The following is a 144,179-nucleotide window of genomic DNA, read 5'->3' as shown; positions in this document are numbered from 1 at the left end:
CTTTTCCTCCTCCTACTCCAGCCGAAACCTCTCTCCCTCTTAGTTTTATTTTTCTGTTTTAGGGTTCTAGTTTCAGGCTTTTATTTCTCTTGTAAGGTGAGCCAAATTCAGAGAGAGACTTAGAGAGAGGGTGGCGTGACAAGTGAGAGGGAAGGACCACCTGCTGCCGCAAGCCCAAGCTCACCTTGCCGTGAGCCAATTGCTTGTGTTAGGTGCCTCCTTCTTCCTCTCTCCTTGCCGCAGCCCCCATGTGCTTGCACCTCTGATTTTTGCTTTCTTTTTCCTTCTAGTTTCAGATTTAATGTTGGATATTGGTTTCTGAATTTATTTAATTTAAGTTTCTGAATTTAATTAGTTTATAGCTTTGGTTCTGATTTTAGTTAGTTGTTATTTAATCTTTGCAATCTGATTTTATTTAGTTATCTCTTTATTGCTTTCAATTCATGTTGCTGAGTTCCATTTGTTTATGCTTTTAATTTCTTTAATTTTGCGTTTCTGATTTCCTTTTGCAAGCATGAATTGGGACTTTGTTTATTTGTTAGTTTCTGTCTTTTATTTGTTTTATTTAATTATGTAGGTTAGTTATTCTATCTTGCATGTTAGTCGTAGGTTGATTAATGGATTCGTATGCTTTAACAAATCGTTTATCCGTCTCTTGGTCTGTTAGTTTGATGTTTGCACATATTAAATTTCCACTATCTATTAAAACCCCCGTCACTAGTTGTTTGCATCCTTTGACTGGCCACCTTAGGGTAATTGCATCTAGTTTATCTGTTAGGTTTAGCTGTGAAATAGTCAAAGACACTAAACCACAAGTAACAAGGGAATAAGGGATTATTCTTGGTAGTGGGGTTGGGCGACCTCTATAAGGAAATAGTCAAAGCTTATATGTTGTGCATGTTTGACGTTCTCATAAAACTTAATGACTCCTGCATGGGTAACAGCTGCCCTAGCTTGAACTAGGGAACATGTAGGTTAACTAGCTAAGGAAGGCCCAAGAAGCTCTTAGTTTATGCATTAGGAGAACAATGGCGAGAAAGTAACTAGCCAAACCTTTTTAGCTGTCAAACTTTAATATGTTGTGTTCAAATTAACTGTCATTAGCCTTGGATGGTTATTGCATGCTTATCTGATTTGAAACTGAAAATTAACATTGCAAGATAGAATAAAGTGTGTGTGCGTGTGGTGATGTGTGCGTGTGTTTCCATCTTTCAAAACCCCCCCATTTAGTTATTCTAGTGATTATTTGCACTGATTTGTTGTATATTAACCATTCCATGTGGGATCGACCTCGTGCTTGTACGCTTTGCTACTGATGCGATTCGTGCACTTGCGAGTAAACTTAAAATAAGGTAATTATTTATTTTGTTCTAAGAAAACACATCAACAAGTTTTTGGCGCCGTTGCCGGGGAATGGTGTCTAATATCAATGAATTGGTGTAATTAGTCATTAGAATTAGGTTATATTAGCTAGATTTCAGTTTTTGTTAATTTTTAGTTTTTAATAAATGCCATGCCTTTATATGCATTCCTTCTACTGATTATGTGTTTTCTCTTGATTAGGTGTGTTTTATGAACCCTGAACTTGTTGCTAGGTTGGAGAGGCTCAAGAACGAAGCTTTAGGTGCATCACAAGTCAGCCCGCAACCTAGTGCATCAGATTCGAGTAGTGAAGAGACTGAGAGTGTCGACATGGCTGAAGCAAATGAGATGGTGCCGCAGCCCCTGAGCCATTTTTCAGCACCTTCGCTGCCCACTCAACCATCGTGCATTCGGTATGCCACCATAGCCACTGATTTCGAAATCAAGAGTGGTCAGATTCACTTGTTGCCGAGCTACCATGGGCTGAATGGGGAGGATCCGATCCACTTTTTGAAGGAGTTTTCTGGGGTTTGTGAAGCCGCACAATTGAGGGGCCTGAATGCCGATCAGTACCGTTTGAGGATGTTCCCTTTTGCGCTTAAGGACAAGGCAAAGAGGTGGTTGTATTCGCTGCCCAGTGGATCCATTTCGACATGGGATGATCTTTCGAGCAAGTTCTTGAACAAGTTCTATTCCATTTCCAAGACTAATTCTATTCGGAAGGAGATCCTTGGATTTGTGCAGAAAGCGGACGAGCCATTCCATGAGACTTGGGACCGATTCAATGAGTTACTTACTAGCTGCCCACACCATAACCTATCTCCTTGGTATGTGATTTGCTGTTTTTATCAGGGATTGTTAGAGAGAGACCAAGCCAAGGTGGATTCGGCATGTGGTGGTGCATTCATGTCCAAAACGGAGGATGAGGCTACAGAATTGTTTGAGTCGCTTTCTTTGAGTTCTCAACAATGGGATTCCAATCGTGCAAGAGGAGGACCAAAGAGAGGGTTGTATGAGGTAGCTGATGTGCCAAACACCATGGAGGGACAGATTATGGAAATCAAGACTATGGTGCAGAAGTTATCTTTGGCTCAAGAGAAGATGATGAGTGCGCAAGGACAAGGGGGTGACGTGGAACAAGTAAACCAGGTTGGGAATTATCCTAGGGTGCCATATGATCCATTTTCTAACACTTATAACCCTGGATGGAAGAACAACCCTAATTTCAGGTGGAGCAACAATAATGGACAGCAAGCTAGTGGGAGCACCAACAAGCCGTATGTGCACCCTAATGCCGAGAGGTCTAGTTTGGAGGACAAGATTGCTCAGATTGCTCAAAGCACCACTTCCCTTGCCCAAAGCACCAATGCCTTCATGAACCGTACCGAGCAGCAGATGCAAGCCAATTCGAAGGCCATTGCACACTTGGAGAGTCAAATGGGTCAGATTGCCACTACTTTGGGTCAGAGAGAGAAGGGGAAGTTGCCAAGTCAGCCCATCGTCAACCCGAAGAATGAGGAGCATGTAAATGCTATTTTGAGGACTACCGCAAGAAAGAGAGTTAGAGTGGTCAAAACTAAGGAAGTGATTGAGATCAGTGATAGTGAGGAAGAGGAGGATCCAGAAATGATAGAGGAGAAAGCTGATACACGTGTGATTCCCCTCATTCCGGACATTGACATCACCAAATTTCCCGCAACCATGAGGGAATTGAAGTCTATTGAGAAGAAGGTTGAGGAGCAAGGGCATAGTCACAACGTTCCTAGGGAGATTTGTGGTTATCTCTTTGCGTCTTTTCCAAGCAAGAAGAAGGATCCAGGCTCGTTAGTCATACCATGCAGCATAGGGGAGCATAAGATCGCCAATGCCTTAGTTGACAATGGCTCAGCTATCAAAGTCATGCCGCTGGTTGTGTTCGAGAGGCTTGGATTTAAGGAGGCTGATTTGCAACCATTTGATGTGGACATTCGCTTTGCCAACTCTTCAGCCCAAAAAGCTTGTGGTATGCTTGTGGATGTTTTGGTTAAATGTCGTAAATTACTAATCCCCTCTGATTTCATAGTGCTAGATGTGCCGACAATTCCGGGCGACGTCTCTATTATTCTTGGGAGACCATTTTTGTGCACCTCTAACATGGAGTACAAAGCATTGGAGAGCGCCATGACGATTCGGTACTACACCAAGCAAGAGCTGTATGTGCTCACTTCCGAGGTGCCAGAAAACGAGGAGATCACTTTTTATGGAGAAGAGAAGTCAGAGATGGAGAGCTTCTTCAGTTCGTTCCTAGGGAATGCCGAGAGTAGCAATGGCAAAAAGAGGAAGAGGAAAGGACGCAAGTAAAGGAGATGGCAATGTCAGGCTGAAGACAGAAAAACAAGCGCTTATTGGGAGGCAACCCAAGTTTTTTGTTTCGAATAATGGAGGAAGAGTCATTGAGGACCAAGGAGGCCGCGCCCACCCTTGGAGTGTCCACGCTTGCGTACGCAAGTAAACAGTTTCTTTATTTCGCTTCATAAGACAATTTTTCATTTTGGTGTGTTTATTTGGTTTTGGATGTTTGCAATTTCCCGTTTCGCTTATTTTGATCATTCTTGCATTTATTTCATATACATTGAGGGCAATGTATCATTTAAGTGTGGGGGGAAAGGCAATTGTCATTTGTTAGTGTTTTTAGGTTAGAACAAGTGTTTAGGGTGTTTTAAGTGTTTTTGAGTGTTTTTAGAAAAAAAGAAAAATTTTTTTCGTTTTTAGTGTTCTTAGGTGTTTTTAGGTTAGGAAAAAACTTTTTCTTTTGTTTTTAAACTTAGGGTGTCAAAACCCACATCAAAATGCACGTTTTCATTAGATCTCATTCACCTTAGTGATGGATGTGATTCTTTTGAAGTGTGCGACATTGTTTTAAAAACAAAAAGTTTTTGAGTCATTTTGGTTGTTTCAGGTCGTTTTGAGTCCCCAACTAATTGATTTGAGTGTGCACGATTGTTATGAGCATGTTTTAGTATTGTGTGTATATTTGGTGTTCTTTTCATTCTAATAGTGTTCCATAACATATCTTGCAATTCTATGTCATTTGGCCTTGTTGATATGAATTTAGGTTGTGATTAGCATTACTAATGATTATATGCATAATAGAGTAGACTTGCATGACCTAAGTGAGCTTTTGAGCCCTGTTCTTCAATTCTTGAGTGTTGCGCGCCACTCTGATTCTATCATTGTCATATAAGTCGTTGTTTTGATCTCATTGTCTTTCATTTGGTCATTTGCTTGGAATATGCATAATCTTGAATCAATGAGCTAGAACTCTTTTCTTGTGTACACAAAGCATGCCGTATTTGCATAACTCTTGAGAAATGAATTTAGGCCCTGTTTGTGTACCCCATAGCCTGAAAGCCTACCCATTACATGTTTTATCCTTAGTTACCCATTTTGAGCCTTTTAAGCCGTTTTCTTTGTTACCCCATATCAAACCCTAAGTTTGGGGGTGTACCACCCCTTTCATCCGTTTTACCCTTTTCATGATATTGCAAGTTGTTTATATGTTGATTGAGGTGGAAAAGAAGTGAAAATGCATAGCTTGTACAAAAATGTGTTAGAAAAGTATGTATGCCGTACCCAAAGAGAAGAAAAAGAAAAGAAATCAAAGAAAAGATCTATTTAAGAAGGGAGCCTATGGCTATTGATTCTATTTCAAGCATTTGTATTCTTTTCATGAGATCAGTATTTCTTTCTAAAATGTGCCTTTATTTCATGTACATATGTGAGCTAATTGTTTTTGTTACATATTTCCTCTCACATATACTTTTGAGTGCACATATCAACCCAATTCTTGAGTGTTTATCATTGAGAGTATGTCATAGTGAGGATTGGAGTTGAATCTATTATGTATGTATTGATTTAGTTTTGTTTGTCTAATACTTGGATTTGTGTCAAGGATGGCCTATATGACAATAGAGGAGCGAGGTATGTTATTTGAAATGTTATTAGAATTTGGAGAATACAATTTATATGCCTTGCTTTCCTATGTGATTAATGGTTGTGCGCATGAATTCAGTTGTTGGGATGTTAGAGTCAGTCTTGAGTCTTTTCTTTCTTTTATTTGCTCGAGGACTAGCAAAATCTAAGTTTGGGGGTGTGATGAGTGTGCATTTTGCATCACTTTATGATACTAATTCCTTAACCTAGAGTGTTAGAACTCGCTATTTTGTGTTTCTTGTCTTGTTTTTGTGTTTTAAGGTCAAATGAAGCATAAATGAGAAAAAGAAGCAAATGGAGCCATTTTGGGACATTTCCTGGTCAAACCAGGAAAAAGAGTGAAATCCTGGTCAAACCAGGAAAAGTGCAGAAATCCTAGTCAAATGAGGATTCCTAGTCACACTAGGAAACATCAAGTCCAGAACCATCATTGCGGAGCCAGAAATGTGAAATCCTGATCCGAACAGGAAATCCTGGTTGAACTAGGAAACCTAACCCAACTAGGGAAAGGAGTCCTAGTGACACTAGGAGACCCCAGGGGCAATATGGTCATTACGAGAAGTCGAAATAGATTAGGAATCTCTCATTTTCAAGAAATCCTAGTTGCACCAGGAAATGTTTTTCAAGGTTCCAGAAGCTTCCAGAAGGTGGTGGACATCCATGGAAATGAATGGAGGGAAGAAATGAATTTGAATTCAAATGGAAATGAGGGGCAAAATGGGAAGTCAAAAGTGGAGGGCCCATGGGCCCTAGGGATGCCGAACCAAGTGGGCCATGCAAGCACATGCATGGGCCCAAACCCTAGCAGCCCAAAAGCCACACGCAAGGGGGTAGATGGCAGCCATGCATGCGCATGCATGCCATGCAAACCCTAGCAAGACAAGGGGCCATGTGCAAGCCCAAGGTGACAAGCCCAAGATGGAAGCCCATGGAGTGAAACCCTAGCCCATCTTGTGCAAGCAACTGAAGCCCAACATGGAAGCCCAACATGCAAGCCCAAAGCCCAAGACTACCAGCCCATGCGCCAAGGAGGGACCCTAGCTAGGCTAGGCGTGAGCCACTTAAGCCCAAAGGGAGCAGCCCATGCCGCAAGCCCAAGGTGCAGCCAGCCCTAGCTGATGCCGCAAGGAACTAGGAGAGCAAACCCTAGCCAGCCGCAACTTCCTCTTCCTTGCCTCTCAAGGAAGGCTTCTCCTATTTAAACCCCCTCATTCAGACTTTTAGAGAACACTTTTCCTCCTCCTACTCCAGCCGAAACCTCTCTCCCTCTTAGTTTTATTTTTCTGTTTTAGGGTTCTAGTTTCAGGCTTTTATTTCTCTTGTAAGGTGAGCCAAATTCAGAGAGAGACTTAGAGAGAGGGTGGCGTGACAAGTGAGAGGGAAGGACCACCTGCTGCCGCAAGCCCAAGCTCACCTTGCCGTGAGCCAATTGCTTGTGTTAGGTGCCTCCTTCTTCCTCTCTCCTTGCCGCAGCCCCCATGTGCTTGCACCTCTGATTTTTGCTTTCTTTTTCCTTCTAGTTTCAGATTTAATGTTGGATATTGGTTTCTGAATTTATTTAATTTAAGTTTCTGAATTTAATTAGTTTATAGCTTTGGTTCTGATTTTAGTTAGTTGTTATTTAATCTTTGCAATCTGATTTTATTTAGTTATCTCTTTATTGCTTTCAATTCATGTTGCTGAGTTCCATTTGTTTATGCTTTTAATTTCTTTAATTTTGCGTTTCTGATTTCCTTTTGCAAGCATGAATTGGGACTTTGTTTATTTGTTAGTTTCTGTCTTTTATTTGTTTTATTTAATTATGTAGGTTAGTTATTCTATCTTGCATGTTAGTCGTAGGTTGATTAATGGATTCGTATGCTTTAACAAATCGTTTATCCGTCTCTTGGTCTGTTAGTTTGATGTTTGCACATATTAAATTTCCACTATCTATTAAAACCCCCGTCACTAGTTGTTTGCATCCTTTGACTGGCCACCTTAGGGTAATTGCATCTAGTTTATCTGTTAGGTTTAGCTGTGAAATAGTCAAAGACACTAAACCACAAGTAACAAGGGAATAAGGGATTATTCTTGGTAGTGGGGTTGGGCGACCTCTATAAGGAAATAGTCAAAGCTTATATGTTGTGCATGTTTGACGTTCTCATAAAACTTAATGACTCCTGCATGGGTAACAGCTGCCCTAGCTTGAACTAGGGAACATGTAGGTTAACTAGCTAAGGAAGGCCCAAGAAGCTCTTAGTTTATGCATTAGGAGAACAATGGCGAGAAAGTAACTAGCCAAACCTTTTTAGCTGTCAAACTTTAATATGTTGTGTTCAAATTAACTGTCATTAGCCTTGGATGGTTATTGCATGCTTATCTGATTTGAAACTGAAAATTAACATTGCAAGATAGAATAAAGTGTGTGTGCGTGTGGTGATGTGTGCGTGTGTTTCCATCTTTCAAAACCCCCCATTTAGTTATTCTAGTGATTATTTGCACTGATTTGTTGTATATTAACCATTCCCTGTGGGATCGACCTCGTGCTTGTACGCTTTGCTACTGATTCGATTCGTGCACTTGCGAGTAAACTTAGAATAAGGTAATTATTTATTTTGTTCTAAGAAAACACATCAACACTGCCCCGGCTTGATCTCTCTCCCTTTTATTTTTATGTCCATTATTTTAATTATGCATTGTTTATTTGTGGATTTAATTATGCATAGTTAAATATTGGGCTAGGGCTAGGATGAAGCCCTAGCATTGCTGTTCATTTTCACTATGAATTATCAATAATTTAATTGTTTATATGTTGACAAATCTTGGATCTCTGTTTAAATTGACTCTATTTGTTTTGCATCTTTGACTGATCACCTTAGGTTGCATGCATCTAGATTTATATTGTGAAACTAAACAAGCTCGAAAGGATGATAGTTCCAATAGGCAACGAGTGGGTATCCTAAGATAATATTCATGAGAAAAGAGATCATAGAGGACATAGGGTACATTAATTTGGAGCTATGCGCTATGTGTTTGTCACTCTCACAGATCGTAACGACTCTTGCATGGGTAACAGCTGCCTTAGCTTAGAACTAGGGAACATGCAAGTTAACTGGCTAAGGAAGGCCCAAGAAGCTCTTAGTTTATGCACAGTAAGGGGACTAATTGCTAAAAGAGACTAGCCAAACCTTTTAGTAGATGAATTTTGTCAACATGTTTATATATTGATTGTTAATATCCATAGTAAAGTGAATGGTATGCTAGCGGTGGATTCTGACCCCTAGTTCTTTGTTATTGTTTCACCCGAAATCATTCAGTTGTCATTTTAAAGTTTGTTATTTTTCTGTTAGTTTAGTTTAGCCCTAAAAACCAATCAAAACCCCCCATTTGCGTGTGTGAGTCAGAGTTGAGCTAATTGAATTTAATTAAGTTAGTAATCGTACGCTAATACAATTCCCTATGGGATCGACCTCGTATTTGTAAGCTTTGCTACTTAGCGATTCGTGCACTTGCGAGTAAACCTAGAGCTCAGAAAAGGTTATTTAAATTGCTCTAGGAAAACATACAACAAGTTTTTGGCGCCGTTGCCGGGGAATTGTTATTTGTGTTGATTGCTAGTTTAATTAACTTTAGTTAAGTCATTTTGGTTAGGTTTTATTTTCTGTTTTTATTTTAAATTTATGCTGATTTCTCTTGTTCTTAAGGTACAATGGAAGAATCAAATTCGAAGATCACTCCTCTTTCACGTGTAGAAGGCCAAAAGGTGTTGAGTGCGTACAAGGGAAGGTCGAGACTCAATTGGACACCATTAAGGATGAGGTCGACTCTTGTGTCGCCAAAAGGAAGTGAATCTGAAGAAGCATACGAAGAAGAGAAATCAGAAGAGGAAGTCGAGGAGACCTTGCAGCCGAATGCCTCTCAAATGAGAGTACCTTTGAGTGACTATTCATCTCCAACGCTTCTAGCTCAACCTACATGCATTGTTTACTCTCAAGTGGAAGCTGATTTTGAACTTTCAAGTGGGACAATCAAACTTCTTCCAACTTTTCATGGTCTTGAAGGAGAGGATCCCTACGTGCATATCAAGGAATCTAATGCAATATGCGAGATTGGCAAGCAGAGGGGTTGAGCGATGATCAAAGGAAGTTAAGGTTATTTCCATTCTCTCTTAAAGATAAAGCTAAACATTGGTTGTTTTCCTAGCAGGTCGCTTCTATTAAAACATGAGAGGAACTGGCATCTAAGTTTCTTCTGAGGTTCTATCCAGTTAGCAAGACTACCATCATGAGGAAGCAGATCTTAGAGTTTACACAATCAGAGGACGAAGTGTTTCATGAGAGTTGGGAAAGGTATCAAGAGCTTCTGACTTCGTGTCTGCACCATAATTTTGCCCCATGGATGCAGATTGAGTACTTTTATGAGGGTCTGTTGGATCAAGATCATAATATGGTTGACATGACATGTGGAGGAGCGCTGAAAAAGGAGACTTTTGAGGAAGCATGGACACTCTTTGACACATTGGCGTTGAGTTCACAGCAGTGGAATAGACGGAAAAGAGTGGAAAAGAAATCAGCTATGGAATCTGAGATGTCTGAGTTTAAGCAGATGATGCAGGTTCTGATGGAAAATCAGGAAGCTAGGCCATCACATGGAGAGTCATGTTTCGAGGTTGAAAGAGTTCAAGCTAGACCGAGTGTACAGTCCCTTGTTGAGCAACGAAGTACTTATTTGGAGGACATGATTGCTGCATTAGCTCAGAGTACAACTTCGATGTCTAATGATATTAAGACATTTATGAATAAGATTGAGGAGCAGTTGAGTGTCACAGCTAAAGCTATCTCGAATTTGGAAGCCCAATTGGAACAAGTGACTTTGACTTTGGACAAAGTGGTAAAAGGTTCACCAATTCAGGATAAGGCCGAAGCAATCACTACTTTGAGAAGTGGGAAAGTGATTGACAACAAAGTGGGCACTACTCAAGATGATAATGCAGGCAACGAGGATGAAGTTGAGATGCTAGATCCTGAACAAGTGGAACAGTACAAGAGGGATAAAGTTAAGGTTAAGGATGAGGAAGAGGAGGAAAGAAAGAAACAAGAAAAACACATTGCTACGCGTGCTAGCAAGAAGGCCGAGATTACTTCCTCTATTCCAAGAGCTCCGTTGCCTTTCGCTCAACCTCAAAAGAAGCAGAGTAAGGATGAGCAAGCCAAGGAAATTTTGGAGATGTTTAAGAAAGTGGAAATCAACATTCTTTTGCTTGATGCTATTCAGCAGATTCCTAAGTATGCCAAGTTTTTGAAGGAATTGCACACACAAGAGGAAATTCAAAGAGCATGAGCAGGTGTGTCTGAGTGAAGAAGTAAGTGCGGTTTTGCAGAGGAAGCTGCCACCAAAGTTGAAAGACCCTGGCAGTTTTACGATTCCATGTTTGGTTGGGGATCATAAGTTTGAGAAGGCATTGCTGGATTTGGGAGTAAGTATTAATTTGATGCCGTATTCAGTTTTCGCACAGTTGGGCATAGGAGACCTTAAACCTACTAGTGTTACTCTTCAATTGGCAAATCGTTCAATAAAGGTTTCGAAAGGTGTGGTTGAAGATGTGCTGGTTCGGGTTGCAGATTTGATCATGCCCGCTGATTTTATCATTCTTGAAATGGAGGATACCCCAATTAGAGGGAATGAGCTACCGATCATATTGGGAAGACCGTTCATGGCCACAGCAAACACCAAGATTGATGTGAGTAATGGGAAGTTGACAATGTCTGTACTTGGTGAAACAGTTGAGTTTGATGTTTTCGGTGCAATGAAGTATCCAAAGGAGGAGGATGATTGCTTGAGGATTGATAGTTTGGACCCATTGATTGAGGAAGTGTGCGAAACTAGTCTTGCAGAAGATACATTGGAGGTTGCTTTGGCATCACCAGAGTCCAGTGAGTTGGATGAAAACATGGAAACAACTCCTACACGTTTGGAAGGCAACCGACCTTTCAGAAATAAGTGGTTCAACCAGTTTGAAATGTTAGTACCCACTAATCATAAGACACTTCCTTCTATTGAGCAAGCACCTCAGTTGGAGCTGAAACCGTTACCAGAGCATTTGAAATATGCATTTTTGGGAGAAAATGAGACTTTGCCTGTGATTATTGCAGCCAATAGCATAATGAGTTGGTTCCCCAAAGAACGCAAACCGGTTGGCGTGTCTGTATTGACTATAGGAAGCTTAACACCGCGACGAGAAAGGATCATTTCCCTTTGCCATTTATCGACCAGATGTTGGAAAGGTTGGCTGGCCATAGTCACTATTACTTTTTGGATGGGTATAGTGGGTACAATCAGATTGCTATTGCACCTGAGGATCAAGAGAAGACCACGTTCACATGTCCATTTGGTACGTTTACTTATAGGAGGATGCCATTCGGATTGTGCAAAGCGCCTGCAACATTTCAGAGATGCATGATGTCTATTTTCTCTGACATGGTGGAACGAATCATTGAGGTATTTATGGATGATTTTTCTGTTTTTGGTTCGTCTTTTGATACATGTCTGGATAACTTATCTTTAGTTCTGAAAAGATGTCAAGAAGCCAATCTAGTGCTTAATTGGGAGAAATGTCACTTCATGGTTCAACAAGGGATAGTATTGGGTCATACAAGTTGATAAGGCCAAGATTGATGTGATACAGAGATTGCCGCCTCCATCGAGTGTTAAGGAAGTAAGAAGTTTCCTAGGCCATGCTGGGTTTTATAGGAGGTTCATTAAGGACTTTTCTAAGATTTCTAGGCCTTTGTGCACCTTATTGCAAAAAGAGGTGAACTTCGAGTTTGATGAGGATTGCTTGGCTGCATTTAACAAGTTGAAGAAGCTACTCACTTCTGCTCCGATCATTATGTCACCTGATTGGAACTTGCCGTTTGAGCTCATGTGTGATGCAAGTGACTATGCTGTTGGAGCAGTTTTGGGTCAGAGAGTTGATAAGCTGCCACATGTGATTTATTATGTAAGCAGACTCTGAATGATGCACAGTTGAACTATTCTACTACAGAGAAGGAGTTGCTTGCTGTGATCTTTGCCTTGGAGAAATTTAGAAGTTATTTGATTGGGTCTAAGATCACCATCTACACGGATCATGCCACTCTCAAGTATCTGCTGAATAAGAAAGATGTCAAGCCAAGGTTGATTAGATGGACTCTGTTGCTATAGGAATTTGATATTGAGATCAAGGATAAGAAAGGTTGTGAGAATGTGGTAGCAGACCATTTGAGTAGACTCGTCAATGAGGAACAGTCTGAAGAGGACACACTACTGTTACGAGAGTCATTCCCGGACGAGCAGCTTTTCGCCATTTTGACTACTCCATGGTATGCTGACATAGCTAATTATTTAGCAAGTGGAGTGTTGCCCAATGATCTGACACACTACCAAAGGAAGAAGTTTTTGCATGATGTCAGACAATATGTGTGGGATGATTCTTATTTGTTCAAATATGGGTCAGATCAGTTGATAAGACGATGTGTACTAGAAATAGAGCAGAGGAATGTCATTGAGATGTGCCATTCTAAAGAATGTGGAAACCATGGTGGAGGAACTAAGACCAATATTTTTGCACGATTTGGTACCCCGAGAGCAATCATTAGTGATGGGGGGTCGCATTTTTGCAATAAGATGTTTGAGGCCGTGATGAAGAAGTATGGAATAAGGCATAAAGTGGCCACTCCCTATCATCCACAGACGAGTGGGCAAGTGAAAATTTCAAATTGTGAGATCAAGTTCATTTTGAAAAGAACGGTGCTTGCAAATAGAAAGGATTGGTCTACCAAGCTTAATGATGCATTATGGGCTTATCGCACTGCTTACAAGACGCCCATTGGAATGTCTCCATTTCGACTGATCTATGGGAAAGCGTGTCATTTACCAGTTGAGCTGGAGCATAAGGCATATTGGGCGATTAAGAAGTTCAATTTTGATATTCATGCCGCTGGTGAGAAAAGGAAGTTGCAACTTAGTGAACTGGAAGAAATACGACATTTCGCATATGAGAATGCTAAGTTGTACAAGGAAAGGACCAAGAGGTACCATGATAAGAAGCTACGTCCAAGAGAATTCTTTGTTGGCGGGAAGGTGTTATTATATGATACAAGATTGCGTCTCTTCCCAGGCAAGTTGCGTTCGAGATGGACCGGACCTTATGAGGTGGTTCAAGTGTTTCCCTATGGTACAGTTGAACTCAAGAATCCGAAGAATGGGAACACATTTAAGGTTAACGGTCATCGTGTGAAGCCTTTCCTTGAACCTGATTTTGAGATGAACCAAGAGAAAATTGATTTCTAGTATGAGACTAGGTTTGGCTGAAGACGTGAAACTTAGCGCTTCTTGGGAGGCAACCCAAGGGATGGATGACGACGAGGAGGTGATTTGGTACTTGTGTATGGGCGAACCATTTTCACACCAGCCAAGGTACGTTTTCACCCTCTTTTCGCTCATTTAAGTAGATTTGTTTTATTTATTGTTTTTCCCTTCCTCTGTTCATTATAATGTGCATTACATTTGTCTTTCATTTAAACATTAAGGACAATGTTTCTTTTAAGTTTGGGGGTGGGGAATGCATTGCATTTTTGAAATCCTTAAAAAAAAATTTTGTGTCTTTTTGTTTGTTTTGTTGTCTTGAGTCCCCAACTGATTGATTTTATTATGCATGGCTATTATGAGCATGTCTAGCTTGACTATATAGTATGAATTCTTCTATCTCTAGTATTGGTTCATAACATGCTTGACAACTCTATGAAGTGGGCCTTGTTTTCGTGAGCTTAAGTGATAACTTACATGACTAAAGATGCATATACTTAATAGAGTAGACTTGTAAGACCTTGATGAGTGTTCATTTTACGCTATTTTATGATACTAACTCCCTAACCTAGAGTGTTAGAACTCGATCTTTTTGTGTCTGTTGTCTTGTTTTTATGTTTTTAGGTCGAATGAAGCATAAATAGGAAATAGGAGCAGATGAAGCCGTTTTGGGACATTTCCTGGTCAAACTAGAAAAATGGGTCAATTCCTGGTCAAACCATGAAAAGAGCTGAAATCCTAATCAAATGAGGATTCCTAGTTACACTAGGAAACATCAAGTCCAGAACCATCATTGTCGAGCCAGAAATGAGAAATCCTGATTGGAACAGGAATTCCTGGTTGAACTAGGAAACCTAACCCTACTAGGGGAAGGAGTCCTAATGACACTAGGAGACTCCAGGGGCAATATGGTCATTACGAGAAGTCAAAATGGATAAGGAATCTTTCATTTACAAGAAATCCTAGTTGGACTAGGAAAGGTTGGTCAAAGTCAACTCAATCAATTCAAGGTTCCAGAAGCTTCTAGAAGGTGGTGGACATCCATGGAATCAGATGGAGGAATGAATTCGAATCCAAGAGGGAGAGAGGGGTAAAATTGGAAGTCAAATTCAATGGTCAAGGGTCAACCATATCATGTCATGAAGTCAATTGGGCTTTGGGCCTAGGTGAAGTCGAAATCCACAAGAATGGTGAGGTGGCAGCCCAGGCATGCATGCGCATGCCATGCAAGCCATGCGCCAACTCTAGAGCCCAAGCCATGCAAGCCATGCATCCCTAAAGCCCATCACGCCACTTGCTTGTTGCAGCCAGCCCATGTTCTTTTAAAGGAAACCCTAGCCCATCACGCCTACAAAGAGAAAGCCCAAGGAATCCTAGCTGAAAAAGAAGTCAAAACCCTGGAAAATAGAGCACCAATTTCGACAGCAATTCTGTAATTCTCCAGAATGAATCAGGTAGCATGCCATATATGGTTGGAAATATACGGATGTTAGCTTCGCAGGGAATTTTACGGATTTTGATTATGAGTTTTCTAGCTCAAGATATGGTCATTTTAGTGGAGATAGCGCAGCAGTTCCGCGAGCTGAAAACGGAGTTACGCCCAAAAAGAGCCTAAATCAGCTCAAGGCCCATGTTTGGCCGAAAATTATAAGTCTTGGTGTGCAAGGAATGCACTTATCCCACATTGAAGAGAAAGAGAAATCTCAGCCCCACTCTCCTCTATAAATACATCTTTATAACTCAAGGAGGGAGAGCTCCTCTCTGAAATTTCAGAAACCCTAGCTGTTCTCTCTCTCTCTTTTGTAGCCGCCAATACCCTAGCCTCCTTTCTTTCTCTTTCTTTTCTCACGCACCCTAGGAACCCTAGCAGCCCCCATTATTTCTCTTCCCTTGTCGCAGCCACCATCATCTCTCTTTCTTTATTTTTCTGCTGAACCGAAGGAGGAGGAAGAAGTCGAGCTGCTGCCACCTTGTGCCGCTGCTGCCACCTTGTGCCGCCGCTGCTGCCACTCTCTAGGGATGTTCTTTTATTTTTGTTTTGGAATTCTTATTTTTTTTGTTTGATTCTAGTTTTTAATTGTTTTGTTTAATTAGTTTGCTTTCCAACATGGATTGAGAATTTATTTATATTATTCTGATTTTATTTTCTATTTTAATTATGTAAGTTTATTTATTCTATCTTGCATGTTAGTTGTAGGTTGATTATTGGATTTGCATGCTTTAACAAATCGTTTATCCGTCTCTTGGTCTGTTAGTTTGATGTTTGCATGTATTAAATTTCCACTATCTATTAGAACCCGTCACTAGTTGTTTGCATCCTTTGACTGGCCACCTTAGGGTAATTGCATCTAGTTTATTTGTTAGGTTTAGCTGTGAAATAGTCAAAGACACTAAACCACAAGTAACAAGGGAATAAGGGATTATTCTTGGTAGTGGGGTTGGGCGACCTCTATAAGGAAATAGTCAAAGCTTATATGTTGTGCATGTTTGACGTTCTCACAAAACTTAATAACTCCTGCATGGGTAACAGCTGCCTTAGCTTGAACTAGGGAACATGTAGGTTAACTGGCTAAGGAAGGCCCAAGAAGCTCTTAGTTTATGCATTAGGAGAACAATTGCGAGAAAGTAACTAGCCAAACCTTTTTAGCAGTCAAACTTTAATATGTTGTGTTCAAATTAACTGTCATTAGCCTTGGATGGTTATTGCATGCTTATCTGATTTGAAACTGAAAACTTAACATTGCAAGATAGAATAAAGGGTGTGTGCGTGTGGTGATGTGTGCGTGTGTTTTCATCTCTTAAAACCCCCCATTTAGTTATTCTATTGATTAATTGAATTGATTTGTTGTGTATTAACCATTCCCTGTGGGATCGACCTCGTGCTTGTACGCTTTGCTACTAATGCGATTCGTGCACTTGCGAGTATACTTGGAATGAAATAGATGTTTATTTTGTTCTAAGAAAACATTCAACAGACCTAAGTGAGCTTTTGAGCCCTGTACTTCAATTCTTGAGTGTTGACATTACTCTAAAATTTTCGTGTCATATAAAGTCGTTGTGATCTCATTATTCTTTCTTTTGATTAAGTACTTGGAATATAATTGTGAATCAATAAGCTAGAACTTCTCTCTTATTCTATACAAAGCATGGATATAACTACATGAATCTTAGGAAATGACATTAGGCCTTGTTTGTTTTAACCCATAGCCTAAGGCCTACCCTGTGTTATAACCCTAGTCAAACATTTTGAGCCTAATGACCTTTTCTTTGATTACCCTTGTACCAAACCCTAAGTTTGGGGGAGTTTTACTCCTCTACCTGTTTACCTTACTGATGGATTTGCATTGAGCTAATGAAGCTGTGAGGTTGGAAAGAAATGTGTGTGCATAGCTTGGAAGAGAAGGAATTGTGCTTAAGATTGTTTGTCGTTTCCTTTAAAAAAAAAAAAAAAGGTTGTTTAAGGGAACGGACGATTTCAAAGATTGAAAAAGAAAAGTGTTCGAATTCAAGGCTATGATTACAAATTATGCAAGGAATGCCTCTACTTTTGTTTTGAGCAAATCCATAGTTTGTTGCCCTTTGTTATCCGTTTTATTTCAATACCTTATCCTAACCTGAGCCTCCGTTACAACCCCTAATAAAAGCCCTACTTGATCTTAGGAGAATTGTAGTTCATTATGTGGAATCTAGATAAAAGGGAAGCTTATGGTTTTTGATTCTGTTTCAAGTATTTTAAATCCTTTTCTTGAGATCAGTGTTTTGTTCATGGGTGCCTGTCTTTCATGATTAATATGTGAGCTTTTTGCATTTGTTTATCTTATCATCTCTCACATATACTTGAGTGCACATGTCAACCCAATCTCTGAGCGTTTTATTGTTGAGAGCATGCCCTGGTCAGAATTGGAGTTGATGCTATTTTTGATATGCTGATTTAGTCTTGTTTGTCTAAACACTTGAGTTTGTGTTAAGGATGGTCTATATTTTTCATGGAGGAGTAAGGTATGTTAATTGAAGCATTATTAGAGGTCGAAGAATGAATTTTATATGTATCTTGCTTGATTATGCTATTTATGGCTATGCTTATGAAATCATGTGTTGGGATGTTTTGAGTCTGTCTTGAGTCTTTTCTTTGTTCTTTTTGCTCGAGGACTAGCAAAATCTAAGTTTGAGGGTGTGTTGAGTGCTCATTTTACACTACTTTATGATACTAACTCCCTGATTCAGAGTGCAAGAACTCGATATTTTGTGTGATTTAGTCTTGTTTGTCTAAACACATGAGTTTGTGTTAAGGATGGTCTATATTTTTCATGGAGGAGTAAGGTATGTTAGTTGAAGCATTATTAGAGGTCGAAGAATGAATTTTATATGTATCTTGCTTGATTATGCTATTTATGGCTGTGCTTATGAAATCATGTGTTGGGATGTTTTGAGTCTGTCTTGAGTCTTTTCTTTATTCTTTTTGCTCGAGGACTAGCAAAATCTAAGTTTGGGGGTGTGTTGAGTGCTCATTTTACACTACTTTATGATACTAACTCCCTGATTCAGAGTGCAAGAACTCGATATTTTGTGTGTTGTTAGTTTGTTTTTGTTTTTATAGGATAAAATGAGCAAAGAAGAGAAAATGAGTCGAAAGAGCCATTTTTAGACGTTTCCTAGTCAAACTAGGAAAAGTGGAGAAATCCTGGTCACACCAGGAAATGTTGAATCTCAGTCAAACTAGGATTCCTAGTCTCACAAGGAAAGATCAAGCTTGAATAAGAAGGAATCATAAAGATCAGAAGCCAGAAATGAGAAATCCTAGTTGGAGCAGGAAATCCTATTTCAACTAGGAAACCTAATCCAAGTAGAAAATGGAGTCCTAATGAAGATAGGAATCATGAGGGGCAAAATGGTAATTGTGAAATTCTAAGTGAGATAGAAATCCTAAGTCAACAAGGATTCCTAGGTGGACAAGGAGAAGTGGTCAAAAGTCAAAGTCAACAAGTCAAAGGTTCTAGAAGCTTTTGGAAGACATTGGGCCAAAGCACAAATGGATGAGATGAATTTCAGCCAAGGGATTGGGCTTGGGCCAGGTGTAAAACCCTAAGGAGGGTCCGGCATGGGCTTAAGTGAAACCCTAAGGGCTGGCGCATGGACTTAGGTGATGGGCTGAAGGATAAAGACTTAAGTGACTTGCGCAAGGGGCTGCTGTTATGTGTATTGGGCTTAAGTGAGTATGGCCTTGGTCCATTAGGTCAAGTTACATCAATCCCACATTGGAGAGGAATAGAAAATGCAGTCCCACTCACCTCTATAAATATATCTTTAAAAATCAGAAAAGGGGTTCTGAAGTGGTTCTCTCTCTTCTTCTAATTTTCGGAAACCCTAGCAGCCCACTCACCTTTCTCTTGCCGCAAACCCTAGCAGCCCCATCTTATTCTCTTCTTGTGCCGCAGCCACCATCTCCCTTCTCTTTATTTTTTCTTCTTTTCTTTTGTGGCCGAACCCCAGCAGCCCCCTTCTATTGTGCTGAACTGAAGAAAGAAGATCAAGTGAAGCCGCCTAGCCGTGGACACTTCCAGCAGCCACGCCATCACCATCTTGCTGCCACCTTGCCAAGCACCTCAGCCTCCTTGCCGTGGAGCCCAAGGCCGAGCAACCCCATTGCACACCACCATTGCAGCTACACCTCCACCTTGCTGCCCCGGCTTGATCTCTCTCCCTTTTATTTTTATGTCCATTATTTTAATTATGCATTGATTATTTGTGGTTTTAATTATGCATAGTTAAATATTGGGCTAGGGCTAGGATGAAGCCCTAGCATTGCTGTTCATTTTCACTATGGATTATCAATAATTTAATTGTTTATATGTTGACAAATCTTGGATCTCTTTTTAAATTGACTCTATTTGTTTTGCATCTTTGACTGATCACCTTAGGTTGCATGCATCTAGATTTATGTTGTGAAACTAAACAAGCTCGAAAGGATGATAGTTTCAATAGGCAACGAGTGGGTATCCTAAGATAATATTCATGAGAAAAGAGATCAAAGAGGACATAGGGTACATTAATTTGGAGCTATGCGCTATGTGTTTGTCACTCTCACAGATCGTAACGACTCTTGCATGGGTAACAGCTGCCTTAGCTTAGAACTAGGGAACATGCAAGTTAACTGGCTAAGGAAGGCCCAAGAAGCTCTTAGTTTATGCACAGTAAGGGGAGTAATTGCTAAAAGTGACTAGCCAAACCTTTTAGTAGATGAACTTTGTCAACATGTTTATATATTGATTGTTAATATCCATAGTAAAGTGAATAGTATGCTAGCGATGGATTCTGACCTCTAGTGTTCTTTATTATTGTTTCACCCGAAATCTTTCAGTTGTCATTTTAAAGTTTGTTATTTTTCTGTTACTTTAGTTTAGCCCTAAAAACCAATCAAAACCCCCCATTTGCGTGTGTGAGTCAGAGTTGACCTAATTGAATTTAATTAAGTTAGTAATCGTACGCTAATACAATTCCCTGTGGGATCGACCTCGTATTTGTAAGCTTTGCTACTTAGCAATTTGTGCACTTGCGAGTTAACCTAGAGCTCAGAAAAGGTTATTTAAATTGCTCTAGGAAAACATACAACACTATTTCTGAGTCTTCTTCTTTGGACAAGATACTGACCACTGGTCCTTTCTTAATGTCTAATTTGGTTAACCTTTCCACTATTTCATCTATCATTTCTTTATGCTGGGTGCTAGGTCCTTTCATCTTAAAATTTTCTAACTTTGGTGGCGGTTTGAACATGATTCCCTGGTCTTTAGGGGTGGATCTTGAACTTTCTGCCTTGAAAGTTACTTCCTTGGTTCTTATTTTTTTTAAAGAGTCTTTAATTCTAGAGGTCTGGGCACCTAAAGACTGAAGATACAGATTTGTATAATTTCCTTGTGATAGAACACTCCCTAAGTGTTTTGTAGTGACTTTATCTACTTTAGACAGATGATCAGCCTTAAATGGAGAAGCTGTTCCCTCATTTATCTCTAAGGCTTCTGTTGGAGGATGTATTGCCCTTATCAATTTTCCCCTTTTTGTCAAATAATTTTTAAAAGGACTTTCTAAGGTAATAATTATATTTTCATATTCCTCCAATTAGATTCTTCTAGCAAACCCTTCGAACCATACAAAGAAAGCTATATGTGTTGTATGTTTTCCTAGAGCAATTATAATAAACCTTTTTAACAACTCTAGGTTAACTCGCAAGTGTACGAATCGCGGAGTAGCAAAGCTTACAAATACGAGGTCGATCCCACAGGGAATTGTACCAGTGTTGTGATCACTAACTTAATTAAATTCGATTAAATCAACTCTAACTCACACACGCAAATGGGGGGTTTTGATTGGTTTTTTAGACTAGACAAACTAACAGATAAATGACAAAACTTTAAAATAACAACTGAATGAATTTGGATAAAACAATAATAAAGAAACACTAGGGGTCAGAATCCACCACTAGCATACCATTCACTCTACTATGGATATTAACAATCAATATATAAACATGTCAACAGAGTTCGTCTACTAAAAGGTTTGGCTAGTTACTTTTAGCAATTACTCCCCTTACTGTGCATAAACTAAGAGCTTCTTGGGCCTTCCTTAGCCAGTTAACTTGCATGTTCCCTGGTGCTAAGCTAAGGCAGCTGTTACCCATGCAAGAGTCATTACGATCTGTGAGAGTGACAAACACATAGCGCATAGCTCCAAATTAATGTACCCTATGTCCTCTATGATCCCTTTTCTCATGAATATTATCTTAGGATATCCACTTGTTGCCTATTGAAACTATCATCCTTTCGAGCTTATTTAGTTTCACAACAAATATCTAGATGCATGCAACCTAAGGTGATCAGTCAAAGATGCGAAACAAATAGATTCAATTTAAACAGAGATCCAAGATTTGTCAACATGTAAATAATTAAAATATCAATAATCCATAGTGAGAGTAAACAGCATCGCTAGGGCTTCATCCTAGCCCTAGCCCAATATTCAGCTACACATAATTAAATCCATAAATAAACAATGCATAATTAAAACAATTAAAATAAAACAAAGGGAAGAAGAAATCAAGCCACGGATGACGAGGTGGAGGCGGCTCCACCCTTGAACGGTGTGGCTGCAAGGTGGTGGCGAGATGGGCTGCTGCTCGGCCTTGGGCTCCACGGCAAGATGGCTGAGGTGCTTCGGCAAGATGGTGGCAGCAAGAAGGTGGCGCGGCTGAATGTTGGTGGCTGCGGCTTGACTTCCCTCTCCTTCTTCACTTCAGCCCAAAAATAAAAGAACACAAAGATAGGTGGCTGTAGCAGAAAAATAAAGAGAAGAGAAGGAGGTGATGGGGGCTGCGGCAAGAGAAAAAGAAAGAGATGGTGGATGCTAGGGTTTGCTTCAGAAAAATAAAAGGAAGAGGGGTGAGCGGCAAGGAAGAGGGAGGCTAGCTAGGGTTTCTGAAAATTAAAGAGGAGAGAGCCCCCTCCTTGAGTTATAAAGATATATTTATAGAGGAGAGTGGGGCTGAGATTTCTCTTTCTCTTCAATGTGGGATAAGTGCATTCCTTACACACCAAGACTTATAATTTTCGGCCAAGCATGGGCCTTGGGCTGATTTGGGCTCTTTTTGGGCGTAACTCCCTTTTCAGCTTGCGGAACTGCTGCGCTACCTCCACTAAAATGGCCATATCTTGAGCTAGAAAACTCGGAATTGGAATCCGTAAAATTCCCTGCGAAGCTAACATCCGTATCTTTCCAACCATATATGGCATGCTACCTGGTTCTCTCTGGAGAATTACAAAATTGCTATCGAAATTGGTGCTCTATTTTCCAGGGTTTTGACTTCTTTTTCAGCTAGGATTCCTTGGGCTTTCTCTTTGCATGGCGTGATGGACTTGGGCTGCATGGCTTGCGCATGGCTGCTAGTCTTGGGCTGGCGCATTGGGCTTCCTCTTAGGCTGGCGCATGCATGCATGCATGGCCCCTTCAGATTTCGGCATTGCATAGGCCCATGACCCATTTGACTTGTTGACTTTGTCATAGTTGACCCTTGACCATTAACTTTGACTTCCCATTTTGCCCCTCATTTCCATTTGAATTCGAATTCATTTCTTCCCTCCATTTATTCCCATGGATGTCCACCACCTTCTAGAAGCTTCTGGAACTTTGACTTTGTAGAGTTGACTTTGACCAACATTTCCTAGTGTGACTAGGATTTCTTGTAAATGAAGGATTCCTTATCCATTTCGACTTCTCGTAATGACCATAATGCCCCTGGGGTCTCCTAGTGTCATTAGGATTCCTTTCCCTAGTTGGGTTTGGTTTCCTAGTTCAACCAGGATTTCCTGTTTCAATCAGGATTTCTCATTTCTGGCTCCGCAATGATGGTTCTGGACTTGATGTTTCCTAGTGTGACTAGGAATCCTCATTTAACTAGGATTTCTGCACTTTTCCTGGTTTGACCAGGATTTTACTCGTTTTCCTAGTTTGACTAGGAAACGTCTAAAAATGGTTCTTTTGGCTCCTTTTCTCTTCTTTGCTCATTTTATCCTATAAGAACAAAAACAAACTAACAACACACAAAATATCGAGTTCTTGCACTCTGGGTTAGGGAGTTAGTATCATAAAGTAGTGTAAAATGAGCACTCAACACACCCCCAAACTTAGATTTTGCTAGTCCTCGAGCAAAAAGAACAAAGAAAAGACTCAAGACAGACTCAAAACATCCCAACACATGACTTCATAAGTACAGCCATAAATAGCATAGTTAAGCAAGATACATATAGAATTTATTCCTCAATCTCTAATAATGCTTCAATTAACATACCTTACCCTCCATGAAGTGTATAGACCATCCTTGACACAAACTCAAGTGTTAGACAAACAAGACCAAATCAGCATACACAAAATAGATTCAACTCCAATTCTCACTAAGGCATACTCTCAACAATAAAACGCTCAGAGATTGGGTTAACACGTGTACTCAAGTATATGTGAGAGATGATATGATAAACAAATACAAAAAGCTCACATATTAATCATGAAGGAAAGGCACAATGAAACAAAAACACTGATCTCAAGAAATTAAAATACTTGGAACAGAATCAATAACCATAAGCTTCCCTTTTATCTAGACTCCACATAATGAACCACATTTCTCCCAAGATCAAATAGGACTTTTATGTGGGTTGTAATGGAGGCTTAGGTTAGGATAAGGTATTGAAATGAAAGGGAGAACAAAGGGCTACATACTATGGATTTGCACAAGGAAATCAATAGAGGCATTCTTTGCATAATTTGTACTCATAGCTCAAATTCGAACACCTTTCCACTTCCATCTTTTGAAATCGTCCCTTCCTTTTGATTTTTGATTCTTGATTTTTTTTTTTTTTTTTTTTTTTTTTTTGTGAAAGGGAACGACAAACACTCTTAAGCACAATTCATTTTCCTTTTACATCAAGCTACGCATAGACATTTCTTTTCAACCTCACATTATCACCAACTCCATGCAAATTCATAGGTAAGGTAAACGGGTAGAGGAGTGAAACTCCCCCAAACTTAGGGTTTGGTATAAGGGTAAACAAAGAAAAGGTCATTAGGCTCAAAATGTTTGACTAGGGTTATAACATAGGGTAGACTTTAGGCTATGGGTTAAAAACAAACAAGGCCTAATATCATCTCCTAAGATTTATGTAGTTATATTCATGCTTTGTATAGAATAAGAGAGAAGTTCTAGCTCTTTGATTCACAATTATATTCCAAGTACTTAATCAAAAGAAAGAATAATGAGATCACAACGACTTTATATGACAAGAAAATATTAGAGTAATGTTAACACTCAAGAATTGAAGTACATGGCTCAAAAGCTCACTTAGGTCATACAAGTCTACTCTATTAAGTATATGCATCTCTAGACATGCAAGTCATCACTTAAGCTCATGAAAACAAGGCCACAAGTCCATAGAGTTGTAAAGCATGTTACGAAACAATACTAGATAAAGAAGAATACATACTATATATACAAGCTAGACATGCTCAAAATAACCATACATAATGAAATCAATTAGTTGGGGACTCAAGACTTAAAACAAACAAAAAGACTCAAAAACACTGTTGCATGCTTCTAAAGATTCGAATCCATCACTACGGTGAATGAAATCTTAAGAACAGATGCATTTTAATGTGGGTTTGATACGCTTAATTTATAACAAAAGTAAAATTTTTTTTTTTTTTAACACACTAAAAACGAAAAATGCGTTGCATTCCCCACCCCCAAACTTAAAAGAAACATTGTCCTCAATGTTTAAATGAATGACAAATGTAATGCACAATGTAATGAAAAGAGGAAGGGAAAAACAACAAATAAAACAAAACTACTGAACTGAGCAAAGAGAGGGTGAAAACGTACCTTGGCTGATGTGAAAATGGCTTGCCCACGCATATGTACAAAATCACCTCCTCGTCGTCATCCATCCCTTGGGTTGCCTCCCAAGAAGCGCTAAGTTTCACGTCTTCAGCCAGACCTAGTCTTGTACTAGAAATCAATTTTTTCTTGGTTCAGCTCAAAATTAGGTTCAAGGAAAGGTTTCACACGATGACCATTGACCTTAAATATGTTCCCATTCTTCGGATTCTTGATTTCAACTGTACCATAAGGAAACACTCTAATCACCTCATAAGGTCCGGTCCATCTTGAACGCAACTTGCCTGGGAAGAGACGTAATCTTGTATCATATAATAACACCTTCCCTCCAACAAAGAATTCTCTTGGGCGTAGCTTCTTATCATGGTACCTCTTGGTCCTTTCCTTGTACAACTTAGCATTCTCATATGCGAAATGTCGTATTTCCTCCAGCTCACTAAGTTGCAACTTCCTTTTCTCACCAGCGGCATGAATATCAAAATTGAACTTCTTAATCGCCCAATATGCCTTATGCTCAAGCTCAACTGGTAAATGACAAGCTTTCCCATATATCAGTCGAAACGGAGACATTCCAATGGGTGTCTTGTAAGCGGTGCGATAAGCCCATAATGCATCATTAAGCTTGGTAGACCAATCCTTCCTATTGGCGAGTACCGTTCTTTCCAAAATGAACTTGATCTCACGATTCGAAATTTCCACTTGTCCACTCGTCTGCGGATGATAGGGAGTGGCCACTTTATGCCTTATTCCATATTTCTTCATCACGGCCTCAAACAGCTTGTTGCAAAAATGCGACCCCCCATCACTAATGATTGCTCTCGGGGTACCAAATCGGGCAAAGATATTGGTCTTAAGGAAATTCAAGACCACTCGAGCATCATTAGTCCTACAAGCGACAGCTTCCACCCACTTAGACACATAATCAACTCCAACCAGAATGTACTCGTATCCAAAAGAAGATGGAAATGGCCCCATGAAATCTATACCCCAAACATCAAAGATCTCAACTTCCAACATAAAGTTCAGCGGCATCTGATCACGAGCAGAAATATTTCCCATCTTCTGACATCTATCGCATGTGAGGTAAAACTGATGACAGTCATGAAAAATAGTGGGCCAAAAGAAACCTGCCTGAAGAATCTTGTAAGCGGTCTTAGTTCCTCCACCATGGCCTCCACATTCTTTAGAATGGCACATCTCAATGACATTCCTCTGCTCCATTTCCGGTACACATCGTCTTATCAACTGATCTGACCCATATTTGAACAAATAAGGATCATCCCACACATACTGTCTGACATCATGTAAAAACTTCTTCCTTTGGTAGTGTGTCAGATCATTGGGCAACACTCCACTCGCTAAATAATTCGCTATGTCAGCATACCATGGAGTAGTCAAAATGGCGAAAAGCTGCTCGTCCGGGAATGACTCTCGTAACGGTAGTGTGTCCTCTTCAGACTGATCCTCATTGACAAGTCTACTCAAATGGTCTGCTACCACATTCTCACACCCTTTTCTTGTCCTTGATCTCAATATCAAATTCCTGTAGCAATAGAGTCCATCTAATCAACCTCGGCTTGGCGTCTTTCTTATTCAGCAGATACTTGAGAGCGGCATGATCCGTGTAGATGATGATCTTAGACCCAATCAAATAACTTCTAAATTTCTCCAAGGCAAAGATCACAGCAAGCAACTCCTTCTCTGTAGTAGAATAGTTCAACTGTGCATCATTCAGGGTCCTGCTTGCATAATAGATCACATGTGGCAGCTTATCAACTCTCTGACCCAAAACAGCTCCAACAGCATAGTCACTTGCATCACACATAAGCTCAAACGGCAAGTTCCAATCGGGTGGCATAATGATTGGGGCAGAAGTGAGTAGCTTCTTCAACTTGTTAAATGCAACCAAGCAATCCTCATTAAACTCGAAATTCACCTCTTTTTGCAATAAGGTGCACAAAGGCCTGGAGATCTTGGAAAAGTCCTTAATGAACCTCCTATAAAACCCAGCATGGCCTAGAAAACTTCTTACTTCTTTAACACTCGATGGAGGCGGCAATCTCTGAATCACATCAATCTTGGCCTTATCAACTTGTATGCCCTCCTTTGAAATCACATGACCCAATACTATCCCTTGTTGAACCATGAAGTGACATTTCTCCCAATTAAGCACTAGATTGGCTTCTTGACATCTTTTCAGAACTAAAGACAAGTTATCCAGGCATGCATCAAAAGACGAACCAAAAACAGAAAAATCATCCATAAATACCTCAATGATTCTTTCCACCATGTCAGAGAAAATAGACATCATGCATCTCTGAAACGTTGCAGGCGCATTGTACAATCCGAATGGCATCCTCCTATAAGCAAATGTACCAAATGGACATGTGAAAGTGGTCTTCTCTTGATCCTCGGGTGCAATAGCAATCTGATTGTACCCACTGTACCCATCCAAAAAGCAATAGTGACTATGGCCGGCCAACCTTTCCAACATCTGGTCAATGAATGGCAAAGGAAAATGATCCTTCCTTGTTGCGGTGTTAAGCTTCCGATAGTCAATACACACACGCCAACCGGTTTGCGTCCTTTGGGGAACCAACTCATTATGCTCATTCTTCACCACGGTAATACCACTTTTCTTCGGCACCACTTGAACAGGACTAACCCACTTCGAATCACTGATAGGATAAATAATACCAACATCCAACAATTTGATTACCTCATTACGCACAACTTCCTTCAGAGTTGGATTCAGTCTTCTTTGGGCATCACGAGTAGGCCTAGATTCCTCCTCAAGTAAAATTCTATGCATACATACTGTGGGTCAGATTCCCTTGATATCGGCTATGGTCCACCCCAATGCTAACCGATTTTCCTTCAGAATTCTCAAGAGTCTTTCTTCCTCGCTTGCACTCAAATTAGCTGCAATAATCACAGGCAAGGTCTCATTCTTTCCCAAAAATGCATATTTCAAGTGCTCCGGTAACGGTTTCAGCTCCAATTTAGGTGCTTGCTCAATAGAAGGGAGCGTCTTTTGATTCGTAGGCACTAACATTTCAAACTGGTTGAACCACTTATTTCTGAGAGGTCGGGTGCCTTCCAAACGTGTAGGAGTTGTTTCCACGATTTCATCTAATTCACTGGACTCTGGTGTTCCCAAAGCAACCTCCAATGTATCTTCTGCAAGGCTAGTTTCGCACACTTCCTCAACCAATGGGTCCAAACTATCAATCCTCAAGCAATCATCCTCCTCCTTTGGATACCTCATTGCACCAAAAACATCAAACTCAACTGTTTCACCAAGTACAGACATTGTCAACTTCCCATTACTCACATCAATCTTGGTGTTCGCCGTGGCCATGAACGGTCTTCCCAATATGATCGGTAGCTCATTATCTCTAATGGGGGGTATCTTCCATTTCAAGAATGATAAAATCAGCGGGCATGATCAAATCTGCAACCCGAACCAGCACATCTTCAACCACACCTTTCAGAACCTTTACTGAACGATCTGCCAATTGAAGAGTAACACTAGTAGGTTTAAGGTCTCCTATGCCCAACTGTGCGAAAACTGAATACGGCATCAAATTAATACTTGCTCCCAAATCCAGCAATGCCTTCTCAAACTTGTGATCCCCAACCAAACATGGGATCGTAAAACTGCCAGGGTCTTTCAACTTTGGTGGCAGCTTCCTTTGCAAAACCGCACTAACTTCTTCACTCAAACACACCTGCTCATGCTCTTTGAATTTCCTCTTGTGTGTGCACAATTCCTTCAAAAACTTAGCATACTTAGGAATCTACTGAATAGCATCAAGCAAAGGAATGTTGATTTCCACTTTCTTAAACATCTCTAAAATTTCCTTGGCTTGCTCATCCTTATTCTGCTTCCATTGACGTTGAGGGAAAGGTAATGGAGCTCTTGGAATAGAGGAAGTAATCTCGGCCTTCTTGCTAGCATGCGTAGCAATGTGCTTTTCTTGTTTCTTTCTTTCCTCCTCTTCCTCATCCTTAACCTTAACTTTATCCCTCTTGTACTTTTCCACTTGTTCAGGATCTAGCATCTCAACTTCATCCTCATTACTTGGATTATCCTCTTGAGTAGTGCCCACTTTGTTGTCAATCACTTTCCCACTTCTCAAAGTAGTGATTGCTTGTTGAGTGCTCATTTTACACTATTTTATGATACTAACTCCCTAACTCAGAGTGCAAGAACTCGATATTTTGTGTGTTGTTAGTTTGTTTTTTTTTTATATAGGATAAAATGAGCAAAGAAGTGAAAAGGAGCCAAAAGAGCCATTTTTAGATGTTTCCTAGTCAAACTAGGAAAAGTGGAGAAATCCTGGTCAAACCAGGAAAGGGGCCGAAATCCTAGTCGAATGAGGATTCCTAGTCACACTAGGAAACATCAAGTCCAGAACCATCATTGCGGAGCCAGAAATGAGAAATCCTGATTGAAACAGGAAATCCTGGTTGAACTAGGAAACCTAACCCAACTAGGGAAAGGAGTCCTAATGACACTAGGAGACCCCAGGGGCAATATGGTCATTACGAGAAGTCGAAATGGATAAAGAATCCCTCATTTACAAGAAATCCTAGTTGCACTAGGAAATGTTGGTCAAAGTCAACTCCACAAAGTCAAGGTTCCTGAAGCTTCTAGAAGGTGGTGAACATCCATGGGAATAAATGGAGGGAAGAAATGAATTCGAATTCAAATGGTCAAGGGTCAACTATGAAAAGTCAACAAGTCAAATGGGCCATGGGCCTATGCAAATGCCGAAATCTGAGGGGCCATGCATGCATGCATGCACCAGCCCAAGATGAAGCCCAATGCGCAAGCTTGAAGGTGGCAGCCATGAAGTGAAACCCTAGGGGGGCTGGCGTGTGGCCCTTAAGCCCAAAGCCAAAGCCCTTGCCGCAAGCCCAATGCTCTCCTAACCCTAGCTGCTGCTGCACTTTCTTGTTCTTGCCTCCCAAGGAATCCTAGCTGAAAAAAGAAGTCAAAACCCTGGAAAACAGAGCACCAATTTCGACAGCAATTCTGTACGTCTCCAGAATGAATCAGGTAGCATGACATATATGGTTGGAAAGATACGGATGTTAGCTTCGCAGGGAATTTTACGGATTTCGATTCCGAGTTTTCTAGCTCAAGATATGGCCATTTTAGTGGAGGTAGCGCAGCAGTTCCGCGAGCTGAAAAAGGAGTTACGCCCAAAAAGAGCCCAAATCAGCCCAAGGCCCATGCTTGGCCGAAAATTATAAGCCTTGGTGTGCAAGGAATGCACTTATCCCACATTGAAGAGAAAGAGAAATCTCAGCCCCACTTCCCTCTATAAATATATCTCTAAAAATCAGAAAAGGGGTTCGGTTCTGAAGTTCTCTTCTCTCCTCTTTAATTTTCAGAAACCCTAGCTAGCCTCCTTCTCTTTCTTTTATTTTTCTGAAGCAAACCCTAGCAGCCACCATCTCTTTCTTTATTTTTCTTGTGCCGCAGCCACCTTCTCTCCCTTCCTTTTTATTCTTCTTCTTTTCTTTTGTGGCCGAACCTAGCAGCCACCTTTTCTTGTGTGCTTTCTTTTATTTTGTGCTGAACTGAAGAAGGAGGATCAAGTGAAGCCGCAGCCACCACCACCAAGTTGCGCCACCAAGCCGCAGCCACCTCCAGCAGCCACGCCATCACCACCTTGCTGCCACCTTGCCGAGCACCTCAGCCTCCTCGCCGTGGAGCCCAAGGCCGAGCAGCCCCATTACGCACCACCATTGCAGCCGCACCTCCACCTTGCTGCCCCGGCTTGATCTCTCTCCCTTTCTTTTATTTTCATTATTTTAATCATGCATTATTTATTTGTGAATTTAATTATGTGTAGCTGAATATTGGGCTAGGGCTAGGATGAAGCCCTAGCATTGCTGTTCACTTTTACTATGGATTATTAATATTTTGATTGTTTATATGTTCACAAATCTTGGATCTCTGTTTAAATTGAATCTATTTGTTTCGCATCTTTGACTGATCACCTTAGGTTGCATGCATCTAGATATATGTTGTGAAACTAAATAAGCTCGAAAGGATGATAGTTTCAATAGGCAACAAATGGGTATCCTAAGATAATATTCATGAGAAAAGAGATCATAGATGACAAACAGTACATTAATTTGGAGCCATGCGCTATGTGTTTGTCACTCTCACAGATCGTAACGACTCTTGCATGGGTAACAGCTGCCTTAGCTTAGAACTAGGGAACATGCAAGTTAACTGGCTAAGGAAGGCCCAAGAAGCTCTTAGTTTATGCACAGTAAGGGGAGTAATTGCTAAAAGTGACTAGCCAAACCTTTTAGTAGACGAACTTTGTCAACATGTTTATCTATTGATTGTTAATATCCATAGTAGAGTGAATGATATGCTAGTGGTGGATTCTGACCCCTAGTGTTTCTTTATTATTGTTTTATCCAAATTCATTCAGTTGTTATTTTAAAGTTTTGTCATTTATCTGTTAGTTTTTATAGTCTCAAAAACCAATCAAAACCCCCCATTTGCGTGTGTGAGTTAGAGTTGATTTAATTGAATTTAATTAAGTTAGTGATCATAACACTAGTACAATTCCCTGTGGGATCGACCTCGTATTTGTAAGCTTTGCTACTCCGCGATTCGTGCACTTGCAAGTTAACCTAGAGCTCAGAAAAGGTTATTTAATTTGCTCTAGGACAACATACAACAAGTTTTTGGCGCCGTTGCCGGGGAATTGTTATTTGTGTTGGTTGCTAGCTTAATTAACTTTAGTTAAGTCATTTTAGTTAGGTTTTATTTTCTGTTTTTATTTTTGGTTCTCACTGATTTCTCTTGTTTCTAAGGTACAATGAAGGAATCAAATTCGAAGATCACTCCTCTTTCACGTGTAGAAGGCCAAAAGGTGTTGAGTGCGTACAAGGGAAGATCGAGACTCAATTGGACACCATTAAGGATGAGGTCGACTCTTGTGTCGCCGAAAGGGAGTGAATCTGAAGAAGCATATGAAGAAGAGAAATCAGAAGAGGAGGCCGAGGAGACCTTGCAGCCGAATGCATCTCAAATGAGAATACCTTTGAGTGATTATTCGTCTCCAACGCTTCTAGCTCAACCTACGTGCATTGTTTACTCTCAAGTGGAAGCTGATTTTGAACTTTCAAGTGGGACAATCAAACTTCTTCCATCATTTCATGGGTTAGAAGGAGAAGATCCCTACGTACATCTTAAGGAATTTCATGCGATATGCGAGATTGGCAAGCTGAGGGGATTGAGCGATGATCAAAAGAAGTTAAGGTTATTTCCATTCTCTCTTAAAGATAAAGCTAAACATTGGTTGTTTTCCTTGCAGGTCGCTTCTATTAAAACATGGGAAGAACTGGCATCTAAGTTTCTGTTGAGGTTCTATCCAGTTAGCAAGACTATCATCATGAGGAAGCAGATCTTAGGGTTTACACAATCAGAGGACGAAGTGTTTCATGAGAGTTGGGAAAGGTACCAAGAGCTTCTGACTTCGTGTCCACACCATAATTTTGCCCCATGGATGCAGATTGAGTACTTTTATGAGGGTCTGTTGGATCAAGATCGTAATATGGTGGATATGACATGTGGAGGAGCACTGAAAAAGAAGACTTTTGAGGAAGCATGGACACTCTTTGACACATTGGCATTGAGTTCACAGCAGTGGAATAGACGGAAAAGAGTGGAAAAGAAATCAGCTATGGAAGCTGAGATGTCTGAGCTTAAGCAGATGATGCAGGTTCTGATGGCAAATCAGGAAGCTAGGCCATCACATGGAGAGTCATGTTTTGAGGTTGAAAAAGTTCAAGTTAGACCGAGTGTACAGTCCCCTGTTAAGCAACGAAGTACTTATTTGGAGGACATGATGGCTACATTAGCCCAGAGTACAGCTTCGATGTCTAATGATACTAAGACGTTTATGAATAAGACTGAGGAGCAGTTGAGTGTCACAGCTAAAACTATCTCGAATTTGGAAGCCCAATTGGAACAAGTGACTTTGACCTTGGACAAAGTGGTAAAGGGTGCACCAATTCAGGATAAGGCCGAAGCAATCACTACTTTGAGAAGTGGGAAAGTGATTGACAACAAAGTGGGCACTACTCAAGGTGATAATCCAGGCAATAAGGATGAAGTTGAGGTGCTAGATCCTGAACAAGTGGAAAAGTATAAGAGGGATAAAGTTAAGGTTAAGGATGAGGAAGAGGAGGAAAGAAAGAAGCAAGAAAAGCACATTGCTACGCGTGCTAGCAAGAAGGCCGAGATTACTTCCTCTATTCCAAGAGCTCCATTACCTTTCCCTCAACGTCAATGGAAGCAGAATAAGGATGAGCAAGCCAAGGAAATTTTAGAGATGTTTAAGAAGGTGGAAATCAACATTCCTTTGCTTGATGCTATTCAGCAGATTCCTAAGTATGCCAAGTTTTTGAAGGAATTGTGCACACACAAGAGGAAATTCAAAGAGCATGAGCAGGTGTGTTTGAGTGAAGAAGTCAGTGCGGTTTTGCAAAGGAAGCTGCCACCAAAGTTGAAAGACCCTGGCAGTTTTACGATCCCATGTTTGGTTGGGGATCACAAGTTTGAGAAGGCATTGCTGGATTTGGGAGCAAGTATTAATTTGATGCCGTATTCAGTTTTCGCACAGTTGGGCATAGGAGATCTTAAACCTACTAGTGTTACTCTTCAATTGGCAGATCGTTCAGTTAAGGTTCCAAAAGGTGTGGTTGAAGATGTGCTGGTCCGGGTTGCAGATTTGATCATGCCCGCTGATTTTATCATTCTTGAAATGGAGGACACCCCAATTAGAGGGAATGAGCTACCGATCATATTGGGAAGACCGTTCATGGCCACAGCGAACACCAAGATTGATGTGAGTAATGGGAAGTTGACAATGTCTGTTCTTGGTGAAACAGTTGAGTTTGATGTTTTTGGTTCAATGAAATATCCAAAGGAGGAGGATGATTGCTTGAGGATTGATAGTTTGGACCCATTGGTTGAGGAAGTGTGCGAAACTAGCCTTGCAGAAGATACATTGGAGGTTGCTTTGGGAACACCAGAGTCCAGTGAATTAGATGAAAACGTGGAAACAACTCCTACACGTTTGGAAGGCACCCGACCTCTCAGAAATAAGTGGTTCAACCAGTTTGAAATGTTAGTGTCTACTAATCAAAAGACGCTTCCTTCTATTGAGCAAGCACCTAAGTTGGAGCTGAAACCGTTACCAGAGCATTTGAAATATGCATTTTTGGGAGAAAATGAGACCTTGCCTGTGATTATTGCAGCTAATTTGAGTGCAAGCGAGGAAGAAAGACTCTTGAGAATTCTGAAGGAAAATCGGTTAGCATTGGGATGGACCATAGCCGATATCAAGGGGATCTCACCCACAGTGTGTATGCATAGAATTTTACTTGAGGAGGAATCTAGGCCTACTCGTGATGCTCAAAGAAGACTGAATCCAACTCTGAAGGAAGTTGTGCGTAATGAGGTAATCAAATTGTTGGATGTTGGTATTATTTATCCTATCAGTGATTCGAAGTGGGTTAGTCCTGTTCAAGTAGTGCCAAAGAAAAGTGGTATTACTGTGGTGAAGAATGAGCATAATGAGTTGGTTCCCCAGAGGACGCAAACCGGTTGGCGTGTTTGTATTGACTATCGGAAGCTGAACACCGCGACAAGAAAGGATCATTTTCCTTTGCCATTTATTGACCAGATGTTAGAAAGGTTGGCTGGCCATAGTTACTATTGCTTTTTGGATGGGTACAGTGGGTACAATCAGATTGCTATTGCACCCGAGGATCAAGAGAAGACCACTTTCACATGTCCATTTGGTACGTTTGCTTATAGGAGGATGCCATTCGGATTGTGCAATGCGGCCGCAACATTTCAGAGATGCATGATGTCTATTTTCTCGGATATGGTGGAACGAATCATTGAGGTATTTATGGATGATTTTTCTGTTTTTGGTTCGTCTTTTGATGCATGTCTGGATAACTTGTCTTTAGTTCTGAAAAGATGTCAAGAAGCCAATCTAGTGCTTAATTGGGAGAAATGTCACTTCATGGTTCAACAAGGGATAGTATTGGGTCATGTGATTTCGAAGGAGGGCATACAAGTTGACAAAGCTAAGATTGATGTGATACAAAGATTGCCACCTCCATCGAGTGTTAAGGAAGTAAGAAGTTTCCTAGGCCATGCTGGGTTCTATAGGAGGTTCATTAAGGACTTTTCTAAGATTTCTAGGCCTTTGTGCACCTTATTGCAAAAAGAGGTGAATTTCGAGTTTGATGAGGATTGCTTGGTTGCATTTAACAAGTTGAAGAAGCTACTCACCTCCGCTCCGATCATTATGCCACCCGATTGGAACCTGCCGTTTGAGCTCATGTGTGATGCAAGTGACTATGCTGTTGGAGCAGTTTTGGGTCAGAGAGTTGATAAGCTGCCACATGTGATCTATTATGCAAGCAGGACTCTGAATGATGCGCAGTTGAACTATTCTACTACAGAGAAGGAGTTGCTTGCTGTGATCTTTGCCTTGGAGAAATTTAGAAGTTATTTGATTGGGTCTAAGATCATTATCTACACGGATCATGCAGCTCTCAAGTATCTGCTGAATAAGAAAGACGCCAAGCCGAGGTTGATTAGATGGACTCTGTTGCTACAGGAATTTGATATTGAGATCAAGGACAAGAAAGGGTGTGAGAATGTGGTAGCAGACCATTTGAGTAGACTCGTCAATGAGGATCAGTCTGAAGAGGACACACTACCGTTACGAGAGTCATTCCCGGACGAGCAGCTTTTCGCCATTTTGACTACTCCATGGTATGCTGACATAGCGAATTATTTAGCGAGTGGAGTGTTGCCCAATGATCTGACACACTACCAAAGGAAGAAGTTTTTGCATGATGTCAGACAGTATGTGTGGGATGATCCTTATTTGTTCAAATATGGGTCAGATCAGTTGATAAGACGATGTGTACCGGAAATGGAGCAGAGGAATGTCATTGAGATGTGCCATTCTAAAGAGTGTGGAGGCCATGGAGGAGGAACTAAGACTGCTTACAAGATTCTTCAAGCAGGTTTCTTTTGGCCTACTATTTTTCATGACTGTCATCAGTTTTACCTCACATGCGATAGATGTCAGAAGATGGGAAATATTTCTGCTCGTGATCAAATGCCGCTGAACTTTATGTTGGAAGTTGAGATCTTTGATGTTTGGGGTATAGATTTCATGGGGCCATTTCCATCTTCTTTTGGATACGAGTACATTCTGGTAGGAGTTGATTATGTGTCTAAGTGGGTGGAAGCTGTCGCTTGTAGGACTAATGATGCTCGAGTGGTCTTGAATTTCCTTAAGACCAATATCTTTGCCCGATTTGGTACCCCGAGAGCAATCATTAGTGATGGGGGGTCGCATTTTTGCAACAAGCTGTTTGAGGCCGTGATGAAGAAGTATGGAATAAGGCATAAAGTGGCTACTCCCTATCATCCTCAGACGAGTGGGCAAGTGGAAATATCGAATCGTGAGATCAAGTTCATTTTGGAAAGAACAGTGCTCGCCAATAGGAAGGATTGGTCTACCAAGCTTAATGATGCATTATGGGCTTATCGCACCGCTTACAAGACACCCATTGGAATGTCTTCGTTTCGATTAATCTATGGGAAAGCTTGCCATTTACCAGTTGAGCTTGAGCATAAGGCATATTGGGCGATTAAGAAGTTCAATTTTGATATTCATGCCGCTGGTGAGAAAAGGAAGTTGCAACTTAGTGAGCTGGAAGAAATACGACATTTCGCATATGAGAATGCTAAGTTGTACAAGGAAAGGACCAAGAGGTACCATGATAAGAAGCTACGTCCAAGAGAATTCTTCGTCGGAGGGAAGGTGTTGTTATATGATACAAGATTACGTCTCTTCCCAGGCAAGTTGCGTTCGAGATGGACCGGACCTTATGAGGTGATTAGAGTGTTTCCCTATGGTACAGTTGAAATCAAGAATCCGAAGAATGGGAACATATTTAAGGTCAATGGTCATCGTGTGAAACCTTTCCTTGAACCTGATTTTGAGCTGAACCAAGAGAAAATTGATTTCTAGTACAAGACTAGGTCTGGCTGAAGACGTGAAACTTAGCGCTTCTTGGGAGGCAACCCAAGGGATGGATGACGACGAGGAGGTGATTTTGTACATGTGCATGGGCGAGCATTTTCACATCAGCCAAGGTACGTTTTCACCCTCTCTTTGCTCAGTTCAGTAGTTTTGTTTTATTTATTGTTTTTCCCTTCCTCCGTTCATTATAATGTGCATTACATCTGTCTTTCATTTAAACATTGAGGACAATGTTTCTTTTAAGTTTGGGGGTGGGGAATGCATTGCATTTTTGAAAAAAAAAAAAAAATTTTGAGTCTTTTTGTTTATTTTGTTGTTTTTAGTCCCCAACTAATTGATTTCAGTATGTATGGTTATTTTGAGCATGTCTAGCTTGTATATATAGTATGTATTCTTCTTTATCTAGTATTGTTTCGTAACATGCTTTACAACTCTATGGACTTGTGGCCTTGTTTTCATGAGCTTAAGTGATGACTTGCATGCTTAGAGATGCATATACTTAATAGAGTAGACTTGTATAACCTAAGTGAGCTCTTGAGCCCTGTACTTCAATTCTTGAGTGTTAACGTTACTCTGATATTTTCTTGTCATATAAAGTCGTTGTGATCTCATTATTCTTTCTTTTGATTAAGTACTTGGAATATAATTGTGAATCAAAAAGCTAGAACTTCTCTCTTATTCTATTCAAAGCATGGATATAACTACATGAATCTTAGGAGATGATATTAGGCCTTGTTTGTTTTTAACCCATAGCCTAAAGCCTACCCTGTGTTATAACCCTAGTCAAACATTTTGAGCCTAATGACCTTTTCTTTGTTCACCCTTATACCAAACCCTAAGTTTGGGGGAGTTTCACTCCTCAACCTGTTTATCTTACTGATGGATTTGCATTGAGCTAATGAAGCTGTGAGGTTAAAAAGAAATGTGTGTGCATAGCTTGGAAGAGAATGAATTGTGCTTAAGAGTGTTTGTCGTTCCCTTTCCACCAAAAAAAAAAAAAAAAAAAAAATCAATCAATCAAGAATCAAAAATCAAAGGGAAGGGACGATTTCAAAAGATGGAAGTGGAAAGGTGTTCGAATTCGAGCTATGAGTGCAAAATTATGAAGGAATGCCTCCATTATTGTTTGGTGCAAATCCATAGTCTGTAGCCCTTTGTTATCCGTTTCATTTCAATACCCTATCCTAACCTAAGCCTCCATTACAACCCTTATTAAAGCCCTACTTGATCTTGGGAGAATTGTAGTTCATTATGTGGAGTCTAGATAAAAGGGAAGCTTATGGTTATTGATTCTGTTCCAAGTATTTTAATTCCTTCTATTGAGATCAGTATTTTTGTTCATGGTGCCTGTCTTTCATGATTAATATGTGAGCTTTTTGTATTTATTTATCATATCATCTCTCACATATACTTGAGTGCACGTATTGACCCAATATCTGAGCGTTTTATTGTTGAGAGTATGCCTTAGTGAGAATTGAAGTTGAATCTATTTTGTGTATGCTGATTTAGTCTAGTTTGTCTAACCACTTGAGTTTGTGTCAAGGATGGTCTATATATTTCATGGAGGGTAAGGTATGTTAATTGAAGCATTATTAGAGATTGAGGAATAAATTCTATATGTATCTTGCTTGACTATGCTATTTATGGCTGTACTTATGAAGTCATGTGTTGGGATGTTTTGAGTCTGTCTTGAGTCTTTTCTTTGTTCTTTTTGCTCGAGTACTAGCAAAATCTAAGTTTGGGGGTGTGTTGAGTGCTCATTTTACACTATTTTATGATACTAACTCCCTAACTCAGAGTGCAAGAACTCGATATTTTGTGTGTTGTTAGTTTGTTTTTGTTTTTATAGGATAAAATGAGCAAAGAAGTGAAAAGGAGCCAAAAGAGCCATTTTTAGACGTTTCCTAGTCAAACTAGGAAAAGTGGAGAAATCCTGGTCAAACCAGGAAAGGGGCCGAAATCCTAGTCGAATGAGGATTCCTAGTCACACTAGGAAACATCAAGTCCAGAACCATCATTGCGGAGCCAGAAATGAGAAATCCTGATTGAAACAGGAAATCCTGGTTGAACTAGGAAACCTAACCCAACTAGGGAAAAGAGTCCTAATGACACTAGGAGACCCCATGGGCAATATGGTCATTACGAGAAGTCGAAATGGATAAAGAATCCCTCATTTACAAGAAATCCTAGTTGCACTAGGAAATGTTGGTCAAAGTCAACTCCACAAAGTCAAGGTTCCTGAAGCTTCTAGAAGGTGGTGAACATCCATGGGAATAAATGGAGGGAAGAAATGAATTCGAATTCAAATGGTCAAGGGTCAACTATGAAAAGTCAACAAGTCAAATGGGCCATGGGCCTATGCAAATGCCGAAATCTGAGGGGCCATGCATGCATGCATGCACCAGCCCAAGATGAAGCCCAATGCGCAAGCTTGAAGGTGGCAGCCATGAAGTGAAACCCTAGGGGGGCTGGCGTGTGGCCCTTAAGCCCAAAGCCAAAGCCCTTGCCGCAAGCCCAATGCTCTCCTAACCCTAGCTGCTGCTGCACTTTCTTGTTCTTGCCTCCCAAGGAATCCTAGCCGAAAAAAGAAGTCAAAACCCTGGAAAACAGAGCACCAATTTCGACAGCAATTCTGTACGTCTCCAGAATGAATCAGGTAGCATGCCATATATGGTTGGAAAGATACGGATGTTAGCTTCGCAGGGAATTTTACGGATTTCGATTCCGAGTTTTCTAGCTCAAGATATGGCCATTTTAGTGGAGGTAGCGCAGCAGTTCCGCGAGCTGAAAAAGGAGTTACGCCCAAAAAGAGCCCAAATCAGCCCAAGGCCCATGCTTGGCCGAAAATTATAAGTCTTGGTGTGCAAGGAATGCACTTATCCCACATTGAAGAGAAAGAGAAATCTCAGCCCCACTTCCCTCTATAAATATATCTCTAAAAATCAGAAAAGGGGTTCGGTTCTGAAGTTCTCTTCTCTCCTCTTTAATTTTCAGAAACCCTAGCTAGCCTCCTTCTCTTTCTTTTATTTTTCTGAAGCAAACCCTAGCAGCCACCATCTCTTTCTTTATTTTTCTTGTGCCGCAGCCACCTTCTCTCCCTTCCTTTTTATTCTTCTTCTTTTCTTTTGTGGCCGAACCTAGCAGCCACCTTTTCTTGTGTGCTTACTTTTATTTTGTGCTGAACTGAAGAAGGAGGATCAAGTGAAGCCGCAGCCACCACCACCAAGTTGCGCCACCAAGCCGCAGCCACCTCCAGCAGCCACGCCATCACCATCTTGCTGCCACCTTGCCGAGCACCTCAGCCTCTTCGCCGTGGAGCCCAAGGCCGAGCAGCCCCATTACGCACCACCATTGCAGCCGCACCTCCACCTTGCTGCCCCGGCTTGATCTCTCTCCCTTTCTTTTATTTTCATTATTTTAATCATGCATTATTTATTTGTGAATTTAATTATGTGTAGCTGAATATTGGGCTAGGGCTAGGATGAAGCCCTAGCATTGCTGTTCACTTTTACTATGGATTATTAATATTTTGATTGTTTATATGTTGACAAATCTTGGATCTCTGTTTAAATTGAATCTATTTGTTTCGCATCTTTGACTGATCACCTTAGGTTGCATGCATCTAGATATATGTTGTGAAACTAAATAAGCTCGAAAGGATGATAGTTTCAATAGGCAACAAGTGGGTATCCTAAGATAATATTCATGAGAAAAGAGATCATAGATGACATACAGTACATTAATTTGGAGCCATGCGCTATGTGTTTGTCACTCTCACAGATCGTAACGACTCTTGCATGGGTAACAGCTGCCTTAGCTTAGAACTAGGGAACATGCAAGTTAACTGGCTAAGGAAGGCCCAAGAAGCTCTTAGTTTATGCACAGTAAGGGGAGTAATTGCTAAAAGTGACTAGCCAAACCTTTTAGTAGACGAACTTTGTCAACATGTTTATCTATTGATTGTTAATATCCACAGTAGAGTGAATGATATGCTAGTGGTGGATTCTGACCCCTAGTGTTTCTTTATTATTGTTTTATCCAAATTCATTCAGTTGTTATTTTAAAGTTTTGTCATTTATCTGTTAGTTTTTCTAGTCTCAAAAACCAATCAAAACCCCCCATTTGCGTGTGTGAGTTAGAGTTGATTTAATTGAATTTAATTAAGTTAGTGATCATAACACTAGTACAATTCCCTGTGGGATCGACCTCATATTTGTAAGCTTTGCTACTCCGCGATTCGTGCACTTGCGAGTTAACCTAGAGCTCAGAAAAGGTTATTTAATTTGCTCTAGGAAAACATACAACATTGCTTCAGCCTTATCCTGAATTGGAGCACCCTTTACCACTTTGTCCAAAGTTAAAGTCACTTGTTCCAATTGGGCTTCTAAACTTGAAATAGCTTTAGCTGTGACATTCAACTGCTCCTCAGTTTTGTTCATGAATGACTTGGTATCATTAGATATCGAAGTTGTACTCTGAGCTAGTGCGGCAATCATGTCCTCCAAATAAGTACTTCGTTGCTTAACAGGGGACTGTACACTCGGTCTAACTTGAAGTTTTTCAACGTCGAAACATGCCTCTCCATGTGATGGCCTAGCTTCCTGATTCGCCATCAGAACCTGCATCATCTGCTTAAGCTCAGACATCTCAGCTTCCATAGCTGATTTCTTTTCCACTCTTTTCCGTCTATTCCATTGCTGTGAACTCAATGCCAATGTGTCAAAGAGTGTCCATGCTTCCTCAAAAGTCTTCTTTTTCAGTGCTCCTCCACATGTCATATCCACCATATTACGATCTTGATCCAACAGACCCTCATAAAAGTACTCAATCTGCATCCATGGGGCAAAATTATGGTGTGAACACGAAGTCAGAAGCTCTTGGTACCTTTCCCAACTCTCATCAAACACTTCGTCCTCTGATTGTGTAAACCCTAAGATCTGCTTCCTCATGATGATAGTCTTGCTAACTGGATAGAACCTCAGAAGAAACTTAGATGCCAGTTCCTCCCATGTTGTAATTGAAGCGACCTGCAAGGAAAACAACCAATGTTTAGCTTTATCTTTAAGAGAGAATGGAAATAACCTTAACTTTCTTTGATCATCGCTCAACCCCCTCAGCTTGCCAATCTCGCATATTGCATGAAATTCCTTGATATGCACGTAGGGATCCTCTCCTTCTAACCCATGAAATGATGGAAGAAGTTTGATTGTCCCACTTGAAAGTTCAAAATCAGCTTCCACTTGAGAGTAAACAATGCATGTAGGTTGAGCTAGAAGCGCTGGAGACGAATAATCACTCAAAGGTAGTCTCATCTGCGATGCATTCGGCTGCAAGGTCTCCTCGACTTCCTCTTCTGATTTCTCCTCTTCGTATGCTTCTTCAGATTCACTTCCTTTCGGCGACACAAGAGTAGGCCTCATCCTTAATGGTGTCCAATTGAGTCTCGGTCTTCCCTTGTATGCACTCAACACCTTTTGGCCTTCTACGCGTGAAAGAGGAGTGATCTTCGAATTTGATTCTTCCATTGTACCTTAGAAACAAGAGAAATCAGTGAGAACCAAAAATAAAAACAGAAAATAAAACCTAACTAAAATGACTTAACTAAAGATAATTAAACTAGCAATCAACACAAATAACAATTCCCCGGCAACGGCGCCAAAAACTTGTTGTATGTTTTCCTAGAGCAATTATAATAAACCTTTTTAACAACTCTAGGTTAACTCGCAAGTGTACGAATCGCGGAGTAGCAAAGCTTACAAATACGAGGTCGATCCCACAGGGAATTGTACTAGTGTTGTGATCACTAACTTAATTAAATTCGATTAAATCAACTCTAACTCACACACGCAAATGGGGGGTTTTGATTGGTTTTTGAGACTAGACAAACTAACAGATAAATGACAAAACTTTAAAATAACAACTGAATGAATTTGGATAAAACAATAATAAAGAAACACTAGGGGTCAGAATCCACTACTAGCATACCATTCACTCTACTATGGATATTAACAATCAATATATAAACTTGTCAACAAAGTTCGTCTACTAAAAGGTTTGGCTAGTTACTTTTAGCAATTACTCCCCTTACTGTGCATAAACTAAGAGCTTCTTGGGCCTTCCTTAGCCAGTTAACTTGCATGTTCCCTAGTGCTAAGCTAAGCAGCTGTTACCCATGCAAGAGTCATTACGATCTGTGAGAGTGACAAACACATAGCGCATAGCTCCAAATTAATGTACCCTATGTCCTCTATGATCCCTTTTCTCATGAATATTATCTTAGGATATCCACTTGTTGCCTATTGAAACTATCATCCTTTCGAGCTTATTTAGTTTCACAACAAATATCTAGATGCATGCAACCTAAGGTGATCAGTCAAAGATGCGAAACAAATAGATTCAATTTAAACAGAGATCCAAGATTTGTCAACATGTAAATAATTAAAATATCAATAATCCATAGTGAGAGTAAACAGCATCGCTAGGGCTTCATCCTAGCCCTAGCCCAATATTCAGCTACACATAATTAAATTCATAAATAAACAATGCATAATTAAAACAATTAAAATAAAAGAAAGGGAAGAAGAAATCAAGCCACGGATGACGAGGTGGAGGCGGCTCCACCCTTGGACGGTGTGGCTGCAAGGTGGTGGCGAGATGGGCTGCTGCTCGGCCTTGGGCTCCACGGCAAGATGGCTGAGGTGCTTCGGCAAGATGGTGGCAGCAAGAAGGTGGCGCGGCTGAATGTTGGTGGCTGCGGCTTGACTTCCCTCTCCTTCTTCACTTCAGCCCAAAAATAAAAGAACACAAAGATAGGTGGCTGTAGCAGAAAAATAAAGAGAAGAGAAGGAGGTGATGGGGGCTGCGGCAAGAGAAAAAGAAAGAGATGGTGGCTGCTAGGGTTTGCTTCAGAAAAATAAAAGGAAGAGGGGTGAGCGGCAAGGAAGAGGGAGGCTAGCTAGGGTTTCTGAAAATTAAAGAGGAGAGAGCCCCCTCCTTGAGTTATAAAGATATATTTATAGAGGAGAGTGGGGCTGAGATTTCTCTTTCTCTTCAATGTGGGATAAGTGCATTCCTTGCACACCAAGACTTATAATTTTCGGCCAAGCATGGGCCTTGGGCTGATTTGGGCTCTTTTTGGGCGTAACTCCCTTTTCAGCTCGCGGAACTGCTGCGCTACCTCCACTAAAATGGCCATATCTTGAGCTAGAAAACTCGGAATCGGAATCCGTAAAATTCCCTGCGAAGCTAACATCCGTATCTTTCCAACCATATATGGCATGCTACCTGGTTCTCTCTGGAGAATTACAGAATTGCTGTCGAAATTGGTGCTCTATTTTCCAGGGTTTTGACTTCTTTTTCAGCTAGGATTCCTTGGGCTTTCTCTTTGCATGGCGTAATGGACTTGGGCTGCATGGCTTGCGCATGGCTGCTAGTCTTGGGCTGGCGCATGGGCTTCCTCTTGGGCTGGCGCATGCATGCATGCATGGCCCCTTCAGATTTCGGCATTGCATAGGCCCATGACCCATTTGACTTGTTGACTTTGTGATAGTTGACCCTTGACCATTAACTTTGACTTCCCATTTTGCCCCTCATTTCCATTTGAATTCGAATTCATTTCTTCCCTCCATTTATTCCCATGGATGTCCACCACCTTCTAGAAGCTTCTGGAACCTTGACTTTGTAGAGTTGACTTTGACCAACATTTCCTAGTGTGACTAGGATTTCTTGTAAATAAAGGATTCCTTATCCATTTTGACTTCTCGTAATGACCATAATGCCCCTGGGGTCTCCTAGTGTCATTAGGACTCCTTTCCCTAGTTGGGTTAGGTTTCCTAGTTCAACCAGGATTTCCTGTTTCAATCAGGATTTCTCATTTCTGGCTCCGCAATGATGGTTCTGGACTTGATGTTTCCTAGTGTGACTAGGAATCCTCATTTAACTAGGATTTCTGCACTTTTCCTGGTTTGACCAAGATTTTACTCGTTTTCCTAGTTTGACTAGGAAACGTCTAAAAATGGTTCTTTTGGCTCCTTTTCTCTTCTTTGCTCATTTTATCCTATAAGAACAAAAACAAACTAACAACACACAAAATATAGAGTTCTTGTACTCTGGGTTAGGGAGTTAGTATCATAAAGTAGTGTAAAATGAGCACTCAACAATATGCCTTCTATGTCCAGTCATGTACTTGTTAAAAGCTCTATGAAACACATCTTTCAGGTTTGAACTAAAAGTTCCTTCAAACCATTCCCTTTTTGCCTTGTTCTTTGGGCTCATGAATTCCTTTTTTAGGAGCTCATGCTCAATTTCGAATGGGTTTTCAACCTGCAAGGTATTGATATATAGATCCCCTTCTATATCAGAGAAGGTGGGTGATTGAGGTCTACTATGTGACCTAGGTTGGGCTTCAGCTTGTTCTGATTGTCGGGTTCTACCCTATACCAAAGGCTGGTTGACTTGATTTATGGTTTGGGTAACACCTCCCAGGATTATTTTATCATGTTCATTCTCTGTTTCTCTTGGTATCTGAAAAGATCTTCTAGCACTGGAGTTTCTAGCGCTAGAGGTTTCACTATGTGAGCTGACACTTGTCCTCCCAATCCTAGCTATTCTTGTAGAGGAAAACCTAATCTCTACATCACCATCTTGGTGCTCTACTATTTGTTCTACTTCTTGGTTCTCTAAAGGTTTGGCTGGCACTTGGTTTTGTAGTGACCATTTTTCTGGGAGGGATATTTCATCCCACATAATTGTCTTTGGGACAACTACATTAGCTTTACCTAGATTAGCTGGAAACAGGGTGGTTTTACCTTTGGATTCTAGGTTGTGAGCATCAGGACACAAGGTATTCATTGCCTTGTAGTATATACGGTAAACTACGACCATATTTTGGGAACCTGGAATCATATTAAACCCTTGGGTTTGGATATTCAAAGTCAAAGCCTTTAAGGCTCCTTCATCTGCAAGAGAAATTGAAAAGTTGGGAAAGAAGCACTTTCACACGTTAGGATTTGCATTCTAGAGCGCTAATCCAAACATTAGAAAGTTGGACCAAGTTGGGACAAAATTAGACCAAGTTGCACCGAAATAACGTTTTTGAGGGTTCATAATACCAAATGTGCTTCAATAGGTCTAAAACACTCATCCTAACATAAGAAAGTTCTTCGACATGTTTTTCTTGCCATCCGAGAACGTTTTGGTACAATTAGAACGAAAATCGACCAAGTATGCACCGAATTAACGTTTTCGTGCGTTCTTAACACCAAATGCTGTTAAAAAGGTCTAGAACGCTAATTCTAACATGAGAGAGTGCTTTGACATGACTTTCTTCCCAACTGGAAAACTTTTGGTGCAATTTGGACGGAATTTGACTAAATATACACCTAAATGACATTTTTGTGTATTCTTAAAACCAAATGTGGTTCAAAAAGTTTAGAACGCTAATCCTAACATGAGAAAGTGCTTCCCCAAGTTTTTTCTACCAACCGGGAACGTTTTGGTGTAATTTGGCTGAAATTGGACCAAGTATGAACCGAAATGACGTTTATGTGTGTTCTTAACACCAAATATGGTTCAGCAAGTCGAGAACGCTAATTCTAACATGAATAAGTGCTTTGACATGACTTTCTTGCCAACCGGAAACCTGTTGGTGCAATTTGGACGAAATTGGACCAATTATGCAGCAAAATAACGTGTTTGTGGGTTCATAACACCGAATATGGTGCAATAGGTCTAGAACACTAATTCTAACATGATAAAGTGCTTTGACATGACTTTCTTGCCAACCGGAAACCTTGTGGTGCAATTTGGATGGAATTGGACCATGTATACACCTCAATCACATTTTTGTGTATTCTTAAAACCAAATGTGGTTCAAAAGGTCTAGAATGCTAATCCAAATATGAGAAAGTGCTTCCCCATGTCTTTCTTGCCAACCGGGAACCTTTTCGTGCATTTTGGACGAAATTGGACCATGTATGCACCGAAATGACATTTTCGTGCGTTCTTAACACCAAATGTGGTTTAATAGGTCTAGAACGCTAATCTTAACATGAGAAGATGCTTCCCCATGTTTTTCTTGCCAACAGGGAACATTTTGGTGCATTAGGACGAAATTGGACCAAGTATGCACCGAAATGATGTTTTTGTGCGTTCTTAACACAAAATGTGGTTCAATAGGTTGAGAATGCTCATCCTAACCTGAGAAAGTGCTTCTCCATGTCTTTCTTGCCAACTGGGAACGTTTTAGTGCAATTTGATCGAAATTAGACAAAGTATGCACCGAAATGACTTTTTCGTGCGTTCTTAACACCGAATGTGGTTCAATAGGTCTAGAACGCTAATCCTATATTAACAAAGTGCTTCCCTCTGTCTGTCATGCCATCCGGGAACGTTTTGGTGTAATTAGGATGAAATTGAACCAAGTATCCATCGAAATGGTGTCCAATTTCGTACAAATTGCACCAAAAGGTTCCCATTTGGAAAGAAAGACATGGGGAAGCACTTTCTCATTTTAGGATTAAAGTTCTAGACCTATTGATACGAATACACGAAAACGTCATTTCGGTGCATAATTGGTCCAATTTCGTCAAAATTGCATCAAACCGTCACCGGTTCGCAAGCGAGACATTGGGAAGCACTTTCTTATGTTTGGATTAGCGCTCTAGACCTATTGAACCACATTTACTGCAAAGAACGAACAAAAACATCATTTCGGTGTATACTTGGTCCAATTTCGTCCAAAATGCACCAAAACGTGACTGGTTGGCAAGAAAGACACGTCGAAGCACTTTCTCATGTTAGGATTAGCGTTCTAGACCTATTGAACCACATTCGGTGTTAAGAAATCACAAAAACGTCATGTCAGTGCATACTTGGTCCAATTTCGTCCAAAATGCACGAAAAGGTTTCCGGTTGGCAAGAAAGACATGGGGAAGCACTTTCTCATGTTAGGATTAGAGTTCTAGACCTATTGAATCACATTTGGTGTAAAGAATGCACAAAAACTTCATGTTGGTGCATACTTGGTCCAATTTCGTCCTGAATGCACCAAAACGTTCCTGAATGGAAAAAAAGACATGTGGAAGCACTTTCTCATGTTAGGATCAGCGTTCTAGACTTATTGAACCACATTTTGTGTTAAGAACGCAAAACAATGTCATGTCGGTGCATACTTTGTCCAATTTTGTCCAAATTACACCAAAAGGTTTCCGGTTGGTAAAAAAGACATGGAGATGCACTTTCTCATGTTAGGATTAGAGTTCTATACCTATTGAATCACATTTCGTATTAAGAACGCACAAAAACGTCATTTCGGTGCATACATGGTTGTTGAATGTTTTCTTAGAACAAAATAAACATCTATTTCATTCCAAGTATACTCGCAAGTGCACGAATCGCATCAGTAGCAAAGCGTACAAGCACGAGGTCGATCCCACAGGGAATGGTTAATACACAAAAAATCAATTCAATTAATCAATAAAATAACTAAATGGGGGGTTTGAAGAGATGAAAACGCACGCACACTTCACCACACGCACACACCCTTTATTCTATCTTGCAATGTTAAGTTTTCAGTTTCAAATCAGATAAGCATGCAATAACCATCCAAGGCTAATGACAGTTAATTTGAACACAACATATTAAAGTTTGACAGCTAAAAAGGTTTGGCTAGTTACTTTCTCGCCATTGTTCTCCTAATGCATAAACTAAGAGCTTCTTGGGCCTTCCTTAGCCAGTTAACCTACATGTTCCCTAGTTCAAGCTAAGGCAGCTGTTACCCATGCATGAGTCATTAAGTTTTATGAGAACGTCAAACATGCACAACATATAAGCTTTGACTATTTCCTTATAGAGGTCGCCCAACCCCACTACCAAGAATAATCCCTTATTCTCTTGTTACTTGTGGTTTAGTGTCTTTGACTATTTCACAGCTAAACCTAACAGATAAACTAGATGCAATTACCCTAAGGTGGCCAGTCAAAGGATGCAAACAACTAGTGACGGGGGTTCTAATAGATAGTGGAAATTTAATACGTGCAAACATCAAACTAACAGACCAAGAGACGGATAAACGATTTGTTAAAGCATGCAAATCCAATAATCAACCTACAACTAACATGCAAGATAGAATAAATAAACCTACATAATTAAAATAGAAAAGAAAATCAGAATAATATAAATAAATTCCCAATCCATGTTGAAAAGCAAACTAATTAAACAAAACAATTAAAAACTAGAATTCCAAAAGAAAAACAAAGAAAACATCACTAAGGTGGCAGCAGCGGCGGCACAAGGTGGCAGCAGCGGCGGCGGCACAAGTTGGCAGCGGCTTGACTCCTTCCTCCTCCTTCAGTTCAGCAAAAAAATAAAGAAAGAGAGATGATGGTGGCTGCGGCAAGGGAAGAGAAATAATGGGGGCTGCTAGGGTTCCTAGGGTGCGTGAGAAAAGAAAGAGAGAGAAAGGAGGCTAAGGTTTCTGAAATTTTAGAGAGAGCTCCCCCTCTTTGAGCTATAGAGATGTATTTATAGAGGAGAGTGGGGCTGAGATTTCTCTTTCTCTTCAATGTGGGATAAGTGCATTCCTTGCACACCAAGACTTATAATTTTCGGCCAAACATGGGCCTTGGGCTGATTTGGGCTCTTTTTGGGCGTAACTCCGTTTTCAGCTCGCGGAACTGCTGCGCTACCTCCACTAAAATGACCATATCTTGAGCTAGAAAACTCGGAATTGAAATCCGTAAAATTCCCTACGAAGCTAACATCCGTATCTTTCCAACCATATATGGCATGCTACCTGATTCGTTCTGGAGAATTACAGAATTGCTGTCGAAATTGGTGCTCTATTTTCCAGGGTTTTGACTTCTTTTTCAGCTGAGATTCCTTGGGCTTTCTCTTTGTAGGCGTGATGGGCTAGGGTTTCAATTAAAAGAACATGGGCTGGCTGCATCAAGCAAGTGGCGTGATGGGCTTTAGGGATGCATGGCTTGCGCATGGCTTGCACATGGCTGTATGACTTGGGCTCTTGGACCTTGGAATGGCACAACTTGGGCTTCCTCCAATTGGGCTTGCAATAGGCGCATGGCCTTGGTCCTTTGGGCTAGGATTATGCGCATGGCCCATAGTGCATGGGCTGCATGTGTAGTCCATGTCATGTGATGATGTGGCACGGTTGACCATTGACTTTGACCTTTGACCTTTGACCTTTGACTTTGACCAAAAGTCAACCTTGACCAAAAAGATTCCCTAAAAGATTCTGTCTGAGATTCTCTAAAGATTCCTTCCAGATTCCAGATCCTTCTAGCAAATTCCCTCAAGATTCTTTTTCCCATTTTTTCCATTTTTAGCTCAAAATAGCCTCATTTAGCTTCTTTCTCCATTATTGCTTCATTTAACCTAAAAACACAAAAACAAGACAACAGACACAAAAAGATCGAGTTCTAACACTCTAGGTTAGGGAGTTAGTATCATAAAATAGCGTAAAATGAACACTCATCACACCCCCAAACTTAGACTTTGCTAGTCCTCGAGCAAAGAAAATAAAGAAAAAGACTCAAAGACTCAAAAACAAACTAACTACCTTTCCCAACAAATGACATCATGAGTATGACCAACAATAAGATAGTAGAGCAAGGCATATATAATATTCATTCTTCAAATTCTAATACTGCTTCAAATAACATACCTTACTCCTCCATTGTGCATATAGGTCATTCTCTTCATAACCCAAGTGTTGGACAAGCAAGAAATAAATCAACATATACAAAATAGATTCAACTCCAATCCTCACCAAGGCATACCCTCAACAATAAAGCACTCAAGAATTGGGTTGAATTTTGCACTCAAAGGATATGTGAGAGAAGTTATGTAATCAAAGAGAAGTAGCTCACATATTAGCATGAAAGATAGGCACATTTGAAAGGAAACAAGATCTCAAGGAAGGAAAAATCAAAACACTTGAAATAAAATCAATAACCATAAGCTCCCTTCCCTTCTAGACTCCACATTAAGAACTGCACTTCTCTTAAAATCAATTAGGGCTTCATAGGGGTTATAATGAAGGCTTAGGGTAAGGTATGATATTGAAATGGAAGGGATAAACAAAGGGCTATAAACTATGGAATTGCAAGAACAATAGAACATTCTGAGGCATACCTTACTTCTTTGCACATCATAGCTTGAACTTGAACACTTTTGTCCACTTCTTCTTTTGAAACCGTCCCAATGATTTCTTTCTTTTTTTTTTTTTTTTTTTTTTTTTGGGCACGGTGTACATACAATCTCAACACATTTTTGTATAAGCTATGCATTTTCATTTTTTTTTTTTCGACCTCAATCAATAAAACACATTGCAATACCATAATAGGGTAAAAGGGGTAAAGGGGTATAGCACCCCCCAAACTTAGGGTTTGGGTATATAGTATGGGTAAACAAAGAAAAAGCTATAAGGCTCAAAATGGTTAACTAGGGTTAAAACACATAAGGGTTGGCTTTTTAGGCTATAGGTAAAACAAACATGGCCTAAAATCATCTTCTAAGATTCATGTAGTTATAAACATGCTTTGCCTAGAATAAGAAAGAAGTTCTAGTTCATTGATTAAAAAATATATACATTTCAAGCATTTGATCAAAAACAATGAGATCATACGACGACTTAAATAACGAGAAAAGAATAGAGTCATGTACAACACTCGCGAAATGAAGGACAAGGCTCAAAACTTCATATGGGTCACATAAGTCTACTCTAAGATGCATATGAATCACTAAATCAAGCAAATCACAACTCAAGTTCATGAAAATAAGGCCCAATCACATAGAATCATAAAATAGGTTATGGAACAATATTCGAAAAAGAAGAATACATATCATACACACAATGCTAAACATGCTTCTCAAAAGTCATAAACAATCAATCAACTTGTTGGGGACTCAAAAACTAACCAAAACACACAAAAGACTCAAATCACTTTAAAAACAATGTTGCAACAAGGTTCTAAAGATTCAATTCCATCATTAGGGTGAAATGAATTTTAGAAGATTGCATTTTGATGTGGGATTTGACTCCCTAAGTTTAAAAACAAAAGAAACAAAACTTTTTTTTTTTTTTTTTTTTTTGAAAAATTGCCCTAGAGGACCGAACCTCTAAAGCCAAAACAAATTTTTTTTTTTTCAAAATTTAAAAACTAAAAACCTAATAAACAAGCTACGACCCCATTGCTTTCCCCCCAAACTTAAATGATACATTGCCCTCAATGTATACAAATTAAATGCATGAATGCTCAAAATAAGCAATAGGGAAATTGCAACCAAATAAACACACAAATGAAATAAGATGGTCAAATGAAGCAAGAATAGAGGAATTATTTACTTGCGGATGCAAGTTGGACACTCCAAGTGTAGGCGCGGCCTTCTTGGTCTATATTGATCTCTTGGATTCTTGAAAAAGCTTGGGTTGCCTCCCAATCAGCGCTTGATTTACTGTCTTTCAGCCTGACATTGCCATTCCTCTACTTGTGTCTTCTCTTTCTCGTTCTCCCATTGTTGCTCTAGGCATCTACAAAAGCAAACACCAAATCAGTAGAGAATATGCATGTAAAGTCATGGCATTTATTTAAACTAAAAACTAACCAAAAACAAATCTAACTAATATATCCTAATTCTAATGATTAATCAAATCAATTCATTGATATTAGACACCATTCCCCGGCAACGGCGCCAAAAACTTGTTGAATGTTTTCTTAGAACAAAATAAACATCTATTTCATTCCAAGTATACTCGCAAGTGCACGAATCGCATCAGTAGCAAAGCGTACAAGCACGAGGTCGATCCCACAGGGAATGGTTAATACACAAAAAATCAATTCAATTAATCAATAAAATAACTAAATGGGGGGTTTGAAGAGATGAAAACGCACGCACACTTCACCACACGCACACACCCTTTATTCTATCTTGCAATGTTAAGTTTTCAGTTTCAAATCAGATAAGCATGCAATAACCATCCAAGGCTAATGACAGTTAATTTGAACACAACATATTAAAGTTTGACAGCTAAAAAGGTTTGGCTAGTTACTTTCTCGCCATTGTTCTCCTAATGCATAAACTAAGAGCTTCTTGGGCCTTCCTTAGCCAGTTAACCTACATGTTCCCTAGTTCAAGCTAAGGCAGCTGTTACCCATGCATGAGTCATTAAGTTTTATGAGAACGTCAAACATGCACAACATATAAGCTTTGACTATTTCCTTATAGAAGTCGCCCAACCCCACTACCAAGAATAATCCCTTATTCTCTTGTTACTTGTGGTTTAGTGTCTTTGACTATTTCACAGCTAAACCTAACAGATAAACTAGATGCAATTACCCTAAGGTGGCCAGTCAAAGGATGCAAACAACTAGTGACGGGGGTTCTAATAGATAGTGGAAATTTAATACGTGCAAACATCAAACTAACAGACCAAGAGACGGATAAACGATTTGTTAAAGCATGCAAATCCAATAATCAACCTACAACTAACATGCAAGATAGAATAAATAAACCTACATAATTAAAATAGAAAAGAAAATCAGAATAATATAAATAAATTCCCAATCCATGTTGAAAAGCAAACTAATTAAACAAAACAATTAAAAACTAGAATTCCAAAAGAAAAACAAAGAAAACATCACTAAGGTGGCAGCAGCGGCGGCACAAGGTGGCAGCAGCGGCGGCGGCACAAGTTGGCAGCGGCTTGACTCCTTCCTCCTCCTTCAGTTCAGCAAAAAAATAAAGAAAGAGAGATGATGGTGGCTGCGGCAAGGGAAGAGAAATAATGGGGGCTGCTAGGGTTCCTAGGGTGCGTGAGAAAAGAAAGAGAGAGAAAGGAGGCTAAGGTTTCTGAAATTTTAGAGAGAGCTCCCCCTCTTTGAGCTATAGAGATGTATTTATAGAGGAGAGTGGGGCTGAGATTTCTCTTTCTCTTCAATGTGGGATAAGTGCATTCCTTGCACACCAAGACTTATAATTTTCGGCCAAACATGGGCCTTGGGCTGATTTGGGCTCTTTTTGGGCGTAACTCCGTTTTCAGCTCGCGGAACTGCTGCGCTACCTCCACTAAAATGACCATATCTTGAGCTAGAAAACTCGGAATTGAAATCCGTAAAATTCCCTACGAAGCTAACATCCGTATCTTTCCAACCATATATGGCATGCTACCTGATTCGTTCTGGAGAATTACAGAATTGCTGTCGAAATTGGTGCTCTATTTTCCAGGGTTTTGACTTCTTTTTCAGCTGAGATTCCTTGGGCTTTCTCTTTGTAGGCGTGATGGGCTAGGGTTTCAATTAAAAGAACATGGGCTGGCTGCATCAAGCAAGTGGCGTGATGGGCTTTAGGGATGCATGGCTTGCGCATGGCTTGCACATGGCTGTATGACTTGGGCTCTTGGACCTTGGAATGGCACAACTTGGGCTTCCTCCAATTGGGCTTGCAATAGGCGCATGGCCTTGGTCCTTTGGGCTAGGATTATGCGCATGGCCCATAGTGCATGGGCTGCATGTGTAGTCCATGTCATGTGATGATGTGGCACGGTTGACCATTGACTTTGACCTTTGACCTTTGACCTTTGACTTTGACCAAAAGTCAACCTTGACCAAAAAGATTCCCTAAAAGATTCTGTCTGAGATTCTCTAAAGATTCCTTCCAGATTCCAGATCCTTCTAGCAAATTCCCTCAAGATTCTTTTTCCCATTTTTTCCATTTTTAGCTCAAAATAGCCTCATTTAGCTTCTTTCTCCATTATTGCTTCATTTAACCTAAAAACACAAAAACAAGACAACAGACACAAAAAGATCGAGTTCTAACACTCTAGGTTAGGGAGTTAGTATCATAAAATAGCGTAAAATGAACACTCATCAATGGTCCAATTTTCTCCTGAAGGCACCAAAACGTTCCCAGTTGGCAAGAAAGACATGAGGTTAACGTTCTAGACCTTTTGAACCACATTTGGTGTTAAGAACATACAAAAACCTCATTTTGGTGCATACTTGGTCCAATTCCGTCCAAATTCCACCAAAAGGTTTCCGGTTGGGAAGAAAGTCATGTCAAAGCACTTTCTCATTTTAGAATTAGTGTTCTAGACCTATTGCACCATATTCGGTGTTATGAACTCTCAAACACGTTATTTTTCTGCATACTTAGTCCAATTTCGTCCAAATTGCACCAACAGGTTCCCGATTGGCAAAAAAGTCATGTCAAAGCACTTATTCTTGTTAGAATTAGCATTCTAGACCTGCTGAACCATATTTGGTCTTAAGAACACACATAAACCTCATATCGGTTCATACTTGGTCCACTTTCATCCAAATTACACCAAAACGTTCCCGGTTGGCGGGAAAAACATGGGGAAGCACTTTTTCATGTTAGGTGATAAGTCCATAAATATACTCATTTATGTACTCTTTTTACTTAGGTTTTGTAGAAGAATTAGATTTAAAAAGGACTTATTACTTCACTTTTCTGATTTTCAGCTTTTCTGCGCTCTTAGAAGGCTTTTAAGGGAAAATGAACTTTTCAGAGGAATTTTAACGCAAGGCCAATTGGAGATGAAAGCTAACAACTTGAAGTTCAATCTGTGATTTTTCTAGAATTTTTTACCGAGCCAATTGGTACAGTTTTACAAGTAAAGTTAGCCCACGAGCAGACAGGACAGTTTCATACATGTTACGTGAATATGAAGAAACGGAAGCCTTCCCGAATTTTCCAAGTTACGTGCTATATATGGTTGGAAAGATAAGACATTTATCTTTCTAAAATATATTTTTACTGATTTTTCTATAAGGCCGAAGATCCCCAAATCGTGTGACAATTGGGCTGAGCTGTATTTCCCTGTGGCGTTAGGAATTGTGATCTTTACTTTCCTATTTGGATTCCTTATTTACCAAGACTTCTTGGACGACTTTTCAGTCAATTTGAGGGTTTATAACTTTGATGTAAGTCATATAAAAGGCCAGCTAAGGCCCCATACAAAGGATTCACGTCCTAAGGAGATCAACCACGCAAGAGGAGAAAGCTGCCAACGAGTTCTTTCTTTTCCTTTCTTCTTTTAATTTTCAGTTCTTATGTATTTATTTTTGAGATCATCCAAGAACATGAGTAACTAATTTCTTGTTAGTTAGGGCTTAATCTTGAAGCCCTAAACATGATTTCAATTCTATAAACAAGTTTGAATGGATTTTTCAGTTTCTACAAGCGTGATGATTTCGGTTTCTCTATATTATGTGAATTCTGATATTTTGTTTCTTTGAGTAGCTAACTTTGAGGCATGTATCGGAATTAAATTGTTGTAGAACATAGGTCAATTGCCATATTGAATGTGTTCTTGTTTGCAAGAATAATTGGGTTAAGAACGAGTTATGAGAAATTGATTCTTGAATTCCTAATAACAAATGCCATGTCTTAGGGTTTTTGTGCACTCATATTCTCTTTGATCTTAATGGATTCTTGATTGTTAATTTGAGTAAATGCCATACTGGATTTCAATTAAGAATACACGTATTGATGTAAATGCCATACACCTTACATACACTTAAGAGAGAGTATCATACAACTTGAGTCAAATGCCATGATCTTGTTGTGAGTGTCGTCATCATATGCTTGCTAGAAATTGATTATCTATTGTTGTTTATGGATTGATTGATTGTTTGGAGGAGGATAGTGAGTCCTAGCTATTGTTCTTGATTGATTTTAAACCAATTTCTCTTAAACTCTAATTTAAATTCTGTTTTGTTTTCTTTTCCTTGTTTTGTTTTATTTACAAAATCCAATCAAAACCCCTTTGGTGTTGGCGTGTGTGTGGAAGTCCATGTGATTTCAATCTTTATTTTGTTTTCGTGTTTAATTGTGTTCTAGTTTTCTTTGTGTGACATTGATAAACATCTCTTTAGAAATCTCTGTGGGAATGACCCTTGCTTTCTTACTATACTATCATTTGATTTGTGCACTTGCAAGGTTTTAATATTGTTGTTAAAAATTACCAACAAGTTTTTGGCGCCTGATGAGTGTGCATTTTGCATCACTTTATGATACTAATTCCTTAACCTAGAGTGTTAGAACTCGCTATTTTGTGTTTCTTGTCTTGTTTTTGTGTTTTCAGGTCAAATGAAGCAGAAATGAGAAAAAGAAGCAAATGGAGCCATTTTGGGACAATTCCTGGTCAAACCAGGAAAAGTGCAGAAATCCTAGTCAAATGAGGATTCCTAGTCACACTAGGAAACATCAAGTCCAGAACCATCATTGCGGAGCCAGAAATGTGAAATCCTGATTCGAACAGGAAATCCTGGTTGAACTAGGAAACCTAACCCAACTAGGGAAAGGAGTCCTAGTGACACTAGGAGACCCCAGGGGCAATATGGTCATTACGAGAAGTCGAAACGGATAAGGAATCTCTCATTTCCAAGAAATCCTAGTTGCACCAGGAAATGTTTTTCAAGGTTCCAGAAGCTTCCAGAAGGTGGTGGAAATCCATGGAAATGAATAGAGGGAAGAAATGAATTTGAATTCAAATGGAAATGAGGGGCAAAATGGGAAGTCAAAAGTGGAGGGCCCATGGGCCCTAGGGATGCCGAACCAAGTGGGCCATGCATGCACATGCATGGGCCCAAACCCTAGCAGCCCAAAAGCCACACGCAAGGAGGAAGATGGCAGCCCATGCATGCGCATGCATGCCATGCAAACCCTAGCAAGGAAGAGGCCATGCGCAAGCCCAAGATGGAAGCCCATGGAGTGAAACCCTAGCCCATCTTGTGCAAGCTACTGAAGCCCAACATGGAAGCCCAACATGCAAGCCCAAAGCCCAAGACTACCAGCCCATGCGCCAAGGAGGGACCCTAGCTAGGCTAGGCGTGAGCCACTCAAGCCCAAAAGGGAGCAGCCCATCACGCCAAGGCCTAGTCCAGCTGGACCTAGCTGAAGCCGCAAGGCACTAGGAGAGAAACCCTAGCCAGCCGCAACTAGCTTTCCTTGGCTCTCAAGGAAAGCTTCTCCTATTTAAACCCCCTCTTATTCAGACTTTAGGATTGATTCTTTCTCCCCTCCTCCAGCCGAATTCTCTCTTCTCTCTCCTAGTTTATTTTTCTGTTTTAGGGTTTTTAGCTTAAACTATTATTTCTCTTGTAAGGTGAGCCAAATTCAGAGAGGGACTTAGGAAGAGGGTGGCGTGACATTGAGAGGGGAGGATCACCTGCTGCCACAAGCCCAAGCTCACCTTGCCGTGAGCCAATTGCTTGTGCTGGTGCTTCCTTCTTCTCCCTCCTTGCCGCAGCCCCCACTTGTTGCATCTCTGATTTTTGTTTTCCTTTTCCTTTTAATTTCTATTGTTGGATCATGTTACTGATTTTATTAAATTAAATTGCTGGTTTAATTTGGTTGTCTTTTTATTTATTTTATAGTTTTGGTTCTGATTTTAGTTAGTTGTTATTTAATCTTGCAATCTGATTTTGTTATTTACCTCTTATTGCTTTGAATTCATGTTGCTGATTTCCATTGGTTTATGCTTTTAGTTTCTTTAATTTTGCGTTTCTGATTTCATTTAATTGATGCACTTTAAGGTAGTTGTTTAGTTTATGCTTCTAGGTTCATTTAAGTTGCGTTTCTGATTTCCTTTTGCAATCATGAATTGGGACTTTGTTTACTTGCTGCTGTTTTATTTCTTTTATTTGTTTTATTTAATTATGTAGGTTAGTTATTCTATCTTGCATGTTAGTCGTAGGTTGATTAATGGATTCGTATGCTTTAACAAATCGTTTATCCGTCTCTTGGTCTGTTAGTTTGATGTTTGCACATATTAAATTTCCACTATCTATTAAAACCCCCGTCACTAGTTGTTTGCATCCTTTGACTGGCCACCTTAGGGTAATTGCATCTAGTTTATCCGTTAGGTTTAGCTGTGAAATAGTCAAAGACACTAAACCACAAGTAACAAGGGAATAAGGGATTATTCTTGGTAGTGGGGTTGGGCGACCTCTATAAGGAAATAGTCAAAGCTTATATGTTGTGCATGTTTGACGTTCTCATAAAACTTAATGACTCCTGCATGGGTAACAGCTGCCCTAGCTTGAACTAGGGAACATGTAGGTTAACTAGCTAAGGAAGGCCCAAGAAGCTCTTAGTTTATGCATTAGGAGAACAATGGCGAGAAAGTAACTAGCCAAACCTTTTTAGCTGTCAAACTTTAATATGTTGTGTTCAAATTAACTGTCATTAGCCTTGGATGGTTATTGCATGCTTATCTGATTTGAGACCGAAAACTTGACATTGCAAGATAGAATAAGGTGTGTGTGCGTGTGGTGATGTGTGCGTGTGTTTCCATCTTTCAAAACCCCCCATTAGTTATTCTATTGATTATTTGCACTGATTTGTTGTATATTAACCATTCCCTGTGGGATCGACCTCGTGCTTGTACGCTTTGCTACTAATGCGATTCGTGCACTTGCGAGTAAACTTAGAATGAAGTGATTGTTTATTTTATTCTAAGAAAACATATCAACAAGTTTTTGGCGCCGTTGCCGGGGAATGGTGTCTAATATCAATGAATTGGTGTAATTAGTCATTAGAATTAGGTTATATTAGTTAGATTTCAGTTTTTGTTAATTTTTAGTTTTTAATAAATGCCATGCCTTTATATGCATTCTTTCTACTGATTGTGTGTTTTTCTCTTAATTAGGTGTGTTTATGAACCCTGATCTTGTTGCTAGGTTAGAGAGGCTCAAGAACGAAGCTTTAGGTGCATCACAAGTCAGCCCGCAACCTAGTGCATCAGATTCGAGTAGTGAAGAGACTGAGAGTGTCGACATGGCTGAAGCAAATGAGATAGTGCCGCAGCCCCTGAGCCATTTTTCAGCACCTTCGCTGCCCACTCAACCATCATGCATTCGGTATGCCACCATAGCCACTGATTTCGAAATCAAGAGTGGTCAGATTCATTTGTTGCCGAGCTACCATGGGCTGAATGGGGAGGATCCGATCCACTTTTTGAAGGAGTTTTCCGGGGTTTGTGAAGCCGCACAATTGAGGGGCCTGAATGCTGATCAGTACCGTTTGAGGATGTTCCCTTTTGCGCTTAAGGACAAGGCAAAGAGGTGGTTGTATTCGCTGCCCAGTGGTTCCATTTCGACATGGGATGATCTTTCGAGCAAGTTTTTGAACAAGTTCTATTCCATTTCCAAGACTAATTCGATTCGGAAGGAGATCCTTGGATTTGTGCAAAAGGCGGACGAACCATTCCATGAGACTTGGGACAGATTCAATGAGTTACTTACTAGCTGCCCACACCACAACTTATCTCCTTGGTATGTGATTTGTTGTTTTTATCAGGGATTGTTGGAGAGAGACCAAGCCAAGGTGGATTCGGCATGTGGTGGTGCGTTTATGTCTAAAACGGAGGATGAGGCTACAGAATTGTTTGAGTCGCTTTCTTTGAGTTCTCAACAATGGGATTCCAATCGTGCAAGAGGAGGACCAAAGAGAGGGTTGTATGAGGTAGCTGATGTGCCAAACACCATGGAGGGACAGATTTTGGAAATCAAGACTATGGTGCAGAAGTTATCTATGGCTCAAGAAAAGATGATGAGTGCGCAAGGACAAGGGGGTGACGTGGAACAAGTGAACCAGGTTGGGAATTATCCTAGGGTGCCATATGATCCATTTTCTAACACTTATAACCCTGGATGGAAGAACAACCCTAATTTCAGGTGGAGCAACAACAATGGACAGCAAGCTAGTGGGAGCACCAACAAGCCGTATGTGCACCCTAATGCCGAGAGGTCTAGTTTGGAGGACAAGATTGCTCAGATTGCTCAAAGCACCACTTCCCTTGCCCAAAGCACCAATGCCTTCATGAACCGTACCGAACAGCAGATGCAAGCCAATTCGAAGGCTATTGCACACTTGGAGAGTCAAATGGGTCAGATTGCCACTACTTTGGGTCAGAGAGAGAAGGGGAAGTTGCCAAGTCAGCCCATCGTCAACCCGAAGAATGAGGAGCATGTAAATGCTATTTTGAGGACTACTCCAAGAAAAAGAGTTAGAATGGTCAAAACTAAGGTGGTGAAGGAAGTAATTGAGATCAGTGATAGTGAGGAAGAGGAGGATCCGGAAATGACTGAAGAGCATAAGGATACACGTGAGATTCCCCTCATTCCGGACATCGACATCACCAAATTTCCAGCAACCATGAGGGAGTTGAAATCTATTGAGAAGAAGGTTGAGAAGCAAGGGCATAGTCACAATGTTCCTAGGGAGATTCGTGGTTATCTCTTTGCATCTTTTCCAAGCAAGAAGAAGGATCCGGGCTCGTTGGTCATATCATGCAGCATAGGGGAGCATAAGATCACTAGTGCCTTAATTGACAGTGGTGCAGCTATCAATGTCATGCCGCTGGTTGTGTTCGAGAGGCTTGGATTCAAAGAGGCTGATTTGCAACCAGCTGATGTGAACATTCGCTTCGCCAACTCTTCAGCCCAAGAAGCTTGTGGTATGCTTGTGGATGTTTTGGTTAAATGTCGTAAATTACTAATCCCCTCTGATTTCATAGTGCTAGATGTGCCGACAATTCCGGGCGATGTCTCTATTATTCTTGGGAGACCATTTTTGTGCACCTCTAACATGGAGTACAAAGCATTGGAGAGCGCCATGACAATTCGGCACTACGCCAAGCGAGAGTTGTATGTGCTCACTTCCGAGATGCCAGAAAACGAGGAGGTCACTTTTTATGGAGAGGAGAAGTCCGAGATGGAGAGCTTCCTCAGTTCGATCCTAAAGAATGCCGAAAGCAGCAATGGCAAGAGGAAGAGGAAAGAACGCAAGTAAAGGAGATGGCAATGTCAGGCTGAAGACAGAAAAACAAGCGCTTATTGGGAGGCAACCCAAGTTTTTAGTTTCGAATAATGGAGGAGAAGTCATTGAGGACCAAGGAGGCCGCGCCTACCCTTGGAGTGTCCACGCTTGCGTATGCAAGTAAACAGTTTCTTTATTTCGCTTCATAAGACAATTTCTTGTTTTGGTGTGTTTATTTGATTTTGGATATTTGCAATTTCCCGTTTCGCTTAATTTGATCATTCTTGCATTTATTTCATATACATTGAGGGCAATGTATCATTTAAGTGTGGGGGGAAGGGCAATTGTCATTTGTTAGTGTTTTTAGGTTAAAACAAGTGTTTAGAGTGTTTTAAGTGTTTTTGAGCGTTTTTAGAAAAAGAAAAAAATTTTTCGTTTTTAGTGTTTTTAGGTGTTTTTAGGTTAGGAAAAAACTTTTTCCTTTGTTTTTAAACTTAGGGTGTCACAACCCACATCAAAATGCACGTTTTCATTAGATCTCATTCACCTTAGTGATGGATGTGATTCTTTGGAAGTGTGCGACATTGTTTTAAAAACAAAAAGTTTTTGAGTCATTTTGGTTGTTTCAGGTTATTTTGAGTCCCCAACTAATTGATTTGAGTGTGCATGATTGTTATGAGCATGTTTTAGTATTGTGTGTATATTTGGTGTTCTTTTCATTCTAATAGTGTTCCATAACATATCTTGCAATTCTATGTCATTTGGCCTTGTTGATATGAATTTAGGTTGTGATTAGCATTACTAATGATTATATGCATAATAGAGTAGACTTGCATGACCTAAGTGAGCTTTTGAGCCCTGTTCTTCAATTCTTGAGTGTTGCGCGCCACTCTGATTCTATCATTGTCATATAAGTCGTTGTTTTGATCTCATTATCTTTCATTTGGTCATTTGCTTGGAATATGCATAATCTTGAATCAATGAGCTAGAACTCTTTTCTTGTGTACACAAAGCATGCCGTATTTGCATAACTCTTGAGAAATGAATTTAGGCCCTGTTTGTGTACCCCATAGCCTGAAAGCCTACCCATTACATGTTTTATCCTTAGTTACCCATTTTGAGCCTTTTAAGCCGTTTTCTTTGTTACCCCATACCAAACCCTAAGTTTGGGGGTGTACCACCCCTTTCATCCGTTTTACCCTTTTATGGTGTTGCAAGTGGTTTATATGTTGATTGAGGTGAAAAAGAAGTGAAAATGCATAGCTTATACAAAAATGTGTTAGAAAAGTATGTATGCCGTGCCCAAAGAAAAGAAAAAGAAAAGAAATCAAAGAAAAGAGATGGGACGGTTTCAAAAGAAAAAGTGAGCAAAAAGAGCTCAAGTTAAGCTATGAAGTGCAAAGAAGCAAAGTGTACCTCAGAATGTTCTATTGGTGCTTGCAATTCCTTGAAATTAGCCCTTTGTGTTTTCCTTTTCATTTCAATACCCTATCCTAGCCTAAGCCTTCATTACAACCCTATTTAAAGCCCTAGCTGATCTCAAGAGGTGTGTATTATACTTATGTGGAGTCTATTTAAGAAGGGAGCCTATGGTTATTGATTCTATTTCAAGCATTTGTATTCCTTTCATGAGATCAGTATTTCTTTCTAAATGTGCCTTTATTTCATGTACATATGTGAGCTAATTGCTTTTGTTACATATTTTCTCTCACATATACTTTTGAGTGCACATATCAACCCAATTCTTGAGTGTTTATCATTGAGAGTATGCCATAGTAAGAATTGGAGTTGAATCTATTATGTATGTATTGATTTAGTTCTGTTTGTCTAAGACTTGGATTTGTGTCAAGGATGGCCTATATGACAATAGAGGAGTGAGGTATGTTATTTGAAATGTTATTAGAATTTGAAGAATATCATTTATATGCCTTGCTATTTTATGTGATTAATGGTTGTGCGCATGAATTCAGTTGTTGGGATGTTGGAGTCAGTTTTGAGTCTTTTCTTTCCTTTATTTGCTCGAGGACTAGCAAAATCTAAGTTTGGGGGTGTGATGAGTGTGCATTTTGCATCACTTTATGATACTAATTCCTTAACCTAGAGTGTTAGAACTCGCTATTTTGTGTTTCTTGTCTTGTTTTTGTGTTTTCAGGTCAAATGAAGCAGAAATGAGAAAAAGAAGCAAATGGAGCCATTTTGGGACAATTCCTGGTCAAACCAGGAAAAGTGCAGAAATCCTAGTCAAATGAGGATTCCTAGTCACACTAGGAAACATCAAGTCCAGAACCATCATTGCGGAGCCAGAAATGTGAAATCCTGATTCGAACAGGAAATCCTGGTTGAACTAGGAAACCTAACCCAACTAGGGAAAGGAGTCCTAGTGACACTAGGAGACCCCAGGGGCAATATGGTCATTACGAGAAGTCGAAACGGATAAGGAATCTCTCATTTCCAAGAAATCCTAGTTGCACCAGGAAATGTTTTTCAAGGTTCCAGAAGCTTCCAGAAGGTGGTGGAAATCCATGGAAATGAATAGAGGGAAGAAATGAATTTGAATTCAAATGGAAATGAGGGGCAAAATGGGAAGTCAAAAGTGGAGGGCCCATGGGCCCTAGGGATGCCGAACCAAGTGGGCCATGCATGCACATGCATGGGCCCAAACCCTAGCAGCCCAAAAGCCACACGCAAGGAGGAAGATGGCAGCCCATGCATGCGCATGCATGCCATGCAAACCCTAGCAAGGAAGAGGCCATGCGCAAGCCCAAGATGGAAGCCCATGGAGTGAAACCCTAGCCCATCTTGTGCAAGCTACTGAAGCCCAACATGGAAGCCCAACATGCAAGCCCAAAGCCCAAGACTACCAGCCCATGCGCCAAGGAGGGACCCTAGCTAGGCTAGGCGTGAGCCACTCAAGCCCAAAAGGGAGCAGCCCATCACGCCAAGGCCTAGTCCAGCTGGACCTAGCTGAAGCCGCAAGGCACTAGGAGAGAAACCCTAGCCAGCCGCAACTAGCTTTCCTTGGCTCTCAAGGAAAGCTTCTCCTATTTAAACCCCCTCTTATTCAGACTTTAGGATTGATTCTTTCTCCCCTCCTCCAGCCGAATTCTCTCTTCTCTCTCCTAGTTTATTTTTCTGTTTTAGGGTTTTTAGCTTAAACTATTATTTCTCTTGTAAGGTGAGCCAAATTCAGAGAGGGACTTAGGAAGAGGGTGGCGTGACATTGAGAGGGGAGGATCACCTGCTGCCACAAGCCCAAGCTCACCTTGCCGTGAGCCAATTGCTTGTGCTGGTGCTTCCTTCTTCTCCCTCCTTGCCGCAGCCCCCACTTGTTGCATCTCTGATTTTTGTTTTCCTTTTCCTTTTAATTTCTATTGTTGGATCATGTTACTGATTTTATTAAATTAAATTGCTGGTTTAATTTGGTTGTCTTTTTATTTATTTTATAGTTTTGGTTCTGATTTTAGTTAGTTGTTATTTAATCTTGCAATCTGATTTTGTTATTTACCTCTTATTGCTTTGAATTCATGTTGCTGATTTCCATTGGTTTATGCTTTTAGTTTCTTTAATTTTGCGTTTCTGATTTCATTTAATTGATGCACTTTAAGGTAGTTGTTTAGTTTATGCTTCTAGGTTCATTTAAGTTGCGTTTCTGATTTCCTTTTGCAATCATGAATTGGGACTTTGTTTACTTGCTGCTGTTTTATTTCTTTTATTTGTTTTATTTAATTATGTAGGTTAGTTATTCTATCTTGCATGTTAGTCGTAGGTTGATTAATGGATTCGTATGCTTTAACAAATCGTTTATCCGTCTCTTGGTCTGTTAGTTTGATGTTTGCACATATTAAATTTCCACTATCTATTAAAACCCCCGTCACTAGTTGTTTGCATCCTTTGACTGGCCACCTTAGGGTAATTGCATCTAGTTTATCCGTTAGGTTTAGCTGTGAAATAGTCAAAGACACTAAACCACAAGTAACAAGGGAATAAGGGATTATTCTTGGTAGTGGGGTTGGGCGACCTCTATAAGGAAATAGTCAAAGCTTATATGTTGTGCATGTTTGACGTTCTCATAAAACTTAATGACTCCTGCATGGGTAACAGCTGCCCTAGCTTGAACTAGGGAACATGTAGGTTAACTAGCTAAGGAAGGCCCAAGAAGCTCTTAGTTTATGCATTAGGAGAACAATGGCGAGAAAGTAACTAGCCAAACCTTTTTAGCTGTCAAACTTTAATATGTTGTGTTCAAATTAACTGTCATTAGCCTTGGATGGTTATTGCATGCTTATCTGATTTGAGACCGAAAACTTGACATTGCAAGATAGAATAAGGTGTGTGTGCGTGTGGTGATGTGTGCGTGTGTTTCCATCTTTCAAAACCCCCCATTAGTTATTCTATTGATTATTTGCACTGATTTGTTGTATATTAACCATTCCCTGTGGGATCGACCTCGTGCTTGTACGCTTTGCTACTAATGCGATTCGTGCACTTGCGAGTAAACTTAGAATGAAGTGATTGTTTATTTTATTCTAAGAAAACATATCAACAGCGCCGTTGCCGGGGATTGTTTATCTAATTAAGTTTTTTTTTCAATTTCAGGTATATGCTGGGTCGTCGTTCGCAAGGTTACGAGCTTACACCATACGACCCTGAACTAGAGAACACACTTCGTTATCTGCGCCGAGATAAAAATACGCAAGCTACACTTCCAATCAAGATGGGAGACAAGTTGGCGCTCAACAACCTCACCCGACCTTTGAAGGATTTCACGGTTCCTAAAGCATTGGACCAGCCGTCATGCATTGCATATCCAGCCACTACAACCACCTTTGAGATCAAGAGTGGCACCATTCACCTTTTGCCGCAATTCTTTGGCAAGCCTGGGGATGATCCTCACATACACATCAAGGATTTCTTTGCCGTGTGTGCGACTATGCACAATGGAGGGACTAGTGATGAGGCAATCCGATTGCGTTTGTTTCCATTCTCAGTCAAGGAACGAGCCAAGGAGTGGCTCTATTCTTTACCTAGTGCATCTATCACCACATGGACAACATTGGCTTCCAAGTTCCTTGCAAAGTTCTTTCCAGCTAAAAAGACAAACCATATTAGGAAGGAGATCATGGGAGTGCAGCAACTGGATGGAGAATCATTTCATGAGTATTGGGATCGGTTTCAGAGACTCCTAGCTTCGTGCCCTCATCACCAAATTGAAGATTGGCTACTTATGCAATACTTTTATGAGGGATTACTCGATTCAGAGAGGATGATGGTTGATGCTACTAGTGGAGGAGGCTTGATGAACAAGAGTGCTACTCAAGCTAAGGAGATGTTTGAGAACATTGCAGCAAACTCTCAACAGTTTAATTACCGGAGAGCTCCCCCAAAGAAAGCAGGTGTTTATGAGGTAAGTGCTAGTGATATTGATAAATAGCTAATTTGACTAACCTTGTTAAGCAGTTAATCCCTCAAGCACAAGTGTGTGTTGTGTGTGCTAATCCTGGACATCCTACGGAGTCTTGTCCAAGTTTGTATGGTGATGGAGAAGAGATGGCTCAAGCACACTATATACAGCAACAAAAGCCAAGAAACGATCCATTTTCTAACACCTATAATCCGGGATGGCGGCAACACCCTAACTTTGGATGGAAGAACAACCAAAACGTGCAAAGAACCCCAATTCAACAAAATCAGTTTGTTCCTCAACAAATTGCACCACCATCACCTCCTAGGCAAGGTAAGTCTTTAGAAGAGTTAGTTAATTCTTTGGCATTAAGCACTCAAGGTTTTATGCAGGAAACAAGGCAAACACATGCACAAATGTCTACAGCAATCAAGAGTCTTGAAAACCAAGTTGGACAAATTGCAGCCTCCTTGAGTCAAAGAGAGCCAGGACAGCTTCCAAGCCAAGTAATTCCAAATCCTAATGGAGGCTATGAAACCGCAAAGGCGATTACTCTTCGAAGTGGAAAGGAGGTGGGAAAGGATGACAATAAGGAGAGAAATTCAACCAAAACTGTGGCTGCCCCCTCTCCCAAGCTTACGGTTCCAAGTGACAACTCTAAGGTAAGTTCTCTTTTGGATCATTCGATTACTTCAAAGGTTCCTTTTCCTCGTAGGTTTTTGAATTCAAAGAAGGAGCAAGTTTCAAAGGATATCCTAGAGACTTTCCGAAAAGTGCAAGTGAACATTCCCTTGCTCGATGCGATCCAGCAAATAACAAGCTATGCAAAATTGCTCAAAGATCTTTGTACAAATAAAAGGAAGTTCAAGGAGCATGAAACCGTGGCCTTAAGTGAAGAAGTTTCAGCCGTGCTATTGCGTAAATTGCCTCCTAAACTAAAGGATCCAGGGAGTTTTACTATACCTTGTCTCATTGGAAATCAAAGGTTTGAACATGCTTTATTATACTTAGGTGCTTCAATTAATTTGATGCCTTTTTCTATTTTTGAATCCTTAAATTTAGGTGAGCTTAAGAAGACTTCTGTGAGCATACAATTGGCTGATCGATCAATCAAGTATCCTAAGGGAGTGTTGGAAGATGTTTTGGTAAAGGTGAATGAGCTAATTTTTCCAGCCGACTTTCTAGTGCCCGAGATGGAGGAAGTGCCTATTCCTGGAAAAGACCTTCCATTGATTCTAGGACGTCCTTTCATGAGAACAGCAAGGACAAAAATTGATGTGTATGAAGGCACTCTCACAATGGCATTCGATGAGGAAACAGTGGAGTTTAAGGTATTTGATGCTTTAAAATATCCTAATGATGATCATGCTTGTTTTTCCATAGATGTACTTGAGTAGATGGTACAAGAAATGTTTAACGTATCACAAGGAGAGACGCCATTGTAAAGGGCACTCATCCAAAGCCCTAAAACTGTGAACAAAGAAGGGAACACAGCTGTACTTGAAGCTATGAATATGCTTGAGGCCTTGCCTCCCCAAAGAGGTAAGTCTAACTCTATTTTTGAGCCTTTTCCGTTATCTACTAATAAGCTTGTTTCCTCTATTGTGAAGGCACCACAGGTTGAGCTAAAACCCCTTCCGGAGAACTTGAAATATGCATATTTAGGTGATGAAACGACGCTGCCTGTGATCATTGCTTCTAATTTGAGTGCATCGGAAGAAGACAAACTAATTGGAGTTCTAAGGGAGCACAAGACTGCCCTAGGTTGGACCATTGCAGACATCAAAGGAATAAGCCCTACAAAGTGCATGCATAGGATCCTTTTAGAAGGAGAATCGAAACCTACAAGGGAAGCCCAAAGGAGGCTGAATCCGGTGATGAAAGAAGTCGTTAAGAAGGAAGTTTTGAAGCTTTTGGACGTGGGAATTATATACCCCATTTCGGATAGCAAATGGGTGAGTCTCGTCCAAGTTGTTCCCAAGAAATCCGGAATTACCGTTGTGAAGAATGAAGACAATGAGTTGGTGCCTCAAAGAATTCAAACGGGTTGGAGAGTATGCATAGATTATAGAAAGCTCAATACCACGACACGTAAGGATCACTTTCCATTACCATTTATTGATCAAATGCTTGAGCGTCTTGCAGGTCATAGTCATTATTGATTCTTGGATGGATACTCTGGATACAATCAAATTGCCATTGCTCCGAAAGATCAAGAAAAGACCACCTTCACCTGTCCCTTTGGTACGTTTGCTTATAGGCGTATGCCTTTTGGTTTATGTAACGCACCTGCCACTTTTCAACGTTGTATGATGTCAATTTTTTCTGATATGGTGGAGGAGATAATAGAGGTATTTGGTGATTCATTTGATATTTGTCTTCACAACCTCTCTTTAGTGTTAAAAAGTATTTAATGTTTTCTTAGAACAAAATAAACATCTATTTCATTCCAAGTATACTCGCAAGTGCACGAATCGCATCAGTAGCAAAGCGTACAAGTACGAGGTTGATCCCACAGGGAATGGTTAATATACAACAAATCAATGCAATTAATCACTAGAATAACTAAATGAGGGGTTTTGAAAGATGGAAACACACACACACATCCCCACACGCACACACCCTTTGTTCTATCTTGCAATGTTAAGTATTGGGTTTCAAATCAGATAAGCATGCAATAACCATCCAAGGCTAATGACAGTTAATTTGAACACAACATATTAAAGTTTGACTGCTAAAAAGGTTTGGCTAGTTACTTTCTCGCAATTGTTCTCCTAATGCATAAACTAAGAGCTTCTTGGGCCTTCCTTAGCCAGTTAACCTACATGTTCCCTAGTTTAAGCTAAGGCAGCTGTTACCCATGCAAGAGTCATTAAGTTTTATGAGAACGTCAAACATGCACAACATATAAGCTTTGACTATTTCCTTATAGAGGTCGCCCCACCCCACTACGTACCAAGAATAATCCCTTATTCCCTTGTTACTTATGGTTTAATGTCTTTGACTATTTCACAGCTAAACCTAACAAATAAGCTAGATACAATTACCCTAAGGTGGCTAGTCAAAGGATGCAAACAACTAGTGACGGGTTCAAATAGATAGTGGAAATTTAATACATGCAAGCATCAAACTAACAGACCAAGAGACGGATAAACGATTTGTTAGAACATGCAAATCCATTAATCAACCTACAACTAACATGCAAGATAGAATAAATAACTACATAATTAAATTAAATAAATGAAAACAGCAACAATAAATAAAATCCCAATTCATTCTTACAATGAAATCAGAAACGCTAAGTTAACAAATTTAAAGGCATAAACTAATTAAAATCAGAAACATACATTAAATGAAATCAAAGTTATAAACTAAACAAATTCAGAAACTCAATTTAAATAACTTCAGAAGCATAATCCAACATAAAATAAGAAAACTAGAAGAAAAATCAATGAAAACAAGTGAGAGGGGCTGCGGCAAGGCAAGGAAGAGAAGACACCTTACACAAGCAAATGGCTCACGGCAAGGGTGAGCTTGGGCTTGCGGCAAAGGTCCCTCTTCCTTACTGCCACGCCACTCCCTTCTCTCTCTCAATTTATTTTCGGCTAGCTCTCTCTCTAAAAACCTAAAATCTGAAATTAAAAACCTAAAACAGAAAAATAAACTAGGAGGCAAGGGTTCAGTGTGCTAAGGTTCTGAATTGATGGGATATATATAGAGGTCAAATCCTTGAGAGACAAGGAGAGGACTTATGGCACAACTAGGGTTTCCTTGTGGTTTGCGGCAACAGCTAGGGTTTCTAGCTTGTGGGCTTGCGGCAAGGCATGGCCCTTTGGGCTTAAGTGGCGCATGCAAGTCAGCTAGGACTTCCCTCCTTGCACATGGGCTGCTGGTCTTGGGCTTTGATGGTGCATTGGGCTCACATGTGTTGGGCTGAAGTGACTTGCACAAGATGGGCTAGGGTTTGGCATCATGGGCTTCCACCTTGGGCTTGTGCATAGGGCTTCTTGGGCTGCTAGGGTTTGGCGCATGCATGTGCATGCATGGCCAATCTTGAGTTTGGCATCCCTTAGGCCCATAGCCCACTTGACTTGTTGACTTCCATCTTTGACCCTTGACCATTTACTTTTGACTTCCCATTTTGCCCCTCATTTCCATTTGAATTCAAATTCATTTCTTCCCTCTATTCATTTCCATGGATGTCCACCACCTTCTAGAAGCTTCTGGAACCTTGACTTTGTAGAGTTGACTTTGACCAACATTTCCTAGTGCAACTAGGATTCCTTGTAAATGAAGGATTCCTTATCCATTTCGACTTCTCGTAATGACCATATTGCCCCTGGGGTCTCCTAGTATCATTAGGACTCATTTCCCTAGTCAGGTTAGGTTTCCTAGTTCAACCAGGATTTCCTGTTTCAATCAGGATTTCTCATTTCTGGCTCCGCAATGATGGTTCTGGACTTGATGTTTCCTAGTGTGACTAGGAATCCTCATTTGACTAGGATTTCTGCACTTTTCCTGGTTTGACCAGGATTTCACTCGTTTTCCTAGTTTGACAGGAAATGTCCCAAAATGGCTCCATTTGCTTCTTTTTCCTATTTCTGCTTCATTTCACCTTAAAACACAAAAACAAGACAAGAAACACAAAATATCGAGTTCTAACACTCTAGGTTAAGGAATTAGTATCATAAAGTGATGCAAAATGCACACTCATCAAAAAGGTGTCAAGAATGCAATTTAGTGCTCAACTGGGAGAAGTGCCACTTCATGGTACAGCAGGGTATTGTATTAGGTCACATTATCTCTTATAAGGGAATTGAAGTGGACAAGGCAAAAATCGACATTGTGAGAAGCTTGCAGCCCCCAAAACCGTGAAGGAGATTAGGTCATTCCTATAACATGCAGGGTTCTATAGGCGTTTCATCAAGGACTTTTCAAAGATATCAAGGCCTTTATGTCGGTTGCTTGGCAAAGATGTGAAATTCGAGTTTAATGAAGATTGCTTGGCTGCATTTAACAAGCTTAAGGAGCTTTTGACATCTGCCCCTATCATGCAGCCTCCAGATTGGAATTTTCCCTTTGAGTTGATGTGTGACGCCTCGGATTATGCAGTGAGGGCCGTGCTTGGACAATGAGTGCACAATGTACCACATGCCATCTATTATGCCTCCCGGACTTTGAATGATGCTCAATTCAATTTTTCAACTACGGAAAATGAGTTTCTTGCTATTATTTTTGCTTTAGAGAAATTTAGATCATATCTTATTGGCACTAAAGTAATTATATTCTCTGATCATGCAGCACTTAGGTACCTCCTCCACAAGAAGGACGCCAAGCCGCAACTGATTAGGTGGACTTTCTTGCTTCAAGAAATCGATTTGGTGATTAGAGATAAGAAAGGGAGTGAAAACGTGGTGGCTGACCATTTGAATAGGCTGGTGCACGGATCCAATGAAGAAGAGGACATGCTTCCTCTACGTGAAAGTTTCCCCGATGAGCAACTCTTTACCCTCGAAGCCAAGGACCCTTGGTATGCTGACATTATCAATTACAAGGCTTCAAAACTGATTCTGGAGGATCTCACTCGAGCTCAAAAGGATAAGCTTGTCAAAACATGTAAGTATTATGTTTGGGACGATCCATACTTATGGAAATATTGTCCATATCAGATTGTTAGAAGGTGCGTGTCCGAAACTGAATTTAATTCTATACTTACCTTTTGTCATTCTTCTGCATGTGGTGGACATTTTGGTCCTAAGAAAACAGCCATTAAAGTATTAAAATGTGGTTTTTATTGGCCTACCTTGTTCAAAGATACATATACTTATTGTTCCACATGTGATAGATGTCAAAGAACCGGTAACATTAGCTCTAGGAATCAAATGCCTTTAACGCCTATCCTTATTGTTGAAATATTTGATGTGTGGGGCATTGATTTTATGGGACCATTCTCTTCCTCTTATGGCTTTATTTACATTCTCCTTGCTGTTGACTATGTCTCCAAATGGGTGGAAGCAATTCCTACCCGGACTAATGATTCAAAAGTTGTTTTGAGCTTTGTGAAGGACAACATCTTCTCTAGGTTTGGAACACCAAGAGCCATTATCAGCGATGGAGGCAATCACTTTTGTAATAGGTCATTTGAGGCACTTTTAAAGCGGTATGGAATTACACATAGGGTCTCAACACCTTATCATCCCCAAACAAGTGGACAAGTGGAGATTAGTAACCGAGAAATCAAGCCAATCTTGGAGAAAACCGTGAGGCCTACGAGGAAGGATTGGAACTTGCGACTTAATGATGCATTATGGGCATATAGGACAGCCTACAAAACCCCCATTGGTATGTCTCCTTTTCGTTTGGTTTATGGTAAAGCATGTCACCTTCCGGTTGAACTTGAACATAGAGCATTTTGGGCAATCAAGAAATTCAATTTCGATATGAAAGAGGCTGGCGATGCAAGGCGACTCCAATTGAATGAGTTAGATGAGATGAGGAATGATGCCTATGAGAGTGCACGGATTTACAAGGAAAGGACTAAGGCATTTCATGACAAATCCATTCAAAGGAAGAACTTTGAAATTGGGCAGAAAGTCTTGCTCTTCAATTCACGCCTCCGGCTATTCCCAGGTAAGTTACGTTCTAGATGGTACGGTCCTTTTGTTGTTACTAATGTTTTCCCTCATGGTGCAGTTGAGATTCAAATTGACAAGACGGGAAACATATTCAAAGTGAACGGACATCGCTTGAAGCCATACTATGAATATTTTGAGCTTGGAAAAGAGAGCATGCACCACCCCCATCTATTGTTTAATCATCTAAAGAACCGCATCTGGCTGAAGACTTTAAAACTTAGCGCTTCTTGGGAGGCAACCCAAGCATTCGTCACTAAAAGTCAGATTTCCAGATTTTTATGATTTCATATCCAGCTCAATTTTGTTCCAATTTCATCGCATTCTGAGACTTTTAGGAGCTATTACGGGTCCGTTGACATTCCAAGAAGCAAGTTGTGGGTGTTTCAGTTCGTCACATTGTCCATTCTCTCTCACTGCGACATATTCTATGCTTTGCTCATCCATACACCTACACAAACCCGGGAAGTTCTCACACCCTCTCTTTCTCTTTAATTGATTTTGCATGACTTAGTTTCCTTTGTTTTAAACATTGAGGACAATGTTTGTTTTAAGTTGTGGGTGATTGAGTTCTTTGGTTTCATAACGCATGCAGCAGTCCTCTGTCTTTGTTTCCAATTTTGTCTTGTCTGCTGCTGTTTTTGTATTTTGGCTCGCTTTGCGTTCTTTGTTTTTTCGTTCTGAATCCAACCATATAAATAACGTGAAGTTTGGCCAAGTATTTTGTGAGATACATGTAATTCTTTGCGCCTGGGTCAGAACAGCAGTTTATTTATTGATTTTCAATTCCTTTCAACTTTTGGTTTTTATTTAATTAGTTTTTATTTTGTTGTTTTGTTTTGTTTTCGTTTTGCTTTCCTTCAAAAAAAAAAAATCTGAAAAATGTCATAAAACCCAAATATATTTTATTTTACTTTGAGTCTTGTTTTTAATTGTTTGTGGTAGTCACTTCCCAATTCTCTGATAAGATTGAATTTTATTTGCAATTAACTTTCAAGGAATTTTGAGCATGACATTAATTCTTTACATTATCTTTGTGTTAACCATAATTTTGTGATTTAACTTGGTAAATCTTTTTGCACATAGCCATATTAATATGATGTTCGATTGGGGAGTTCACATGATTTAAATTCCCAAATAAGGCTAGTGTAGACTTATATAACCCTTATTATGTAAGCTTTTGAGCCTATGCCTTTCGTTCTTGAGTGTTATATACTATTCGATAAGTCGTTGTGATCTCATTATTCTTTGTTTTGGTCGAGTACTTGAGGATGTTTAAATTGTTTGCTAGAACTATTTTCATTATCTATTTGAGGCATATTTCATGAACCACATGGATCCAAGGAAGTGATAGGCCTTGTTTCTTTCGTTTGAGCCCTTCTAGCCAACACATATCACTTTTATCCCTAGTTAACCCCCTTGTGCCTTTTATGTAAGCCTTTTCGTTCTTTACCCAATTCTCCTCACCTTAGTCTATCATATGTTTATCCTACACCCTTCTAAGGAATTTTGTAGAGTATTTTCGCTGTTAAGGGAAAATTGCACAAATTGTTCAATCATGTGGAAAGTATAGGATACTATATAAAAAAAAAATAAAGAAAATAAAGCTAATTTCGAAGCCTTTTCAACTCGAGTTTTTAAGCCCGAGGAGTGTTTTACTGATGAGTGTTCATTTTACGCTTTTTTATGATACTAACTCCCTAACCTAGAGTGTTAGAACTCGATCTTTTTGTGTCTGTTGTCTTGTTTTTATGTTTTTAGGTCGAATGAAGCATAAATAGGAAATAGGAGCAGATGAAGCCGTTTTGGGACATTTCTTGGTCAAACTAGGAAAATGGGTCAATTCCTGGTCAAACCAGGAAAAGAGCTGAAATCCTAATCAAATGAGGATTCCTAGTCACACTAGGAAACATCAAGTCCAGAACCATCATTGTCGAGCCAGAAATGAGAAATCCTGATTGGAACAGGAATTCCTGGTTGAACTAGGAAACCTAACCCTACTAGGGGAAGGAGTCCTAATGACACTAGGAGACTCCAGGGGCAATATGGTCATTACGAGAAGTCAAAATAGATAAGGAATCTTTCATTTACAAGAAATCCTAGTTGGACTAGGAAAGGTTGGTCAAAGTCAACTCAATCAAGTCAAGGTTCCAGAAGCTTCTAGAAGGTGGTGGACATCCATGGAATCAGATGGAGGAATGAATTCGAATCCAAGAGGGAGAGAGGGGTAAAATTGGAAGTCAAAGTCAACGGTCAAGGGTCAACCATATCATGTCATGAAGTCAATTGGGCTTTGGGCCTAGGTGAAGTCGAAATCCACAAGAATGGTGAGGTGGCAGCCCAGGCATGCATGCGCATGCCATGCAAGCCATGCGCCAACTCTAGAGCCCAAGCCATGCAAGCCATGCATCCCTAAAGCCCATCACGCCACTTGCTTGTTGCAGCCAGCCCATGTTCTTTTAAAGGAAACCCTAGCCCATCACGCCTACAAAGAGAAAGCCCAAGGAATCCTAGCTGAAAAAGAAGTCAAAACCCTGGAAAATAGAGCACCAATTTCGACAGCAATTCCGTAATTCTCCAGAATGAATCAGGTAGCATGCCATATATGGTTGGAAAGATACGGATGCTAGCTTCGCAGGGAATTTTACGGATTTTGATTCCGAGTTTTCTAGCTCAAGATATGGTCATTTTAGTGGAGGTAGCGCAGTAGTTCCGCGAGCTGAAAACGGAGTTACGCCCAAAAAGAGCCTAAATCAGCCCAAGGCCCATGTTTGGCCGAAAATTATAAGTCTTGGTGTGCAAGGAATGCACTTATCCCACATTGAAGAGAAAGAGAAATCTCAGCCCCACTCTCCTCTATAAATACATCTTTATAACTCAAGGAGGGAGAGCTCCTCTCTGAAATTTCAGAAACCCTAGCTGTTCTCTCTCTCTCTTTTGTAGCCGCCAATACCCTAGCCTCCTTTCTTTCTCTTTCTTTTCTCACGCAGCCTAGGAACCCTAGCAGCCCCCATTATTTCTCTTCCCTTGCCGTAGCCACCATCATCTCTCCCTCTTTATTTTTCTGCTGAACCGAAGGAGGAGGAAGGTGTCAAGCCGCTGATGAGTGTGCATTTTGCATCACTTTATGATACTAATTCCTTAACCTAGAGTGTTAGAACTCGCTATTTTGTGTTTCTTGTCTTGTTTTTGTGTTTTCAGGTCAAATGAAGCAGAAATGAGAAAAAGAAGCAAATGGAGCCATTTTGGGACAATTCCTGGTCAAACCAGGAAAACGAGTGAAATCCTGGTCAAACCAGGAAAAGTGCAGAAATCCTAGTCAAATGAGGATTCCTAGTCACACTAGGAAACATCAAGTCCAGAACCATCATTGCGGAGCCAGAAATGTGAAATCTTGATCCGAACAGGAAATCCTGGTTGAACTAGGAAACCTAACCCAACTAGGGAAAGGAGTCCTAGTGACACTAGGAGATCCCAGGGGCAATATGGTCATTATGAGAAGTCGAAATGGATAAGGAATCTCTCATTTTCAAGAAATCCTAGTCGCACCAGGAAATGTTTTTCAAGGTTCCAGAAGCTTCCAGAAGGTGGTGGACATCCATGGAAATGAATGGAGGGAAGAAATGAATTTGAATTCAAATGGAAATGAGGGGCAAAATGGGAAGTCAAAAGTGGAGGGCCCATGGGCCCTAGGGATGCCGAACCAAGTGGGCCATGCATGCACATGCATGGGCCCAAACCCTAGCAGCCCAAAAGCCACACGCAAGGAGGTAGATGGCAGCCATGCATGCGCATGCATGCCATGCAAACCCTAGCAAGATAAGGGGCCATGCGCAAGCCCAAGGTGGAAGCCCATGGAGTGAAACCCTAGCCCATCTTGTGCAAGCTACTGAAGCCCAACATGGAAGCCCAACATGCAAGCCCAAAGCCCAAGACTACCAGCCCATGCGCCAAGGAGGGACCCTAGCTAGGCTAGGCGTGAGCCACTCAAGCCCATAAGGGAGCAGCCCATCACGCCAAGGCCCTAGTCAGCTAACCCTAGCTGAAGCCGTAAGGCACTAGGAGAAGGAAAACCCTATGCAGCCGCAAGTCTTTTCCTTGCCTCTCAAGGAAGGCTTCTCCTATTTAAATCCCCTCATTCAGACTTTTAGAGATCACTTTTTCACCTAAACTCCAGCCGAAATCCCTTTCTCCCTCCTAGTTTTATTTTTCTGTTTTAGGGTTTTATTTTCAGCTTTTATTTCTCTTGTAAGGTGAGCCAAATTCAGAGAGAGACTTAGAGAGAGGGTGGCGTGACAAGTGAGAAGGAAGGACCACCTGCTGCCGCAAGCCCAAGCTCACCTTGCCGTGAGCCAATTGCTTGTGTTGGGTGCCTCCTTCTTCCTCTCTCCTTGCCGCAGCCCCCATGTGCTTGCACCTCTGATTTTTGCTTTCTTCTTCCTTCTAGTTTCTATTTCAATTGTTGGATTATGCTTCTGAATATTTTTAATTAAGTTCCTGATTTTATTTAGTTATCTCTTTATTTCTTTTAATTCATGTTGCTGAGTTCAATTCGTTTATGCTTTTAATTTCCTTAAGTTTGCGTTTCTGATTTCCTTTAGCAAGCATGAATTGGGATTTCATTATTTATTGTTGTTTCTGTTTTGTTTTGTTTTATTTAATTATGTAGGTTAGTTATTCTATCTTGCATGTTAGTCGTAGGTTGATTAATGGATTCGTATGCTTTAACAAATCGTTTATCCGTCTCTTGGTCTGTTAGTTTGATGTTTGCACGTATTAAATTTCCACTATCTATTAAAACCCCCGTCACTAGTTGTTTGCATCCTTTGACTGGCCACCTTAGGGTAATTGCATCTAGTTTATCCGTTAGGTTTAGCTGTGAAATAGTCAAAGACACTAAACCACAAGTAACAAGGGAATAAGGGATTATTCTTGGTAGTGGGGTTGGGCGACCTCTATAAGGAAATAGTCAAAGCTTATATGTTGTGCATGTTTGACGTTCTCATAAAACTTAATGACTCCTGCATGGGTAACAGCTGCCCTAGCTTGAACTAGGGAACATGTAGGTTAACTAGCTAAGGAAGGCCCAAGAAGCTCTTAGTTTATGCATTAGGAGAACAATGGCGAGAAAGTAACTAGCCAAACCTTTTTAGCTGTCAAACTTTAATATGTTGTGTTCAAATTAACTGTCATTAGCCTTGGATGGTTATTGCATGCTTATCTGATTTGAAACCGAAAACTTAACATTGCAAGATAGAATAAAGTGTGTGTGCGTGTGGTGATGTGTGCGTGTGTTCCATCTTTCCAAAACCCCCCATTTAGTTATTCTAGTGATTAATTGCATTGATTTGTTGTTTATTAACCATTCCCTGTGGGATCGACCTCGTGCTTGTACGCTTTGCTACTGATGCGATTCGTGCACTTGCGAGTAAACTTAGAATGAGATAATTGTTTATTTTGTTCTAAGAAAACACATCAACAAGTTTTTGGCGCCGTTGCCGGGGAATGGTGTCTAATATCAATGAATTGGTGTAATTAGTCATTAGAATTAGGTTATATTAGCTAGATTTCAGTTTTTGTTAATTTTTAGTTTTTAATAAATGCCATGCCTTTATATGCATTCTTTCTACTGATTGTGTGTTTTTCTCTTGATTAGGTGTGTTTTATGAACCCTGAACTTGTTGCTAGGTTGGAGAGGCTCAAGGACGAAGCTTTAGGTGCATCACAAGTCAGCCCGCAACCTAGTGCATCAGATTCGAGTAGTGAAGAGACTGAGAGTGTCGACATGGCTGAAGCAAATGAGATAGTGCCGCAGCCCCTGAGCCATTTTTCAGCACCTTCGCTGCCCACTCAACCATCGTGCATTCGGTATGCCACCATAGCCACTGATTTCGAAATCAAGAGTGGTCAGATTCATTTGTTGCCGAGCTACCATGGGCTGAATGGGGAGGATCCGATCCATTTCTTGAAGGAGTTTTCCGGGGTTTGTGAAGCCGCACAATTGAGGGGCCTGAACGCTGATCAGTACCGTTTGAGGATGTTCCCTTTTGCGCTTAAGGACAAGGCAAAGAGGTGGTTGTATTCGCTGCCCAGTGGTTCCATTTCGACATGGGATGATCTTTCGAGCAAGTTTTTGAACAAGTTCTATTCCATTTCCAAGACTAATTCGATTCGGAAGGAGATCCTTGGATTTGTGCAAAAGGCGGACGAACCATTCCATGAGACTTGGGACAGATTCAATGAGTTACTTACTAGCTGCCCACACCATAACTTATCTCCTTGGTATGTGATTTGCTGTTTTTATCAGGGATTATTGGAGAGAGACCAAGCCAAGGTGGATTCGGCATGTGGTGGTGCATTCATGTCCAAAACGGAGGATGAGGCTACAGAATTGTTTGAGTCGCTTTCTTTGAGTTCTCAACAATGGGATTCCAATCGTGCAAGAGGAGGACCAAAGAGAGGGTTATATGAGGTGGCTGATGTGCCAAACACCATGGAGGGACAGATTATGGAAATCAAGACTATGGTGCAGAAGTTATCTTTGGCTCAAGAGAAGATGATGAGTGTGCAAGGACAAGGGGGTGACGTGGAACAAGTGAACCAGGTTGGGAGCTATCCTAGGGTGCCGTATGACCCATATTCCAACACTTACAACCCTGGATGGAAGAACAACCCGAATTTCAGGTGGAGCAACAACAATGGACAGCAAGCTAGTGGGAGCACCAACAAGCCGTATGTGCACCCTAATGCCGAGAGGTCTAGTTTGGAGGACAAGATTGCTCAGATTGCTCAGAGCACCACTTCCCTTGCCCAAAGCACCAATGCCTTCATGAACCGTACCGAGCAGCAGATGCAAGCCAATTCGAAGGCTATTGCACACTTGGAGAGTCAAATGGGTCAGATTGCCACTACTTTGGGTCAGAGAGAGAAGGGAAAGTTGCCAAGTCAGCCCATCGTCAACCCGAAGAATGAGGAGCATGTAAATGCTATTTTGAGGACTACTGCAAGAAAAAGAGTTAGAGTGGTCAAGACTAAGAAAGTGAAGGAAGTGATTGAGATCAGTGATAGTGAGGAAGAGGAGGATCCAGAAATGATTGAAGAGGAAGCTGATACACGTGTGATTCCCCTCATTCCGGACATTGACATCACCAAATTTCCAGCAACCATGAGGGAATTGAAGTCTATTGAGAAGAAGGTTGAGGAGCAAGGGCATAGTCACAATGTTCCTAGGGAGATTCGTGGTTATCTCTTTGCATCTTTTCCAAGCAAGAAGAAGGATCCGGGCTCGTTGGTCATATCATGCAGCATAGGGGAGCATAAGATCACCAATGCCTTAGCTGACAGTGGTGCAGCTATCAATGTCATGCCGCTGGTTGTGTTCGAGAGGCTTGGATTTAAGGAGGCTGATTTGCAACCATTTGATGTGGACATTCGCTTCGCCAACGCTTCAGCCCAAAAAGCTTGTGGTATGCTTGTGGATGTTTTGGTTAAATGTCGTAAATTACTAATCCCTCTGATTTCATAGTGCTAGATGTGCCGACAATTCCGGGCGACGTCTCTATTATTCTTGGGAGACCATTTTTGTGCACCTCTAACATGGAGTACAAAGCATTGGAGAGCACCATGAAGATTCGGTACTACACCAAGCAAGAGGTGTATTTGCTCACTTCCGAGATGCCAGAGAACGAGGAGATCATTTTTTATGGAGAGGAGAAGTCAGAGATGGAGAGCTTCTTCAGTTCGTTCCTAGGGAGTGCCGAGAGTAGCAATGGCAAAAAGAGGAAGAGGAAAGGACGCAAGTAAAGGAGATGGCAATGTCAGGCTGAAGACAGAAAAACAAGCGCTTATTGGGAGGCAACCCAAGTTTTTGTTTCGAATAATGGAGGAGGAGTCATTGAGAACCATGGAGGCCGCGCCTACCCTTGGAGTGTCCACGCTTGCGTACGCAAGTAAACAGTTTCTTTATTTCGCTTCATAAGACAACTTTTCATTTTGGTGTGTTTATTTGGTTTTGGATATTTGCTATTTCCCGTTTCGCTTAATTTGATCATTTTTGCATTTATTTCATATACATTGAGGGCAATGTATCATTTAAGTGTGGGGGGAAGGGCAATTGTCATTTGTTAGTGTTTTTAGGTTAGAACAAGTGTTTAGGGTGTTTTAAGTGTTTTTGAGTGTTTTAAGAAAAAAGAAAAAAAAATTCGTTTTTAGTGTTTTTAGGTTAGGAAAAAACTTTTTCTTTTGTTTTTAAACTTAGGGTGTCAAAACCCACATCAAAATGCACGATTTCATTAGATCTCATTCACCTTAGTGATGGATGTGATTCTTTTGAAGTGTGCGACATTGTTTTAAAAACAAAAAGTTTTTGAGTCATTTTGGTTGTTTCAGGTCGTTTTGAGTCCCCAACTAATTGATTTGAGTGTGCATGATTGTTATGAGCATGTTTTAGTATTGTGTGTATATTTGGTGTTCTTTTCATTCTAATAGTGTTCCATAACATATCTTGCAATTCTATGTCATTTGGCCTTGTTGATATGAATTTAGGTTGTGATTAGCATTACTAATGATTATATGCATAATAGAGTAGACTTGCATGACCTAAGTGAGCTTTTGAGCCCTGTTCTTCAATTCTTGAGTGTTGCGCGCCACTCTGATTCTATCATTGTCATATAAGTCGTTGTTTTGATCTCATTATCTTTCATTTGGTCATTTGCTTGGAATATGCATAATCTTGAATCAATGAGCTAGAACTCTTTTCTTGTGTACACAAAGCATGCCGTATTTGCATAACTCTTGAGAAATGAATTTAGGCCCTTTTTGTGTACCCCATAGCCTGAAAGCCTACCCATTACATGTTTTATCCTTAGTTACCCATTTTGAGCCTTTTAAGCCGTTTTCTTTGTTACCCCATACCAAACCCTAAGTTTGGGGGTGTACCACCCCTTTTACCGGTTTTATCCTTTTTATGGTGTTGCAAGTTGTTTATATGTTGATTGAGGTGAAAAAGAAGTGAAAAAGCATAGCCTATACAAAAATGTGTTAGAAAAGTATGTATGCCGTACCCAAAGAAAAGAAAAAAAAAAAAAAAATCAAAGAAAAGAGATGGGACGGTTTCAAAAGAAAAAAAAAAAAGTGAGCAAAAAGAGCTCAAGTAAGCTATGAAGTGCAAAGAAGCAAAGTGTACCTCAGAATGTTCTAGTGATGCTTGCAATTCCATGAAATTAGCCCTTTGTGTTTCCTTTTCATTTCAATACCCTATCCTAACCTAAGCCTTCATTATAACCCTATTAAAGTCCTAGCTGATCTCAAGAGTGTGTATTATACTTATGTGGAGTCTATTTAAGAAGGGAGCCTATGGCTATTGATTCTATTTCAAGCATTTGTATTCCTTTCATGAGATCAGTATTCTTTCTAAAATGTGCCTTTATTTCATGTACATATGTGAGCTAATTGTTTTTGTTACATAATTCCTCTCACATATACTTTTGAGTGCACATATCAACCCAATTCTTGAGTGTTTATCATTGAGAGTATGCCATAGAGAGGATTGGAGTTGAATCTATTATGTATGTATTGATTTAGTTTTGTTTGTCTAATACTTGGATTTGTGTCAAGGATGGCCTATATGACAATAGAGGAGCGAGGTATGTTATTTGAAATGTTATTAGAATTTGAAGAATACCATTTATATGCCTTGCTTTCCTATGTGATTAATGGTTGTGCGCATGAATTCAGTTGTTGGGATGTTGGAGTCAGTCTTGAGTCTTTTCTTTCCTTTATTTGCTCGAGGACTAGCAAAATCTAAGTTTGGGGGTGTGATGAGTGTGCATTTTGCATCACTTTATGATACTAATTCCTTAACCTAGAGTGTTAGAACTCGCTATTTTGTGTTTCTTGTCTTGTTTTTGTGTTTTCAGGTCAAATGAAGCAGAAATGAGAAAAAGAAGCAAATGGAGCCATTTTGGGACAATTCCTGGTCAAACCAGGAAAACGAGTGAAATCCTGGTCAAACCAGGAAAAGTGCAGAAATCCTAGTCAAATGAGGATTCCTAGTCACACTAGGAAACATCAAGTCCAGAACCATCATTGCGGAGCCAGAAATGTGAAATCTTGATCCGAACAGGAAATCCTGGTTGAACTAGGAAACCTAACCCAACTAGGGAAAGGAGTCCTAGTGACACTAGGAGATCCCAGGGGCAATATGGTCATTATGAGAAGTCGAAATGGATAAGGAATCTCTCATTTTCAAGAAATCCTAGTTGCACCAGGAAATGTTTTTCAAGGTTCCAGAAGCTTCCAGAAGGTGGTGGACATCCATGGAAATGAATGGAGGGAAGAAATGAATTTGAATTCAAATGGAAATGAGGGGCAAAATGGGAAGTCAAAAGTGGAGGGCCCATGGGCCCTAGGGATGCCGAACCAAGTGGGCCATGCATGCACATGCATGGGCCCAAACCCTAGCAGCCCAAAAGCCACACGCAAGGAGGTAGATGGCAGCCATGCATGCGCATGCATGCCATGCAAACCCTAGCAAGATAAGGGGCCATGCGCAAGCCCAAGGTGGAAGCCCATGGAGTGAAACCCTAGCCCATCTTGTGCAAGCTACTGAAGCCCAACATGGAAGCCCAACATGCAAGCCCAAAGCCCAAGACTACCAGCCCATGCGCCAAGGAGGGACCCTAGCTAGGCTAGGCGTGAGCCACTCAAGCCCATAAGGGAGCAGCCCATCACGCCAAGGCCCTAGTCAGCTAACCCTAGCTGAAGCCGTAAGGCACTAGGAGAAGGAAAACCCTATGCAGCCGCAAGTCTTTTCCTTGCCTCTCAAGGAAGGCTTCTCCTATTTAAATCCCCTCATTCAGACTTTTAGAGATCACTTTTTCACCTACACTCCAGCCGAAATCCCTTTCTCCCTCCTAGTTTTATTTTTCTGTTTTAGGGTTTTATTTTCAGCTTTTATTTCTCTTGTAAGGTGAGCCAAATTCAGAGAGAGACTTAGAGAGAGGGTGGCGTGACAAGTGAGAAGGAAGGACCACCTGCTGCCGCAAGCCCAAGCTCACCTTGCCGTGAGCCAATTGCTTGTGTTGGGTGCCTCCTTCTTCCTCTCTCCTTGCCGCAGCCCCCATGTGCTTGCACCTCTGATTTTTGCTTTCTTCTTCCTTCTAGTTTCTATTTCAATTGTTGGATTATGCTTCTGAATATTTTTAATTAAGTTCCTGATTTTATTTAGTTATCTCTTTATTTCTTTTAATTCATGTTGCTGAGTTCAATTCGTTTATGCTTTTAATTTCCTTAAGTTTGCGTTTCTGATTTCCTTTAGCAAGCATGAATTGGGATTTCATTATTTATTGTTGTTTCTGTTTTGTTTTGTTTTATTTAATTATGTAGGTTAGTTATTCTATCTTGCATGTTAGTCGTAGGTTGATTAATGGATTCGTATGCTTTAACAAATCGTTTATCCGTCTCTTGGTCTGTTAGTTTGATGTTTGCACGTATTAAATTTCCACTATCTATTAAAACCCCCGTCACTAGTTGTTTGCATCCTTTGACTGGCCACCTTAGGGTAATTGCATCTAGTTTATCCGTTAGGTTTAGCTGTGAAATAGTCAAAGACACTAAACCACAAGTAATAAGGGAATAAGGGATTATTCTTGGTAGTGGGGTTGGGCGACCTCTATAAGGAAATAGTCAAAGCTTATATGTTGTGCATGTTTGACGTTCTCATAAAACTTAATGACTCCTGCATGGGTAACAGCTGCCCTAGCTTGAACTAGGGAACATGTAGGTTAACTAGCTAAGGAAGGCCCAAGAAGCTCTTAGTTTATGCATTAGGAGAACAATGGCGAGAAAGTAACTAGCCAAACCTTTTTAGCTGTCAAACTTTAATATGTTGTGTTCAAATTAACTGTCATTAGCCTTGGATGGTTATTGCATGCTTATCTGATTTGAAACCGAAAACTTAACATTACAAGATAGAATAAAGTGTGTGTGCGTGTGGTGATGTGTGCGTGTGTTCCATCTTTCCAAAACCCCCCATTTAGTTATTCTAGTGATTAATTGCATTGATTTGTTGTTTATTAACCATTCCCTGTGGGATCGACCTCGTGCTTGTACGCTTTGCTACTGATGCGATTCGTGCACTTGCGAGTAAACTTAGAATGAGATAATTGTTTATTTTGTTCTAAGAAAACACATCAACAGCCGCTGCCACCTTGTGCCGCTGCTGCCACCTAGTGCCGCCGCTGCCACCTTGTGCCGCCGCTGCTGCCACCTTGTGCCACCGCCGCTGCCACTCTCTAGGGATGTTCTTTTATTTTTGTTTTGGAATTCTTATTTCTTTTGTTTGATTCTAGTTTTTAATTGTTTTGTTTAATTAGTTTGCTTTCCAACATGGATTGGGAATTTATTTATATTATTCTGATTTTCTTTTCTATTTTAATTATGTAAGTTTATTTATTCTATCTTGCATGTTAGTTGTAGGTTGATTATTGGATTTGCATGCTTTAACAAATTGTTTATCCGTCTCTTGGTCTGTTAGTTTGATGTTTGCATGTATTAAATTTCCACTATCTATTAGAACCCGTCACTAGTTGTTTGCATCCTTTGACTGGCCACCTTAGGGTAATTGCATCTAGTTTATTTGTTAGGTTTAGCTGTGAAATAGTCAAAGACACTAAACCACAAGTAACAAGGGAATAAGGGATTATTCTTGGTAGTGGGGTTGGGCGACCTCTATAAGGAAATAGTCAAAGCTTATATGTTGTGCATGTTTGACGTTCTCATAAAACTTAATGACTCCTGCATGGGTAACAGCTGCCTTAGCTTGAACTAGGGAACATGTAGGTTAACTGGCTAAGGAAGGCCCAAGAAGCTCTTAGTTTATGCATTAGGAGAACAATTGCGAGAAAGTAACTAGCCAAACCTTTTTAGCAGTCAAACTTTAATATGTTGTGTTCAAATTAACTGTCATTAGCCTTGGATGGTTATTGCATGCTTATCTGATTTGAAACTGAAAACTTAACATTGCAAGATAGAATAAAGGGTGTGTGCGTATGGTGAAGTGTGCGTGTGTTTCCATCTTCCAAAACCCCCTATTTAGTTATTCTATTGATTAATTGAATTGATTTGTTGTGTATTAACCATTCCTTGTGGGATCGACCTCGTGCTTGTACGCTTTGCTACTAATGCGATTCATGCACTTGCGAGTATACTTGGAATGAAATAGATGTTTATTTTGTTCTAAGAAAACATTCAACAAGTTTTTGGCGCCGTTGCTGGGGAATGGTGTCTAATATCAATGAATTGATTTGATTAATCATTAGAATTAGGATATATTAGTTAGATTTGTTTTTGGTTAGTTTTTAGTTTGAATAAATGCCATGACTTTACATGCATATTCTCTACTGATTTGGTGTTTGCTTTTGTAGATGCCTAGAGCAACAATGGGAGAACAAGAAAGAGAAGACACAAGTAGAGGAATGGCAATGTCAGGCTGAAAGACAGTAAATCAAGCGCTGATTGGGAGGCAACCCAAGCTTTTTCAAGAATCCAAGAGATCAATAGACACCAAGGAGGCCGCGCCTACACTTGGAGTGTCCAACTTGCATCCACAAGTAAACAATTCCTCTATTCTTGCTTCATTTGACCATCTTATTTCATTTGTGTGTTTATTTGGTTGCAATTTCCCTATTGCTTATTTTGAGCATTCATGCATTTAATTTGTATACATTGAGGGCAATGTATCATTTAAGTTTGGGGGGAAAGCAATAGTGTCGTAGCTTGTTTATTAGGTTTTTTGTTTTTAAATTTTGAAAAAAAAAAAAGGGTTTTGTTTCTTTTGTTTTTAAACTTAGGGTGTCAAAACCCACATCAAAATGCAATTGTCTAAGATTTATTCCACCCTAATGATGGAATTGAATCTTTAGAACCTTGTTGCAACATTGTTTTTAAAGTGATTTGAGTCTTTTGTGTGTTTTGGTTAGTTTTTGAGTCCCCAACAAGTTGATTGATTGTTTATGACTTTTGAGAAGCATGTTTAGCATTGTGTGTATGATATGTATTCTTCTTTTTCTAATATTGTTCCATAACCTATTTTATGATTCTATGTGATTGGACCTTATTTTCATGAACTTGAGTTGTGATTTGCTTGATTTAGTGATTCATATGCATCTTAGAGTAGACTTATGTGACCCATGTGAAGTTTTGAGCCTTGTCCTTCATTTCGCGAGTGTTGTACATGACTCTATTTTTTTTCTTGTTATTTAAGTCGTTTTATGATCTCATTGTTTTTGATCAAATGCTTGAAATGTATATATTTTTTAATCAATGAACTAGAACTTCTTTCTTATTCTAGGCAAAGCATGTTTATAACTACATGAATCTTAGAAGATGATTTTAGGCCATGTTTGTTTTACCTATAGCCTAAAAAGCCAACCCTTATGTGTTTTATCCCTAGTTAGCCATTTTGAGCCTTATAGCTTTTTCTTTGTTTACCCATACTATATACTCAAACCCTAAGTTTGGGGGTGCTATACCCCTTTTACCCGTTTTACCCTATTATGGTATTGCAATGTGTTTTACATATTGATTGAGGTGGAAAATAAATGAAAATGCATAGCTTATACAAAAATGTGCTGAGATTGTATGTACACCGTGCCCAAAAAGAAAAATAAAAAAGAAAAATAAAAAGAAAGAAAGAAATAGTTGGGACGGTTTCAAAAGAAGAATTAAGCAAAAGAGTTCAAATTGAGCTATGTAGTGCAAAGAAGCAAGGTATGCCTCAGAATTTTCTATTGTTCTTGCAATTCCATAGTTTATAGCCCTTTGTTTATCCCTTCCATTCCAATATCATACCTTACCCTAAGCCTTCATTATAACCCCTATGAAGCCCTAATTGATTTTAAGAGAAGTGCAGTTCTTAATGTGGAGTCTAGGAGGGAAGGGAGCTTATGGTTATTGATTTTATTTCAAGTGTTTTGATTTTTCCTTCCTTGAGATCTTGTTTCCTTTCAAATGTGCCTATCTTTCATGCTAATATGTGAGCTACTTCTCTTTGATTACATAACTTCTCTCACATATCTTTTGAGTGCAAAATTCAACCCAATTCTTGAGTGCTTTATTGTTGAGGGTATGCCTTGGTGAGGATTGGAGTTGAATCTATTTTGTATATGTTGATTTATTTCTTGCTTGTCTAACACTTGGGTTATGAAGAGAATTACCAATATGCACAATAGAGGAGTAAGGTATGTTATTTGAAGCAGTATTACAATTTGAAGAATAAATGTTATATATGCCTTGCTCTACTATGTTATTGTTAGTCATACTCATGATATCAGTTGTTGGGAAAGTTAGTTAGTTTTTGAGTCTTTGAGTGTTTTTCTTTATTTTCTTTGCTCGAGGACTAGCAAAGTCTAAGTTTGGGGGTGTGATGAGTGTTTATTTTACGCTATTTTATGATACTAACTCCCTAACCTAGAGTGTTAGAACTCGATCTTTTTGTGTCTGTTGTCTTGTTTTTATGTTTTTAGGTCGAATGAAGCATAAATAGGAAATAGGAGCAGATGAAGCCGTTTTGGGACATTTCCTGGTCAAACTAGGAAAATGGGTCAATTCCTGGTCAAACCAGGAAAAGAGCTGAAATCCTAATCAAATGAGGATTCCTAGTCACACTAGGAAACATCAAGTCCAGAACCATCATTGTCGAGCCAGAAATGAGAAATCCTGATTGGAACAGGAATTCCTGGTTGAACTAGGAAACCTAACCCTACTAGGGGAAGGAGTCCTAATGACACTAGGAGACTCCAGGGGCAATATGGTCATTACGAGAAGTCAAAATGGATAAGGAATCTTTCATTTACAAGAAATCCTAGTTGGACTAGGAAAGGTTGGTCAAAGTCAACTCAATCAAGTCAAGGTTCCAGAAGCTTCTAGAAGGTGGTGGACATCCATGGAATCAGATGGAGGAATGAATTCGAATCCAAGAGGGAGAGAGGGGTAAAATTGGAAGTCAAAGTCAATGGTCAAGGGTCAACCATATCATGTCATGAAATCAATTGGGCTTTGGGCCTAGGTGAAGTCGAAATCCACAAGAATGGTGAGGTGGCAGCCCAGGCATGCATGCGCATGCCATGCAAGCCATGCGCCAACTCTAGAGCCCAAGCCATGCAAGCCATGCATCCCTAAAGCCCATCACGCCACTTGCTTGTTGCAGCCAGCCCATGTTCTTTTAAAGGAAACCCTAGCCCATCACGCCTACAAAGAGAAAGCCCAAGGAATCCTAGCTGAAAAAGAAGTCAAAACCCTGGAAAATAGAGCACCAATTTCGACAGCAATTCCGTAATTCTCCAGAATGAATCAGGTAGCATGCCATATATGGTTGGAAAGATACGGATGCTAGCTTCGCAGGGAATTTTACGGATTTTGATTCCGAGTTTTCTAGCTCAAGATATGGTCATTTTAGTGGAGGTAGCGCAGTAGTTCCGCGAGCTGAAAACGGAGTTACGCCCAAAAAGAGCCTAAATCAGCCCAAGGCCCATGTTTGGCCGAAAATTATAAGTCTTGGTGTGCAAGGAATGCACTTATCCCACATTGAAGAGAAAGAGAAATCTCAGCCCCACTCTCCTCTATAAATACATCTTTATAACTCAAGGAGGGAGAGCTCCTCTCTGAAATTTCAGAAACCCTAGCTGTTCTCTCTCTCTCTTTTGTAGCCGCCAATACCCTAGCCTCCTTTCTTTCTCTTTCTTTTCTCACGCAGCCTAGGAACCCTAGCAGCCCCCATTATTTCTCTTCCCTTGCCGTAGCCACCATCATCTCTCCCTCTTTATTTTTCTGCTGAACCGAAGGAGGAGGAAGGTGTCAAGCCGCTGCCACCTTGTGCCGCTGCTGCCACCTAGTGCCGCCGCTGCCACCTTGTGCCGCCGCCGCTGCCACTCTCTAGGGATGTTCTTTTATTTTTGTTTTGGAATTCTTATTTCTTTTGTTTGATTCTAGTTTTTAATTGTTTTGTTTAATTAGTTTGCTTTCCAACATGGATTGGGAATTTATTTATATTATTCTGATTTTCTTTTCTATTTTAATTATGTAAGTTTATTTATTCTATCTTGCATGTTAGTTGTAGGTTGATTATTGGATTTGCATGCTTTAACAAATCGTTTATCCGTCTCTTGGTCTGTTAGTTTGATGTTTGCATGTATTAAATTTCCACTATCTATTAGAACCCGTCACTAGTTGTTTGCATCCTTTGACTGGCCACCTTAGGGTAATTGCATCTAGTTTATTTGTTAGGTTTAGCTGTGAAATAGTCAAAGACACTAAACCACAAGTAACAAGGGAATAAGGGATTATTCTTGGTAGTGGGGTTGGGCGACCTCTATAAGGAAATAGTCAAAGCTTATATGTTGTGCATGTTTGACGTTCTCATAAAACTTAATGACTCCTGCATGCGTAACAGCTGCCTTAGCTTGAACTAGGGAACATGTAGGTTAACTGGCTAAGGAAGGCCCAAGAAGCTCTTAGTTTATGCATTAGGAGAACAATTGCGAGAAAGTAACTAGCCAAACCTTTTTAGCAGTCAAACTTTAATATGTTGTGTTCAAATTAACTGTCATTAGCCTTGGATGGTTATTGCATGCTTATCTGATTTGAAACTGAAAACTTAACATTGCAAGATAGAATAAAGGGTGTGTGCGTGTGTTTCCATCTCTTCAAATCCCCCATTTAGTTATTCTATTGATTAATTGAATTGATTTGTTGTGTATTAACCATTCCCTGTGGGATCGACCTCGTGTTTGTACGCTTTGCTACTGATGCGATTCGTGCACTTGCGAGTATACTTGGAATGAAATACATGTTTATTTTGTTCTAAGAAAACATTCAACATTTACACTTAATACCCTAAAGCTATCTAGCTTGGGAGTTATTGGCCTAACACTTGTTACATGGGTTGATTAGAAAGCTAATGGAGTTAGGAAAAAAGGAAAAAAAAAAAGAAAAAAAAAGAAAGAAAATTCAAGACAGTATCAATATGAAGTTTCGTGCTCAGAGTGCAAGATGCTATAATTTTCATGGAAAGCTCCATGAATTCCTTAGAATTTGTTCATCCATATTTTTTTTTTTCTTGTTTCACCCATCACCCTAAGCCCCATTACAACCTTAGTGGAAGTCCTACTTGATCCAAGGAGAAGTGTGGTCCCTCATGTGGAGAATAGGTGTGAAAGTACTATGGTCGGATGGTTTAAATGTTTTCAAGTATGCGATATCTTTCCATGAGATCTTTTATATTTGTCATGTGCCTTTATTTCAATTATGTGAGTATATCCTATTGCTTTGATTCCTCTCACATATTAATGAGTGACAATAACTAGTCAAATTTCGAGTGCTTATATTGGAGTGAACATCCTTAATGAGATTTGAAGTTGAAGCATGTTCTTATTTGGTTATTTAACTTCTGTGAAGCTTAAGTCGTGGGTTGTATTAATGTTGGCTATTTCACACACTACATCCAAGTTTTTCAATTCAAGTTTGGTTAATCCTTTGATAATGTCTTGAGTTATTGTTGCTTATTTCTTGGAAGTTAGCTAACGGTTTGTGATTATCTCTGAGATCAATATTGGGAAGTTAGTCGATCGCTTGTTTGCCTTGAGTCTTTGTTCTTTTGTTTTTATTTTTCGTTTTGTTTTGCTCGAGGACTAGCAAAATCTAAGTTGTGGGTATTTGATAAGTCCATAAATATACTCATTTATGTACTCTTTTTACTTAGGTTTTGTAGAAGAATTAGATTTAAAAAGGGCTCATTACTTCACTTTTCTGATTTTCAGCTTTTTTGCGCTCTCAGAAGGCTTTTAAGGGAAAATCAACTTTTCGGAGGAATTTTAGCGCAAGGCCAATTGGACATAAAAGCTAACACCTTGAAGTTCAATCTGTGATTTTTCTAGAATTTTTTACCAAGCCAATTGGTACAGTTTTACAAGTAAAGTTAGCCCACGTGCAGACATGACAGTTTCATACATGTTACGTGAATATGAAGAAACGAAAGCCTTCCCAAATTTTCCAAGTTACGTGCTATATATGGTTGGAAAGATAAGACATTTATCTTTCTAAAATATATTTTTACTGATTTTTCTAGAAGCCCGAAGATCCCCAAATCGTGTGACAATTGGGCTGAGCTGTATTTCCCTGTGGAGTTAGGAATTGTGATCTTTACTTTCCTATTTGGATTCCTTGTTTACCAAGACTTCTTGGATGACTTTTAAGTCAATTTGAGGGTTTAGAACTTTGATGTAAGTCATATAAAAGGCCAGCTAAGGCCCCATACAAAGGATTCACGTCCTAAGGAGATCAACCGCACAAGAGGAGAAAGCTGCCAGCAAGTTCTTTCTTTTCCTTTCTTATTTTAATTTTGAGTTCTTATGTATTTATTTTTGAGATCATCCAAGAACATGAGTAACTAATTTCTTGTTAGTTAGGGCTTAATCTTGAAGCCCTAAACATGATTTCAATTCTATAAACAAGTTTGAATGGATTTTCAGTTTCTACAAGCGTGATGATTTCGGTTTCTCTATATTATGTGAATTCTCATATTTTGTGTCTTTGAGTAGCTAACTTTGAGGCATGTATCGGAATTAAATTGTTGTAGAACATAGGTCAATTGCCATATTGAATGTGTTCTTGTTTGCAATGAATAATTGGGTTAAGAACTAGTTATGAGAAATTGATTCTTGAATTCCTAATAACAAATGCCATGTCTTAGGGTTTTTGTGACACTCATATTCTCTTTGATCTTAATGGATTCTTGATTGTTAATTTGAGTAAATGCCATACTGGATTTCAATTAAGAATACACGTATTGATGTAAATGCCATACACCTTACATACACTTAAGAGAGAATCATACAACTTGAGTCAAATGCCATGATCTTGTTGTGAGTGTCATCATCATATGCTTGCTAGAAATTGATTATCTATTGTTGTTTATGGATTGATTGATTGTTTGGAGGTGGATAGTGAGTCCTAGCTATTGTTCTTGATTGATTTTAAACCAATTTCTCTTAAACTCTACTTTAAATTATGTTTTGTTTTGTTTTCCTTGTTTTGTTTTATTTACAAAATCAAATCAAAACCCCTTTGGTGTTGGCGTGTGTGTGGATGTCCTTGTGATTTCAATCTTTATTTTGTTTTCGTGTTTAATTGTGTTCTAGTTTTCTTTGTGTGACATTGATAAACATCTCTTTAGATTACAATCTCTGTGGGAATGACCCTTGCTTTCTTACTATACTATCATTTGATTTGTGCACTTGCACGGTTTTAATATTGTTGTTAAAAATTACCAACATTAGGATTAGCGTTCTAGACCTATTGAACCACGTTTGGTGTTAAGAACATACAAAAGAGTCATTTCGGTGAATACTTGGTCCAATTCCTTCCAAATTGCACCAGAAGGTTCCCAGTTGGCAAGAAAGTCATGTCAAAGCACTTTCTTACGTTAGAATTAGCATTCTAGACTTATTGAACCATATTTGGTGTTAACAACGCACAAAAAAGTCATTTCGGTTCATTCTTGGTCCAATTTCGTCCAAATTACACCAAAACGTTTCCGGGTTGAAAGAAAAACATGGGGAAACACTTTCTCATGGTAGGATTAGCATTCTGCACCTATTGAACCACATTTGATGAAAAGAACACACAAAAACGTCATTTAGTTGTATACTTAGTCCAATTTCGTCCAAATTGCACCAAAAGGTTCCCGGTTGGCATGAAAGTCATGTCAAAGCACTTTCTCATGTTAGAATTTGTGTTCTAGACCTATTGCAGCACATTTGGTGTTATGAACCCTCAAACACGTTATTTCGCTACATACTTGGTCCAATTTCGTCAAAATTGCACCAACAGGTTCCCGGTTGGCAACAAAGTCATGTGAAAGCACTTATTCATATTAGAATTAGCGTTTTTGACCTACTGAACCATATTTGGTGTGAAGAACAGACATAAACGTCATTTCGGCTCATACTTGGTCCAATTTCGTCCAAATTACACCAAAACGTTCACGGTTGACAGGAAAAACTTGGGGAAGCACTGTCTCATGTTAGGATTAGCATTCTAGACCTTTTGAACCACATTTGGTTTTAAGAATACACAAAAACGTCATTGAGGTGTATACATGGTCCAATTCCATCGAAATTGCACCACAAGGTTTCCGGTTGGCAAGAAAGTCATGTCAAAGCACTTTCTCATGTTAGAATTAGTGTTCTAGACCTATTGCACCATATTCGATGTTATGAACCCACAAACACGTTATTTTGCTGCATAATTGGTCCAATTTCGTCCAAATTGCACCAACAGGTTTCCGGTTGGCAAGAAAGTCATGTCAAAGCACTTATTCATGTTAGAATTAGCGTTCTCGACCTGCTGAACTATATTTGGTGTTAAGCACACACATAAACGTCATTTCAGTTCATACTTGGTCCAATTTCATCCAAATTACACCAAAACGTTCTCGGTTGGCAGGAAAAACATGGGGAAGCACTTTCTCATGTTAGGATTAGCGTTCTAAACCTTTTGAACCACATTTGGTTTTAAGAATACACAAAAATGTCATTTAGGTGTATATTTAGTCAAATTCCATCCAAATTGCACCAAAAGGTTTCCAGTTGGGAAGAAAGTCATGTCAAAGCACTCTCTCATGTTAGAATTAGCGTTCTAGACCTTTATAACAGCATTTGGTGTTAAGAACGCACGAAAACGTTAATTCGGTGCATACTTGATGAGTGTTCATTTTACGCTATTTTATGATACTAATTCCCTAACCTAGAGTGTTAGAACTCGATCCTTTTGTGTCTGTTGTCTTGTTTTTGTGTTTTTAGGTCGAATGAAGCATAAATAGGAAATAGGAGCAGATGGAGCCGTTTTGGGACATTTCCTGGTCAAACTAGGAAAATGGGTCAATTCTTGGTCAAACCAGGAAAAGAGCTGAAATCCTAGTCAAATGAGGATTTCTAGTCACACTAGGAAACATCAAGTCCAGAACCATCATTGTCGAGCAAGAAATGAGAAATCCTGATTGGAACCGGAATTCCTAGTTGAACTAGGAAACCAGCCCTACTAGGGAAAGGAGTCCTAATGACACTAGGAGACTCCAGGGGCAATATGGTCATTACGTGAAGTCAAAATTGATAAGGAATCTTTCATTTACAAGAAATCCTAGTTGGACTAGGAAAGGTTGGTCAAAGTCAACTCAATTAAGTCAAGGTTCTAGAAGCTTCTAGAAGGTGGTGGGCATCCATGGAATCAAATGGAAGTAAGAAATGAATTCGAATCCAAGAGAGAGAAAGGGACAAAATTGTAAGTCAAAGTCAATGGTCAAGGGTCAACCATATCATGTCATGAAGTCAATTGGGCTTTGGGCCTAGGTGAAGTCGAAATCCACAAGAATGGTGAGGTGGCAGCCCAACACATTATTTGCATGCTTGCAACCCATTCAGCCCAAGTCATACAGCCATGCACAAGCCCTGCATCCCTAAAGCCCATAACGCCACTTGCTTGTTGCAGCCAGCCCATGTTCTTTTAAAGGAAACCCTAGCCCATCACGCCTACAAAGAGAAAGCCCAAGGAATCCTAGCTGAAAAAGAAGTCAAAACCCTGGAAAATAGAGCACCAATTTTGACAGCAATTCTGTATTTCTCCAGAACGGATCAGGTAGCATGCCATATATGGTTGGAAAGATACGGATGTTAGCTTCGTATCCCACATTAAGGCCCATGCTTGGCCAAAAATTATAAGTCTTGATGTGCAAGGAATGCACTTATCCCACATTGAAGAGAAAGAGAAATCTCAGCCCCACTCTCCTCTATAAATACATCTTTATAGCTCAAAGAGAGGGTTCTCCTCTCTGAAATTTCAGAAACCCTAGCTGTTCTCTCTCTCTCTCTTGTAGCCGCCAATACCCTAGCCTCCTTTCTCTCTCTTTCTTTTCTCACGCAGCCTAGGAACCCTACAGCCCCCATTATTTCTCTTCCCTTCCCGCAGCCACCATCATCTCTCTTTCTTTATTTTCTGCTAAACTGAAGGACGAGGAAGGAGTCAAGCCGCTGCCACCTTGTGCCGCCGCTGCTGCCACCTTGTGCCGCTGCCGCTGCCACTCTCTAAGGATGTTGTCTTTGTTTTTCTTTCGGAATTCTAGTTTGTAATTGTTTTGTTTAATTAGTTTGCTTTCCAACATGGATTGGGAATTTATTTATATTATTCTGATTTTTTTTTCTATTTTAATTATGCAAGTTATTTATTCTATCTTGCATGTTAGTTGTAGATTGATTAATGGATTTGCATGCTTTAACAAATCGTTTATCCGTCTCTTGGTCTGTTAGTTTGATGTTTGCATGTATTAAATTTCCATTATCTATTTGAACCCGTCACTAGTTGTTTGCATCCTTTGACTGGCTACCTTAGGGTAATTGTATCTAGTTTAATTGTTAGGTTTAGCTGTGAAATAGTCAAAGACACTAAACCACAAGTAACAAGGGAATAAGGGATTATTCTTGGTAATGGGGTTGGGCGACCTCTATAAGGAAATAGTCAAAGCTTATATGTTGTGCATGTTTGACGTTCTCATGAATTTTAATGACTCTTACATGGGTAACAACTGCCTTAGCTTGAACTAGGGAACATGTAAGTTAACTGGCTAAGGAAAGCCCAAGAAGCTCTTAGTTTATGCATTAGGAGAACAATTGCGAGAATGTAACTAGCCAAACTTTTTTAGCAGTCAAACTTTAATACATTGTGTTCAAATTAACTGTCATTAGCCTTGGATGGTTATCGCATGTTTATCTGATTTGAAACTGAAAACTTAACATTGCAAGATAGAATAAAGGGTGTGTGCGTGTGGTGATGTGTGCGTATGTTTTCTTCTCTTAAAACCCCCATCTAGTTATTCTAGTGATTATTTGAATTGATTTGTTGTGTATTAACCATTCCCTGTGGGATCGACCTCGTGCTTGTACGCTTTGCTACTGATGCGATTCGTGCACTTGCGAGTATACTTGGAATGAAATAGATGTTTATTTTGTTCTAAGAAAACATTCAACAATACTTGGTCCATTTTCGTTCTAATTGTACCAAAACGTTCTCGGATGGCAAGAAAGACATGTTGAAGAACTTTCTTATGTTAGGATGAGTGTTCAAGACCTATTGAAGCACATTTGGTATTATGAACCCTCAAAAACGTTATTTCGGTGCAACTTGGTCCAATTTCGTCCAAATTGCACCAACAGGTTCCCAACTGGCAAGAAAGTGATGTCAAAGCACTTTCTCATGTTAGAATTGGCGTTCTAGACCTTTTGAACCGCCTTTTGTGTTAAGAACGCACGTAAACGTAATTTTGGTGCATACTTTATCCAAATTCGTTCTAATTGTACCAAAACGTTCCCGGATGGCAAAAAAGACATTTCAAAGCACTTTCTCAAGTTAGGATTAGGGTTCTAGACCAATTAAACCACAATTGGTGTTAATAACGCATGAAAACATCAGTTAGGTGTATACTTAGTCCAATTCTGTCCAAATTGCACCGAAAGGTTCCTAGTTGGCAAAGTACTTTCTCATGTTAGCATTAGTGTTCTAGACCTATTGCACCACATTCAGTGTTATGAACCCTCAAAAACATTATTTCGCTGTATAGTTGGTCCAATTTGGTCCAAATTGCAACAACAGGTTTCTGATTGGCAAGAAAGTCATGTCAAAGTACTTTATCATGTTAGAATTAGCGTTCTAGACCTGATGAACCATATTTTGTGTTAAGAAAACACAAAAACCTTATTTCGGTGCTTACTTGGTGTTGTTGTTTTCCTAGAGCAGTTTAATTAACCTTTTTCCAGCTCTAATTTAACTCGCAAATGCACGAATTGCGGAGTAGCAAAGCTTGCAAATACGAGATCAATCCCTCAAAAAACTGTATTAATGTTGTGATTACTAACTCAATTAAATCCAATTAAATCAAACACCAACTCACACACACGATAAGGGGGGTTTTAAGATTGGTTTTAAGAACAATGATCAACAATCATAAAAAGTAAACAAATTAAAATATTAAACTAAGAACAATGGATGTAACAACTACGGGTCGGAATCCACTTCTAACATATTATTTACACAATCATGGATATATAAGAGCAATTAATTGACAAAATGTATTGATAAAGTTGCCAGCCGAGAGGCCTTGATTATCGGACACTCACCTAACTATTGTCCTCCTAATGCATAAATTAGTAGATTGATTATCTCTTACTAACTTAGTTAACCCACATGTTTATAGTGATGAGTGTTCCTTTTACGCTATTTTATTATACTAACTCCCTAACCTAGAGTGTTAGAACTCGATACTTTTGTGTATGTTGTCTTGTTTTTGTGTTTTTAGGTCTAATCAAGCATAAATAGGAAATAGGAGCAAATGGACCCGTTTTGGGACATTTCCTGGTCAAACTAGGAAAAGAGCAGAAATCCTAGTCAAATGAGGATTCCTAGTCATACAAGGAAACATCAAGACCAGAACCATCATTGTCAAGCCAGATATGAAAAATCCTAATTGGAGCAGGAATTTCTGGTTGAACTAGGAAACCTAACCCTACTAGGGAAATGAGTCCTAATGACACTAGGAATCACTAGGGGCAATATGGCCATTATGACAAGTCAAAATGGACAAGGAATCCTACATCTTCAAGGAAACCTAGTGGGACTAGGAAAGGTTGGTAAAAGTCAACTCAATCAAGTCAAGGTTCCAGAAGCTTCTAGAAGGTGGTGGATATTTATGGAGACAAATGGAGAGAAGAAATGAATTCGAATCCAAAGAGAAATGAGGGGCGAAATGGGAAGTCAAAGTCAATGGTCAAGGGTCAACTATGACATGTCATCAAATCAATTGGGCCATGGGCCTATGTGAAAGTCGATTGCAAGGTGGCAGCCCATGCATGCATGAGCATGCCAAGCAAGCCATGCACCAACTCTAGAGCCCAAGTCATGCAGCCCACATCCCCAAGCCCAACGAAACCCTACCCATCACGCCTACAAAGAGGAAGCCCATGGAAGATTCAGTCAAAGATCACAGGGAATCCTAGCTGAAAAAGAAGTCAAAACTCTGGAAAACAGAGCACCAATTTTAACAGCAATTCTGTAATTCTCCAGAACGAATTAGGTAGCATGCCATATATGGTTGGAAAAATGCGGATGTTAGCTTCGCAGGGAATTTTACGGATTTCGATTCCGAATTTTCTAGCTCAAGATATGGCCATTTTAGTGGAAATAGCGCAGCAGTTCCGCGAGCTGAAAAGGGAGTTACGCCCAAAAAGAGCCCAAATCAGCCCAAGGCCCATGCTTGGCCGAAATTTATAAGTCTTGGTGTGCAAGGAATGCACTTATCCCACATTGAAGAGAAAGAGAAATCTCAGCCCCACTCTCCTCTATAAATACATCTTTATAACTCAAAGAGAGGGTTCTTTAGATGTTCTCTCTCTCTCTCTCTTGTAGCCGCCAATACCCTAGCCTCCTTTCTCTCTTTCTTTTCTTTTCCTTTCACGCAGCCTCTTCCTCTCCTTTCAAGCCGCAGCCACCAGCCCTCTATCTCTTCTCTTTATTTTTGTGCCGAACCCTAGGAGGAGTGCCATTTTGTGCCGCCGCTACTGCCACCTTGCGCCGCTGCGGCTGCCACCGCAGCTGCCACTCTAGGGATGTTCTCTTTGTTTGTCTTTTGGAATTATAGTTTTTAATTGTTTTGTTTAATTAGTTTGCTTTCCAACATGGATTGAGAATTTATTTATATTATTCTGATTTTATTTTCTATTTTAATTATGTAGTTTATTATTCTATCTTGCATGTTAGTTGTAGGTTAATTTTCAGAGATGCCATGCTTTAACAAGTCGTTTATCCGTCTCTTGATGAATTAATTTGATGTTTGCATGTATTAAATTTTCATTATCTAATTGAATCCGTCACTACTTGTATGTGTCCTTTGACTGATCACCTTAGGATAATTGCATCTAGTCTATTTGTTAGGTTTAGCTGTGGACTAATCAAAAACACTAAATCACAAGTAGCAAGGGAATAAGGGATTATTCTTGGTAATGGTTTCGGCGACCTCTATAAGGAAATAATCAAAGCTTATATGTTGTGCATGTTTGACATTCTCATAGATCTTAATGACTCTTGCTTGGGTAACAGCTGCCTTAGCTTAGCACTAGGGAACATGTAAGTTAACTGATTAGGGGAGGCCTAAGAAGCTCTTAATTTATGCCTTAGGAGAACAATTGCGAAAAAGTAACTAATCAAACCTTTTTAGCAGTCAAACTTTAATACATTGTGTTTGAATTGATTTGTCATTAGCCTTGGATGGTTAGAGTATGCATATCTGATTTGAAGCTGAAAACTTAACATTGAAAGATAGGATAATGGGTGTGTGCGTGTGGTGATGTGTTCGTGTGGTGATGTGTGCGTGTGTTTCCATCTTTCTAAAACCCCCCATTTAGTTATTCTTTTGATTATTTGAATTAATTTGTTGCTTATTAACCATTCCCTGTGGGATCCACCTCGTGCTTGTACGCTTTGCTACTGATGCGATTCGTGCACTTACGAGTATACTTAGAATGAGATGCATGTTTACTTTGTTCTAAGAAAACAATGAACACTTAGCCAATTAACTTACATGTTCCCTAGTAGGCTAAGGTAGTTGTTACCTATGCAAGAGTCATTACAATTTGTGAGAGTGACAAACATATAGAGCATAGACCCATCTGAATTGTAACCTATGAACATCTATAATCTTTTTTCTAATGAATATTATCTTAGGATATCCACTTATTACCAATTGAAACTATCATCCTTTTGAGCTTATTCTCTTAGCCAGTTAACTTACATGTTCCCTAGTACTAAGCTAAGGCAGCTGTTACTGATGAATGTGCATTTTGCATCACTTTATGATACTAATTCCTTAACCCAGAGTGTTAGAACTCAATATTTTGTGTTTCTTGTCTTGTTTTTGTGTTTTCAAGTCAAATGAAGCAGAAATAGGAAATATGAGCAAATGAAGCCGTTTTAGGACATTTCATGTTCAAACTAGGAAAATGGGTCAATTCCTGGTCAAACCAGGAAAAGTTAAATGAGAAATACTAATTGTAACAGAAATTCCTGGTTGAACTAGGAAACCTAACCCTACTAGGGAAATGAGTCCTAATGACACTAGGAGACTCCAAGGGCAATATGGTCATTACGAGAAGTCAAAATGGAGAAGCAGTCTTTCATTTACAAGAAATCCTAATTGGACTAGCAATCTTGCATGTTAGTTGTAGGTGGATTAATTGATTTGCATGTTCTAACAAATCGTTTATCCGTCTCTTGGTCTGTTAGTTTGAGGTTTGCATGTATTAAATTTCCACTATCTATTTGAACCCGTCACTAGTTGTTTGCATCCTTTGACTGGCCACCTTAGGGTAATTGTATCTAGTTTAATTGTTAGGTTTAGTTGTGAAATAGTCAAAGACACTAAACCACAAGTAACAAGGGAATAAGGGATTATTCTTGGAAATGGGGTTGGACGACCTCTATAAGGAAATAGTCAAAGCTTATATGTTGTGCATGTTTGACGTTTGTTGAATGTTTTCTTAGAACAAAACAAACATCTATTTCATTCCAAGTATACTCGCAAGTGCACGAATCGCATCAATAGCAAAGCATACAAGCACGAGGTTGATCCCACAGGGAATGGTTAATAAACAACAAATCAATGAAATTAATCACTAGAATAACTAAATGGGGGGTTTTGAAAGATGAAAACACACACACACATCACCACACGCACACACCCTTTACTCTATCTTGCAATGTTAAGTTTTCAGTTTCAAATCAGATAAGCATGCAATAACCATCCAAGGCTAATGACAGTTAATTTGAACACAACATATTAAAGTTTGACTGCTAAAAAGTTTTGGCTAGTTACTTTCTCGCAATTGTTCTCCTAATGCATAAACTAAGAGCTTCTTGGGCCTTCCTTAGCCAGTTAACCTACATGTTGCCTAGTTCAAGCTAAGGCAGCTGTTACCCATGCAGGAGTCATTAAGTTTTATGAGAACGTCAAACATGCACAACATATAAGCTTTGACTATTTCCTTATAGAGGTCGCCCAACCCCACTACCAAGAATAATCTCTTATTCCCTTGTTACTTGTGGTTTAGTGTCTTTGACTATTTCACAGCTAAACCTAACAATTAAACTAGATGCAATTACCCTAAGGTGGCCAGTCAAAGGATGCAAACAACTAGTGACGGGTTCAAATAGATAGTGGAAATTTAATACATGCAAACATCAAACTAACAGACCAATAGACGGATAAACGATTTGTTAGAACATGCAAATCCATTAATCAACCTACAATTAACATGCAAGATAGAATAAATAACTACATAACTAAATTAAATAAATGAAAACAACAACAATAAATAAAGTCCCAATTCATGCTTAAAAAGGCATAAACTAAACAACTAAATTAAAACGCATAAACTAATTAAAATCTGAAACATGCATTAAATAAAATTAGAATTATAAACTAATTAAATTCAGAATCATAATCTGACAATAAAACAGAAAACTAGAAGAAAAATCAAAGGGAAACTGATGAGTGTTCATTTTACGCTATTTTATGATACTAACTCCCTAACCTAGAGTGTTAGAACTCGATCTTTTTGTGTCTATTGTCTTGTTTTTATGTTTTTAGGTCGAATGAAGCATAAATAGGAAATAGGAGCAGATGAAGCCGTTTTGGGACATTTCCTGGTCAAACTAGGAAAATGGGTCAATTCCTGGTCAAACCAGGAAAAGAGCTGAAATCCTAATCAAATGAGGATTCCTAGTTACACTAGGAAACATCAAGTCCAGAACCATCATTGTCGAGCCAGAAATGAGAAATCCTGATTGGAACAGGAATTCCTGGTTGAACTAGGAAACCTAACCCTACTAGGGGAAGGAGTCCTAATGACACTAGGAGACTCCAGGGGCAATATGGTCATTACGAGAAGTCAAAATGGATAAGGAATCTTTCATTTACAAGAAATCCTAGTTGGACTAGGAAAGGTTGGTCAAAGTCAACTCAATCAAGTCAAGGTTCCAGAAGCTTCTAGAAGGTGGTGGACATCCATGGAATCAGATGGAGGAATGAATTCGAATCCAAGAGGGAGAGAGGGGTAAAATTGGAAGTCAAAGTCAATGGTCAAGGGTCAACCATATCATGTCATGAAGTCAATTGGGCTTTGGTCCTAGGTGAAGTCGAAATCCACAAGAATGGTGAGGTGGCAGCCCAGGCATGCATGCGCATGCCATGCAAGCCATGCGCCAACTCTAGAGCCCAAGCCATGCAAGCCATGCATCCCTAAAGCCCATCACGCCACTTGCTTGTTGCAGCCAGCCCATGTTCTTTTAAAGGAAACCCTAGCCCATCACGCCTACAAAGAGAAAGCCCAAGGAATCCTAGCTGAAAAAGAAGTCAAAACCCTGGAAAATAGAGCACCAATTTCGACAGAAATTCTGTAATTCTCCAGAATGAATCAGGTAGCATGCCATATATGGTTGGAAAGATACGGATGCTAGCTTCGCAGGGAATTTTACAGATTTTGATTCCGAGTTTTCTAGCTCAAGATATGGTCATTTTAGTGGAGGTAGCGCAGCAGTTCCGCGAGCTGAAAACGGAGTTACGCCCAAAAAGAGCCTAAATCAGCCCAAGACCCATGTTTGGCCGAAAATTATAAGTCTTGGTGTGCAAGGAATGCACTTATCCCACATTGAAGAAAAAGAGAAATCTCAGCCCCACTCTCCTCTATAAATACATCTTTATAACTCAAGGAGGGAGAGCTCTCTCTAAAATTTCAGAAACCCTACCCTAGTCTCTCTCTCTTCTTGCCACACACCCTAGCCTCCTTTCTTTCTCTTTCTTTTCTCACGCACCCTAGGAACCCTAGCAGCCCCCATTATTTCTCTTCCCTTGCCGCTGCCACCTTGTGCCGCCGCCGCTGCCATTCTCTAACGATGTTCTCTTTGTTTTTCTTTTGGAATTCTAGTTTTTAATTGTTTTGTTTAATTAGTTTGCTTTCCAACATGGATTGGGAATTTATTTATATTATTCTGATTTCCTTTTCTATTTTAATTATGTAAGTTTATTTATTCTATCTTGCATGTTAGTTGTAGGTTGATTATTGGATTTGCATGCTTTAACAAATCGTTTATCCGTCTCTTGGTCTGTTAGTTTGATGTTTGCATGTATTAAATTTCCATTATCTATTAGAACCCGTCACTAGTTGTATGCATCCTTTGACTGGCCACCTTAGGGTAATTGTATCTAGTTTAATTGTTAGGTTTAGCTGTGAAATAGTCAAAGACACTAAACCACAAGTAACAAGGGAATAAGGGATTATTCTTGGTTGTGGGGTTGGGCGACCTCTATAAGGAAATAGTCAAAGCTTATATGTTGTGCATGTTTGACGTTCTCATAAAACTTAATGACTCCTGCATGGGTAACAGCTGCCTTAGCTTGAACTAGGGAACATGTAGGTTAACTGGCTAAGGAAGGCCCAAGAAGCTCTTAGTTTATGCATTAGGAGAACAATTGCGAGAAAGTAACTAGCCAAACCTTTTTAGCAGTCAAACTTTAATATGTTGTGTTCAAATTAACTGTCATTAGCCTTGGATGGTTATTGCATGCTTATCTGATTTGAAACTGAAAACTTAACATTGCAAGATAGAATAAAGGGTGTGTGCGTGTGGTGAAGTGTGCGTGTGTTTCCATCTTCCAAAACCCCCCATTTAGTTATTCTATTGATTAATTGAATTGATTTGTTGTGTATTAACCATTCCTTGTGGGATCGACCTCGTGCTTGTACGCTTTGCTACTAATGCGATTCGTGCACTTGCGAGTATACTTGGAATGAAATAGATGTTTATTTTGTTCTAAGAAAACATTCAACAGAAACAAGTGAGAGGGGCTGCGTCAAGACAAGGAAGAGAAAGCACCTTGCACAAGCAATTGGCTCACGGCTATGGTGAGCTAGGGCTTGCGGCTTTGGGGTCCTCTTCCTTGCTGCCACGCCACTCCCTTCTCTCTCTCAACTTTCGGCTAGCTCTCTCTCTAACAAAACTAAAATCTGAAATTAAAACCTAAAACAGAAAAATAAACTAGGAGGCAAGCAAAATTTGGTGTGCTAGAGTTCTGAATTGACGGGATATATATAGAGGTCAAATCCTTGAAAGGCAAGGATAGGACTTGCGGCACAACTAGGGTTTCCTCTTCCTTGTGGCTTGCGGCAAAGCTAGGGTTTCTAGCTTGTGGGCTTGCGGCAACGGCATGACCCTTTGGGCTTAAGTGGCGCATGCAAGTCAGCTAGGGCTTCCCTCCTTGCGCATGGGCTGCTGGTCTTGGGCTTTGATGGTGCATTGGGCTCACATGTGTTGGGCTGAAGTGGCTTGCACAAGATGGGCTAGGGTTTTACTTCATGGGCTTCCACCTTGGGCTTGCACCTTGGGCTTGTGCATAGGACTTCTTGGGCTGCAAGGGTTTGCATGGCATGCATGCGCATGCATGGGCTGCCACCTTGGACATTGCGCATGGGCTTGGGCTGCTAGGGTTTGGCACATGCATGTGCATGCATAGCCCATCTTGAGTTCGGCATCCCTTAGGCCCATGGCCCATTTGATTTGTTGACTTCCATCTTTGACCCTTGACCATTGACTTTTGACTTCCCATTTTGCCCCTCATTTCCATTTGAATTCAAATTCATTTCTTCCCTCTATTCATTTCCACGGATGTCCACCACCTTCTAGAAGCTTCTGGAACCTTGACTTTGTAGAGTTGACTTTGACCAACATTTCTTAGTGCAACTAGGATTCCTTGAAAATGAAGAATTCCTTATCCATTTCAACTTCTCGTAATGACCATATTGCCCCTGGGGTCTCCTAGTGTCATCAGGACTCCTTTCCCTAGTTGGGTTAGGTTTCCTAGTTCAACCAGCATTTCCTGTTTCAATTAGGATTTCTCATTTCTAGCTCCGCAATGATGGTTCTGGACTTGATGTTTCCTAGTGTGACTAGGAATCCTCATTTGACTAGGATTTTTGCACTTTTCCTGGTTTGACCAGGATTTGACTCGTTTTCCTAGTTTGACTCATCAACGTTCTCATAAAACTTAATGACTCCTGCATGGGTAACAGCTGCCTTAGCTTGAACTATGGAACATGTAGGTTAACTGGCTAAGGAAGACCCAAGAAGCTCTTAGTTTATGCATTAGGAGAACAATTGCGAGAAAGTAACTAGCCAAACCTTTTTAGCAGTCAAACTTTAATATGTTATGTTCAAATTAATTGTCATTAGGCTTGGATGGTTATTGCATGCTTATCTGATTTGAAACTGAAAACTTAACATTGCAAGATAGAGTAAAGGGTGTGTGCGTGTGGTGAAGTGTGCGTGCGTTTTCATCTCTTCAAACCCCCGCAATTAGTTATTCTATTGATTAATTGAATTGATTTGTTGTGTATTAACCATTCCCTGTGGGATCGACCTTGTGCTTGTACACTTTGCTACTGATGCGATTCGTGCACTTGCGAGTATACTTGGAATGAAATAGATGTTTATTTTGTTCTAAGAAAACATTCAACAACATGCCATCATCTACTTAAGCTGTTAACCATGCAAGAGTCATTATGATTATGTGAGAACGACAAACACATTGACCCTCGTAAGAGCATCTATGATCTCTTCCCTCAAAGATAAATTCTTAGGATATCTCTTTGTTACCTATTGAAACGGATGGCTTGATTATCACCCCCCAATTCCATAACAAATTCTATATGCATACAACCTAAGGTGATCAATCAAAGATGTGATACAACTAAAATCAATTAAAACAGAGGTCCAAGATTTATCAACATAAATTGCAATTAAAAATTCAATAATCCATGATAAACGTAAATAACATAGTTGGGGCTTCATCCTAGCCCTAGCTAGAAGTTTAGCTACTCATAACTAAAGTAAAAACAAAACAAAACATAATTAAAACTGATGAAACCGATGGAAGAGAGAAGGAGAGGCCACGGCAGCAAAGTGGAGGTGGCTCCACTCTTGGACGACGGCTTAGGGGCTGCGGCAAAGAAACCTTCTTCTCCTTTAGGGTTTTGGCAAAGAGAGATATGGGGGCTGGAGGCTTGCTTGAAAATAGAGCAAAAGGTGGCTAAGGTTTTGCGGCAAAAAAGAGAAAGTAAGAGAGAGAAAAGAGCATGTAGACAAAAGTGTCACACGTGTGAAGGAGAAAGATCTATTTATAAATCACATGTGGTAACTTGTTCACTCTTTGACCTAGAACAGCTCTAATGGCATAATCACTTGCATCACACCTCAGCTCAAACGGCAAACTCCAATCGGGTGGCATGATAATAGGAGCGGATGTGAGCAACTTTTTCAGCTTATTGAATGCATCCACACAATCCTTGTCAAACTCAAAACTCACGTCTTTTTGCAATAAACTGCAGAAAGGCCTCAAAATCTTTGAAAAATCTTTGAAAAATCTTTCATGAACCTCCTATAAAATCCAGCATGTCCAAGAAAACTTCTCACTTCCTTAACACTTGTAGGGTGCAGCAACCTTTGTATCACATCAATCTTGGCCTTGTCAACTTGTATTCCATCCTTCGAGATCACATGACCAAGAACTATTCCTTGTTGCACCATAAAGTGGCATTTCTCCCAATTCAACATTAGATTTGCCTCTTTACACATTTTCAATACTTTCTCTAAATTTTCAAGACATGAATCAAAAGAAGAGCCAAAAACAGAAAAATCATCCATGAATACCTCAATGATACTCTCCACCATGTTAGAGAAGATAGACATCATGCATCTTTGGAATGTAGCAGGAGCATTGCACAATCGAAAGGGCATTCTTCGAAAAGCAAATGTACCAAAAGGGCATGTGAAAGTCGTCTTCTTTTGATCTTCGGGTGCAATTGGGATTTGATTATAGCCACTATACCATCCAAGAAACAGTAGTGACTATGACCAGCCAACCTTTCTAACATTTGATCAATAAACGGCAAGGGAAAATGGTCCTTCCTTGTGGCGGTGTTTAGCTTCCTATAATCAATACACACACCAACCGGTTTGTGTTCTTTGAGGCACCAACTTGTTCTCCTCATTCTTTATTACAGTAATCCCACTCTTTTTTGGCACAACTTGAACTAGACTAACCCACTTCGAATCACTAATCGGATAAATGATTCCAACATCTAACAACTTGATTACCTCATTATGAACAACTTCCTTTAGAGTCGGATTCAATCGTCTTTGAGCATCACAGGTTGGTTTAGATTCCTCCTCAAGAAGTATCCTATGCATGCAAACTGTCGGTGAAATGCCTTTGATATTAGCTATGGTCCATCCCAATGCCAACCTATGCTATGGGACATTTCCTGGTCAAACTAGGAAAAGAGCAGAAATCCTAGTCAAATGAGGATTTCTAGTCACAAGAGGAAACATGAAGCCTAGAACCATCATGGTCGAGCCAGAAATGATAAATCTTAATTGGGGCAAGAATTTCTGGTTGAATTAGGAAACCTAACTCTACTAGGGAAAGGAGTCCTAATGAGACTAGGAGTCACTAGGGGCAATATGGTCATTATGATAAGTCAAAATGAACAAGGAATCCTACCTCTACAAGGAATCCAAGTGGGACTAGAAAAGATTGGTCAAAGTCAACTCAATCAAGTCAAGGTTCCAGAAGCTGCTAGAAGGTATTGGACATCCATGGAATCAAATGTGGTGAAGAAATGAATTCGAATCCAAGAGGGAGAGAGGGGCGAAATTGGAAGTCAAAGTCAATGGTCAAGGGTATGACATGTCATGAAGTCAAATGGGCCATGGGCCTAGATGAAGACGAAATTAGAGGTGGCAGCCCATGCATGCATGCGCATGGCAAGCAAGCCATGCAGCCCATGTGCCAAAACCCTAGCAGCCATGCACAAGCCCATGCGCATGTGTAAGTGAAACCCTAAGGGCCTATGCGCAAGTCACTTAAACCCAATGCTCCAAGCCATGCCGTGCAGCCCACAAAGAGAAAACCTTAAGCCTATGCTGCACACCCCTATGCCTTGTCTCACAAGGATTTCTCCCTTACCTCTATAAATACATCCTATTCTCTCACAATTGGGGATTCATTCAGAAAATTCACAAATTTCAGAAAGAGAGAGAGAGAGAGAGAGGGTGGCGTGACAAGAAAGAGAAAGAGAGACCCTTATGCCGCAAGCCCTAGCTCACCTTGCCCTGGGTTCCACCTGCTTGCTAGGTCTCCTTCTTCTCCTCTTCCTTGCCACAGCCCCCTAGTGATGTTTTCCTTAATTTTCAGTTTTATTTTCTTTTGGAATTCTAGTTTTTAATTGTTTTGTCTAGTTAATTTGATTTTCAACATGAATTGAGAATTTATTTATATATTTCAGTTTTGTTTCTCTAATTTAATTATGTAGTCATTTATTCTATCTTGCATGTTAAGTTGTAGGTTGATTTTCGAATATGCCATGCTCTAACAAATCGTTTATCCGTCTCTTGATGAATTGATTTAATGTTTGCACATATCAAATTCCTATTATCTATTTGAATTCGTTTGCTACTTGTTTGCTTCTTTTGACTGACCACCTTAGGATAGTTGCATCTAGTTTATTTGTTAGGTTTAGTTGTGAAATAGTCAAAGACACTAAATCATAAGTAACAAAGGAATAAGAAATTATTCTTGATAATGGTTTTTTAGGACCTCTATAAGGAAATAGTCAAAGCTTGTATGTTGTGCATGTTTGACGTTCTCATAGATCTTAATGACTCTTGCATGGGTAACAGCTGCCTTAGCTTAGTACTAGGTTAATTATGTTTTAGGGGAACAATTACGAGAAAGTAACTAGCCAAACCATTTTAGCAGTCAAACTTTGATATCTTGTATTTAAATTGATTTATCATTAACCTTGGATGGTTAGAGTATGCCTCATTGAATTGATGGCTGAATACTTAACATTGCAAGATAGTATAAAGTGTGTGTGCGTGTGGTGATGTGTGCGTGTGTTTCCAACTCCCAAAACCCCCCATTTATTTATTCTAATAGATTAATTGAATTGATTTGTTGTTTATTAACCATTCCCTGTGGGATCGACATCGTGCTTGTACGCTTTGCTATTGATGCGATTCGTACACTTGCGAGTATACTTAGAATAGAATGCATTTTTATTTTGTTCTAAGAAAACAATCAACAGTATGCAGCGAAATAACATTTTTGAGGATTCATAACAACAAATGTGCTTCAATAGGTCTTTCTTGCTATCTGGGAACGTTTTGATACAATCAGAATGAAATTGGAGCAAGTATGCACCGAATTGACGTTTACGTGCGTTCTTCACACTAAATGCAGTTAAAAAGGTATAGAACGCTAATTCTAACATAAGAAAGTGTTTTGACATGACTTTCTTGCCAACCGGGAACCTTTTGTGCAGTTTGGACGGAATTGAACTAAGTATACACCTAAATGACGTTTTTGTGTATTTTTAAAACCAAATGTTGTTCAAAAGGTCTAGAACACTAATCCTAACATAAGAAAGTGCTTTCCCATGTTTTTTGTTGCTTCTTTTTGTACAACTTGTTTTACTTGGAATTTAGAAACGAATACCAAGTTGTAGCTCGCAAGTATACGAATCGCTCATGTAAGCATAGCGTATAAGTACGAGGTTGATCCCATGAGGAATAGGTAAATACACATCAAACCAATTCAACTTATCAACTAGAATCACTATTGAGTGTTCATTTTACATCATTTTATGATACTAACTCCCTAACCTAGAGTGCAAGAATTCGACATTTTGTGTCTTGTTAGTTTGTTTTAGTGTTTTGTAGGTTAAATGAAGCAATGATGAAGAAAGGAGCCAAATGGGGCTATTTTGAGCTAAAAATGGAAAAAATGGAAAAAGGAATCTTGAGAGAATCTTCTAGAAGGATCTGAAATCTGGAAGGAATCTTTGGAGAATCTCAGACAGAATCTTTTGGGGAATCTTTTTGGTCAAGGTTGATTTTTGGTCAAAGTCAAAGGTCAAAGGTCAAAGTCAATGGTCAACCGTGCCACATCATCACATGACGTGGACCACACATGCAGCCCATGCACTATGGGCCATGCACACAACCCTAGCCCAAAGGACCAACGCCATGCACCTATTGCAAGCCCAATTGGAGGAAGCCCAAGTGTGCCATTACAAGGTCCAAAAGCCCAAGCCAATGCCGCACCTACAGCTGATCCAAGGCCCAAGCAAGGAATCCTTCATGGTCAAGGAAAATCCCACAAGATTCAGTCAAAGAATACAAGGAATCCTAGTTGAAGAAGAAGTCAAAACCCTGTAAAATAGAGCATGAATTTCGACAGTGATTCTGTATCTCTACAGATTGAATCAGGTGTCATGCCATATATGGTTGGAAAGCTACGAATGTTAGCTTCGCAGGGCATTTTACGGATTTCGATTCTAAGTTTTCTAGCTCAAGATATGGCCGTTTAAGTGGAGGTAGCGCAACAGTTCCGCGAGTTGAAAAGAAAGTTACGCCCAAAAAGAGCCCAAATCAGCCCAAGGCCCACTTTTGGCCGAAAATTAGAAGCCTTAAGGAGTAAGGAATGCACTTATCCCACATTGGAAAATCATCAAAACCTCTCCACCTCCTCACTACTATATAAGACCCTCACTCCCTCACATATCATATATCATCTTCTACACCTTACACCTTTTTATTTTCTGAAAGTTAGAGAGAGAGAGAGAAGTTGGTGCAAGGAGGAGGAGAGGGCAGCAAGCCTTCTTGCTGCCCTAGCCGCATCTTCCTTGGGTTTTTCCTTGTTTCTTCTTTTCTTCTTCTTTTGATTTCCTTTGTTTTCTTTAGTTAATTAGTCTATTCTTCTTTCATTATGGATTCAACGTTTGATTATTTAATGAAAGTTGATTCTTTTATTTTCTTTATTATTATGTTTTGATTTTAGTTTTGCATTGTTAAGATGATGATGAAGCTCTTATTATTCGATCAATGTTGATTTATGGTTAATGAAATAAAGCCATGTGATTTAATGTGATGTTTGCATGCGATAAATTCCTATTGTCTGTTTTAATTGATTCTATTTGTTTGCACTCTTTGACTAGCTACCATAGAGTTGTTTGCATCTAGTAATTGTTATGAAATTGAGAGGTGATAATCAAGCTAATCAATTCAGTAGGTAACAAGGAGGTCTCCTAAGAACTTATCTTTGATAAATAGGTTTCATAGATGTCATCTAGATCGATAATCAAGATACTATCATGCTCTATGTGTTTGTCGTTTTCATATAATCTTAATGACTCTTGCATGGTTAACAGCTTAGGTAGACGATAATCAAGCTTCCTAGGAACATGTGAGTTAACTAGGTTAAGTTGCGATAATCAAGCTCTTAATCTATGAATAAGGAAAACAATAGTTAGGCGAGTGTCCGATAATCAAGGCCTCCCGGCTGACAAACTTTATTGTATGTGTTCACTTTGAATTGCATGTCACCATAATAGTTGTAATCTTATAATATGTGGTGGATTCTGAATTCTTAACAATACCATGTTTTGTGTGTGTGTGCGTGTCTCATCTCTACAAACCTCCCCTATCAGTAGTATTTCTAATATGTCAAGTTGAGTTGGTTTATTGATACTAAACCCATTATCTGTGGGATCGACCTCGTACTTTGCACCCTTTGCTACCATGCGATTTGTGCACTTGCGAGTAAACTTAGAGCTTTGGTAAGTATTTGTGTTAATTAATTTGCTCTAAGAAAACAATCAACAATCACCAAACACACACACACGGCAAGAGGGGTTTGTAGATTGTTAAACTCACACACACCACATACACACACACACAATTACAATGCTAAGAATTCAGAATCCACACCAATTGATGGAAATACAACCAAGCAATTCAAGATAATGCATAAATGTAATAAAGTTTACCAGCTGAAGGCCTTTTTGAGGACACTCCTAACTATTGTTCTCCTTATGCATATACTAAGAGCTTCTTAGGCCTCCCTTAGTCAGTTAACTTGCATGCGTCCTAAGAGCTTTGTTAGGCATTCTCTAGGCGCATGTTAACCATACAAGAGTCATTAAGTTTTGTGAAAACGATAAACACATAGCGCATAGCTCCAAATTAATGTACTGTATGTCATCTATGATCCTTTTTCTCATGAGTATTATCTTAGGATACCCACTTGCTGCCAATTGAAATTATCAACCTTTTGAGCATATTTAATTTCACAACATAATCTAGATGCAATTACCCTAAGGTAGCTAGTCAAAGGGTGCAAACAAATAGAATCAATTTTACTAGAGATCAAGGATTTACTATATGCATCAAATTAAATCACAAGTGTCACCATTGCATAACTCACAATTAAAGTTTCATCATTCAACTTAGCAAAGCAATAAAAAAAAACTCAAAACATAATAATAAAGAAAATAAAAGATCTAACTTCCATTATAATAATTAAATCCACAATGAAAGCAAGAACAACTAATTAACTAAAGAAAAAGAAGAAAATCAAAAGAAAAACAAAGAACATCACAAGAGGGTGGCAGCGGCACAAGAGAGAAGAATAGGAGAGACATAGCAGCAAGGAGGCTCACGGCAAAGGTGAGCTAGGGCTGCGGCACATGGTCTCTCATTCTCCCTCAAGTGGCGCCACCCTCTCACTCTCTCTCTCTGAAATTCGGCCTCCCCCTCTCTCTCTGAATTATGAAAATATAAAAATATGGGAATCCTAAACAATGAGAGAATAGGATATATTTATAGAGGTGAGGTGAGGATTCCTTGGGAGGCAAGGAGAAGACAAGGTGCGGCTAGGGTTTCATTAAAAGAACATGGGCTTAAGTGAATTTCTTGCTCCTTAAGACTTCTAATTTTCGGCAAAAAGTGCCTTGGGCTGATTTGGGCTCTTTTTTTGGGCGTAACTTATTTTCAGCTCGCGGAACTGCTGCGCTGTCTCCACTAAAATGGCCATATCTTGACCTAGAAAACTTGGAATCAAAATCCGTAAAATTCCCTGCGAAGCTAACATCTGTATCTTTCCAACCATATATGGCATGCTACCTGGTTCTCTCTGGAGAATTACAGAATTGCTGTCGAAATTGGTGCTCTATTTTCCAGCGTTTTGACTTCTTTTTCAGCTAGGATTCCTTGGGCTTTCTCTTTGCATGGCGTGATGGACTTTGGCTGCTAGGTTTAGGTGCATGGGCTTGCATGGGATGCATGGCTTGTGCATGGCTATATGACTTGGGCTCTTGGACCTTGGAATGGCACAACTTGGGCTTCCTCCAATTGAGCTTACAATAGGCGCATGGCTTTGGTCCTTTGGGCTAGGGTTATGCGCATGGCCCATAGTGCATGAGCTACATGTGTAGTCCATGTCATGTGATGATGTGGCACGGTTGACCATTGACTTTGACCAAAAGTCAACCTTGACCAAAAAGATTCCCTAAAAGATTTTGTCTGAGATTCTCTAAAGATTCCTTCCAGATTCCAGATCCTTCTTAGGATTCTTTTTCCCATTTCTTCCATTTTTAGCTTAAAACAGCCTCATTTAGCTTCTTTCTCCATCATTGCTTCATTAGACCTAAAAACACAAAAACAAGATAACAGACACCAAAGTATCGAGTTCTAACACTCTAGGTTAGGGAGTTAGTATCATAAAATAACGAAAAATGAAAACTCATCATTTTTCTTGCCAACCGGGAATGTTTTAGTGTAATTTGGACGAAATTGGACCAAGTATGAACCGAAATGACGTTTATGTGCGTTCTTAACACCAAAAATGGCTCAATAGGTCTACAACGCTAATTCTAACATGAGAAAGTGCTTTGACATGACTTTCTTGCCAACCGCGAAACTTTTGGGGCAATTTGGATGAAATTAGACCAAGTATGCACCGAAATGAAGTTTTTGGTGTGTTCTTAACACCAAATGTGGTTCAATAGGTCTAGAACGCTAATCCTAATATGAGAAAGTGTTTTGACATGTCTTTCTTGCCATCCGGGAATGTTTTTTGTACAATTAGAACGAAATTGGACCAAGTATGCACCGAAATTACTTTTTCGTGCCTTCGTAACGCTAAAGGCGGTTCAACAGGTCTAGAATGCTAATTCTAACATGACAAAGTGCTTTAACATGACTTTCTTGCCAACGGGGAACCTGTTGGTGCAATTTGAACGAAATTGGACCAAGTATGCAGCGAAATAACGTTTTCGAGGGTTCATAACACCAAATGTGCTTCAATAGGTCTAGAACACTCATCCTAATATAAGAAAGTGCTTTGACATGTCTATCTTGCCATCCTGGAACGTTTTGGTACAATTAGAACGAAATTGGACCAAGTATTCACCGAATTGACGTTTTCGTGCATTCTTAAAACCAAATGCGGTTAAAAAGATTTAAAACGTTAATTCTAACATGAGAAAGTGCTTTAACATGACTTTCATGCCAACCGGGAACCTTTTGGTGAAAATTGGACCAAGTATGCACCGAAATAAGGTTTTAAGTGGTTCCCAACACGTCAATTTCGTCCAAATTACACCAGCACGTCATACTTGGTCCAATTTAGTCCAAATTACACCAAAACGTTCCCAGTTGGCAAGAAAAAAATGGAGAAGCACTTTCTCATGTTAGGATCAGCGTTCTAGACCTTTTGAATCATATTTGGTGTTAAGAATACACGAAAACGTAATTTCGGCGCATACTTGGTTCAATTTCATTCTACTTGTACCAAAATGTTCTCCGATGGCAAGAAAGACATGTCAAAGCACTTTCTAATGCTAGGATTTGGGTTCTATACCTGTTGAACAACAATTGGTGTTAAGAACACACGAAAATATCATTTCGGTACATACTTGGTCCAATTTCGTATTAATTGCACCAAAACGTTCCCAGATGGTAAGAAAGACATTCGTAACTACTTTCTCATATTACGATTAGCGTTCTAAAAGCACTTTCTCATGGTAGCATTAGGGTTCTAGACCTGTTGAATCACAATTGGTGTTAAGAACGCACAAAAACATCATTTCAGTGCATACTTGGTTCTATTTCGTCCAAATTGCACCAAAAGGTTCCCAGTTGGCAAGAAAGTCATGTGAAAGCACTTTCTTATGGTAGAATCAGCCTTCTAGACCTATTGAACCACAATTGGTGTTAAGAACGCACGGAAACATCATTTCGGTGCATACTTGGTCCAATTTCGTCCTAATTGTACCAAAACGTTCAAAGAATACAAGAAAGACATTAGGAACCACTTTTTCATTTTAAGATTAGCGTTCTAGACCAATTGAACCACATTTGGTGTTAAGAACACATAAAAACCTCATTTCGGTGCATACTTGGTCTAATTTCAACCAAATTCCACCAAAAAAGGATCCCGATTCGGAAGAAAGTCATGTCAAAGCACTTCCGCATGCTAGAATTACTGTTCTAGACCTATTGAACCATATTTGGTGTTAAGAACGCTAATAAACGTCATTTCGGTTCATACTTGATTCAATTTCGTGCAAATTACAAAACGTTCTCGGTTGGCAAGAACAACATGGCGAAGCACTTTTTCATGATAGGATTAGCGTTCTAGACCTTTTGAACAACATTTGGTTTTAAGAATTCACAAAAACGTCATTTAGGTGTATACTTAGTCCAATTCTGTCCAAATTGCACCAAAAGTTTCCCGGTTTCCAAGAAAGTCATGTCAAAGCACTTTCTCATGTTAGAATTAGCATTCTAGATGTTCTTAACCACATTTGTTGTTAAAAACACACGAAAATGTCAATTCGGTGCATACTTGGTCCAATTTCATTCTAATTGTACCAAAATGTTCCCATAGGGCAATAAAAACGTGTCGAAGAACTTTCTTATGTTAGGATGTGTATTCTAGACCTATTGAAGCACCTTTGGTGTTATGAACCCTCAAAAACGTTAAGTCGCTGCATATTTGTTCCAATTTCATCCTATTTACACCAAAAACGTTCCCAGTTGGAACGAAAAACTTGTTGAAGCACTTTCTCATGTTAGGATTAGAGTTCTAAACCTTTTGAACTACATTTGGTTTTAAGAATACACAAAACCGTCATTTAGATGTATACTTAGTTCAATTCCAGGCAAAAGTGCACCAAAAGGTTCCCAGTTGGCAAGAAAGTCATGTCAAAGCACTTCCTCATGTTAGAATTAGCGTTCTAGAACTTTTCAACCGTATTTGGTGTTAAGAACGCACGACAATGTCAATTCGGTGCATACTTGGTCCAATTTCATTATAATTGTACCAAACGTTCTCGGATGGCAAGAAAGACATGTCGAAGAATTTTCTTATGTTAGGATGAGTGTTCTAGACCTATTGAAGCACATTTGGTATTATAAACCCTCAAAAACATTATTTCGCTGCATACTTGGTCCAATTTCGTCCAAATTACACCAAAACGTTCCCGGTTGGTAATTAAAAGATGGGAAAACACTTTCTCTAGTTAGGATTAGGGTTCTAAACCTATTGAACCACAATTGGTGTTAAGAATGCATGAAAACGTCATTTCCGTGCATACTTGGTCCAATTTCATCATAATTTCACCAAAACGTTCCCAGATGGCAAGAAAGACATTGGGAACCACTTTCTCAAGTTAGGATTAGTGTTCTAAACCTATTGAACCACATTTGGTGTTAAGAACACACAAAAACCTCATTTCTATGCATACTTGGTCCATTTTCGTTTAAATTGTACCAAACGGTTCCCGGTTGGAAATAAAGTCATGTCAAAGCACTTTCTAATGTTAGAATTAGCGTTCTACACCTTTTTAACCGCATTTGGTGTTAAGAACGCATGAAAACGTCAATTCGGTGTATGCTTGGTCCAATTTCGTTCTAACTGTACCAAAACGTTCCCGAATGGAAAGAAAGACATGTCAAAGCTTTTGATCATGTTAGGATTAGGGTTCCAGACTTATTGAACCACTATTGGTGTTAAGAACGCATGAAAACATCATTTTCATTCATACTTGGTCCAATTTCGTCCTAATTGAACGAAAACGTTCCCAGATGGCAAGAAAGACATTAGGAACCATTTTCCCATATTAGGATTAGCGTGTTAGACCTATTGAACTACATTTGCTGTTAACAATATACAAAATCCTCATTTCGGTGCATACTTTATCCAATTTGGTCCAAATTACACCAAAAGGTTCTCGGTTTTCAAGAAAGTCCTGTCAAACCACTTTCTCATGTTAGAATTAGCGTTCTAGACCTTTTAAAGTGCATTTGGTGTTAAGAACGCACGAAAACGTCAATTCCTTGCATACTTGGCCCAATTTCGTTCTAATTGTACCAAAACGTTCCTTGATGGCAAGAAAGACATGTCGAATAACTTTCTTATATTTGGATGAGTGTTCTAGACCTATTGAAGCACATTTGGTGTTATGAACCCTCAAAAATGTTATTTCGCTACATACTTGGTCCAATTTCATCTAAATTGCACCAAGAGGTTCCCTGTTGGCAAGAAAGTCATGTCAAAGCACTTTCTCATGTTAGAATTTGCGTTCTAGACCTTTTGAACTGCCTTTAGTGTTAAGTGATGAGTGTGCATTTTGCATCACTTTATGATACTAATTCCTTAACCTAGAGTGTTAGAACTCGCTATTTTGTGTTTCTTGTCTTGTTTTTGTGTTTTCAGGTCAAATGAAGCAGAAATGAGAAAAAGAAGCAAATGGAGCCATTTTGGGACATTTCCTGGTCAAACCAGGAAAACGAGTGAAATCCTGGTCAAACCAGGAAAAGTGCAGAAATCCTAGTCAAATGAGGATTCCTAGTCACACTAGGAAACCTAACCCAACTAGGGAAAGGAGTCCTAGTGACACTAGGAGACCCCAGGGGCAATATGGTCATTACGAGAAGTCGAAATGGATAAGGAATCTCTCATTTCCAAGAAATCCTAGTTGCACCAGGAAATGTTTTTCAAGGTTCCAGAAGCTTCCAGAAGGTGGTGGACATCCATGGAAATGAATGGAGGGAAGAAATGAATTTGAATTCAAATGGAAATGAGGGGCAAAATGGGAAGTCAAAAGTGGAGGGCCCATGGGCCCTAGGGATGCCGAACCAAGTGGGCCATGCATGCACATGCATGGGCCCAAACCCTAGCAGCCCAAAAGCCACACGCAAGGAGGAAGATGGCAGCCCATGCATGCGCATGCATGCCATGCAGACCCTAGCTAGGCTAGGCGTGAGCCACTTAAGCCCAAAGGGAGCAGCCCATGCCGCAAGCCCAAGGTGCAGCCAGCCCTAGCTGATGCCGCAAGGAACTAGGAGAGCAAACCCTAGCCAGCCGCAACTTCCTCTTCCTTGCCTCTCAAGGAAGGCTTCTCCTATTTAAACCCCCTCATTCAGACTTTTAGAGAATACTTTTTCTCCTCCTAGTTCAGCCGAAATCACTCTCTCTCCCTCTTAGTTTTATTTTGCTGTTTTAGGGTTTTAGTTTCAGACTTTTATTCTTGTAAGGTGAGCCGAATTCAGAGAGAGGTTTAGGAAGAGGGTGGCGTGACAAGTGAGAGGGAAGGACCACCTGCTGTCGCAAGCCCAAGCTCACCTTGCCGTGAGCCAATTGCTTGTGCTAGGTGCCTCCTTCTTCCTCCCTCCTTGCCGCAGCCCCCATTTGTTGCACCTCTGATTTTTGTTTTCTTTTTCATTCTAGTTTCAGATTTAATGTTGGATATTGGTTTCTGAATTTATTTAATTTAAGTTTCTGAATTTAATTAGTTTATAGCTTTGGTTCTGATTTTAATTAATTGTTATTTAATCTTTGCAATCTGATTTTATTTAGTTATCTCTTTATTGCTTTCAATTCATGTTGCTAAGTTCCATTTGTTTATGCTTTTAATTTCTTTAATTTTGCGTTTCTGATTTCCGTTAACAAGCATGAATTGGGATTTCATTTATTTGTTGCTGTTTTGTTTCTTTTATTTATTTGTTTTAATTATGTAGCTTAGTTATTCTATCTTGCATGTTAGTCGTAGGTTGATTAATGGATTCGTATGCTTTAACAAATCGTTTATCCGTCTCTTGGTCTGTTAGTTTGATGTTTGCACATATTAAATTTCCACTATCTATTAGAACCCCCGTCACTAGTTGTTTGCATCCTTTGACTGGCCACCTTAGGGTAATTGCATCTAGTTTATCTGTTAGGTTTAGCTGTGAAATAGTCAAAGACACTAAACCACAAGTAACAAGGGAATAAGGGATTATTCTTGGTAGTGGGGTTGGGCGACCTCTATAAGGAAATAGTCAAAGCTTATATGTTGTGCATGTTTGACGTTCTCATAAAACTTAATGACTCCTGCATGGGTAACAGCTGCCCTAGCTTGAACTAGGGAACATGTAGGTTAACTAGCTAAGGAAGGCCCAAGAAGCTCTTAGTTTATGCATTAGGAGAACAATGGCGAGAAAGTAACTAGCCAAACCTTTTTAGCTGTCAAACTTTAATATGTTGTGTTCAAATTAACTGTCATTAGCCTTGGATGGTTATTGCATGCTTATCTGATTTGAAACTGAAAATTAACATTGCAAGATAGAATAAAGTGTGTGTGCGTGTGGTGATGTGTGCGTGTGTTTCCATCTTTCAAACCCCCCCATTTAGTTATTCTAGTGATTATTTGCACTGATTTGTTGTATATTAACCATTCCCTGTGGGATCGACCTCGTGCTTGTACGCTTTGCTACTGATGCGATTCGTGCACTTGCGAGTAAACTTAGAATGAGGTAATTGTTTATTTTGTTCTAAGAAAACACATCAACAAGTTTTTGGCGCCGTTGCCGGGGAATGGTGTCTAATATCAATGAATTGGTGTAATTAGTCATTAGAATTAGGTTATATTAGTTAGATTTCATTTTTGATTAATTTTTAGTTTTTAATAAATGCCATGCCTTTATGAGCAGTTTTTCTACTGATTGTGTGTTTGCTCTTGATTAGGTGTATTTTATGAACCTTGAACTTGTTGCAAGGTTGGAGAGGCTCAAAAAGGAAACTTTAGGTACATCTCAAGGCAGCCCTCTACCTAGCGCATCAGATTCGAGTAGTGAGGATATTGGAAGCGTCGAAATGGCTGAAGCAAATGAGAATGTGCCGCAGCCCTTGAGTCACTTTTCAGCACCCTCGCTGCCCATTCAACCGAAGGGGAAGTTGCCTAGTCAGTCCATCGTCAACCCGAAGAATGAGGAGCATGTAAATGCTATTTTGAGGACTACTCCAAGAAAGAGAGTTAGAGTGGTCAAAACTAAGGAAGTGATTGAGATCAGTGATAGTGAGGAAGAGGAGGATCCAGAAATGATAGAGGAGAAAGCTGATACACGTGTGATTCCCCTCATTCCGGACATTGACATCACCAAATTTCCAGCAACCATGAGGGAATTGAAGTCTATTGAGAAGAAGGTTGAGGAGCAAGGGCATAGTCACAACGTTCCTAGGGAGATTTGTGGTTATCTCTTTGCTTCTTTTCCAAGCAAGAAGAAGGATCCGGGCTCGTTGGTCATATCATGCAGCATAGGGGAGCATAAGATCACCAATGCCTTAGTTGACAATGGTTCAGCTATCAATGTTATGCCGCTGGTTGTGTTCGAGAGGCTTGGATTTAAGGAGGCTGATTTGCAACCATTTGATGTGGACATTCGCTTCGCCAACTCTTCAGCCCAAAAAGCTTGTGGTATGCTTGTGGATGTTTTGGTTAAATGTCGTAAATTACTAATTCCCTCTGATTTCATAGTGTTAGATGTGCCGACAATTCCTGGCGACGTCTCTATTATTCTTGGGAGACCATTTTTGTGCACCTCTAACATGGAGTACAAAGCATTGGAGAGCGCCATGACGATTCGGTACTACACCAAGCGCGAGCTGTATGTGCTCACTCCCGAGATGCCAGAAAATGAGGTCACTTTTTATGGAGAGGAGAAGTCCGAGATGGAGAGCTTCTTCAGTTCGTTTCTAGGGAATGCCGAGAGCAGCAATGGCAAGAGGAAGAGGAAAGGACGTAAGTAAAGGAGATGGCAATGTCAGGCTGAAGACAGAAAAACAAGCGCTTATTGGGAGGCAACCCAAGTTTTTGTTTCGAATAATGGAGGAGAAGTCATTGAGGACCAAGGAGGCCGCGCCTACCCTTGGAGTGTCCACGCTTGCGTACGCAAGTAAACAGTTTCTTTATTTCGCTTCATAAGACAATTTTTCATTTTGGTGTGTTTATTTGGTTTTGGATGTTTGCAATTTCCCGTTTCGCTTAATTTGATCATTCTTGCATTTATTTCATATACATTGAGGGCAATGTATCATTTAAGTGTGGGGGGAAGGGCAATTGTCATTTGTTAGTGTTTTTAGGTTAGAACAAGTGTTTAGAGTGTTTTAAGTGTTTTTGAGTGTTTTTTAGAAAAAAGAAAAAAAAAATTTCGTTTTTAGTGTTTTTAGGTGTTTTTAGGTTAGGAAAAAACTTTTTCTTTTGTTTTTAAACTTAGGGTGTCAAACCCACATCAAAATGCACGTTTTCGTTAGATCTCATTCACCTTAGTGATGGATGTGATTCTTTTGAAGTGTGCCACATCGTTTTAAAAACAAAAAGTTTTTGGGTCATTTTGATTGTTTCAGGTCGTTTTGAGTCCCCAACTAATTGATTTGAGTGTGCATGATTGTTATGAGCATGTTTTAGTATTGTGTGTATATTTGGTGTTCTTTTCATTCTAATAGTGTTCCATAACATATCTTGCAATTCTATGTCATTTGGCCTTGTTGATATGAATTTAGGTTGTGATTAGCATTACTAATGATTATATGCATAATAGAGTAGACTTGCATGACCTAAGTGAGCTTTTGAGCCCTGTTCTTCAATTCTTGAGTGTTGCGCGCCACTCTGATTCTATCATTGTCATATAAGTCGTTGTTTTGATCTCATTGTCTTTCATTTGGTCATTTGCTTGGAATATGCATAATCTTGAATCAATGAGCTAGAACTCTTTTCTTGTGTACACAAAGCATGCCGTATTTGCATAACTCTTGAGAAATGAATTTAGGCCCTGTTTGTGTACCCCATAGCCTGAAAGCCTACCCATTACATGTTTTATCCTTAGTTACCCATTTTGAGCCTTTTAAGCCGTTTTCTTTGTTACCCCATACCAAACCCTAAGTTTGGGGGTGTACCACCCCTTTTACCGGTTTTATCCTTTTTATGGTGTTGCAAGTTGTTTATATGTTGATTGAGGTGAAAAAGAAGTGAAAAAGCATAGCCTATACAAAAATGTGTTAGAAAAGTATGTATGCCGTACCCAAAGAAAAGAAAAAAAAAAAAAAAATCAAAGAAAAGAGATGGGACGGTTTCAAAAGAAAAAAAAAAGTGAGCAAAAAGAGCTCAAGTAAGCTATGAAGTGCAAAGAAGCAAAGTGTACCTCAGAATGTTCTAGTGATGCTTGCAATTCCATGAAATTAGCCCTTTGTGTTTCCTTTTCATTTCAATACCCTATCCTAACCTAAGCCTTCATTATAACCCTATTAAAGTCCTAGCTGATCTCAAGAGTGTGTATTATACTTATGTGGAGTCTATTTAAGAAGGGAGCCTATGGCTATTGATTCTATTTCAAGCATTTGTATTCCTTTCATGAGATCAGTATTTCTTTCTAAAATGTGCCTTTATTTCATGTACATATGTGAGCTAATTGTTTTTGTTACATATTTCCTCTCACATATACTTTTGAGTGCACATATCAACCCAATTCTTGAGTGTTTATCATTGAGAGTATGCCATAGTGAGGATTGGAGTTGAATCTATTATGTATGTACTGATTTAGTCTTGTTTGTCTAATACTTGGATTTGTGTCAAGGATGGCCTATATCACAATAGAGGAGCGAGGTATGTTATTTGAAATGTTATTAGAATTTGAAGAATACAATTTATATGCCTTGCTTTCTTATGTGATTAATGGTTGTGCGCATGAATTCAGTTGTTGGGATGTTAGAGTCAGTTTTGAGTCTTTTCTTTCTTTTATTTGCTCGAGGACTAGCAAAATCTAAGTTTGGGGGTGTGATGAGTGTGCATTTTGCATCACTTTATGATACTAATTCCTTAACCTAGAGTGTTAGAACTCGCTATTTTGTGTTTCTTGTCTTGTTTTTGTGTTTTCAGGTCAAATGAAGCAGAAATGAGAAAAAGAAGCAAATGGAGCCATTTTGGGACATTTCCTGGTCAAACCAGGAAAACGAGTGAAATCCTGGTCAAACCAGGAAAAGTGCAGAAATCCTAGTCAAATGAGGATTCCTAGTCGCACTAGGAAACCTAACCCAACTAGGGAAAGGAGTCCTAGTGACACTAGGAGACCCCAGGGGCAATATGGTCATTACGAGAAGTCGAAATGGATAAGGAATCTCTCATTTCCAAGAAATCCTAGTTGCACCAGGAAATGTTTTTCAAGGTTCCAGAAGCTTCCAGAAGGTGGTGGACATCCATGGAAATGAATGGAGGGAAGAAATGAATTTGAATTCAAATGGAAATGAGGGGCAAAATGGGAAGTCAAAAGTGGAGGGCCCATGGGCCCTAGGGATGCCGAACCAAGTGGGCCATGCATGCACATGCATGGGCCCAAACCCTAGCAGCCCAAAAGCCACACGCAAGGAGGAAGATGGCAGCCCATGCATGCGCATGCATGCCATGCAGACCCTAGCTAGGCTAGGCGTGAGCCACTTAAGCCCAAAGGGAGCAGCCCATGCCGCAAGCCCAAGGTGCAGCCAGCCCTAGCTGATGCCGCAAGGAACTAGGAGAGCAAACCCTAGCCAGCCGCAACTTCCTCTTCCTTGCCTCTCAAGGAAGGCTTCTCCTATTTAAACCCCCTCATTCAGACTTTTAGAGAATACTTTTTCTCCTCCTAGTTCAGCCGAAATCACTCTCTCTCCCTCTTAGTTTTATTTTGCTGTTTTAGGGTTTTAGTTTCAGACTTTTATTCTTGTAAGGTGAGCCGAATTCAGAGAGAGGTTTAGGAAGAGGGTGGCGTGACAAGTGAGAGGGAAGGACCACCTGCTGTCGCAAGCCCAAGCTCACCTTGCCGTGAGCCAATTGCTTGTGCTAGGTGCCTCCTTCTTCCTCCCTCCTTGCCGCAGCCCCCATTTGTTGCACCTCTGATTTTTGTTTTCTTTTTCATTCTAGTTTCAGATTTAATGTTGGATATTGGTTTCTGAATTTATTTAATTTAAGTTTCTGAATTTAATTAGTTTATAGCTTTGGTTCTGATTTTAATTAATTGTTATTTAATCTTTGCAATCTGATTTTATTTAGTTATCTCTTTATTGCTTTCAATTCATGTTGCTAAGTTCCATTTGTTTATGCTTTTAATTTCTTTAATTTTGCGTTTCTGATTTCCGTTAACAAGCATGAATTGGGATTTCATTTATTTGTTGCTGTTTTGTTTCTTTTATTTATTTGTTTTAATTATGTAGCTTAGTTATTCTATCTTGCATGTTAGTCGTAGGTTGATTAATGGATTCGTATGCTTTAACAAATCGTTTATCCGTCTCTTGGTCTGTTAGTTTGATGTTTGCACATATTAAATTTCCACTATCTATTAGAACCCCCGTCACTAGTTGTTTGCATCCTTTGACTGGCCACCTTAGGGTAATTGCATCTAGTTTATCTGTTAGGTTTAGCTGTGAAATAGTCAAAGACACTAAACCACAAGTAACAAGGGAATAAGGGATTATTCTTGGTAGTGGGGTTGGGCGACCTCTATAAGGAAATAGTCAAAGCTTATATGTTGTGCATGTTTGACGTTCTCATAAAACTTAATGACTCCTGCATGGGTAACAGCTGCCCTAGCTTGAACTAGGGAACATGTAGGTTAACTAGCTAAGGAAGGCCCAAGAAGCTCTTAGTTTATGCATTAGGAGAACAATGGCGAGAAAGTAACTAGCCAAACCTTTTTAGCTGTCAAACTTTAATATGTTGTGTTCAAATTAACTGTCATTAGCCTTGGATGGTTATTGCATGCTTATCTGATTTGAAACTGAAAATTAACATTGCAAGATAGAATAAAGTGTGTGTGCGTGTGGTGATGTGTGCGTGTGTTTCCATCTTTCAAACCCCCCCATTTAGTTATTCTAGTGATTATTTGCACTGATTTGTTGTATATTAACCATTCCCTGTGGGATCGACCTCGTGCTTGTACGCTTTGCTACTGATGCGATTCGTGCACTTGCGAGTAAACTTAGAATGAGGTAATTGTTTATTTTGTTCTAAGAAAACACATCAACATTAAGAACGCACGAAAACATAATTTCGGTGCATACTTGGTCCAATTTCATTCGAATTGTACCAAAACGTTCCCGGATGGCAAGAAAGACATGTCAAAGCACTTTCTCATGTTAGCATTAGACCACTATTGGTGTTAAAAACGCACGAAAACATCATTTCGGTGCATACTTGGTCCAATTTTGTCCTAATTGCACCAAAACATTCCCAGATAGCAAGAAAGACATTGGGAACCACTTTCTCATGTTAGGATTAGCGTTCGAGACCTATTGAACCACATTTGCTGTTAAGAACACACAAAAACCTTATTTCGGTGTGTACTTTTATTTTATTTTTGTGTCAAACCCTAGGGGAAGGAGAAGGCTTTGTCACGCCACCACCTCGCTGCCAAGCCGACGCCATTACCTTGTGTTGCCACCTTGCCATGCCACCTTACAGCCTTGCCGTGGAGCCCAAGTGCCGAGTAGCAACCCCTTAAGCCGTCCAAGGGTGGAGTCGCCTCCACCTTGCTGCCGTGGCTTTCTCTATTCTCTTCGGATGGGTCTATGCTCCATATGTTTGTCACTTTCATAAATTGTAATCACTCTTGCATGGATAACAGTTGACTTAAGTACGCTTAGGGAACATGTAAGTTAACTGGGTAAGGGAAGCCTAAGAAGCTCTTAGTTATGCAAAGTAAGGAGAGTAATTGCTAAAAGTAACTAACCAGACCTTTTAGTAGACAAACTTTGTTGACATGTTTGCATATTGATTGTTGGTATTGTTGTTGTTTTCCTAGAGCAATTTAATTAACCTTTTTCCAGCTCTAAGTTAACTCGCAACTGCACGAATCGCGGGGTAGCAAAGCTTGCAAATACGAGGTCGATCCCTCAAAGAATTGTATTAATGTTGTGATTACTAATTCAATTAAATTCAATTAAATCAAACACCAACTCACACACACGATAAGGGGGTTTCAGATTGGTTTTGAGAACAATGATCAATAATCATGAAAAGTAAACAAATTAAAATATTAAACTAAGAACAATGGATGTAACAACTAGGGGTCGGAATCCACCACTAACATATTACTTACACAATCATGGACATATAAGAGCAATTAATTGACAAGATATATTAATAAAGTTGCTAGCCGGGAGGCCTTGATTATCGGACACTCACCTAACTATTGTCCTCCTAATGCATAAATTAGTAGATTGATTATCTCTTACTAACTTAGTTAACCTACATGTTCCTAGATAGCTTGATTATCGTCTACCTAAGCTATTAAGCATGCAAGAGTCATTATGATTATGTGAGAACGACAAACACATAGACCCTCTTAAGAGCATCTATGATCTCTTCCCTCAATGATAAATTCTTAGGATATCTCTTTGTTACCTATTGAAACAGATGGCTTGATTATCACCCCCCAATTCCATAACAAATTCTAGATGCATACAACCTAAGGTGATCAATCAAAGATGTAATACACTAAAATCAATTAAAGAAGAGGTCCAAGATTTATCAACATAAATTGCAATTAAAAACTCAATAATCCATGACAAACGTAAATAACATAGTTAGGGCTTCATCCTAGCCCTAGCTAGAAGTTTAGCTACTCATAACTAAAGTAAAAACAAAACAAAACATAATTAAAAACTGATGAAACTGATGGAAGAAAGAAGGAGAGGCCACGGCAGCAAAGTGGAGGTGGCTCCACCCTTGGGCGACGGCTTAGGGGCTGTGGCAAAGAAACCTTCTTCTCCTCTAGGGTTTCGGCAAAGACAAAGATGGGGGCTGGAGGCTTGCTTGAAAATAAAACAAAAGGTGGCTAGGGTTTTGCAGCAAAAGAGAGAAAGTAAGAGAAAGAAGAGAGCATGTAGAAGAAGTCTCCACTTATGAAGGAGAGAGGTCTATTTATAGGGAACCTTGGGGCTGAGGTTTCTCTCATTCTTCAATGTGGGATTGACACTTTCCTTGCACATCAAGACTTGTAATTTTCGGCCAAGCATGGGCCTTGGGCTGATTTGGGCTCTTTTTGGGCGGAACCCACTTTTCTGTTTGCGGAACTGCTGCGCTACCCTCACTAAAACGGCCATATCTTGAGCTACAGAACTCAGAATCGAGATCCGTAAAATTTCCTGCGAAGCTAACATCCGTAGCTTTCCAACCATATATGGCATGACATCTAATTCGATCTGTAGAAATACAGAATCACTGTCGAAATTTAGTGTCCAGTTTCCAGGGTTTTGACTTTTTCTTCAACTAGGACTCCTTGTGATCTTTGACTGAATCTTGTGAGATTTTCCTTGAGCATGAAGGATAACACAACCTGGGCTTCCACCATTTGGGCTAGCAATAGGCGCATGGCCTTGGTCCTTTGGGCTAGGGTTATGCGCATGGCCCATAGTGCATGGACTGCATGTGTGGTCCATGTCATGTGATGATGTGGCATGGTTGACTATTGACTTTGACCTTTGACCTTTGACTTTGACCAAAAGTCAACATTGACAAAAAAGATTCCCCAAAAGATTCTGTCTGAAATTCTCCAAAGATTCCTTCCAGATTCCAGATCCTTCTAGAAGATTCTCTCAAGATTCTTTTTCCTATTTTTTCCATTTTTAGATCAAAATAGCCTCATTTAGCTTCTTTCTCCATCATTGCTTCATTTAACCTACAAAACATTAAAACAAACCAACAAGACTTAAAATATCGAGTTCTTGCACTCTAGGTTAGGGAATTAGCATCATAAAATGATGCAATTTGGACACTCAACACACCCCCAAACTTAGACTTTGCTAGACCTCGAGCAAACAAAATAAAGAAAAGACTCAAAACTGACTCAACTAAACCCAACAAACTTTCCCAACAAATGATTTCATGAGATTAGCCACCAATAATCATAGCAAAGCAAGGTATATAGGTTATTTAATCTTCTAATTCTAATAATGCTTCAACAACATACTTCACTCCTCTATTGTAAAACATATAGCCCATCCTTGACATAAACTCAAGTGTTAGATAAACAAGACTAAATCAACATAAACAACATAGATTCAACCCCAATCCTCACTAAGGCATACTCTCAACAATAAAGCACTCAGAAATTGGGTTGAATTGTGCACTCAAAATTATATGTGAGAGAATTTATGTAAACAAAAACAAATAGCTCACATATTGGCATGAAAGAAAGGCACATTTAGAAGGAAGCAATGATCTCATGAAAGGAATATCAACATACTTGAAATAGAATCAATCACCATAGGCTTCTCTTTCATCTAGACTCCACATTAGGAACTACATTTCCCTTAAAATCAAATAGGGCTTTACTAAGGTTGTACGTAGGCTTGTGGTAAGGATACGATATTGAAATGAAAGGATAATACAAAGGCTACAAACTATGGTTTTGCAACACAGAATAACACTTTACAGGCATACCTTGCATACTTGCACTTCATAGCTTGAGCTTTGGATATTTGAGTACCTTTCATCATCATTTTTCTTTTCTTTTGAAACCGTCCCTTCTTTCTCTTTTTTTTTTTTTTTTTTTTCCAAACTCTTCTTTTTCAATTTCTCTTGGGTACGGCATACACTCTTTTCAGCACATTTCTTTTTCTTTTGCTTTCAAGCTATATTTCACATTTATTTTCAACCTCAAAGCCATAAAATTAATACAAAACCATAGATAAAAGGTAAACAGGGTAGGGGTGTGTTGAATGTTTTCTTAGAACAAAATAAACATCTATTTCATTCCAAGTATACTCGCAAGTGCACGAATCGCATCAGTAGCAAAGCGTACAAGCACGAGGTCGATCCCACAGGGAATGGTTAATACACAACAAATCAATTAATCAATAGAAGAACTAAATGAGGGGTTTTGGAAAGATGGAACACACTCACACATCACCACACGCACACACCCTTTATTCTATCTTGCAATGTTAAGTTTTCAGTTTCAAATCAGATAAGCATGCAATAACCATCCAAGGCTAATTTCAGTTAATTTGAACACAACATATTAAAGTTTGACTGCTAAAAAGGTTTGGCTAGTTACTTTCTCGCAATTGTTCTCCTAATGCATAAACTAAGAGCTTATTGGGCCTTCCTTAGCCAGTTAACCTACATGTTCCCTAGTTCAAGCTAAGGCAGCTGTTACCCATGCAGAAGTCATTAAGTTTTATGAGAACGTCAAACATGCACAACATATAAGCTTTGACTATTTCCTTATAGAGATCGCCCAACCCCACTACCAAGAATAATCCCTTATTCCCTTGTTACTTGTGGTTTAGTGTCTTTGACTATTTCACAGCTAAACCTAACAAATAAACTAGATGCAATTACCCTAAGGTGGCCAGTCAAAGGATACAAACAACTAGTGACGGGTTCTAATAGATAGTGGAAATTTAATACATGCAAACATTAAACTAACAGACCAAGAGACGGATAAACGATTTGTTAAAGCATGCAAATCCATTAATCAACCTACAATTAACATGCAAGATAGAATAATTAAAACAGAAAAGAAAATCTGAATAATATAAATAAATTTCCAATCCATGTTGGAAAGCAAACTAATTAAACAAAACAATTAAAAACTAGAATCAAACAAAAGAAATAAGAATTCCAAAACAAAAATAAAAGAACATTCCTAGAGAGTGGCAGCAGCGGCGGCACAAGGTGGCAGCAGCGGCGGCACAAGGTGGCAGCAGCGGCACAAGGTGGCAGTGGCTTGACGTCTTCCTTCTCCTTTGGTTCAGCAGAAAAATAAAATAAGAGAGATGATGGTGGCTGCGGCAAGAGAAGAGAAATAATGGGGGCTGCTAAGGTTCCTAGGGTGCGTGAGAAAAGAAAGAGAGAGAAAGGAGGCTAGGGTTTCTGAAATTTCAGAGAGGAGCACCTTTGAGTTATAAAGATGTATTTATAGAGGAGAGTGGGGCTGAGATTTCTCTTTCTCTTCAATGTGGGATAACTGCATTCCTTGCACACCAAGACTTATAATTTTCGGCCAAACATGGGCCTTGGGCTGATTTGGGCTCTTTTTGGGCATAACTTCGTTTTCTGCTCGCGGAACTGCTGCGCTACCTCCACTAAAATGACCATATCTTGAGCTAGAAAACTCGGAATCGAAATTCGTAAAATTCCCTGCGAAGCTAACATCCATATCTTTCCAACCATATATGGCATGCTACCTGATTCGTTCTGGAGAATTACAGAATTGCTGTCGAAATTGGTGCTCTATTTTCCAGGGTTTTGACTTCTTTTTCAGCTAGGATTCCTTGGGCTTTCTCTTTGTACGCGTGATGGGCTAGGGTTTCCTTTAAAAGAACATGGGCTGGATGCAACAAGCAAGTGGCGTGATGGGCTTTAAGGATGCATGGCTTGCATGGCTTGGGCTCTAGAGTTGGTGCATGGCTTGCATGGCATGCACATGCATGCATGGGCTGCCACCTCACCATTCTTGTGGATTTCGACTTCACTTAGGCCCAAAGCCCAATTGACTTCATGACATGATATGGTTGACCCTTGACCATTGACTTTGACTTCCAATTTTACCCCTCTCTCCCTCTTGGATTCGAATTCATTCCTCCATCTGATTCCATGGATGTCCACCACCTTCTAGAAGCTTCTGGAACCTTGACTTGATTGAGTTGACTTTGACCAACCTTTCCTAGTCCAACTAGGATTTCTTGTAAATGAAAGATTCCTTATCCATTTTGACTTCTCGTAATGACCATATTGTCCCTGGAGTCTCCTAGTGTCATTAGGACTTCTTCCCCTAGTAGGGTTAGGTTTCCTAGTTCAACCAGGAATTCCTGTTCCAATCAGGATTTCTCATTTCTGGCTCGACAATGATGGTTCTGGACTTGATGTTTCCTAGTGTGACTAGGAATCCTCATTTGATTAGGATTTCAGCTCTTTTCCTGGTTTGACCAGGAATTGACCCATTTTCCTAGTTTGACCAGGAAATGTCCCAAAACGGCTCCATTTGCTCCTATTTCCTATTTATGCTTCATTCGACCTAAAAACACAAAAACAAGACAACAGACACAAAAAGATCGAGTTCTAACACTCTAGGTTAGGGAGTTAGTATCATAAAATAGCGTAAAATGAACACTCATCAGGGTGTAACTCCCCCAAACTTAGGGTTAGGTATGTAATGTGGTTTACAAAGAAAAGGCTATAAGGCTCAAAGGGGTTACTAGGGATAAATTACAAAGGGTTGGCTTTTGGCTCTAGGTAACACAAACAAGGCCTAAAATCATCTCCTAAGATCCATGTAGTTATAGACATGTTTTGCATAGAGTAAGAGAAAAGTTCGAGTTCAATGATTCAAATCAGGTGCATTTCAAGCATTTGAACAAAAGAATGATAATGAGATCAAACAACGACTTAAATGACAAGAAAGGATTGGAGTAAGTATAAATACACTCAAGAATTGAAGTACAAGGCTCAATAGCTCACTTAGGTCATATAAGTCTCCTCTATCATGTATATGTATCTCTAGTCATGCAAATCACAACTTAAGCTTATGAAAACAAGGCTTAATTACAAAGAATCATGAAATAGGTTATGAAACAACATTAGAAAAACAAGAACACATAACCTATATAATGAATGCTAAACATGCTTTTCAATGGCTATAAACAATTCATAGACTTGTTGGGGACTCTAAAACTAAAAGACTCAAAAACTTTGTTTTAAAAACAATGTTGCAATAAAGTTCTAAGGATCAATGACCTCACCAAGATGTAATGACACTTAGATGATTGCATTTTGATATGGGTTTGTCACCCTAATTGAAAACAAAACTAAAATTTTTTATTTTTTTATTTAAAAAGAAACCCTAGAAATCAAAAAACAAAAATGAATGAAATTTCCTTTCCCCCCAAACTTAAATGAAACATTGTCCCCAATGTTTTAAATAATAAAATAATGCAATTAACATAAAAGCATGGGAGAAATCAGAACAAACGAGTAAAACATGGAAAGAGTAGGGTTAGGACTTCCCTTTGACGCGATTAGGTCGACAAGCACATACACCTCCCCCAAACTTCTTTTCCTCCATCACTTGGGTTGCCTCCCAAGAAGCGCTAAGTTTGACGTCTTCAGCCAGACGTAATGACCGTTCTCTAATAGTAAACTTCCTCCAGGCGGGAGTCGAAGTTCGAATCTATATAAGGCTTGAGATGATGGCCATTCACCTTGAACACCGTTCCATTCTTTAAGTTTCTTATGTCCACCGCACCGTATGGGTAAACATGGATAACTTCATAGGGTCCATTCCATCTTGACTTAAGCTTGCCTGGAAAAAGACGTAATCTCGTGTTGTAAAGTAGTACTTTATCACCAACTATAAATTCCTTTGGCACGAGCTTCTTGTCATGGTATCTTTTTGTTCTCTCCTTGTACAGCTTAGCATTCTCATAAGCAAAATGTCGAATCTCCTCCAATTCACTAAGTTGCAACATCCTCCTCTCACCAGCGGGTTTCAGATCAAAATTGAATTTCTTGATTGCCCAATAGGCCTTGTGCTCAAGCTCAACTAGTAAATGACATGCTTTCCCATAGACCAACCGGAAAGGTGACATACCAATGGGTGTCTTGTAGGCGGTGCGATATGTCCATAAAGCATCATTCAACTTGGTTGACCAATCCTTCCGATTCATGTTAACTGTCCTCTCGAGAATGTGCTTGATCTCACGATTGGAAATCTCAACTTGGCCACTTGTTTGGGGATGATATGGAGTAGCAACCTTGTGGTTCACCCTATACTTCGTCATCAATGCTGTGAACAACTTATTACAAAAATGCGAACCTCCATCGCTAATGATTACCCTTGGTGTCCCAAACCTTGCTAAAATGTTATTCTTGATAAAACTAATAACAATCCGAGCATCATTAGTTCTTGTTGCTATCGCTTCCACCCATTTAGACAGATAATCAACTCCAACCAAGATGTATTCAAAACCAAACGAAGAGGGGAATGATCCCATGAAATCAATGCCCCAAACATCAAAAATTTCAACTTCAAGCATCACATTCAAAGGCATTTGATTTCGCGCAGAAATGTTCCCCATTCTTTGACATCTATCACATGCTTTATAGAATTTATGGCAATTATGAAATATGGAAGGCCAGAAGAAACCTGATTGGAGAACCTTGTAAGCTGTCTTTGTTCCTCCACCATGGCACATTTCAATGATCCCCCTTTGCTCACTCTCAGGTACACACCGGCATATCAATTGGTCAGCTCCAAATTTGAACAAGTACGGATCATCCCACACATACTGTCTTGTATCATGTAGAAATTTCTTCCTTTGTGGAATTGTAAAACCTTCAGGCATTACTCCGCTCACCAAATAATTCGCTATGTCAGCATACCATGGAAGTGCGTCAGCAACAACAAATAACTGCTCGTCTGGAAATGACTCTCCAAGGGCAACACGTCCTCCTCAGCTTGATCTTCATTAACTAAACGGCTCAGATGGTCAGCTACTACATTTTCACATCCCTTCTTATTCTTGATCTCAATATCGAATTCTTGAAGAAGCAGAGTCCATCGAATCAATCTTGGCTTAGCATCTTTCTTATTTAACAAGTACTTGAGAGCTGCATGATCGGTGTAAATGGTGATTTTCGAGCCAATCAAGTAGCTTCGGAATTTTTCTAATGCAAAGATCACTGCGAGCCTCCTTTTCAATGGTAGAGTAATTCAACTGAGCATCATTGAGCGTCCTACTCGCATAGTAGATCACATGCGGTAACTTGTTCACTCTTTGACCTAGGACAGCTCCAATGGCATAATCACTTGCATCACACATCAGCTCAAACGACAAACTCCAATCAGGTGGCATGATAATAGGCGCGGATGTGAGCAATTTCTTCAGCTTATTGAATGCATCCACAAAATCCTTGTCGAACTCAAAACTCACGTCTTTCTGCAATAGACTGCAGAGAGGCCTCGAAATCTTTGAAAAATCTTTAATGAACCTCCTATAAAATCCAGCATGTCCAAGAAAACTTCTCACTTCCTTAACACTTGTAGGGTGCGGCAACCTTTGTATCACATCAATCTTGGCCTTGTCAACTTGTATTCCATCCTTCGAGATCACATGACCAAGAACTATTCCTTGTTGCACCATAAAATGGCATTTCTCCCAATTCAACACTAGATTTGCCTCTTGACATCTTTTCAATACTTTTTCTAAATTTTCAAGACATGAATCAAAAGAAGAGCCAAAAACGGAAAAATCATCCATGAATACCTCAATGATACGCTCCACCATATCAGAGAAGATAGACATCATGCATCTTTGGAATGTAGCTGGGGCATTGCACAATCCAAAGGGCATTCTTCGATAAGCAAACGTACCAAAAGGGCATGTGAAAGTCGTCTTCTCTTGATCTTCGGGTGCAATTGAGATTTGATTGTAGCCACTATACCCATCCAAGAAACAGTAATGACTATGACCAACCAACCTTTCTAACATTTGATCAATGAATGGCAAGGGAAAATGGTCCTTCCTTGTGGCAGTGTCCAGCTTCCTATAATCAATACACACACGCCAACCAGTTTGTGTTCTTTGTGGCACCAACTCGTTCTCCTCATTTTTTACCACAGTAATCCCACTCTTTTTCGGCAACTTGAACAGGACTAACTCACTTTGAATCACTAATCGGATAAATGATTCCAACATCTAACAACTTGATTACCTCATTACGAACAACTTTCTTTAGAGTTGGATTCAATCGTCTCTGAGCATCACGGGTTGGTTTAGATTCCTCCTCGAGAAGTATCCTATGCATGCAAACTGTCGGTGAAATGCCTTTGATATCAGCTATGGTCCATCCCAATGCCAACCTATGCTCTTGCAATAGCTTTAAAAGTCTTTCTTCCTCACTTTTACTCAAGTTTGATGCAATTATCACAGGCAAAGTCTCATCTTTCCCCAAGTATGCATATTTCAAGTGCTCAGGTAACGGCTTTAATTCTAACTTGGGTGGTTGCACAATTGAAGGTAATGGCTTATCCTTAGTAGAAATCAAAGTTTCAAATTGGTTAGACCACCTACCTATATGAGGCCGGTTCTCATCAAATAAAGCTTGCACTTCTTCAGTCACTCCAATTGGGGAGCTTGGTTCGGCTAACACTAGGGTGGCCTCCAGCGGATCTTCAACAAAACTCGTTTTAATCATTTCTTTCACCATCGGGTCTATGGAGTCTATTCTCAAACAATCTACTTTCTCTTTTGGATACCTCATAGCTTCAAATGCATCAAATTCCACCGTTTCACCAAGAACTGTCATTGACAACTTCCCATTACTCACATCTATCTTGGTGTTGGCTGTGGCCATAAATGGTCTTCCAAGGATAATTGGTAACTCATTACCCATTCGTGGCGTATCTTCCATCTCTAGGATTACGAAATCTACAGGCATAATCAAATCAGCAACTTTAACCAATACATCTTCAACTATACCTTTAGGAACTTTCACAGAACGATCAGCCAATTGGAGTGTAACACTTGTCAGTTTAAGCTCTCCTAGGCCAATCTCCTCAAAAACTGAATAGGCATCAAGTTGATACTTGCTCCAAGGTCCAACAATGCCTTCTCAAACTTGTGATTCCCAACAACACATGGAATTGGGAAACTGCCAGGATCTTTCAACTTAGGTGGCAACTTCCTTAACAATACAGCACTCACCTCTTCACTTAGAGCAACCTGCTCATGTTCCTTGAACTACCTCTTGTGAGTGTACAATTCCTTCAAAAACTTAGCATACTTAGGAATCTGTTGGATGGCATCAAGCAAAGGAATATTGATCTCCACTTTCTTAAACATGTCCAGGATTTCCTTAGCTTGATTATCCTTAAATTGCCTCCTATGGCGTTGGGGAAATGGTAACGGAGCCCTTGGAATAACTGGGGCAGTCACGGCTTGCTTACTTCCTGAAGTGACTGTTGGCTCTTCTTGTACTTCCTCACTTGCTTCCTGATTTCCCACAACCTTCTCTTGATCCTTTTGAGCTTTCTTAGGATCCAAGATCACAATCTCATCATCTTGCTTGTCACTCTTTGGATTCAGATTAGTACCTACTTTGTTGTCCACAACTCTCCCACTTCTCAAAGTAGTTATTGCTTCAGCCTTATCATGGATTGGTGCACCCTTTACCACTTTATCCAAGGTTAAGGTCACTTGTTCCAATTGGGCTTCCAAACTTGAAATAGCTCTAGCTGTAGTATTCAACTGCTCTTCCGTTTTGTTCATGAAAGATTTTGTATCATTAGACATTGAAGTTGTACTATGAGCTAGTGTAGCAATCATCTCTTCCAAGTATGTATTTCTTAGCTCGACAGGTGGTGGTGTACTCGGCCTAGAGTGAACTCTTTCAACTTCACTACACAACACCTCTTGTGACGATTTTGAAACCTGATTAGCCATCATAACCTGCATCATCTGTTTAAGCTCAGCCACTTCTACTTCCATGGCCGATTTTTTCGTAGTTCTTTTCTTCCTATTCCACTGCTGAGAATTAAGTGCCAACGTGTCAAACAATGCCCATGCATCTTCAGAAGTCCTTTCCTTTAATGCTCCTCCACAAGTCATATCCACCATAGTGCGATCTTGCTCCATTAAACCCTCGTAGAAATAATCAATCTGCATCCATGGGGCAAAATTGTGATGTGGATACGAATTTAAAAGCTCTTGATACCTTTCCCAACTTTCATGAAAAACTTCATCTTCCTCTTGTGTAAATCCTAATATCTGCTTCCTCACAATAGTAGTCTTACTAGCTGGATAGAATCTCTTAAGAAACTTAGATGCCAAATCTTCCCATGATTCTATAGAAGCGACTTGCAAGGAATACAACCAACTCTTTGCTTTTTCTTTGAGAGATAATGGAAATAATCTTAACTTCCTTTGTTCATCACTTAATCCTTTCAGCTTTCCAATCTCACAAATAGCATAAAACTCTTTGATGTGCGTATAAGGATCTTCACCCTCACGTCCATAATAAATTGGCAAGAGTTTAATTGTCCCACTTTGAATTTCAAACTGTTCGGCCTCCACTTGAGGATAGACTATACATGTAGGTTGAGCAAAGAGTGTTGGAGATGAATAATCACTCAATGGTCTTTTCGGCTGCACCTCCTTCTCAACTTCCTTCTCTTGTTTCTCTTTTTCAAGTCCCACTTCAGAATCACTACCTTGTAATGAAACAAAAGTGGACACCACTCTCAATGGCTTTTGAATAACCTTTGGTGTGCCCTTTTGTTTGTTCAATATCTTTGATACTTCCTCACGGGTAGGAGGAGTGATCTTCGAACGTGGATCCTCCATTGTACCTCAAAAACTAGAGAATTCAGCAATAACCAAAAATAAAATAAAAAACATAAAATAAAACCTAACTAAAATGACTTAACTAAAAATAATTAAACTAGTAATCAACACTGATAACAATTCCCCGGCAACGGCGCAAAAAACTTGTTGTTGTTTTCCTAGAGCAATTTAATTAACCTTTTTCCAGCTCTAAGTTAACTCCCAAGTGCACGAATTGCGGGGTAGCAAAGCTTGCAAATATGAGGTCGATCCCTCAAAGAATTGTATTAATGTTGTGATTACTAACTCAATTAAATTCAATTAAATCAAACACCAACTCACACACACGATAAGGGGGTTTCAGATTGGTTTTGAAAACAATGATCAATAATCATGAAAAGTAAACAAATTAAAATATTAAACTAAGAACAATGGATGTAACAACTAGGGGTCGGAGTCCACCACTAACATATTACTTACACAATCATGGACATATAAAAGCAATTAATTGACAAGATATATTGATAAAGTTGCCAGCCGGGAGGCCTTGATTATCGGACACTCACCTAACTATTGTCCTCCTAATGCATAAATTAGTAGATTGATTATCTCTTACTAACTTAGTTAACCTACATGTTCCTAGATAGCTTGATTATCGTCTACCTAAGCTGTTAACCATGCAAGAGTCATTATGATTATGTGAGAACGACAAACACATAGACCCTCTTAAGAGCATCTATGATCTCTTCCCTCAAAGATAAATTCTTAGGATATCTCTTTGTTACCTATTGAAACAGATGGCTTGATTATCACCCCCCAATTCCATAACAAATTCTAGATGCATACAACCTAAGGTGATCAATCAAAGATGTAATACACTAAAATCAATTAAAGAAGAGGTCCAAGATTTATCAACATAAATTGCAATTAAAAACTCAATAATCCATGACAAACGTAAATAACATAGTTAGGGCTTCATCCTAGCCCTAGCTAGAAGTTTAGCTACTCATAACTAAAGTAAAAACAAAACAAAACATAATTAAAAACTGATGAAACCGATGGAAGAGAGAAGGAGAGGCCACGGCAGCAAAGTGGAGGTGGCTCCACCCTTGGGCGACGGCTTAGGAGCTGCGGCAAAGAAACCTTCTTCTCCTCTAGGGTTTCGGCAAAGACAAAGATGGGGGCTGGAGGCTTGCTTGAAAATAAAACAAACAGTAGTGCTAGACATCCCACATTTATATACCATAATTTCATACCACCTTATATGGCAACTTACATGGCATTCATGCATTGGACACTAAAAAATAAAAACAAAAATCCAAAAAGAAAAAGAAAAACTTTGTCCAGTAAAATAATGACACGTAAGATGGTATAAAAATATGGTATAAGAATGTGGTAAATATAGCATTATTCTAAAACAAAAGGTGGCTAGGGTTTTGCAGCAAAAGAGAGAAAGTAAGAGAAAGAAGAGAGCATGTAGAAGAAGTCTCCACTTATGAAGGAGAGAGGTCTATTTATAGGGAACCTTGGGGCTGAGGTTTCTCTCATTCTTCAATGTGGGATTGACACTTTCCTTGCACATCAAGACTTGTAATTTTCGGCCAAGCATGGGCCTTGGGCTGATTTGGGCTCTTTTTGGGCGGAACCCACTTTTCTGTTCGTGGAACTGCTGCGCTACCCTCACTAAAACGGCCATATCTTGAGCTACACAACTCGGAATCGAGATCCGTAAAATTCCCTGCGAAGCTAACATCCGTAGCTTTCCAACCATATATGGCATAACATCTGATTCGATATGTAGAAATACAGAATCACTGTCGAAATTTAGTGTCCAGTTTCCAGGGTTTTGACTTTTTCTTCAACTAGGACTCCTTGTGATCTTTGACTGAATCTTGTGAGAGCATGAAGGATTCCTTTCATTTGAGCCTTGGATCAGCTGAGTGGGTGCAAATTCCTTGGGCTTGCGGACTCTTGGATAACACAACCCGGGCTTCCACCATTTGGGCTAGCAATAGGCGCATGGCCTTGGTCCTTTGGGCTAGGGTTATGCGCATGGCCCATAGTGCATGGGCTGCATGTGTGGTCCATGTCATGTGATGATGTGGCATGGTTGACTATTGACTTTGACCTTTGACCTTTGACTTTGACCAAAAGTCACCCTTGACAAAAAAAATTCCCCAAAAGATTCTGTCTAAGATTCTCCAAAGATTCCTTCCAGATTCCAGATCCTTCTAGAAGATTCCCTCAAGATTTTTTTTTCTATTTTTTCCATTTTTAGCTCAAAATAGCCTCATTTAGCTTCATCATTGCTTCATTTAACCTACAAAACACTAAAACAAACCAACAAGACCTAAAATATCGAGTTCTTGCACTCTAGGTTAAGGAATTAGCATCATAAAATGATGCAATTTGGACACTCAACAGGTATCCATAGTAGGGTGAATGGTATGCTAATGGTGGATTCTGACCCCTAGTGCTTTTTTATCATTTTTTTTATCTAAATTAATTCAGTTTGTTATTTTAAAGTTTTGTTACTTTTTTGTTAGTTTAGTCTAGTCTCAAAAACCGATCAAAACCCCCCTATCTGTGTGTGTGAGTTGGTGTAGATTTAATTGAATTTAATTAAGCGGTAGTCATTACACTAGTACAATTCCCTATGAGATCAACCTCGTACTTGCAAGCTTTGCTACTCAGCTATTCATGCAGTTGCGAATTAACCTTGAGCTTGGTAAAAGGTTAAAGAATATGCTCTAGGAAAACATACAACATGAACCGCCTTTAGTGTTAAGAATGCACGAAAACGTAATTTCGATGCACACTTGGTCCAATTTCGGTCTAATTGTACCAAAACGTTCCCGGATGGCAAGAAAGACATGTTGAAGAAATTTCTTTTGTTAGGATGAGTGTTCAAGACCTATTAAAGCACATTTGGTGTTATGAACCCTCAAAAACGTTATTTCGCGGCATTCTTGGTACAATTTCGTACAAATAACACCAACAGGTTCCCGGTTGGCAAGAAAGTCAAGTCAAAGTACTTTCTAATGTTAGAATTAGCGTTCTAAACCTATTAAACCGCATTTTGGGTTAAGAACGCACGAAAACGTAATTTCGGTGCATACTTGGTCCAATTTCGGTCAAATTGTACCAAAATGTTCCCGGATGACAAGAAAGACATGTCGAAGAACTTTCTTTTGTTAGGATGAGTGTTCTAGACCTATTGAAGCATATTTGGTGTTATGAACCCTCAAAAATGTTATTTCAGTGCATACTTGGTACAATTTCGTACAAATTACACCAACAGATTCCCGGTTGGCAAGAAAGTCATGTTAAAGTACTTTCTCATGTTAGAATTAGCGTTCTAAACCTATTGAACTGCATTTTGGGTTAAGAACGCACGAAAAAGTAATTTCGGTGCATACTTGGTCCAATTTCGGTCAAATTCTACCAAAACGTTACCGGATGACAAGAAAGATATGTCGAAAAACTTTCTTTTGTTAGGATGAGTGTTCTAGACCTATTGAAGCACATTTGGTGTTATGAACCCTCAAAAACGTTATTTCGGTGCATACTTGGTCCAATTTCGTCCAAATTGCACCAACATGTTCCCGGTTGGCAAGAAAGTCATGTCAAAGCACTTTCTCCTGTTATTATTAGGGTTCTATACCTATTGAACCACAATTGGTGAAAAGAACACACAAAAACATCATTTCGGTGCATACGTGGTCCAATTTCATCCTAATTGTACCAAAACGTTCCCATATGGCAAGAAAGACATTGGGAACCACTTTCTCATGTTAGGATTAGCGTTCTAGACCTTGTTGATTGTTTTCTTAGAACAAAATAAAAACACATTCTATTTTAAGTTTACTCGCAAGTGCACGAATCGCATTAATAGCAAAGCGTACAAGCACGAGGTCGATGCCACAAGGAATGGTTAATAAACAACAAATCAATTCAATCAATCAATTAGAATAACTAAACGGGGGTTTGGGAGTTGGAAACACATGCACACATCACCACACACACACATACATTAAAACATCTTGCTAAGCTTTTTTCCAAGGCTTAGCAAGAAAGCCTTCAAATAGTCATACTCTAACCATCCAAGGCTAATGATAAATCAATTTAAACAAAACATATCAAAGTTTGGCTGCTTAAAAGGTTTGACTAGTTGCTTTCTTGCAATTTTTCTCCTAAGACATAATTAAGAGCTTCTTAGGCTTCCCCTAATCAGTTAACTTACATGTTTTCTAGTACTAAGCTACGGCAGCTATTACCTATGCAAGAGTCATTAAGGTTTATGAGAACGTGAAACATGCACAACATACAAGCTTTGGTTATTTCCTTGTAGAGTTCCTACAAAACAACCAAGAACAATATCTTATTCTCTTGTCACTTATAATTTAGTGTCTTTGACTATTTCACATCTAAAACTAACAAATAAACTAGATGCAATTACCCTAAGGTAATCAGT

At 39.7% G+C, this 144,179-nt stretch overlaps 2 non-coding genes and 2 pseudogenes across 2 annotated transcripts; 1 reads left to right on the top strand and 3 right to left on the bottom strand.

Annotated features, from left to right (window-relative positions):
- Positions 1-26,591: 26,591 nt before the first annotated feature.
- LOC147299463 (uncharacterized) lies at positions 26,592-139,726 on the bottom strand (annotated as a pseudogene).
- Positions 37,259-72,549, top strand: LOC147299465 (uncharacterized; annotated as a pseudogene).
- LOC147299466 (small nucleolar RNA R71) lies at positions 60,413-60,518 on the bottom strand. The gene has a single exon (XR_015120137.1). It is a non-coding gene; the product is annotated as a small nucleolar RNA R71 (small nucleolar RNA).
- Positions 80,213-80,319, bottom strand: LOC147299464 (small nucleolar RNA R71). Its single transcript, XR_015120144.1, has one exon. It is a non-coding gene; the product is annotated as a small nucleolar RNA R71 (small nucleolar RNA).
- Positions 139,727-144,179: the final 4,453 nt, after the last annotated feature.

This window comes from Dryas octopetala, chromosome 1, assembly GCF_963921425.1.
Source record: "Dryas octopetala chromosome 1, drDryOcto1.1, whole genome shotgun sequence".
NCBI lineage: Eukaryota > Viridiplantae > Streptophyta > Magnoliopsida > Rosales > Rosaceae > Dryas > Dryas octopetala.
This window is presented reverse-complemented; position numbering and strand designations above follow the sequence as displayed.